The sequence below is a fragment of the Phalacrocorax aristotelis genome, chromosome Z (assembly GCF_949628215.1).
Source record: "Phalacrocorax aristotelis chromosome Z, bGulAri2.1, whole genome shotgun sequence".
Classification (NCBI taxonomy): domain Eukaryota; kingdom Metazoa; phylum Chordata; class Aves; order Suliformes; family Phalacrocoracidae; genus Phalacrocorax; species Phalacrocorax aristotelis.
The window spans coordinates 59,950,584-60,094,762 of NC_134311.1; the positions used below are offsets into that span (position 1 = coordinate 59,950,584).

The 144,179-nt window shown below is 41.1% G+C and overlaps 2 protein-coding genes across 6 annotated transcripts; one reads left to right on the plus strand and one right to left on the minus strand.

The window, feature by feature from the left end:
- The first annotated feature begins 201 nt into the window (after positions 1-201).
- DIMT1 (DIM1 rRNA methyltransferase and ribosome maturation factor) lies at positions 202-10,309 on the plus strand. 2 transcript variants are annotated; one of them, XM_075079491.1, is made up of 12 exons: positions 202-1,052; positions 1,794-1,867; positions 2,247-2,333; positions 2,719-2,780; positions 2,889-2,982; positions 3,070-3,119; positions 3,949-4,072; positions 4,184-4,276; positions 5,028-5,092; positions 5,376-5,439; positions 5,951-6,057; positions 6,811-10,309. In XM_075079491.1, exons 3-12 carry the CDS (start codon positions 2,313-2,315, stop codon positions 6,851-6,853), a joined length of 723 nt encoding a protein of 240 aa, XP_074935592.1. In that variant the 5' UTR covers positions 202-1,052; positions 1,794-1,867; positions 2,247-2,312; the 3' UTR covers positions 6,854-10,309. The 2 variants fall into 2 exon arrangements, with proteins under 2 accessions (XP_074935592.1, XP_074935593.1); XM_075079492.1 differs by lacking the exon at positions 202-1,052 and adding an exon at positions 1,213-1,550.
- KIF2A (kinesin family member 2A) lies at positions 10,266-66,208 on the minus strand. Of its 4 annotated transcripts, none has more exons than XM_075079487.1 (21): positions 65,743-66,055; positions 44,571-44,665; positions 43,180-43,299; positions 42,697-42,751; positions 40,548-40,670; positions 39,862-39,962; positions 37,241-37,336; positions 36,399-36,453; positions 33,056-33,218; positions 29,683-29,773; positions 29,469-29,532; positions 28,953-29,044; positions 28,569-28,711; positions 27,615-27,819; positions 24,017-24,127; positions 21,633-21,700; positions 19,815-19,928; positions 18,540-18,690; positions 16,810-16,911; positions 13,786-13,921; positions 10,266-12,055 (listed from the first exon to the last, which is right to left on the minus strand). In XM_075079487.1, exons 1-21 carry the CDS (start codon positions 65,804-65,806, stop codon positions 11,970-11,972), a joined length of 2,235 nt encoding a protein of 744 aa, XP_074935588.1. In that variant the 5' UTR covers positions 65,807-66,055; the 3' UTR covers positions 10,266-11,969. The 4 variants fall into 4 exon arrangements, with proteins under 4 accessions (XP_074935588.1, XP_074935589.1, XP_074935590.1 ...); XM_075079488.1 differs by having other exon boundaries at positions 40,605-40,670; positions 65,743-65,919; XM_075079489.1 differs by lacking the exon at positions 19,815-19,928 and having other exon boundaries at positions 65,743-66,208.
- Between the last annotated feature and the right edge of the window lie 77,971 nt (positions 66,209-144,179).

Sequence of the window (144,179 nt, forward strand, 5' to 3'; positions counted from 1 at the left end):
CCTGGGATTCTGTGAGTATAATTCTGAGCGCAGCGACCGGCTCGGCTCCGCGCCGCGCCGTACCGTACCGTACCGCACCACCTCGGCCGTAGCGGCAGCAGCTCGCAGGCGGGAACCGAGACCCGCCGCTGACGCTCCCGCCTCCCCGCGGCGCGCCGGCGTGACATCATTCCCTGCGACGCCCGGCCGGCTCGCCGCAGCGTAGGGGGCGGGGACTCGGGCGCCGTGGGCGAGGTGCCTGGCGTGGGGCGCTGCTGGCTTCTCCGCTGAGGGGCGTTCAGGGCCGCTCGTTCCCCGGTTGCTGCTCCCCGGGAAGCCGGTCGAGGCACCAGCGGGGCGCGGCGGTCGCGCACGGGTCTGGGCGGCCGCCGTTCCCAGTTCCGGGATGGTGGCGCTGCCAAGGGCGCTCCCCTGGCGTGCCCGCCTGGCGCCCTGCGCGTGCGTCCCGTCAGAGCTGGGCAGCGGCTCTGCCCTGGCGGGCCGGGTGTCGGGCGGCTGGAAATAACGGAGGGAGGCGCCGCAGCCCTCTGGCCGCGCTCCCCGCGGGTCGGCCTGTTCCTTCCATCCAGCAGCGCCCGCCCCGGCTGCCGGCGGCGGGGAGCGACTGCGTTCTACGGCTCCGCCTCAGGCTGCGAACGGGCGGGGCGCCCGTGTCCTTCTGCTTCACCAGCCGAAATGGCCGGGAATCACCTTTCCAATAATTTCTTCAACGCTGAAACATCAGGCTTGTAGGAGGTGGCAGGTACTGGAGCAGTGGAGATTCCTCCAGGACTGGCTAAGGAAGAAGCAGGTCTAGCTGATTATATGCAACGGCGTAACGCTGAATATTCTGACCCAGAGTAAATCCACCATAAAGGAAAAAAAAAGTTTCTTTCCTCCTTGCCCTCGCGATCTGTTCTCCCTCAGGTTTCCCCGCCTTCTGCTCCCCCACGGCTGTCTGGAACGGGTGTCTCTCCGGTTAGTTACCTCCCCACGGTATCGCCCTCACCGCGCGGCAGTAAATCCACGCCTGAGCAGCCAAGGCGGCCGACTGCCCGCTCGCCGTTCATCAGGTACCGTGCATTTAGCCGGCGGGCCCGCCGTCGGTCGCTACGACGTTAGGGACCCGCTATATTCCCACGTTTCGCTCTCTCCGCCGTAGCGTCCCTTCCCCGGGCGACCTGCAGCGCGGGCGGTCTGGCGCCACGCGCTGCCCGCGCAGGGTGACGCCGCTGCACAGCACGCCTGCCCCTCTGCGGCCGCGCGCTCCGCTCGCGCCCCTCTCCCTTCCCTAAGGAAGGTCGCGTTCTGTCCCCGAAAAACCCGGCAACCCGCGCTGCGGCCCCGGAGCCGGCGCGCAGAGCCCGCCGCCCCGCCAGGGGGCGCTTCCCCGCCGCCCCCCGCCCGTGACGCCGTGCGCGTCGGGAGTTGTAGTCCCGGGCAGCACGTGTGCGGGACGTGCGGCCGTGCTGGCCGGAGCGGAGCCGAGCCGCCCGCCGCCGCCGCCGCCATGCCGAAGGTGCGGGCGGGGAAGCGGCCGCGGCAGGAGCGCCGGGAGGGCCGCGCTAGCGGTGAGTGCGGGGCGGGCTGGGCGGCGGCGCCCCGGGGAGGGAGCCCGTGGCCGGGCCCGGGCGCTACCTGCCCTCGCTCTGGGCCTCGCTGGCGAAACGGTTCGGCGGTGGAGTGGTCTCGCCGGCGGCGCGGCGGGGAGGGCGGCGCGGTGCGGGAGCGCGGTGCGGGCCGGCGGGAGCGGGGGTGGCCGCGTTGCGGCGGGGTGCGGCTGCAGCCGGCGGTAACGACCCCCTCTGCCCCAGGCATCCTCTTCAACACCGGGGCCGGCCAGCACATCCTGAAGAACCCCCTCGTCGTCAACAGCATCATCGAGAAGGTGGGTGGCTGGGCGCGGGGAAGCCTGTCCCGATGCCCGGCCCTCCCCTGAGCCTGCCCTTGCCATGGTCGTGGAGGGACCTCCCGTCCGTGCCATGCTTCACTGCTTTGGAAGTGCCTTAGCTTACTTCCACTGCTTTGGAAGTGGCTCTTCGCTTACTTTTCTTTACTTGCCAACGATCTCTCCTAAATGAGCTTAAAGATCCGTCATGTGTTCACTGGTTCCCTCCCATCCCTTTCTAATCGATCTTCACACTCCTCTGCAACCTGATTTCTGCCCTTTACTGAGCTGCACTTACATCCTGTACCTTTCCTTCTAAAATTAAATGGTTGCTTAAAGTCTGTTCTAAGGAAATAACTGGACTGCCGTTTGTTCTCAGGCTGCCCTACGACGCACAGATGTCATTCTGGAAGTAGGCCCAGGAACCGGCAACCTGACAGTAAAGATGTTAGAGAAAGTAAAAAAAGTAAGCGTGAATTCCCTCTCCACACACACCTTCTCCAGCTCAAACCACGTTGTGACTTAGACTGTGGCAAACAGAAGGATCTTCATCTGCTTGATTCAAATAACTAGAATTACACTAGGGACGTTTTTCCTAATGTTTGCATAATTCCAGTAAGTTTTTAACCATTGATGTAAATCTTGTATGGTTTTATCAAAGTATATTGCTACTATCCATTTTTGTGGGAAGTTGCTGCATGTTTTTGGGGAGGGAGGAAGGTGCATCACTGAATGGGGAGTTTTTCAGAATTATTTAAACCTGTAGCAATAGATAGTGTTTTTTTACAATTGAAATCTTAATCCCAAAGGGAGGAGTTACATAAAGTTGCAAATATTTACTTTGTTTTCAGGTTATTGCTTGTGAAATTGACCCTAGGCTTGTTGGTGAACTTCAGAAGAGAGTCCAGGGCACGTAAGTATCAGCTGTGAAAACAGCGAGCACTGGAAGCGGTGGAGCTGATGTGGCACAGACTTTGACAACGTGCTTCTCTGAGGATAAGCCCAGTGTGTTTTCCCCCAGGTGTCTGGCGAACAAACTTGAAATCAAGGTTGGAGATATCTTGAAAACAGACTTACCGTTCTTTGATGCATGTGTGGCTAACTTGCCTTACCAGGTATGGGCTAAACAACATGACAAAACTTTTTTCTTTTTAAACAATAATTACCCAGAAGTTAACTAATGCTATTACTCTTTTCCTCAGATTTCTTCACCTTTTGTTTTCAAGTTGTTGCTTCATAGACCTTTTTTCAGGTATGTGGAGGAGCAGAGCTCTGTATTACCTGATAGAAAAAAAAGATAATTTTAAAAATAGTTCCTAAGTCAATTTTTTTAGTTCTTAAATATCAATTTGATGGATCAGAGCCGCATGACATTTTTTTCTGTAATATGAAAACTGCCAGTGCCTGGAAATCAGTTTATGTTGGTGTGTTAAGTATGAGGAGAAAATTTAGTCTTGGCATCAATGAGTGTCCAGCTGATGAAAACAGGAGTTGTGCCTCTTCACAGTAGTACTATAACCAGTTGTTATTCCAGGGATAAGTTGGGCATTGCCGCATTTCAGATGCCTTCGTGCCTTGGAAAGGAAGGGTGGAAAGGGTAGAATCGAAGCCAAGATACTTCCTTTGTCTGGTGCAAAAATATAACCGCCCAGGTACTTCGGTTCAATAGGTCAGCAGTTCCTGATTTCTCTCACTGAAGCGCTAATGTTAGTGGCATCACTGGTCAATGTTTGGAGCCATTGAGTTTGGATTTGAAGGACTGATGGCAGAATTACTCAACAGTATTTGTCACAGTTGGGCACAAATCTCTGGGACTAGCCTCTGTTTCTTTGATCCTGATCCATTTAGCAGTATAAAGAAAGAAATTCTATTGTACCTTTAAGGAGATTTAGATGGTTTCACCAAATTTTGTGGGTTTTTTTTAAACACCCTCTGAGCTAAAAAAGGCAGAATTTGTTTATGACAAACTTGTATTGCTTTTAAGTGCTGAGACAAATATTGTGTTTTCCAAGTCTGTTAGTTGGCTTTTGATATAACAGTTGATTGTGTATAATTTATTTGCTCATTTCTGTTATTCTCAGGTGTGCAATACTTATGTTTCAAAGGGAATTTGCACTTCGTTTGGTTGCAAAACCAGGAACTAAACTATACTGCAGACTCTCCATTAATACACAGTTGTTAGCTCGAGTGGACCATCTGATGAAGGTACATCATTCTGCATTAGCTAACAGTGCTGTCACAGATAGAAGAGTGTTTCTAGGAGTGTGAGGATTTATTGCCTATTCATACAGCTGCCTGGCTTCTCCTGACTAACAGGTTGGAAAGAACAACTTCAGGCCTCCTCCCAAAGTTGAATCCAGTGTTGTCAGAATAGAGCCAAAGAACCCACCACCACCTATCAACTTCCAGGTGAACGTTACGTACTCTAATAACAATGTAACATACTAGTAATAATAGTTCATCTTTCTTTTAACTTATTACTCAGTTCCCTGTGCTGTTTTCGGGACCAAGTACCAGCTCTTCATTTGCATTTACATCATTCCAAAATAGTTACTCCTCTATTGATCAGGCTTGCGTTAGTTGTTACCTGAAGGTGCCACCATCAGTGCCGGTGCAGATTTTTTTTTACGGCACTCCTGACAAGACTGACATGCCGTCTCCATGTTAGTTGGAGAGTTACGGGGGATGATGCCCCTTTCACCATGGTTTGTATCTCCCAGAGGCCCGTCTGGCTGATGACTTTGTTGGTTATGATCGAAGCAGTACCTAGGAGAAGTTTTATCTTCAGACGAGTGTGTATAATCTTAGAAGACAGATCTTACAGCGTAGTATTCTTAGAATGAACTTTTAAAACACTTTGATCTTCAAGAGTGTTTCAGCCTTGCCCAAGGTTAGCCACATTTTCTTCAAGTATCTGCTTTTTCAGTGCTTAAGACCTGGCCAGTAGTGCTTAGGCACGAAAAAGAATGATTCAAAGGTTTTTGTGGGTGAAGCGTTTCCTCCTCCATTTGTCCAAGACAGGACTGGTTTTGTGTTTTTTAGAAAGGTATTTTCCAGAAAGACTTTTGTTTTGTGGTCAGTATTGTTGTGAAATTGTCAGCAGTGCCTGTTCTTGTTTGTAGTTGTTCCTTTCTGTAAATTCTGAAATTTTTTATTTCAGGAGTGGGATGGTCTGGTAAGGATAGCCTTTGTTAGGAAAAACAAGACACTCTCTGCAGCGTTTAAGTAAGTAACTTCTATTAACGGAGATATGGGTTCCAAGGCTGAAAGTCCTTCCAGTTAACCATTTCTTTTCTGCAAATGCATAGCACAGTGTTAGATGCACTCCAGCACAGCTGGGGATGCACCATGATGGAGGGTTTATGCTGAGGCCACAGAGAAATCTTTTAGAAGAAAACTAGGCAGCTGTCTAAAAAGAACAGCTCTTTGTAGTGGTTATGGTTTTTTACAGTAAAGACGAACAACTCATTAAAGCTCAGGTACCATTCTAAACTTGTATTTCTTTCAGGTCAAGTGCTGTAGAGCAGTTGCTGGATCATAATTACCGAATTCATTGTTCCTTACATAATACAGTAAGTTCCTTTTTAATATACTGAATTATATTCCTGTGTACTGTGACCTACACACTGACTTTTGTAAGAGTCAAAAAGTAACATGGAAAAGCTTAATACGTTAAAGTTATTCCAAGCGTGTTTGAAGGAGGGCAGAGCTCACCCCTTTTCATAGAGAAAAAGCTAAAAGGGTCACTGAATTACAGTGAAAAACCTGAGAGCTATGTATGTTATTAATATATTGGCTGTGCATGTCCCAGGGACTTCTAACGATCCAGTAAGAATCTAATGACAACACTTGCTGTGTCTGCTTAGCAATACTGTTGTGGTTAATCTTTAGTGAATGAGCTGAGGCGTAAAATTCAGATACAAGGATGGAAGAATACAATAATCCATACAAGAAAAGATGCAATTGATTTCTATCACTTGAAACAAGAACTATTCTAAAAGTGGGAAAAGAACAGATTATTTAAATGAACCTTTTTCTGTGCTGTGAATAGCAAATAATTTGTGTCCTGTTTGCCATTGGCAGGAGATACCTGAAAACTTCAAAATTGCAGAGAAAATTCAGTCAGTCCTGAAAAATACGGGTTACTCTGAAAAACGAGCCCGCTCAATGGATATAGATGATTTCATTAGGTATTTTTTCTTATCTTTATACCTTCCTTTTACACTGCTTCAGGTTCTACCTGCACCTGCATACCACAGATTAGTGTTGGGTTACACTGGAATAGGACTAACTCTGTTTTCCTCTCAATGCCAGACACTCCTTGCTTCCAGTCCTGAACATGAACAAACGCCTAGACCCTGTACAGGTGTTAACTCCTGCTCACAGTATTGAGAACCAACTAAAGATCCCTATTTCTGGTGTTTGCATACCAGGCCTTTCTGTGTCTCCTCTAAAAATGGCTTGAATGATGGAGTTGGTGATTATACTTTCCCTGGGGACTTAGACCTGCCTTCTCTGTCTGTCTTGAGGATTAGGCCTTAGTGTAGAGCATAATTTGGAAATCTGAGTAGTTAACTGATATATTCTGCTCTTACTTCTGGTCAGTTAATTTAAGTGGCAACATGAGTTATTTCCTCATTTAAGATAAAAATTCCTAGCTGTTTCTTAGTGTGCCAGTTAATACAGCTGCTGCTCCTGCAAGTAACGGAGTAAACCTGGCAGGGTGCAGTGTAACTAACAGCACTGAAAATATACTTGTATCTCTAAAATGGCACATTTGTCAAAAAGTTTAAGGGTTGTAACAGTTCTTTATGGCAGTAGAAGAGAGATGGCTGCTCTCGTGCTCCTTTCCCATGTTCTTTGCCAGCCAGCGTGTCTCAGAAATGCCTTAAGCTGAAGTAAAAATTAGTAGAAATTGTAACATCAATATTTCACTCTTTCAGACTGCTGCACGGCTTCAATTCAGAAGGCATCCATTTCTCATAGACTCTGCTGGACGAATGAAAGATGTTCTGTGTTTTGTCACCAAAGTCTTACCCAAGCCAGAGTGACTGCAATGGGACAAGCTCTTCCCACAAAAGCAAGGACCATAATACAGCATATGCACTCTGGTTCTTCTGAAAGCCTTACATGCAAAACACAGACTGTAAGCAAGAAGCTGCTGCTCTGTATTTTAAAAGCAGTCAGTTCTTCCACAACTGAAGTGAGGTGCTGGACCTCCACATGCAAGTGTATTTTTAAATATACCCAATAGCATCGATTAATGTTGCCATAACTGAAATTGGTGTTCTCTGATCATGGACTTCACCTCAGTATATTCTTGAACAATATTCAACAGTACAACCCAGAAGTCTGGTCTGGGCACAAAACAAGAGTTCTAGTCATTCAATTTGTTTGGGATTTTCCTTGTTTGTTTCAAGGCATATTTAAACACTCTTGTCTTCCCTTTGTACGCTAGTGATCTGCTTCTTTTGCAGAAATCCCAGTAACTGTTTCTCAGAAACAAAAGTATTTATCTTGTGGGCTTGGTATCATTTACAGTTTACTCTTATGACTGGAGCACTGCAACGGATGGCTCTAAGCTCTTCAGAAGGGAAGGAGAGGCGGTGGGGTTAATCTGTGTGTTAGGGAGTATTTCGATCGTATAGAGTTCAATGACTGTGACGATAAGGTCAAGTGCTTATGGGTAAGGATGAGGGGGAAGGCCAACAAGGCAGACATCCTGCTGGGGGTCTGATACAGACCACCCAACCAGGATGAAGAGGTAGATGTAGCATTCTAAAAGCAGCTGACAGAAGTCTCACAATCAATAGCCTTTTTCCTCTTGGGGGACTTCAACTTCCCGGATATCTGCTGGAAATACAGCATAGCACAGAGGAAACAGTCTAGGAGGTTCCTGGAATGTGTGGAAGACACAGCTGGTGAGTGAGCCAGCCACGGGAGGTGCCTCGCTTGACCTGCTGTTCGCAGAGGACTGGTAGGAGATGTGGTGGTTGGAGGCCGTCTTGGGCATAGTAACTGTGACGTGACTGATTTCTTGATTCTTGCCAAAGTAAGAAGGGGGTCGGCAGAACCACTACCATGGACTTCCGAAGAGCACACTTTGGCCTGTTCATGACACCGGTTGGGAGAGTCCCTTAGGAGGCAGTCCTGAAGGGCGAAGGGGTCCAGGAATTCTGGGTACCTTTCAAGAAGGAACTCTTGAAGGTGCAGGAGCAGGCTGTCCCCATGTGCCATAAGACGAACCACCAGGAAGGCAACCGGCCTGGCTGAACAGAGGCTTTTGCTGGGACCAAGGGAAAAAAGGGCAGTTTACCACTTTTGGAAGAAGGGGCAGGCAACTCAAGAAGGGTACAGGGATCTTGTTTGGTCACGCAGAGAGAAAATTAGAAAGGCAAAAGCCCAGCTAGAACTCACTCTGGGTACTGTTGTGAGGGATAACAAAAAATGTTTTTGCAAATACTTTAACACAAAAAAGGAAGTCATGGTGAATCTCCATCCTCTTGGATACAGAGGGGAACAACGCCACTGAGGATGAGGAAAAGGCTGATGTACTTAATGCCTTCTTTGCCTCAGTCTTTAATAGTCAGACCAGCTATCCCCAGGGTATTCAGCCCTTGGAGCTGGAAGGCAGGGATGAGGAGCGGAATAAACCCAATAATCCAGGAGGAAGCAGTTTATGACCTGCTGTGGCACCTGGACACTCACAAGTCTGCGGGGCTGGATGGGATCCAGGAATATTGAGGGAGCTGGCGGAGCAGCTCGCCAAGCCACTCAACATTCATCAGCAATCCTGGTTAATGAAAAATGTATAGGCATGGCATTTCAGGACATGGTTGAGGATGCATGGTGGTGCTGGGTTTATGGTTGGACTTGATGATCTTGGATGTGTTTCCCAACCTTAACGAGTCTATGATTCTATGCTACGATTCCATGCAAAAACATTATTAAGATACTGGAAACTATCAGTGTCATGTCCTTTACCTGCTTTTACTGCCATCAAACCACTGCAGGAACCAGCAGAAAATTACCAAAGGGCCACTGCTTTTAGCATAAACAGGAGGGGGTTTTGTCAAGTGTAACTTCAAGCAGCTGTTTTTATAAGAAAACTACTTTGCCCTTCAAGGCAAGGAGGATCTTAAGCATAGATCAGAGCTTTCAGTGAGTCTTAGAGCAATGCATGCCTGTGACCTGACAAAGACTTACTGACGTGTGTTAACACAGTCTGGATTACGTGTATTTGTTGTTATAGGACGAGGCAGAATTTTCCCAAGGAAGTTTACATTAACTGTGCGTAGCAGCTGTGGAAAGAAAAATCCATTTTAGTCTGTCTTGTGATTCAGGACAACACTAAATAGTAACTGTAGCATCAGGAAGGGGTGAAGGCATGACTCCTACAGCAATTTTTTCATGTATTGTGGACTTCTTTCCACAAGACCACAGTAGGTGAAGAGTCAAATTAGCCAAAACTCCTCTAAGGTCTAACTTCATTTTATTCACAGCTGATGTAATTTTTCAGAAGTCATTGATTCAGAAACATGTACAGAAGTTTGCACTTGAATTTGCAGGCATTCTGGGAGATTGTCTTGGGAAGCAGAATTGCCTTTATACAGAAGGAACATGCTTGGAGATTGTGTCACGCTTCCTAAATACCTTTATTTTACACGGCAGAAATCAAGATAATCTTGTCTGAGTCCTGTTCAAGTACTTCCTGTGCATCACAGCAATGGGCTACAGGAGTTCAAGTGCCATAACCAGCTGAATCAGTTTATCTTCATACTGCTTCAGTATCTGTCTAGAGCTGACCTTCACAGCAGGCTCCATCACAAAGTCTGTCTCTCAACATGTCATTTACAAAGCTTCATAAAAAGGTGCTGCATCCTATCTGCCTCTGTCCTTCCTGTCCTCTTTGGTACCCATTGCAAACCACAGCCTGGCTGCGGCTCTAGGCTCCCATGGAGGTAGAGTACGGAAGTCACTGTTTCTCACGTGGGATGTCTCAATCGTCAGAGGCTTTTTAGAAACTAAGATTTCTCTAGAGCAGCTTTGAAGAAACCCTCCGGTATTATAGGATAACCTGTACTATCACCTGCTTCCAAAAGCTGCTGCCTTCTATTTCACTGCTTTTTCTTTTAACTGTGAAGGACGATGCTCTTAAACAAATGCTCAGAAAGATGGGTGAGGTTTCTTTTAGGACCTGCTGCAAAACTAAAGTCAGGACAGTGCTCTGGGGAACTTCTTCCTAAATGAGGAATTTGTATAGAAGAGACAGCTCCAGAAGTAAATATTCCTTCTGAAATCAGAGGCCTTTTCAAAAGGGTAACTCCAATGTGCTTACAGAGTGAAACCCTTCCCAAAGCACAACAGAAGTTTCACAGAAGTAAATTCTCATCAGTAATTCATTTAATAGCTTTATTTATTAAACACATTATGTAAAATCTACATTGTTGTTTCAGTTTTCATGTTTACACACAGGATTTTTTTTATTTTTAACCATGATGCGACAAGATCTTCCCGTAGTCTACCTTTCTATGGGAGATACAAACATTAAACACTACAAGAATCCCCAGTTTATTTAACTCTCTTTTCATTGCCTTCCCTTTGTTTCTCTTCAGGCCTGGCACAAACAAACAGGCTTGTATTCCAAAAGTCATTTTTAAACAGTTCCAAGGGAAAGTCTGCTGATGAAAACTCCTGGAAACAGGGAGAACTCCTAGAGAGGTCTACAGTTCTTTCTTTGACAAGAAGTTCTTACATGAAAGATCAATCTTTTTTGGATACTGACTTGCAAAAATAACTTGAGTGCCACCACCCAAAAAGTGCTGATACACATGGCGCCATTTGTGAGAATTCAGGTACTTCTGGGATTTCTATTAGCGCTATGTAGAGGTATTGTGCCAAAGCCTGAAACAATGCAATTTCCCCCCACTTTTCAGCTGCTGGCACTGCACAAAGGGAAAAATGGATATTAGCTACTTCTTTTTAAAGCAACAGAGCTACTCAAACTACCTGCAAACTACGGTTAATGGACATGTAAGTTTGTCATGCATCAAAAGGCAAATTTTAACAGTATGTGAAAGGCCAACATGTATGTGTTTAGCTGGATCCCCATATTTTAAACAGCTAACCATACACAGAGGCCAGATAGTACCTTTAATCTGACAGCATTACCACACCATACCACATACTGTATATCTGCATTACGCTAAGATACAACTCTCCTCAGTACTTAAACATTACCCTTTATTATACATCAACTAATTTATATTTTTTCTTTTTTTTTTCTTTTTTTTTTTTTTTAATTACAGAGGAAATGTTAGAATCATATACCCATTCTTTATGGTATTCAGATAAGTCTAGATTCCAGATTTTTTACAAGGAGGATGGAATGTCCAGCTGTTTGTTCGCTTTAACAGCTCTTGCAGTTCCTGCCCAAATGATATGGCACATTCTGTGAAATGAAAGTAGCCACCAAAAAAAAAAAAAGTCTAGAAACACACTACAAATGTACACACACTAAAAGTAATTTATATTGACAAATAAGGAATGTTGTTTCTTAAGCTGTGCTTCAGAAAGAGGACGTTTAGGGTCAAGTAGCCTTCATCAAGGCACAACGGGAAGAGGTAAGCACAGCTGTCTGTAGAAGAGAAGTTATGTACAACCACTCGTGAGGTGGGCATGCACGCAAACACAATTTAAAACTGCACAGCTGGTCTTCGTAACAAAACTGAACATAGTCAAAAGGAAATACTGCGACTTGTTAATGGCCACAGTTTTACTTCATTATCAAAAACATGGCAAATGTTTCCAAACATGAAATTCACAATTTGAATAAATGAAATATTTTAAACAAAGTGCTTCACAGATCTGAACCCTGCATGGTTGTGCTGTCTGGTCTAGAAGCATTTTGTAGACATCATAGGAGCATTTCACACAAAACTGAAAATGTCATTCAGGTGAATAAGAAACAGGACATTTCCACAGACATTTCTAATGTTTTTACACTTTCAAGTAGTTGAGTTCTTACGGCCACTGGGTTTTGTAACAAGAGTGTGCTACAGCAGTATGGGTTCGTGGATTCCTTTAGCAGCAAAGGCCCGTTTCAAAGGGCGCGGGGTCTTTTCGGGTTGATCTGTTTACTGGCCTGTTCCTCCTCTTGTAGAGCTGCCCGGAAAGATTTCACTTTATCTTTAATGAAAAAGAGAGAGTGAGTACTGATGTGCCTGGGCTCAACGCAGATCCTGAAACTAAGCCCTCAAGCTCCACATCCCAGCCCTAATGCACAGCAGAGAATGTTCCTCCACAAAACCAACTGATGCTACAAACTACAAGATAAGCTTGAATTGAGATAAGCATAAATTCAATACTCACTATGCAAGCAAGCCGCTTAGCAACTTAGTCCCTTCTTAGATGCTACCCTTGCCTCAAGGCAGGATACATTTGGTATCTGCACAACTGCATTCCTACCACGTAACCTGTTCACACTTAAATTCTGCTTCTAACTTACAGAGTATAGGGAGATACACACCACACACATCCTCTTTATTCCCAGCAGCTTCCAAACCATGCTTAGAGGTGTACAAAAATCATATTTAGTGTCCAGTTAGTCACTTTGGTATTTTCTAAAACCCAGCAGAGTACATTTTACTCCCCCTGTTCTTCTATGACTGTGAAAAGCATTTGTGATTAATTTTTGGAAGTTATTCACCCTAAACAGATAAAGGCATCATTTATCCAGAGTGACAGGAATAAAAGCTGAAATATTCCATGACCTTCATGTGCCATGGGCAGAACACAGAAGATGCTGGGAGAAAGAATTTTTGGCTTAGCAGTTCTTCCCTCCTGCAAAGCGATATATACACGAACCAGGCTGCCTCTAAACACGCAAGGATCTCTTAGGCAGCCTTTACCTCCAGTACCTTGTTTCAAAAGCAGTATCTAATTAGAAGTTTTCTAAGAACAGGGAGTCACCTAAACAGCGTTTTTTCACTGCTGGTGTCTCCACTTGTCTTCTTCTGAAGAGGAAGCCATCATCCACAAAAAGCAAAGGCATGCACCTCCAATTCTTTGCTAAAGTATACTGGTGCCAACACATGCTTACAAGGCAAGCAGGCCACATCTGATTTGCTTGATGTAGTCTTCTAACTTACTGCAGATACCCAGACTAAGTAAGAAGTATGGTTTTACCTTACAAGGAGTTTTCTAACACAGATCAAACCCCAACCCCTCCCATGAATTTTTACCAGTATAGCACGCCTGCTGTAGTCCAAATAGTTACAGAAACTAAGATGAAAAATTAATCTCTTGTGAGGTACTGAGCTGACAAGCTGATTTTAGAAGACAAGCGGGTGGGCAGTAATGATTATCTGCACTTTGTTTTTCAACAAAGAGAGGCTGACAAAATTCAGACAGACAGGCTGATGAACAAAAAAGGCAAGCTAACAACCAAGCTACTCAGAGCTTGCTGCCACTCTTAAGCACGGTCTTAAAAATGACAGCAGGCTCTCCGCTACACTACCGAATGCCACAGAGCAGGAACTGGGAGCTCCTACCAGTTTCTCCTCACTGCATTACCTTCTTTTTTTGTACACTTTGTCTGGATTTTCTTTTTCCTTCCTTTATTACTTCAGAACAAAGGAAAAGAAAAGGAAAGTTGCAGGATCAAGTTTCTACTTCCTGGAAGTAAAGCAGAGGTTTTTCCTTTAAACTAGGATGAACTGAGCACAGATGTGAACTTGTTCTTAGGCAGCAGAACAAACGTTCCTTCCACAGGAAAATGCAGGGCAGCATAAGGGGGAATAAAGATCCTAGAACATAAACAGCACGGTTTTTTTTCTCCTCTTTATTACTGCATGTCTCCATGGCATATTAAAAAAACATGCTAATAACACACACAAAAGTGATTAAAAGCAATCTACCTCTGAGTTCAGTCAGAATATCAATTTTTTGCTCTAGAATTGCTTCCAGTTGGGTAGCGTAAGAATCCACATCGTAGTCTACTTCTTCTGTCATCTCAAGAAGAGCTTTTTCATCTTCCAGCCATCTAATAGATTCCTAGATAAAAGTTAAAAAACCCGAAGTAAATACATTAGCAAAGTTTCAAGACAAAAAGCTGAAGTAGGCCTTTTCTCAAGATCACCACACTTTTATTGTCCAGTCCCTTCAGTGTAACAGATTTCAATCCTAAAATGAAACCTTATTCCTAATTCAGCAAAATTGTGTTTTCTACATTGTTTCTTTAATTCCAGTCATTATACCAGCAACAGGTAAACCCCAGCTACCCCAGTTCTCTTCAAATTCAGAACATTAGGTGGTTGTAATGCTAAGAAACTCTTGAGAACAGAACTTTCCATCACGGTTTTGTCACCTTAGGCAGCTATCAAACTTTGAAGACAGACTTTAATTTTAAGTATGGGCTGGTTGCCACTGGCTATAATCATTACTACAGTCAAGGAGCCAAGATAATTCTGTCCATAATCAAAACCAGTTTTGAGAGAAGCTGTATCAAAGAAGAGCTATTTTAATCTCACTATTGCATGAGCTATCTCTCCAAATAGGGAATAGTACAGTAAAGGCTGAGTAAAGCACCTCTTAGGCATCTTTGCACTCAGAATACTTCTAAAAAAAGAGGAAAAAAAGTCTTGCAGCAAAGAAGAATGCAACCAGGAGCTTAAAGCTCACAGAACCATACAAAGCTGTGATCAGGAGAACTGATCCCAATAGAAATGCTTTGATTTAGAAAAATAAAGCAGCTGACCGTTCTAGGTATGCTGGGCCTGAAGTACTAAAATTAAATCTTTCTCTCTGTGCTCAGTAGCCCAAGTGATACTGCAAGCATAGTCCAAACCCCATATATGTCTCTTTGGCTTTCAGGACAGATGGGGCTCACATAGGCTTCATCTCATCTAATGCAAACTGATACATCAAAGACGCAAAGGAAGACCAGCACCTCTAGAGCATGGTTCATTCCGTTGATCCATTTTAGACATTTTTGTTAGGAAAGGATGTTTTGTATCAGCAGCTTCCAGCAGAAAGCTGACAAAAGGCAACTTCTGCCTAGTACAGCTGGTAGATCTTGTATTGGTGCAACCAGCCTCCACCCATGGCATAAACAAGCCATGCTGCAAAGGGAGGGAGCTGAGGGAGCTTAGGCTCGGACACATTTCCTTCCAGTGTCTGCTGGGAGGAGCAGTAATCTCCAGCAGCAGGCCAGATGGACACACAGAGGCAGACATCTTAAACTAATGCAGCTTGTCTCTCCACAAGTCAGAAGCACTAGGACACAGCTACGGCATATGGCATATGACTTTCACACTTCTGCATGTTTTACTTCAGAGCTCATGTTTCATAATAACTAAATCTCTACATCTGTTGTAAAATGTGTTATTTAGCATCCTACTGTCTTATGAACACACATCAATGTTCCACTAAGTTAGATACCTAAATTGAGATGTGTGTATTCCCTACAGGTTTAATGCTCTGCTGTTCTCTTGCAGCTGCTGGGGCAAATGGACAGCCTGCCTGGAGACTCTAAGGTTATGAACAGAAGCAACTCACATTCCCTTCTGAAAACTAGTAACTTGTACTTATTGCTGCAATTTATTTTGTGAATGTGAAAGGCTCTGTGGCGCTGACCAGCATCATGCTGCATGGGCAGTATTACTTCCAAAGACCCTGAATAATAGCAAGTGAAAACCTTTGTGTGTCTGTTAAAAGGAAGCAAACAGGCAGTTAGAAACATATGTGTCTCTTCTGGATCTCAGTATCTCATCGGCAGATGTCACAAAAGGATGCTCAGGTGAGCTGCTTGGAGGGAGTACTGCAGTATCTTAGAGAGAGATGACCAAACAGAAATGGTGCTGATAGAGACATGACTATTAATTGCCAGCTCTGACATAGGAATATTGGCATAGATTAGACAGTGAAATTGAAAATTTCGAGACAAGTCTGAATAAGGTCCCTGCAACTACAAAAAACCCACCATCACTAATGCTAGAAAAGGACTAAAACAGAAAATATAGTGAATAGTAAAAACAGTAAAAAGTAAACAGCAACTTTTCTTACAATGAACACAGCTTATTTAGGAATGTTTGTTGAGAAGAAAAGGAAAATTTTGCTAAATTTATGGGATGATACAGAAATATGCTTCTCTTTCGTCATGGGGACAAAGGGTAGTGCCTAGGGGATCTGTCCCTATTAATTTGCTACTATGGGCTTAGCATAATAAAACAATTTAGAAATCTCTGAGAGCAGCGGAATGACCAGGTGCTATCCTACATCTTCAAGAGTATGTACTCTCAATAGGTGTCCTGGTTTTGGCTGAGATAGAATTAATTTTCTTCACAGTACCTTGTATGGTGCTGTTTTGGATTTAGGATGAGAATAATCTTGATAATGCACTGATGTCTTAGTTGTTGGTAAGTAGTGCATATACTAAATCAAAGATGTTTTGGCTCCCCATGCTCTGCCAGGTGCACAAGAAGCTGGGAGGGGACACAGCCAGGACAGCTGACCCAAACTAACCAAAGGGATATCCCACACCATATGGCATCATGCTCAGTATATAAAGCTGGGGGAAGAAGAAAGGGGGGATATTCAGAGTGATGGCCTTTGTCTTCCCGACTGACCATTAGGCATGATGGAGCCCTGCCTTCCTGGAGATGGCTGAGCATCTGCCCGCCCGTGGGAAATAGTGAAAGAATTCCTCCTTTTGCTTTGCTTCTGCATGTGGCTTTTGCCTTACTTATGAAACCGTCTTTCTCCCAGCCCACTAGTTTTCTCACTTCTACCCTTCTGATTCGCTCCACCATCCCACTGGGGATGGGGCGGGGAGTGAGGAAGTGGCTGGGTGGTGCTTAGCTGCCAGCTGGGGTTAAACCATGATATTGGGAAAAACTTAATTCCTGGATTAGGATAAAACAAAGCAGAGCTCCATCTTTTACCTGGAAGACGGCCCTGTGGTCTTCTACTACTTGCTCTTCCATTTCTACCATTTGTGACACAGCTTCATGGAAAGTAAACAACTGCGGAGAAACTTCCTCTTCCTAAAAATAATAGTTAAACTTGTTAGTCTGGAAAGAGCTGTGGCTACAGGAAATATATTGAATGTGATCCTTCTCATCACAGAATATGAAAAGAGATATGCAGAAGGCAGAACCTGTCAAAAATAGAATTTAATACTTCTAACAAGAAAATCTCCAGAAATGAGTGGAGAAGGCCACAGATTCAAAATGGTCAGAGAGTTAAATTGAATTCATATTCACTAAAAAGCTCCAGCCACTAATCCTACTGAGTATCAGGAAACAACATACTCCACATTAAAAAAACAAGTTAAAATAGTGGGAAGAGGAAGTCACAAGGGAAGAATGATTATTTCTGGTAGGTTTTAATGCCTAGAGAAAACTCTGGTTTTCTGTCAGGGCTTCTTCTTGTGCGTATCGCAATAGACAGTGATTTAAAAAAAACAAACAAAAAAGAGAACAGCAATTACATTCAATACATTTAACAAAATCAAAATTAAATTAATCCTTTGGAAAAAAAGTGGAATAAATGTACAGTGAGAAATCTAAAATGTACATAGTTATTAATAAATTAGAAGCATACATAACATAGATTTAGAAACTGGGGCCAACAGGGTTCTTTAGAAATGAAGAGTTAAAAATCAAAGGGGAGAGCGCTAGGTAGGCTTTAATTAATGTTTTAGCAAGACAGTATAGGTCTCTATCTGATGCCTTTGAAATCTTTCTTATAACGTATTGTAAAGCTTAATTTAATTCCACATGAACAATGAAAAAGTATGATATGAACGGATATCTGGCTGGAAGGACCGTCCAGTGGGAAGCTCCAGGAATCACCAGCATGTTCTTATAAAATAGAGCCCTGGAAGAAGAGCCAGTTACTAAAATGAGAAATACAGCAGACACCTTGAAGAGGTGTCTGAGAAGGCAGAGAGTCTTGCAAAAAATGTTAAGATAGTAAGGATTTTTCTTTCCAATGTTTCATCAGCATTTTCACAGAGTGTAATCCCTGTTCAAAATTTAAGGAACAGGAATTCCCCTCAGCAATGAGGGGAAAATGTGCTTTAGAAGATGGCTCTCAGCGCCCCACTCCTGCAGCCCTGGGAGACATGCTGGGAACAGGACGCGGCTCTCTCCCATAGAGTGCACTGGGGTTTCACCCCATGAAAATCAGGATGTCGGGAAAAGGAATGATGGGTAGCCAGACTTCTAAACACAGAGAAAGGCAAACTCACTTGAAATGGGTGTGGCATGCACGGAAAAGAATGCTCAAAACCACCAGAGTGTTAAATAAAACACATGAGTGTCCCAGGATACTTCTAACTGCCTAAAAACCCATGAAGCTATACTGGAAAAAATGCACACTAAAGAATGCCAAAGCTAGAGCAGATCCTGCCTAGACATTAAAAGCCCTCATCAGCAAGGAAGGTGAAGCAAAGTAAAACATCCTCCTCTCACTCTTCAAGAAATGTTTTTGGTTTGGGCTCTTTTTTTTGTATGGGAGCAAACATAATACCATAACATGAAAAGGTGAAAAGGCATGCTGTATTTACTTTATGATCTTGCTAACAGGCTATAAATACATGTTACTCTGGATTTGTTCTGCCACGGTACTTATCATCATCTCTCTCCATGTAATGCTGTAAACCACTCACGTTTTGTTCACAAAGCAGTTTGAGATCATCTCTCTGAGGAGAGCTCCCCACGCCCCACTGTGTCTCCAAGTCATCGATCTGATTGGGAGCATGGTGTATAATGGGACGGATATCTCCTGCGGCACTAGGATCAACTGTCAGCTCCTTCACCCTATGAGCAGAAGATGTTTCATTTTTAAATTAGTAACTTTCTGCACAAAAGTGTCACAACCAAAAATAAAGCTCTATGGGTTTATGTGAAATTAATTCATTTAAGAAGGATGATGATGTCAGCTTCACAAATTTGATGTACTTTCAGTGACAAAAAGATGTCAGTCCAACTCCTACAAAGCATGGACTGTTGAATTTCAACTACTTGCAGGTGGATTACAAGCCATCTTCTAGCAAAAGGCATTTTCTGATCGAAATCACGCTGCTCACTGACAGTTAAGACGGCAAAAATCTCCAAACCCTAATTCCTTACCAATGAACAGTATTTGAAAGAACAGTTCATTCAACACCCTAAACCTGACCTGACCATCTTTCTTTTTTTCTCTGCACATAATTGTGCTTTAAAGAAGTCAGTCAACCAGTACCCAGGTACCTGTTAAAAGCAAATCCACCAAGAAAATAATAATTTGCAACCAAGTATCTCAGAGAATGAATAGATCCCTTAATTAAAATACTCAAAGGTGAAAATATCTTATTAAAATGTTAGGCTCTTGCAACATGAAAACACTTTAAAAAATTGATAATGATTGTCAAACAAAAGCCCATTTAAAAGCAAGTTTATGCAAGAGACACATCAAAGTCTGAAAATATAGCATGTTTGAGAACATAAACTTCATTTTTTTTAAAGGGAAAAACATGCTCTTTCAAGTAGCAGTTTTTTACTACAGCGGAAACTGTTTTTCATTCATCTTCAGAGTGATGAAAAGGTTTAAAAATTTATACATATGGAAATTGTTTTCTTTTTTAATTAGAGACATTCCAATTACCCTAAACAGAGACTTGCCAGATTTGTTCCACTAAAAGTACAAAGGTGACATCACCATTTTCTAAAAAACATATGAAGGAAACTACCAAGCCTGGATACAGAGTGTGGATGTTTAAGGAGGGTGAACAAAATACTGGGAAGATGATTGCAGATCATGCAGAACCATCACCTGCCAAACAAAATAAAAACAAAGTATGTGCGACTCAAGGCAAGGGGACTAATGAAAGGTTGGTCTGCAAAATTACATAGCCGAAAAGAAAACTTAAAAATAAAGATTCCATGTATAGAATGAAGTAGACCTGGTGACTGAAGGAGAAAAGTCGTCATACTCATAGGAAGGAGAGAGATCAGAGCGACTGCCACTACCCTGTGAGAAGGGAATGTCCGAAGGACTAATTCCAAATTCCTTTACTCTGCAGCAGCAAAATACAGCAGCAAATTAAAAGAAAATGTTCTCATAAACACAGTTAAAATGACAACTCTTTGCTTAGCATGCTTCTTTAACAGTTCAACTACTAAATTATTTTTCTATTAAAACACAAGCGTGTCAACTTATTTAAACCTTTTCCAAACGGAGTTACAGAGCATGAACAAAAGAAGTGCTGCTAATTTGCAGCAGACTATAACAGCAGTGTTTTCAGAAAAGTCATTTCAGATTTCAGTTTGTGCAGTTAATAACATTTACTCTTCGTTCAATATTCTACTAAATGGCTCCCTTCAAGATATCAAACCATTACAGCTACAAAACTTGAAATTCTCTTCTGCCTCCCGTCTTACACTGCACGCATACTGGTGTCCAGCACCTAAAAACTGTTGGTACTATGAACAGGATATATTGCTAGAAAAAACTCAAATACTACACAAGTCACATGAAGCAATTGTACAGTGACAGGCATTTACTCCATAACAACGTGCAAACTGAACACCATGGGGAAGAAACCATCCCAGCGCAACTGTTTAGTATACTAGAAATAGGTGTTCAGTTTTGCAGTGTCTTTTTCTAGCGTCACTTCAGCAACATGAGTTCTGTAAGGGGTGAAAGATCCAACGAGCCTTGATGAATGTGCAAGGTCCTTCGTCATGTTCCTGTAAGCAGGGGACTAGAAGCCTCCTTCTCAACCGGAAGCAGATCACACAGATTGGTCCAAGACAGGCAGATATGCTACCAGCTCCCTTGATCCAATCACAGAGACATTCAGATATCAAGGGGAGTGGGAGGTAAGCCTTTCTTCCTTTGTGCCCAGTTAGCTACTGGCCAGGGTGCCCAGCCAAGCAGGAGCAGACGTCGTTCTGCTCTTTCACTGGGGCAAGCAGGCCACTAGACAGTAGCCTCTTCTGGCCAAACAAGGGTTTCTGACGGCCCATTTGCCTCCTTTGTTCTTTGCGCAAAGCATGGAGAGGAGTCTCTGGGTCACAGGTCTGACTCCAGGGACATGCAGGACCTGATCACTCCAACTCCACAGATGTTAAATGAAGAACTGCAGCAGGGGAAGGCCCCTTTCATGCTCACTGAAGAAAGAGGAACACTTTCAGAGAGCACTACAGGTCTCAGAGGTGCTGCATCAGCCTCTGCAGGTGTTACGTTCTTTACACTGATCATGAAGGCACTGCTGGATTAACTGACTCCTTACTTAGGGGTCTCAGATATTTGCCTGAAGTTGGAAAGTATAAAATCTCATAAAATTGTATGAAAGAGACTGGCAACTGTGTGCAATTCCGCCAAGGGGATGAAAAACCCTGCACAATGCAGAAAGGTATTTCAGCTAACACCCTGTGAAATCATTATGAATACCGACTACTCCTAATTCAAGACATGGTGCCTCCAGAGTAGGGGCACAACAATAGGGCCCCTCCCACATTTCCTACAATCCACATTATCCATGTCTGGATAATGGATTAAATGAAGTTGCTATTGATTCTATTGTTACGGTTGTAAACAGTGACAATTTAAATTAAATCTGAACCTGGATCAGTAATTTGGTTTTAATCTTACTAAGAAATGCAAGTATGACACAATTATTCAAGTACCTAAAATACTTCTACATCATGGCACAACAGTATTCCAGATGTCAGTGGTCAACAGCTGGTATAGCTATAAGCAATAAAATTTTCCATACCTATTTGCATATCTCAACGTATTCAGGGTGTTTTCACAGGACGCCATCCCTGGAGAAATTGTAGCGATCTGGAGAAAAGAAGCCATGTGTTAATAAATTGCTTCGTACACATGGAAGTGTAGAGGAATTCAAATTAACCTTTTTTTTTTTTAATCTCCAGTTTCATTTGAGATCTTCTACAAAAACTGTCTGCTGTGTACAGCTGTCCTTATACAATGACATTGCAAGGACACAGATGTCAGGTCACAGCTTCTATTTGATTTCTTTTTAACCATACCTGGAACAATACGAACTCACAGAAATTTAAATCAATTTCCTGCATCTCACTGTCTTGGTAACACAACATGTAAATTCAAAACTCTAACTGAAAAAATAAGGACTCCTCAAAAAGGGAAACACACAACTCAGTAGAAAGTCCAATGTATCCTGCAAACAATTACTAGATTCCTTTTTTATTTATCTTTGTAGGCTGCTCTCTATTCAAGCAAACTGTGCACCGATTTGAGAGATCTAGTTTGGCCACAGTCCAAAACTGTGCTTAATAATATTAAAGATATGCATGTGTTTAACCATTTTAGTAAGTAAAGATTTTTTCTTCTCGGTTAGAAGTTATCTGTAAATAATACTTGATAGCTAACTTATTATCAGACGTATCTGGAATCTATAAGTCTTTCCTTTTCCAGTTAAATAAAATGCCCTGATGATCTCACCTTCTTTTCAGCAGTCAGCAAAAATAATAAATATGATCAGGCAACAGTAGCATCATTATTTATCCTAGCTTCTCTTAGTAGTTCAATTTGTCCATCTGTTCTCCTTTCAGGAGAGCCATAAAGGCACTACCCAGAACAAACACCAATATGATCCTACGCACTAACACCTTTTGTGGTGGCACAGCATCAGGAGACTGAAACTGATGAAAATTAGGTAATCTCGGTCTTCTCTTTCATCCTGCTGCTGGCATTACTGTACAAAAGCACAAGTAGTCATCCTGAGAAGAACTTCTCCTACCGGGGAGAAAGGAAAAATACATGGTGGGCGGGGGATAGGTAGTCTAAAAAGCCTGCTACCATACAGACTTAAGTTTAAACCTCTAATACTGTCTTGTCATTTAAACCAGCTGGCAGGTAAACACCACACAGCCGCTCACTCACCCCCCCACTGCAGGGGGATGAGGGAGACAAGTGGAAGGGCAAAAGTAAGAAAACTCGTGGATTGGGATAAGAATGGTTTTATTATAATAATAAATAATAATAATGTATGAAGACGAGGAAGAGGGAGACGAGGAAGAGGGAGACGAGGAAGAGGGAGACGAGGAAGAGGGAGACGAGGAAGAGGGAGACGAGGAAGAGGGAGACGAGGAAGAGGGAGACGAGGAAGAGGGAGACGAGGAAGAGGGAGACGAGGAAGAGGGAGACGAGGAAGAGGGAGACGAGGAAGAGGGAGAAGGAGAAGATGAAGAGGAAGGAGAAGAATACACTAGCTAGAGATGCACAATTTAGCTTTCTGATCCTGCGTGGGATTCATGAAGTTATACGTCTCAGTGCAAAGAAAACAACCCTGTCATTGCATCACAAAACAGAAGGAGAAAAACAGATTAATACAAACTGCTATTTTACCACCATTTTCAGATTAGAACCAGACCTCACAGCTAAGGGGAAGATGAGGCTGTCCTAACACCACGGTTTTCATCTTGTGGTCTGAAGGCTTCTCTGGCCTCTAGACTAATTAATTCCAAGGAGTCTCCCAAAAGTAACCAACACAAGCCTAGCAATCGGTGTCCACTGCAGAGAGTTTGTGCTAAGGATGCACAAATAAACCAACTGGACATCAGTGCTTTTATCCCTCCTTTACACCATCTGACAGAAGAGTTCTGTTTCTCAGACTGATGCACATGCACATGTATACAATACACAACTATTCATCCCATCTATCCCAACTACTTCCCCCATCAACAGCCTAGAGCATATTCTGATACCTTTGATACCAACTTTTAAGTTTGTCTTTGTCATCTAAAGATCGCAACTCACCACTGTACTTCCCATCTACACCACTTTCTCCAAAATTCTGAGTCAACAAACAATAGCCTCATATAATTAAGACCTTATTAAAACCAAACAAACTTGTCAAACTGGAAATGTTTCTAGCTAGATGCCTAGCTAGAAAACTTGAACAAGCAATAAGAAAGGCCATTAAAAATTGAGAAGGGAGGAAGTTATCGGAAATGTCTCTGCTGAAGGTCTCACTCCACCTACAGTGTCAGTTAGCAGATAAACTTAAGTCCAATACATTGCAAGTAGCAAGTGACCAATTTTAAGCATAAAAGCCTAAATTACCAGTGTCTTTTCTCTTTATAATTTTTAGAACAGTTAACTAAATGAACTTACCATACAGGTACGGGAGTTTTCTCCTATGAATGAATCTCGTAGCACCTGAGTAAGTTTACTTGCTCTGAAGGGTGTATGAGGTTTGTTTCGGCCTAAGGCTCTAATGCACTCCTGAAAGAACACATAGGTTTATGTACTTTTCTGGACCATAGGTTGAATAAATATAACATAAACATCAAAATCAGAAAATACATGCCTTAGTTATGTTGCTGTCCCCTAAAACATCATTACAATTTATCATTAAAGATTGAATTCAAGAAGAGTTAGGCTTTTACCTCTCATTAAGTTCAGTAGAGAGGGAGGAACTTAAAAAGGGCTCAGGAGCCTAAAAACTTGCTGAATCTCATCCAAAATGTTTACAACCATTGTATCCAACAATAACAACAACAAAACAAAACAGCAAATCAGTGTTGATGATAAACATCTGGGCTAACAATTACTTCAGCTGCAAAAATCTGAATGATCTACCACTTCTGCTAGCAGAAGCGGCATGGACAAGGACATGTGTTAACTCTATCAATTAAGAGCAGTACCTTTGATTCTGGCTCTACCACTGACCTTCTTTGCAGCTGAGAAGAAAACAAACTTTCTGAAAGCTTCCACAGAACGCGAACCTAGTAAGCATAGCTCTATATTGATGTACTCAGTATTGGAGGACGCTTGAAAATGTAAGTCATTCCCTGTTTTAAAATATTCTTTGTGTGAAAAAACACGGATAAGGCCTCCTCTTTCACTTACAAGGGTATGGGGCTAAAACAATATTTGCAATTGGTTGGAGAGCTCCAGTGAGAAATACTGCACAGAGGTAAATATTACTAAATTACTACAGAAGTTACAGCAGCGACTAAGTACAACCGTGCCAACCGAGATTGCACTAACCTAAACACTTCTGCCCACTCTGAGCTCTAGCATCAGCTAATAAATTAATTCCTAAGCAAAGAGAGTTTAAATTTAAATTTCTGTGGTGGTGGTACTGTCGTCATCGTCATATTTTGATCATTAATTCCAGTTTCTGCCTTTGCCTTAAAACTTTGTGTAGAGGCATCTCTTCAGGTGCATGACTTCCTTGGTACCATTTGAACACACCTACACACAGAATTTCTTCACACAACCCTACTTTAAAAGCTATTCAAATTAGAGCTTTGCTTTTAGCAGCACCAACAGATGGAATAGCTTTTGTGTTACATGAGAGTTCTACAGCAGTTCAGCTAATCCTCCAGCTGCAGTCATATTCTTGCAGCCTTTTGGGATTCCCTAGAAACAGCTTCTTCCAAAAGCCAGGCTAGAAACTGTGGGATGATAACCCAAGAAAGGATGGCAACTGTGAAACAGCATAAAACAGAACTAAAAACAGGCTAAGAATAAAGCTACCAAGATACAGAACAGAATAAACACAAGAGCAAGCTGGCTTTGACTAAAGTGATGATTTGAAAAACTCACCAGCTGAATTTTAGAGAATGGACACAGCTCAGATAAACAGAAAGACTGAAGCTTGTTGAATGTGAATTTCATTTTCATGTAAATGCTAAAAAACACTCAATACTTGTAGGTGAGTAAGGCAGCGCAGCCCTTCAATTTTTTGCATTTGTACATTCATACTACAATTACACAAGGAGAAAAGCAAATGGGACAAGAAGAGGAAAAACAGATTTTCAACAAGTGACATAACAAACTACAAACAGTAACAAATGTCTCTGTTGAATTACTGATATGGCAACCGGTAAGTTCAATGAAGATATTTTAATTTACTATAATGATTTTTAGTTTGCTTACTCCTGAAAAATTAGAATTGGATTATCTCCTTATTAGTAAAAGGATTATAGGAGGACACTGTCAGCTTCTAAGTTAATGCAGTTTTTAACTACTTTTGCTTTTCATCACAGCTCAGAAAACCAGGTAACAAAATGACCACACTACTTCCATGGAGAGACATTACAGAAGTAACTTCCTGCACCAAAAATCAATACAGGTTAAACAGGACTGATATGCAGGTGCAAAGAACAAATCTTGGATTAGCACCAAAGACTACTCCCCAGAACATATTAGTTTGATTCAAACTTGACAATAACTTCAAGGGTCTTGAATGAAAATGGAAAAAACTGCATAATGTTTAGGGAGAGAGATGAAAAATGGAAAACTAACATATCATTGAGAAGCTTATGTCTTCCTGTACCACTGTGTAGACCTCTGCAAGACCTCCATTTATTTTTATTTCCCCTTCCTCATGTAATTTATGTATGCCACTAGTACGGCAGCAACAGAACCTTTCACCATCATTAAAAACACAAGTTGTATGAAAATGAGCAATGAGTGTTGTATGGGTACTGCACTGCAGGCACTTGTCAGTACAAAATCAACAAGTAAACTGAAAAAAACACAACCCAAAACCAAACCAGCTTTATTCAATTACACAATTACATTTGGAAACAAGTGATACCATCAAGACAATGTTGCTTGCATTATTTACTTTGATGCTAAATCAAAACAGGCCACACTGTTGGAACTGCTGCTTCTAATTTTTCAACATGCCATACAATTTTGTAATGACATCGCACATTACCATTTTGTAGTGTTTTGTGAGATCTGCTTAGAGTCAGATACAAGTCTTCTCCCTAGTTTATATGGGAATCAAAAAAGTAGGCAGAGTGATTTTGGGGTTGAGATTCTTTATGTAAAGTTGCAGTGCTGGTGCTGAGAGTAGTAAACCTAAGCAAAACTAACCAACAACAGAGCTAAGTTCTGAGACAGTCAAAACTACCGTTTCTCCAGTTGAGACACAAAAATTACTTTCCCTGTTTAGGCTAAACCTCTTTCAAGCATTAGAAAACCAATTAAAAAAGGCATATGAATATTTAAATAGCCATATTTAACTCAATATATATCATTATAGATATTATATCTATATTATTTATACTGATCAAAATAAATATTGATACGGATCATATCTATCATCAAATACTACCTCTTTCTAGTACTTCACTATTTCATCACTTGATGTGTCCTGGATTAATGTATGAACATCTGTAAAGTGACTGTATCAGACAATTTGCTATGAAGAACAGTAGTCAAAAATTGATTCCAACTTTCAAGGGTTATTTTAATCTATTTGTTAGTTCTTTCTGGATATGTTGCTGTTGTATTGCTTTAGTTAATTAATTAGCAGCAGTAAATCAATATGTCATAAAGGTAACTTTATTTTTTATTTTTAAAAAATGGAGAAATAAATGCTGAGATCAGTAAGAATATTTCCAGTTAGTATTTCAGACTTTGAGTAACAAAGTCAGTCATCTGTCCTCCCATTTTAGATACATGTCAGAGAAGTCTTCACATTCAACCACTGGGGATTTTTTGCTGAGTTGTTTGGGCTTTTCTAAACTACATGCAAGTTGATAGCACAACCTTTCTACAGTGTTTCTACTTGGCAACTACCACGTATTCCTTCAGGCATTTAAAGGGAAAATCAATACATTATTTTACCTGTTACGTCAGTAGACAATGTAGACAAGCAAAGCCTGCAAAAACATTCCTTTTAATAGTTATTGCTATCATATGTAGAAGGCTTCCCCCTGCTCAAAGGCAATGGAAACACTGTAGTTACCTTGAGTGCTAAAAGGCTCTTGTTAATTTCTGCACCTTCCAGTCGTGTCTGCCTATCTGCACTGGAAGTATCTGCTCCTCTTTCGTTGCCAGCCAAATCAATCAGAGAAAATTTACCATGCAATTTCCCTTTCCTTCTGAGAATAATTTGAAACACTGCATGGCTTCGAGATGAGTGTGCATTTGCAGATGTCTGGCCAGATGTCCTTTAAATAAAAGGAGAGAAAGGAAGGACATATCAACAGGCGCAGGACCAAACATGATAAACATACTAACCTCAGACCGTTAGTTCTTTCAGGGCAGAGTTCTGTATTTTCTAGCATGTGTTGTCAGCATGTCTGAAGTTCTTGTGGACACTAGAGACACGACCCTAATAATTGGATGTACGTAGTACAATTTTCTTTTCCCATCTCTTCAAATGGGAATAGAAGATTAGTAACGTTTTACCTCCCGCGTAAAGGCAAGGATAATTAGATCTTCAAAGATTCCATATTATCACAGAGCTTACATGTAAAATGCTGATGGTGTTTCTTATCTGATCAGGCAGCAGTCTATGCAGAAGGCTAATTTTAAAAACAATTAAACTGGATTCTTAAAAAAAAAAAATAATAAATTTACACTTAACCTCTGCCACTACAGATCAAGGCCTTTCAGAGGTAAAGAATCTGGCAGTATTCCAGATTATAAATTATGTGAATTTAAGTCAGTAAAATGGCTACATAATGCATATGCTTCACATCCTGTAGAAAAAACAGTTCTTAGTTCTCTCTAGGAGACAGAGAAACTCTAAATATCTGTCTTTAGCCAAAAAGGAGGCAGATTCCTTACTTGCAGTCAACATCATCAAAAAAACCCACTGCATATTATAAAGCCACCACTATGAAAAGACCACCAAAAAATCGTGTTCTGATTTTTTAATGTACAATGAAAAACTGGTGGAAGCTAGGGGAGATACCTGCAGCTGTTGCCTATTTCAATAAGCTTAAGAACATCTTCAACACATTTGACTTCCCGTTCCTGTAATCCCACCACCTGGACTTGCTGTTTACCATCTTCTAACACTCTTAATTTTGTCTTCCTGTTCAACAAGTCAAAAACCTTAGGGAGGGGAGGAAAACAGAACAGTTAAAGAGAAGCTTTTAAAGGCAATTTTGCTTCAAATCCTGTATCAAAATATGCAAAGCATTCCCCAGAAAACATGACTGGAAGGGAATTGAGGAGAATTATTTGAAAGAAAGCTTTCAGTACACAAAGGAAAGAAAAATTTCATGTGACAAGCTCAGAATCTTGTGCGTGAAAGAGAAACTCCTCCTTCCGCAGAGAAAGGTCAGGTACTTACCTTGCCACTGTAGATCTCAAAAAATGTTGCATATACTTGAAGTTCTAACTTCTTATAGTTTGGCTTCTTTAGCATTAAAAAGACATCTCGAGCTGTGAATACATTTCCCGAATAAAAAGAAATCTCATTATATATTTTCATTTAGTGAAGACTCATTAATGTGTAACAGTCTATTTCACAGCACCTCTCATGTTCTGCAAGTATAACATGTAGGGTCAGCCAACCAGATCTAAAACACTGCGGTTTAAACTGCCACATCACATCTGAAGATGCAGAAGACCCCCAAATTACAAACTTAATTAATTGTCCATTATATTTATTACCTTTTTTTTTTAGGTAATCTATATATACATTTACTTCACCATGTAAAGACTACACAGCTAGGACCTACTTTTGATTTTATCCTAGCTCTACTGTAATGTAAAATACATAGACCCTTATGTTTGTACGACAGGGAGTAGGAAGTTTATTGATCTCAACTCATTTGCAAAAGCAAACAGACCAACAAAGTCTCACCTGCAAGTGCATATATTCCTTTAGAACAATCTTGGTTCTTTCCTGAAAAGTCACCCCCCATAGTCTAAATTAAAAAAAAAAAAAAAGAGACAAAAAGACAAAAGAATATTGAGATCACAGAACTGTAACTTGCAAAGTTGTTACTTATTAGAATTTATCAAGTATATAATATATAAAAAGAAGTGTATTGCTGACATGTAGAAGAACTACTTACATGGGTTTTTCCACTGCCTGTTTGCCCATATGCAAAACAAGTGGCCATTCCCCTTTCAAATATGGTCTCCACTAATGGTCGAGCTGTAAACCTTAAATGCAAAAACCAACACAACTTAAGAAACTTAATTACTTTAAGATGCCACTACCACAAGAATGCTATACATTTTCAGGCCAGAAGTGACAAAGCTGCTCCTGTGCTTTGAGAGGCCAAAGGACATCTCCGTATTAGTTCCTGAACTAAACAGACTACCAGCTGTAAGGCACTACAGTATCCCAAACAATCAAATAAAAGCTATAAGGTCTCCCCCATTTATTTTACAACAATATTATACTTCTTTAAACCCTAAGGAAAAAAATTTCCTTGTTTTAATCATGCACTGCAGCACAGCTTACTACATGGAGCTTGGACTCCCTAAAGTGGACACCATTAGAAGACACAGAAATAGTACAGTGGAGCAGATAAAGAGTGAGTTTTTGCCAATACTAAAATTCTGCTAGTTTTGGTTTTGGGTCTTTTCTCCCCAAATCAGCTTCTAAGATTAAATTTAGGAAACACTGCACATCTTAACATTTTGAGAACGTACAAACACTGAGAAAAGGTTCAAGGAAGCATATACCCAAGCTCTTCAGAATGGAAAAATCGAGTCATCCCTGAAGTACTATTTGGTGTGTCAACAAATATGACCCACAATGTAATTTTCTGTTTTAGAGAACTGATTTTTACTTGAAAAACTTAAAGGTTATCACTCCTACTTCAGCTGCTTATCACCATTTTTTCATGAAAAACTCCAAAAGCAAAGGGTAATCTAATGCAAGGTTACCAATGGAGGTAAGAATCTCACTGCAAAAGTCCCTTTTTCTAAACTTTTGCCAGGTGTTTACATGTAAAGTACCTTTAAGTGACAAGAACAGGGACAACTGTTTACAGAAACACTGAGGTGTTACAGCCTTCTTTCATTCTGCTTGGGTACAAAGACAAGATTGCTTACAAAAATACTATGGGTAAGACCAAGCCTCTGATCAACCAAGGGTTATGCAAAAATTAAGTTTAACTGAATCTTGAATTTTCATCAAAAATATAACAGACAATTCCTGATCAGCCCTAATCTTTCTTTTTTGCTTCCTATAAATTTACACTTCTTTTGTCCTGAAGAGGATATTCCCATGTTTTGGTGTTTGTTCTTTTTATACATGAAAGACAAAATTTCATAAAACCTATTCATGTAAGAAGCACACTCCGTTATCTCTGTTTAATTGAGTTTGAAATTATTTTGCTGATTTGTAAAAAGGGACTTAATTATTTTAAAGTAAGGCAAAACACAAACATATCTAGACAAGCTTTTCATAAACCATTATACCACTCCAAATGGTACCATGCCAAACAGTCCAACTTCACTTTTACTAGCTTTATTTGCAATCTCGATCTTGATCTTTCAGAAATGTAAACCCTACTTCTCCTTTCAAATTCAAATGGCACACCCCTGCATTCAAACTAGTGCGTGTTTTATAACACGTGTTTTAAAACACAGTAGTGCGTTTTAAAATTATTATTTAATAATAATTTTTAAGAGTAGCACTTTTTTCTTTCAAATGAAGAACGTTTTTCAGTATAGAAATATAGTGAGTAATTTTAGCATACTGGAAAAAACTGGAGGAACTTGCCACACTATTTTTTCCCCACTGTGACCCCAAAGTTCTGGTGAGAGCAGATGATGATACCAATCTTGCTCTTATTTCTGTTCTTACAGGGGACCTAGAGGCAGGTTGCCCATCAAGTAATAATCATCATAGTGCCATATGAGAGAGAAGGAAAAAGCCTGTGCTGCTACACAGACTGGAGATTTCCTGTTTCAGTGTGAATACAACTATCTTTTAATAGCTTCCCTTATCACTACTAATATATTAGATACGTAATAAAAATTGCCCAGAGGAAACTGAATACAAAAATATAACAACATTGTATGCCAGAAACACCCCTCACATTTAGACACTGCTCACAAAGACAAATAAGAGGAAGGAGGGAGATTAAAAGAACTGATTGTTAAGCAGGAGAACTATTGCAAGAGGCATGCATCACCAGCTAGATCGCTCTCCCACAGCTCTTCAGTACTGAAGAAAGAAAGATGCTACCAGTAGACAACCATTAGAGAGAGAAATCTCCAACGGCACAGCTTTGCTCTTTAGAAGCCTTTTTTTAGTATAAATTAAGAGACTATACAGATTTTCCTTTCGCCACCCTTCTCCTCCTAATTATATCAAGCATAAGACAAAAGTTTTCATTTTCAAGGCCTCGTAATAATTCTTTTACTACGAATTTTGTCTTATCCACTGATAGGATGTTAGCATCCACCATCAATCAATGCTAACTTTCACTTCCTCGTTGTTGGATTAAAACCAAGAATTAAGATATTTCTCTGTCACTACTCCTTAAGGCTATGGGAAGCACTTTCCAAGGAGAAGGAAAATTCTCGTCATCAAATTCCTTTGTAATATCAATATTCCTTGCAAAAAGCTTCACAGGATTTAGCCTGTGTACCAAGATAATGACTTGTCATGGTGCCTAACCTTCCCCGCTACTCTATCTACTCCACTACTTGTACAAGGTAAACAGCTACTTCTAAATATGCTTTTAAATGCGCTGTGTGCATTATTCTGTGCCAGCAGGGGAAGTGAAACAGAAAAGGAGAAAATGGAGATCCAAATACCTTGGGGCTGAATGTGTGTCTTTGTTGATGTTGTTCTTTAAATCAGAAAGATTCAGCATTTTGAGCCAGATAACTTAGCTCCACGCAGGTCCGTGTTACATCAGCCAGATTGCTTCCAGAAGCCAAGCCAGCTCAGGTATCTCAGCAATATAGCAATACAACCTCTCTTGCTTTCTTTGGCCTCTTTCCCCACCCTCTCCTGATCTGCTTCCATCTGTTAAATATCTCACATTCAAACTGCAAGCTCTTTGGGGCTGGGGCTGTCCTTTTCTTCTAAGTTTCTTGAAGACCAAGGACCATAGCTCAGGTTCCTCAGGTGCTGCACACACACTAATTAATAAGACAATAACCCTGAGGCAAGTGGAAAGCTCATAAAGTTGTTCAAACATTCACTGGCTGAGCAGGCAAGTGATACATGCCTGTGCCTGGCAACCAGCAGGGCTTGGAGGAGGACCAAGAGCAGGACCGAGGTCAATGGAGGGTATTACAGGTGAAGAACTCAGGATCAAGAGGTAAAAAAAAAAGTAAACAGGCAAGAGAATGGACGTAGCAATACACATATCTGGTAACACAGAGAACAGGAGTAAAGTCCACAACCAAGGCAAGCCCATAGTATGGGAGATACATGAGAAAAAAGACTCACCAAAAAGAAGCATATACACATACCTGTAAACCATTTCATTAGGAGCCGTGTCATCAAAGGCATAATCAAAACGAAAAGTTTGGTTTTCTAGGTACCTTGTTAAATCCACCTTTTGTTTTGGTTCATGTACCATCACAACATCTTTACTAGGAATTGTTATTACATCAAGGTCTTTCATTAAAGTTTCTATAAAATAAGTGAAATATATATATATTTAACTAGCAACACATCATTATTTTTTACATTTTTTTCATTGCTTACACTCTCATAACATCTCAGATAACACAGCTCCTCCAAGTAACAAGACTGCAATGGATTTGGGCTTCTCATACCTAGACAGTCATCTGCAAAGGAAGAGATTTCAGTTTGGAAGTCTAGTCATCCCATCCTACCAATTGCTAGAAACTAAGGAGAGGTTCTACAAAGTTGATTAGAATACCTAAGATCATTCATTATAGCACTATCATTGTGGCTTGGCATACATTCTATAATAACACTTCCTGTGGATTTGAGTTCTTTTGCCTCAGGGCTTCTATGCTATTTTATAGATTACTGCCATATCCTTTGGGTTTTTATAAATAGCTTCTCTCCTGGAGAAACTGGACACTGAAGTCCTATACTGCTTGGACTGTCAAACTTAAAAACACAAAGAAATTAATATCCTTACGATAACCTGCTTAATTTTAAAATTTTGTCTATTTTTCCTCAATCCTAAACGTTATAGTCATGTGCTGACAGCTTTCAAAAATTTTGCTTTCATTCTACACAGACATTTTCATTTGTGTATCCCTCCTGGAACCTAAAGTATACATCCCTAATATTGAATTTCTCTAAAGGTAAATCCTTTCTAAAAATTACCTTGTAAGCAGAAAAAGCTGAAAATGCTAATGATCCTTCCTATCACTGGGAATGAACAAAAGCCATCTAGATGCGATTTCAATAGTCAGTTCCCAGGTTATAATTACTACACAGCACTACAATTTATTGCTAATTGTTGTATGAAATACAAGTCAGCAAAACAGAGAACCCAGCGATCCATGATATGCACAAAAATAAAGATCCTTTGTGTGCACAGTCAGGATACTAATGTGTCCTACTTGCATGTCTATGTAAAATTCCTTAAGGCGTGCAGTTCAAAAATTTGATGTGGCTTTATACAATCAGATAGAAATCTTTTCATCAGTTAACATACTGATCAAACAGTGCAATGTTTACCATTGCAAGACACTACACACCAACACAAATATGCTTTCAAGTCACTACATAATCAATTTTTCAGCTGCACTGCAATAAAATAAAATGCAATTACTCTGCAGTGATCACAGAGAAGAAATAAGGAGCAGTAGTGAAAAGAGTTACAGGAAAGTCAATTCTTTGCAGCACAAGCTTTTTAGGCTAAGCAGTCCAAACTTGGTTTTTCTTAAATGATTGCTTGGAATAAGACATTTACCTGCTCCCAGGTATTTGCTATGATGACCTGTATTCCTTGCTGATGAAAATTTGGAATAGTGTCTCTGACACACATCCTATGTTTACCAATCATAAATTTATGCAACTGAAACAAAATCTTAAAATGTCAGTCTGAACACTTAATTCCTGTAAAGTCAACCCACAGAGTGATTGGTGCTGAGAACACCCAAAGATTTTGGTGATAATTCAGTGTTGTGAGACTGAAAAAACAAACTGGTTTTATTTTTCTCTTCAGGGGGTTACACACTAGTGTCTTTCATTCTTTTATACTCTTCAGTTTTAAAACTTGGCATACAGCAGAAATACCATTTCTTATGACGTGTGTGTTTTCAGAAGGTTGTATCATGTGGGTACTAGATTATCTCTATGGTTCATTAACCTTTTTACCATAGCTTAGTCTTAAAAATGCAAAATAGCTGTAGTGTCAACCTCATTTTTACTTAGGCACCCTTCTTCCTACAAACACCTCCAAACTGCTTTTTTTAACAGCTCCAAACCACTGATACCTAACATATGCAGCTTTTACAAAATCAAATCCTACTTCTGAGTCCCAACTCACGCTCCAGGACAACTCTCTTTGATTTACTGCAATTTCACTTTGTCCACCTTCAGAGCAGGTAGAAAGTGACACTTCCCCCAAAATGTACCAGATTTTGAAGTCATATTTTATTAAAGTTAACCTCCAGTGCTGAAACAGAAATTCAACTGCTACCAGGCTTGTACGTTGAATGTCCTTATTAAACAGGTTATGCAAAACAGTTTCAATTAACCAACTGCTGACATTATGCGTTCCTTTCAGGTCAATAAAAGCAAAAAATAGAGAGCGTAAGAAAACAGTATAAGTAAAAATGAAGTAAAAAATAAAGTAGGGGAAGCAGCAACAACGTGGAGGAGAAAAATAAAACAAAACCTAACTATCTACTGGTATCAACACGTTTTCCCTCTCCCACACAACTCTCCCATTTGGCTCTGGATATGCTCCAGATAATCCTTAATGTGTAGTTCTGACAGTACAAAAATAATAAATGCATCCCATGTCGTCTCAGAGTCAGAGTGATGCTCTGTGAGTCCTTTAGCTAAACAAAATATCATAGAAAGAGAGAGGAAGAAACGCCTTTCAAAACTGAAGTCAGCTTAAGTGCCAGATTCAGACAGGCTCCAATCCAGAAGCCCATGCATTCTTAACTTCCCACTGAAAGTAAAGAACTTCATGGGAAGATTGGAATTTAGCTCAAGTTGAAAACCTGAACTTTTTTTTCTGGAATACAGACTCCAGTCTGATAAGTAGGCAGTAAGAAAAAGAGTTGTAACACTAATCATATATAAAAAAGTCACTAGGGAGTCATTCCAGTACCTAATACGTTTTTTTCAGTGGTATTTCCTATGCCCTAGGGTATCTTGGCCAGTCCTGAGCAGCAGCTCCAGGGATACAAGTCTACAGTTTCTCTGTAATCCACTAGCCCTGCGACAATGTCTCCGACACACCTGGTCACCTAACATGTCATGAGATACCAGCATTTAAGCATCTGAATTGTTTCCTCGATGCCTTGATGTCAAGACCCGTTGAAAGTGAAAACTTGTGAAAACACATGTACAAAAAATGTGTAGGAAGGTTTTCACTGGGTAGCTCTCTGCTCAGGAGATCATGTAAAAACAATTTGCAGTCTGCACCTCGGCTCCAATCCATGAAATGGTGACAGTTAAACTACTTTTCTCCTCATCTTTATCCAGGTTATGATGAGTCTATGAATTTTCTGGGTCCATCACACATGTTGTCTAGCATAACAGAGTTTCACCTTTGATCAGTATTTCTAGATCACTTTAATACAAAAAAATATTACTATCAGAAGCAGCTTTCCAGAAGAAAAAGATCAGCAAAATCTTAAATGGTCATACCTTTTTTATTGAGTGGTCGTTTTCGTACACAAACACATATCCTGTGCTCATCAATCTGCAAAGGAAACAATCTGTCAGTGAACTATACCCCAACTCCAGTTATATGCTATTTTACTTCATTTTACTTCTTGAAGTAATTAACCAACCATTTAAACAAAGAGAAATCTCCAAGACAGTGAGTCATCTGGACATGCAAAAGCCCCTTGTGCCTGCATAATAGCCAAGAACCCAAGAGGGAGAACTGCACATCATCAAAACTCCCCGCAGATAGTGATCTAATCCTGTACACTACCAGGTACATCTCAGAACGCTGCAAGCAAACCCAGCTCTAACAGGGTAGCTCTGCTATTGACAGAAACTGACACAATCTCTGATTTCCATAGAGATCTGACAAGCTCCATTATTTAAGGATTCTGCTCCTCTGACTTACCTGCAAATCAAAGGCCCTCATCACCGTCAAAGATCAAATATTAATCTTTACACTCAGTAGAGTTTTTCAGAGAAGCTTAATGGTTTTGTGTGCACATCCCCTAGCATCCCAGGAAAATTTACAATACAGAGGCTGAGTGACTACTTAGTATATATTGGCATTATTTTAGAGGCAATAGGTATTTAAGTGATGTAACATAACTAACGATAATAGAATAACCTAGGACTTTGAATAACTACTAATTTCAGTATCACCAAATTACTGAAAAACTGAATCCATCTAATAAGGAATGCTACTAGATATTAAACTACTTATTTTTCATGCTTACAGACAGACATATACATTGAAAAAATTTAAAACACATGGCAAAAATACAGAAGGTTAAAAACTTCCATGTTGCTGGGGTACTTACAGGATCTGCAGTTGTCAGTGGTCTATAATCCAAACTTCCCCTGAAATCTCTTATCATACACATAATTTCATAATTTGGGTTTGTAGCATCAACATCCTAGGGAAGTAAGCAACAGAATTTCTAATATAATTATTTTTCCTGAAACAGACTAACTGCAGTATCTTCTGATTATATTTATTTATATATCTACATTTATTTGTAAGAAAAATACACATGAACTGAACTCTTATTTTCTCTCCGGAATGCCAGAAATGTCTCAAAGGCAAGTTTAATGCCTTTTTCCACTCTGATGTAGCCAATTTACTGATCACAAAACAATGCAATTATATCCCTTCTATTTCATGTTTTTGGTCGGCATGTAATAGAAAATACTTTTTAACTGAGGACTCAGTAAGAGTCTACTCCAGAAAGAGAAATGACCACTGTCTTTGCCAGAATCTTCACACTGAGAAAGACCTCCAAACAGCAGCATACCCTCAGACAGCATATACAGTGAACACTTCTTAATCTGAGATAAGGCAGTCCAACGGACGAATGGATACCCTCCATTACACAGGTACACAACAGAGGACAGTGCGGGCACCCCAGTGGTCTACACACAAGCCTGCTGGATCTGAGTTGGTTAAAGGAAGTTAGTCCTACCACTGGCTGTGAATTAACTCCTACAGTTACTTGGATGCATTGGAAACCCTCCTAACACTCTTAGACCACCCAAAAAAGCAGAAGCAACCCCAAGGATACACAGCAGGCTAAATCCAGGCCCTAAACCTGGAGCCATCAGTACCAGAGTGAATGGACACGTGAAAAGCCATGAATGGGGCCCCTCCAAGCCTTGCTAAGTCTAAGCCTTTGGTCAGCTGAGCTGGTTCTCTGCTAAACTGCTCAAATGCCCTTCCCATAACTTCTCCCCATGACTGTCGGTTTTTACACCATTTCAGGACATGCTGCTGATGCCATGCATAGCCAGCTCTGGTGCTCAGACCTTATTAAGCTTTACATGGCTCCCCACAAATGATACAAAACTCCTTCTGGATCACAGCTGGTTGTGTAAACAGCATAGGCACTCTTAGAAAGCACTGCATTGGGGTTAACCAGCTGAAATGGAGCCAGCTCATGTCTCTGCAACTGTGACACAGCCAAACCTCACCTCAGATAAAACTGTGCCCTGGTAATCAGAAGCTGACTGGACCTTGATGTTGTTCACCCTGACTACAGTGAACTAAAAACTGCTGAGAGTAAGCCCGTACAAAATGTATTCTTGCTGAGATGTCTCCTTCTAACATTCAGAAAGGGGTATTGTTTATTACAGAAAAAGCATTTGCCTAAGATTCTTCAAACCCTGTTTAAAGGCCTTGCCCACTAGAAGACAGTGCTCAAGCTAATCGTTGCTGCACTTAACAACAGCAGAATACACAAAGCAACATGAAGCACAGATACATACAAGTCACCACAACAAACAGAGCTTCCTCATAAGGACGAAAGAAAGAAGACATGTTTTGCAGTGATGACGGTGGTGAAACACTGGCACAGGTTGCCCAGAGAGGTGGTAGATGCCCCATCCCTAGAAACATTTAAGGTCAGCCTGAACGGGGCTCTGAGCAACCTGATCTAGTCAAAGATGTCCCTGCTTATTGCAGGAGGGTTGGACTAGATGATCTTTAAAGGTCCCTTCAAACCCAAACCATTCTATGATTCAGAACTTCAAGACTCAGATGCAAAGGGAGTCTTCAGAAAAGCAGTAAGAAAATTTTAGGTGTAGTACCACATCAAAGAATTTTACTATATAAAGAAAAAAATATTTGACCCTTACACATAAAGACATAGCAATGTTTTACATTTCTGTAAAAGGATGGAAATTAGACAACATGAATTCAGCAGAGGTGATTTTAGGTCAACTTAGGAACATCATTAAACCATGAAGTAAATTGCCTGAATTATTTACATGGTGGCAGTACTTCTCATGTCAGTAGCAGATTGGTAGTATCTCTTTAGAGAGACTAATACATATGCACAGGGCTGCCAACAAGATTACGCTACTAGTTTTGCAAAGGCTTTTACACCACTGTGACAGAAAGTAATTTAATATTAAGATATTTTTCTCACAGGATTAGCAACTTCATTTCTTTCACGCAAGTCTAACTACTTGCTGCCAAACGGCTTGCATGATGCAAAGCTAACTTATAAATGCACAGACAGGTTTAAAGAAAAAAAAAAGTAAATCTCCTACAAAGCATCAAAGATCATAAAGAACAATTTGTCATAATATTGTAATATCTCCTGTAGAATAACAGCCCTATCTAAAAGCCAAACATTTGATTATTTTCAACAATTTATTTTCCCCAAGAAATAGCTATCATCAGTACTTGATGTTTAAAGAACACACAGCAAGATAAGCAATTATTTCTGTAGGAAGAAAAAGAGAGGGAAAACTGTCTAAAGTAATAGTTATGAGAGCAATGCAATCAAGCCCAAAATATTTATCAAACTTGCATACAGGATGAAAAAATTTAATTTGAAGATTATTACAGTTCATAAAAATTATTAAAGATTGAAAAAAGCACAACAACTTTGCAAACTCCTCTTGCTGACATAAGTTTTCCATCCGAGCTAAAAATACTAACCTGAGCTCTTTTTTCTCTAAGTTCCTGCTGCTGTAACCTTCTTTTTTCACGTTTCTCTTGCAATTTTTCAACCTCTTTTACGCAATTAGATTTTCTACGTGCTTAAAGACAATCAGATAATTTTAAAATATTCACAGTGTGTTTCATGGATTTAGTATTTACACTAACATTTCAATTATATTAATTTATCAATAATTAAAATGCATTTATTTGTATCAACTACCATTTCAAGCAAATCAGTACTGGTATGGAAAAATTACAGCAATTTAATTTCTAAAATTTATAAAAATAAATGAATTAGAAGAAAATCATGGGAATGGGACAATAATTACATGACAAAAAAAATAAGGACAATGACCCTCAAAAAATATTTGGACAGATACATGTGATCTCTTGGTTTGAGTTAAACGAGAGCCCGGGCAAATTAAAAAAAAAAAAAGAAAACAAAAAAAACCCACCACCACCACGCTTAAAATAAGATAAAGGAGAAACAAATTCCAAATGCTAGCACACCTGTGACAGGAGTGAACATTTGTTTAGCCACAGCTCCCTGAAAAAGCTTCTAGAGGAAGCCTACAGGCAACTGTGCATGTAGACCATTTGTCATTTATGGACAAGAACATAATCCAAGAGAATGTACATGTAACGCCCAGAACGAATGAATCCTTGATACACGGTTTACATACAAGGGGGTCCAAATTCCTTTTTTGCAGCTTGAACTGGAGATATATCTGAAACACTACCATTCTGTTGAGAAGAGGAAGACTGCTCGGGAAGCTGAGTAGGTCGCGCACGGGCAGAACCAACCACTGCAAAGGAAAAGCACAAAGCTCATCTGGACATGGAATAGTAACGTTTCTACGCTGTTCTCAAATGCTTCATTATGACAAGATAAAACAAGGTCCCTTTCCAGACACATCAATTTACTGGGGCCAGGGGGAGCCGTACACATAAAAGTCTACTAATAAAGACATTTGGTATGCAGCCCTTTTCTCCTAGTATTACACAGCAACACAACATAATTGTTAAGTACTGGTGCTGCACGAGCATATTTTTAAATACTCTACTACAGAATTAGTACAACTTATTATGTGCACCGAATTAAGCATGTACTTTGAGATATGCAGTCCTGACGCTTAAAGTGCTAAAATTTTACTAATGTTGTGATTATGCCCAAAAAAAAACCCAAGAAAAGAAGCCCTGATGTTTCATATTCTCTAGATGTTACAAAATGGTCCCACCCCACTGAGCCTGCGATCTCTGGAGGAGCAGAAGGGTACCAATGGAAGGCAGGAAAGTGCAGCTCAGCCTGTGAGTGGAAGAAACAAACCTTTTTGACACTATACTGAAAGTGATATGGATACAATCAATATGTCTAAAATTTATACATTGATTCTCTATGTGCCAAGGATGCAGTGATGTCTGTTCCCAGTGAATGCAGAAGTAGGGAGCATGCAAGCCTCTTTGGTGGAGCTGAATGTTTTAAATTGTTTTTGAAAGAGTTCCTTCAAGCATCTCTGCTTCAGCTGGCCCATTTCCTGCACACGTTCCTAACAGAGTCTGCCAGAAGATTACAAAAGTCAAAGTATCAGCTTTGATTAGCAGCCTAGAGATGACATGCCAAACGAAGGCCACCTCACTGTGCAACATGAAGACAACTATGGAAAGAGGTATCAAATGGGACAGACAAGACAAATGCCCAGATTATTCCGAATATGATAGATCTATCTTACAGCACGAACTGACTACACTAAACAAGACAGTGTGCTGAGAAAAGCTTAATTACAAGGCCAACAACCTAATACTTAGGCCGACTGTGAATAGCAAGACGCATAGGACATATTAAAATACAAGTTACAGGGTTATTCCATACCGACCAGACCATTTACTACAAACAACATGTATGGAGGTGAAGAGAGCCCATCAATAAGATGTCTCAAATGTAAACCATAGCAGTTTAAAAAAAATTATCCCCATTTCATGAGAGTTCTTATTTGTTTAACACCCCCAGAAGCAAATGGCTGAAGGGAGAAAGTGGTCCCAGTTGTCCACCACAACGAGTCTGAACACTTGCAAAGATATGCAAGCCCACTTGTTTTTCAAGTTTAAACAGATGGACTGGAATCCAGCCTGAGTTAATGACAGTAGATTAACGTTTGGAAGAAGAATCATCACCATCATCAGTACAAGTTAGTTAAGTTTAATGCAGGAGAGAAATGAAAACAATAAGCAGTAACTATTCTTTCTCATGTTAGAGATGTGTTACATCTATATTCATCTAATACATACTTTTCACCTGTCCTTTTTTGGTATTTCAGCATTTTTGTTGATTTTTCGCTATTAACTGTAGAGTGAGCAATAACCCGTAGGGCTTAATTACTCTTTGAATCACTGTTTACACACAGACCATTACAAAACTAAGCTAAAAAATTTAAAGTGTAAGAATTTTAAGTGCACTACTTAAAGTATATTGAATTTAATAATAATTGAACTCAATTAAGCTGAAGCAAGTTGAGGATGCTTTAGCTTGGAAAAGTCCACACATGATTTAGTGTAGCATAATTAATTAACTTCAAATTTTTGCACCTTCAGTTCATTCAGCTTAACTTTCCTAACACCATATTGCTTAAACTTGCATATAAATACTATTTGTACAGTATGAATTCCTAAACATACATAGGAATAATTCCAGGAAAAATGTACCATGTCTTTTACATGTCACATGCACATGTACCAAATTAGAAATGCAGAACTACTAAGGCATGTTAGATGAGCAGGAGGCTAAGATGTTCCCATATTTTTTACTTCCTTGAAATGGAAAGGGATAACACTTACCTCTATTATCTCTGGCAGGGGTGTCATTCTTAACAGCTGCCACAGTTCGTCGACTCTACAAAGAAAGAAATCTCTGTTATTCAACCACCTTATTATAGAAAACGTAAACCGCAGTCCCGCCTCTGCTTCTTTGCAGCAAATGAAAATAACATGACATCAGCAATAGAGCTGATTGCTGCCAAATCCCTCCCTGAAGAGCCTAAAGTGAAGACTGCTTGAACTGTACGTACCACTTCAAAAGAGCCTCCAAAACCTTTTCTGTATTTTCCCTTGAGATACATTCAGTTATATAAGTTTAATCCCCAGCTCCCCCTTTGCCAAACTTGTTCTCAGAAAATTTTTAGAAACCCCAATTCATCATAGCAAAAAGAAAGGAACACAGCTATCAAGTACCTCTACAGACATAAAAGTTTAAGTTAATAATTCAAGCATAACGACATATATAGGAGTTTAACATGAACATGTTGCATAGGTATTACCAACCTTCACGATTTTGTTTACTTTGGCTGATGGAGTAGGTGGTGGTGGTGTCTCCGGACTCGGTTCAATATCTTCATCAGGAGCAAGATCTGGATTAAGTGAAAATATGCTCTCCAAGTCAATCTGTGTAAAAGAATATAAAACACATTTATGAGTCTTAGAACAATATTCACCCTCTCCACTTCTCCTATTATATTTGAGAATGAACAATAAATATATTTAGTGGTTTACCCAACAATTGGTTAACTCCATAACCTGAATTACCTTATTTTATGTTCACTAAAAACAGCATAAGCTTTGGTCTTCGTATTAGTTGAAAACTCATCCTTCAGAAAAGGGAAGAACTAAAAATGACCAATAGATATTCATAACTTTGTGAAGTGATTAAATTAAAACAAAAGTACCCACTGTTACTGTGGTAATTTGATAATTACTGCGGAATACGAAAGACATTCTGTAACATAGAGAGATCTCAGTAATTTGAAATTTGCCAGACATTGCAAAAGAAAAAGATGAATTACAGCCGCCCAAAACATAAATGTACAGTTGAAACCATGTTAAATTTATCACGGTATATTTTTCTTGTAAGTGTTCCTCATTCAAAATGCCATAAAATATAAGCTGGGGAGGGGCATGACCCTAAAAATAGCTGGCTTCAGATCTATTGAAACTTGTTTTCCTAAAAGTCTTAAATAGTTCTGGCATCTATAGACTTCCGTTTCCCCTCGCTGGACCTTTCAAAGACCTCAGTACTGTATGGATTCTGTGTGTTCGGAGGGATGAGCTCAGCTGATGAGATCACCAGGAACTCTCACAATTTTTTTTCTTTTTCCTGTGTTCTCACAAAACCAGTGAAGTGTAATTATTTCTGACTAACATGATCCAAAATTTAAAGGAAGAAGAGATAGCAAAGCTTTACACAGAAAGACACCGTTTCCTAAGGAAAGCAATGTTGGAAAAATATATTGCAAAAAATAAATAAATAAGCAATCAAATTAGTAGTTCAACTCCTTAGTAATACAAACACAAAACTATTTGCAATCTAGCTCTCCCACTAGTTTCCTGTCTGAACTGCAAGTCTTTCTCCTTCTCAAAAATGTCATTCTTCTGATTGTAAAAGAAAGAAAACAAGGTCAGCCTTGGTAACATGGTTCAAAATCAAGAGATGAAAAGAACTATTTCAAATCTATGACACAGAGCTCAGGAACTCAAACGTAATACAACAGACACCAGCATTTGCCCCACAGCTCCCACGCAAAACAGTCTGTAACCAGAGAATCATCAGGTAAATTAAGGTTTATATTTCCTCTTTGTTTCCAGTGCGGGTTCCAAAGTAATATTCATGCAGACGTCACATTTTTAGAAGAAAAAAGTTCTGAAATAATTGAGTTTACCTCTTTGCCTTTAGTATCTCCATTTTCAATCCATTCAACAGTTACGCTTTCATTATCTTCATTTAGGGATGTTACCATAGCTTGGTGAATTCGGCCTAGAAAGCAAACACATATGATCATTTACTAACTGGCGGAAAAATCTTCCAGAAGTTATTTTCATCCCTGCACTGTGACATGGAGTGAGAGGCAGGAAGAAAAGGGTTAAAAAAAACAAGGTGATAAATAGAAGATGATTCCTGACCACATACTGTGAAGTGGCTCAGACCTGATTCATCAGCTGAGGCTCTAATGAGACAGTCAGCTTGCAAGCGAAAAACTTAATGAACAGAAAACTGAGTGGTAAATAAACAAAACACGATGTGAAAACCACACCTCTTAGACTCTCTTTTCTGAGAGAAGAAAACTCCAATAAAACAGAGTCTCTCACAGGTAGTAAAGTCTCCTGAGGTGTGCTCCACAAAGGCTTGTTTGTCCCGCTTCTAGGCTGATACAACATTACATGTTCCAACACATGAGTGAAGCCCCCTGAAATTGTATTCTGATGTCCATTTCTTATGGGCATCCAATCAGTTGGTAATTCAACTAAAATTAAATTGCCTGCAACAATAATACAAATCATAATTTTAAAAACAACTGCTAACACAGACTGCTAAGCTGGAGTTAAGATGCCATTGCTTTGACTTCTCCAGTGAAAAGACCCAAAGCCAGCAGGCCCCCAAAAAGTACAATAAAACCAATAAACTTTCAGTAGGAATAAAGATATTTCGTCTTAAATACGTAGCATACTGCAATTTTTTAATGTCCTATTTTCTACGTGTTAGCAAGGAGCAATTGGAAGAACAGAGCCATGCACTGACAAAAAAGGATCAAGACCCAGGTGTCACATTGATTTCACATCTGTGCTTCGCCCTAGGAGTACAAAGAGTTGGGATTTCTAAAGAACATGTGTCCAGTGTGACTACTCGTCTAACACCCCCTTTTAATGAGCCATAGCACGAACAAGCAAACCCTGAATTCACCCACCCAGAGCTACTCCCCAGGTGACCAAGAGCCATGTGCAGCTCCCAAAGTATGAGTGACTGTCCTGGAGCAGCTGCAGCATATGTTGCTGCTGCCGGGCACGTGCTCAGTGGCGAAACACAGTGCAGTCCTTATACATCTGCTCTGGTCTGGGTCTCCTCCACCTTCCACCTTGTCTTCTCCTCTCCTAAAGCTCCCAACCCCCAAATCTACTCCAGTTCTCTCCTCTGCTGATTGTTTCAAACTTCTATTTTAGCCATTTCAGTCATAATTTGACCTTTTTCCAAAGTTAATGTTTTTATGCTTCTTAGGGCCTGCTGAGGGACAGAAAGGAAGAAAAACCTTGACTGATATTCTAAATTATCTCACCTAGCAGCGCAAGCAACAAACATATACTGTTAATATTTCTTTTATTGCAAAGGCTGCCTAAACATCCACACCTACTTAAAATTAAGCAAGAAGAGAGGCTATAGGGAAGCATCATGGAAGGTACAGCAAATCTATGCACTGTAGTGTAATGCGCAGAGAAAAAGACTAACTGAAACTCAAGCAAAGCATAGCGCTCAGGGGACCTGCACAGACCTGAGACCCCTGGGCAGCACTGCTTTCACACCTGTGGTGTTCACATTGCCAGCAACATACATTCACACGCACTTACAAACTCCATGCTTGTGCTTACCCAAAGCATAAAGGAGGTCAAGCAGGCTTTTAATTTGGGGGGGGGGGGGGGGGGGGGGGGGAAGCCTCCCCCTTTGCTTCACTTGGTTCCTTTCCTCTAGCATTCACTAGTTTTTACTTCCCTGGCCTGTGTTTTTTCTGAACAAAAACTTCCATTTGTGCTTCCTGAGCACTATTCTCCCAGGCACCCCAGCTGCATGCTCTGCAGGGACAGTCTGGCCTACATCCTCCACTGAGGCACTGCCAGGAGATGTGCGGACAGGGACCACTACCGTGCCCTCCCCTCTGTGCACAGGCACTCCTCCATTTCCCCTCACGCAAAGGACATCCCTGAAAGTATTTAAAAGACATGTAGACTTGGCACGTCAAGGCATGGTTTAGGAGACACGGTATTGTTGGGTTAATGGTTGGACTTGATGATCCTAGAGGTCTTTTCCAACCTTTATGATTCTATGATTCTATGACACTGTGCAGGCATGCATCCAAAGTTCACAGATATTGCTGATAGTCCACGAATAAATGAGAGGGAAAAAAACCCAACACATAGACATGCCACTGAACTATGTAAAATATTTAGTTTCAAAAACAAACAGCACATTTAATGTCCCTCATACAGCAAACAGGACCCTACCCAAGTTCTGCTGGTGGTTGGGCTGAAGGAGACTCAACGAGCACGACATTCTAGCACCTTATTTCCTTGGATGAGCATTTTTGTACAAGTGTTTTATATGCAAGGCCCTCAATACACCTCTCCATTAGTTTTTCTGCATTTAATATCCACCAGGGACTTCATTATGTGCAATAACACCCTGTTGCAGAACTGTTTCAATTAGCTACCTGGGCCATCAGCAAAGTAGCAACAGAAGCCACTGTCTTCCTGTAGCAAAGCCACTCAGGCCACTTCTACAACGAGCATGCTGGGATGCAAGGACATAAAAACTGTGGGAACTGGAAGACTCCTCAAGCTTACATTGGTATAATCTTCTGCTACTGTTCTAAGGCTGCCAATCCAGAATCAAGAGAAAAAATGATGTATGAAAAATGTAAGCTTAGCAAAACATACTCTATACAATATTGTAATAATTTTTAGTATGTTACTAGATTTTAAAAATTTTGCAGAAAAAGCACTATTCACTGCTGAAACCTGTGACAAAGTATTAGTCATATAACCATCATATGTCCTCTTACCTGCTCCTGTGTTCTATTACTTTTGACAGAGAACGAATAAAAATTAAAAGAAAGATTTAATCTTTGCCTTAACAAGTGAAAGGAGATCAAAGCAGCTTGATGAATGAATAGAAAATACTGAACACTCTCACAAATACAGTAAGCCAGCATACCATACAAAAGAATCACAATAAATCTTCCATCTCTGTGCCAGACTTCAGCCATTCCCTGGCCAAGAAAGTCAGGACTGCATGAAAAAAACCCCACTAGCAGAAGTAAAAGTTATACCCATCTTCCAAATATTCTCAGCTTAAATAGAAAATGCATACTATAAATTGGCAATATACCCATACAATTTGTTCCTAAAAATTCTTTGTGTTACTAAGAGTTTACATGTTACTGAACTGCCAGAAAGCACATTTACATCTTTACAAATGCCTCTTGCTCTCCGCAAACAGTATTCCATTATATTTTTCTAGTACACAGCTGAATACAGCAGCTGTGAAATTCAGGAATGCCAGCAACCAATTAGGCTGGCATAAACCTCGTCTAGCATATAAAGCAAGACCAAGCGCAAATGCTAAAGCATGAGAGCCAAATCAATCTGCAGAATGGTTGAAGGTAACATCCCAGATTTCTTGTGCATTTTCTAGAGTTGGTATCAAAATCTGAAATGTAAACATGCCCATGTAAACATGAACATGCATTATGACAAACTGAAAAGGGAACAAGTGATTCAAGATCACCTTCATACAGACCCAAAAACTAAAGAGGAAAGCAGAGCCATAGTGCTGATATACCAACTCTTCACTCGGCCTTTCTTTAATTTCTAGTGCCTCTCCTCACATGATTAGAATTCACATCACAGGCAAAACTTTTCCTGGGAAGTTGTTCCATTGCTACAGGGCTCAAAACTAATGGAGAAGTTATCTGAAAAAGCTATTATTTGTATAAATATGTTCTGTCATACAGCATGTGGTATCTGGCTTATCTCCTACTTACCAGAGCATGAGGAAACTATTGCTGCAAATACAGCAGTTAGACAACATGAAAGTATGTCAAGCCAATACTTTACAATTACCTTAAACACACCGTACAATATTCTCACCCTAATCAATACAAGCAAAGAACATCAGCTCTCCATTCCCTCTCTTCCTAGTCATCTGATGAACATTTAACAACAGAAGAAAACAAGCATAAACAGCTGCAGAAATATCAGATAAACCCTCTTTATTGTAAGAGTCCATAGGGCAGCTATTGGTGCAGAAAAATGTTTAGGAAGCAGCAGCAAAAGCAAATAACCAGGGCTAAATCAACCATTTTAACTAACCCTCAATGTAGGTAGCAGTGTCAACTGATTGCCAATACCAGGCTGTACTTAGATCCCTACCTCTAAACAAACTGAACATTTTCTACCTGCACAACTTCTCCAAACCACCACAATTTTGAAGCAGTGATCAATGACAATATTAAAACCATGGCCTTTTCATCTTCCCAATACTTTTCAGAAACATGAGTTATCAGTGTTAAATATGGGTTGGTGTTCTCTAAATTACAGTCTGGGCTAAAGCACTGGCTGACATGTGACTCAAACCTCTTCGCACTCTCCAAGTGACTCCAGAAATAAGGCTGGAAAAAGACCAGAGTCTTCACCACCCTTCCACATAACTGAAGTGCACCCACCCCAAAAGACACTGTACTCCCACTTCTCATGCAAATGTTTTGTGAAGTCTTAGAAATATCTGAGCCGTAATCGTTAAAAATTTACACACCAGGCTATGGAGAAGAAAGGTTTATCATTTCCATTAGGACACTCTCATTCCTCCCCAAAAAACAGTAGCCTTGTCAGCTCAAACCCAGGCAATTGTTTTTAGCAGGACCAGGCTACAGCAATGTTAATGGACCTAACATTCAGTAAAGCAAACTCACAGCTTATGTTACATCCTCTGAACTTGTCACTTCTTTAGGAGCACAAATGTGTTACATTGGCTCAGGCAGAGGCCTGTCAGCTGAGCACTTAGCTTTTCTAAGTGCATCAGCAGTAGATGTTTCATAGATGAATGCAAAAATATACTACAACTTAACATCTGCTACAAAGCCTTGCTGAGGATGACCACTGCAACAGAAGCTACCTATCCCTTAAAGGATTTTAACAGGCATTTGTGAAATAGCTGTTATTTTCCTAGTCACATTCATCAGGGACTAATCCGAATGCTATCTTAGCTTGAGACACCTGGACACGATCAATCTTCACCCTCTGCCACATCATACTGAATTAAAATTGCAAGTAGTACTCTTTTCATCACTCTCTTTAAAAAATAATACAATCCCCAAGTTAGATATAAAAAAAAAAATCACATTTAGGAGAAACATGTGGCTGCAAATCCAGAAGCAGGATTTACCAGAATTACTGTGGTCCAGGAAATTGTCTCCTTTGCTAAAGGCTCCAGTTCTGGTGGAAGGGCTTTCCTGCTCTCACAGTGCTTAGGAAGGTGAAAAATAATCCTCTACTCATTGAACAATGCCTATACCAAACTTCAAGTCAAAAATGCCAAGAAAAAGAGAATTCCAGGCTTGGTGTCTCCAGTAATGTCAACTGTGGCAATGTTCCTATTCAGGCGATCAGTGCTTGTCATGGTCCTCCCTGAGCTACGCAGACAGTCCTGCTGCTAATCCCCCACAGAAAAACCAGCACTTACTAGCGACAGATGTTTCATTCTCCACAGGACTAAACATGTTTGATTTAATTTTGTTTCAAAGGTTCATTTAGCCACAAACAAGCAGCCTTTTATTTTCTTTATATTTACCACAGTTACGCTTTAGTTTTGTTTTACTTAATCATATAGATTTATTTTGGGTTTGCCAGCCTTCCTTATTGTCTTGTCTGTTACCTTAGTTATAGTGTTATCACACTGTCAAATGGGTCACTAAACCTAAACAGTACCTGGTATATTTCTAACGCATGTTCTTAAATATTAAAAAACCCATATAATTTTAAAGAAAGATATATTTTAATATTCATTTTTGTGAATTATCCCTAGCCAACAATTCATTTTGTTTTATTTTCTAAATTATCACAGCAATACCCAAGTCCTTCAAATGACAAGCATGTTACAACCACTTTTTACGATCTCTGTAAACCTCTACAACCTAACAGACAGGATTTTGTAAATAGAAACTAACATTACCGAATCAAGTTTCCCAGATCTGCAGGTGTATTTCAGCTTTGAATTAAAATCCAACTTAATCTACTCTTGCTCCCATCTAGAAGGCTACCAAACTTAGAAAAATTCCCATCTAAGATATAGATCTAATTTTTGTGCAAAAACCAATCAAACATAGTGCTTTAGAAAAACAAAGTTCACAGATATTACTGACAGTCCACTAATGAGGAGGGGGGAAAAAACCAACACATAGACATGCTACTGAACTGCGTATAATATTTAGCTTCAAAAACAAACAGCACATTTAATGTCCCTCAAATAGCAAACAGGATATAAATGACTTTTTGGTGGTTCCCCTTGCGTTCAACACCAACAAACCCCTCCAGCCCGAACAACTAAATTATAATTTGCAGTGCTCAGTGTAGCTGAACTTGTTAGCTGTCCACACTGATGCATCTTCTCTAAAGCAATCATCTGGAGCTGCATCCCAGCACTGCTGTCACAGTTTCTGCTTCTCTAATAATCGTCAAATCTCCAATCTTTTCACATTGTGATGCATTGGGTTTTTCTGCTGACCTTTCATTTTGCAAGCTGATCTCTAAAATCTCCCTTTACATTCAAAACAAGTTTCCTGTGGTTTCCCCAGTTAGAGGAACACTTTGGTTTTTTACTTCCCTTCAAGGTAGGTACAGTTTCTTTTGGGGGTGGGGAGCTAATACCCTCTTTAAGTGCATTTCAAAGGGTATTATTTCACATTGCGGAGCTCCTCCTAAAACATATTCCCTTTACTTGCTTTCAGATGCTTCAACTGCTAGTGAAATCAATGGCAGTCACCCCACTGGCTTCACAAAAGGTTGTCAACAGTATCTCACCACTGTAGCGTTCAGAGGCTACAGCTACTTATTCCTCTGTGGGTGTCAGTGTCAGAGCGAGAGAGGATACTTGCTTCTAAAGCAGCTCAATTCATAAAGAAGTATCACATCACAGTGGCCAACAGATGCACTGATATTTAGATATTTATCAGCAATATATCTCAGCTGTACCGTGCCAGTTATCCTATCATTTCTAAAAGTGGGTAAGTTCTCCATATATAGCTTGGCCACAGAAAAAGCTATCTGGAAGGAACCACCTGTCCAATCATATCTAATACATACCACCACAAATTCCCTAGAAACTCTTCAATACATTGAACAGATTTCACCTTTAGGTTATCAAGTGGTCTGCCTCTGCTCTTCGCCCCAGAAAGCAGCACTTCTACCTCACTGTCAACATATACAAACTTTTTTTACAGATTGCATGTGTTCACAGTCATTTAGTACTCTGTGCTTTCTTTTATAGCTTGTACAAAAACACTGTACCCGAACAATGAGCCTACCTCTACCTGTCTCAGTCTTTTAGAAGTATCTCCAATACTGTCAACCAGGATGAGGTGCAGTATTCCACAGGAGCTACAGACTGTTTTCCACAGAAGCACTCACTGCCAAATAACAGTAATTCTGAAATTGCACTCACTTTTCTCTTTGTCACTTCACCCTGGTAGTCCATACTTATTTTGTGATTAACTAGAATATCAAGGTTTTCTCCTGTCATTTACAGTTTATGACCTCCCTATCTGTAGCAAAAGCACATTTACTTTGTGTCACATTTCATCCAAGTTGTTTCATTCCATACTTCCTAATCTTCCTGCATGACATACATCTCCACAGAGATGATACTCCCACTCTAGCATAGTAATGAAGTCTCCCAACAATGTTACTTTCTGTGTTACGACCAGGAATTAATAACTGTAATGGATGGGAAAAAACAGCCAGCCAGCCCCAAAACTGATCGCAGAAGGCACACTATTAGGTAGAAATTATTAGGTACACTATCATCACCTGTCTTAAACACATTACTGTTCTCATATTAAACTTCACCTCAAGCATTTTGCAGACTCTATGAAACATTTTACTGAAATTCAGAGAAATTTACAACTGACCTTCCTAATGGGTCAATACTAGTAATGCTGCACAAAGCCTCTCCCACACTGACACACACGCTCATGTCAGGACACCTCACACTCAGCTCCAGCTTTCAGCACCGTGTTTACTTGCTCTACCTCTAGGACACTAGTTTGGGATACAGAGACTAGAAGCTCTTCAGCACCTGTTCTCCACTGTTTGCTACTACTTTTAGTTGAGGCACTGTATGTTCCTAAAATGCTTTGATTAGATTTGTAATTTTTTCCCTTGTTGATGAGCTGTAATCACTTCTGAAATTGATGTTAATGTGATGGCCAATTGCTCTATGACCTAAAATCCTTTCATTCGGTTATGCTGTTTTTGTCACTGGGATACCGCAATGGTCTTTCTTTTTCTGGATGGGGAGGAGAGGCAGCTCCTACAAGGCTCTACCACTTGCTGTCAAGTGCTCTTACTGAAACATGGCATAACGCATGGCCAACCTTTTCGTTTTCAAGCAGCAGGCAACACTAGGTTGTAACAGAAGAACCTCAACTCCTAGAGATCACCTCTGTGCTTTTTTTTTTCCAGTCAATGCCATGGACAGGAACCTTAAGACAACTGGTACAGGTTGACTCATGTCCACAGCAGCCCTGGAACAGCACTTTTCGTGGCACATTGCTCACAGCTGACGCACATAGTGCTCAACCCAGGTCCCTCAGCTCTGCCTATGGTAGCAAGTACTGTACTGCGACAGAGGCAGATCTGCAGAGCAAAGCAGGTGTTGCTGGGGATCAGATATTCATACCACATGTTTTGGAGGTGCCCGGGGGAGTGTCTGGTGCCGCAGACTGAACACCCGTTGTTGGAGTGCATCCTGTAAATATTTGAAGTGTAACCTCCAGCTAAATTTCATCCAAAAGGAATTTAATATGCTCCAAGGCCACTTTCAAAGTGGACTAAAGCATAGCACAAAGCCATAAAGGATGATCAGAAGATACATGTCCAAAGTCCATTCGTGATCTGAATAGAAATGCTTGTACAGGTCCATCCCTGTGGTCCCAAGTGGCATACCTAGAGCCCTAAGACCTCTTAACTTTTTATGGCTATTCACCTTGACCTACACAGAAATAAGAAAACCGCATCGCAGCCTCCCACTGTGATGCTTTTAGAGCATAACCAGAAGCATGTGCTGCAAGCCTAGGGACGTGCATGAGAATATGGAAGTGTGAAGCTTACTAAAACACAGAAGGACTGTGTGAGCAGTGATAGCCAAAATGATGCAGTTCAGGTCTCTTCTTAAGAACCAGTCAAGGAAGTTTAGGTTTTCTGTAGGGGGCAGGTCATCTGGTTCACTCCAGGTGGAAGCCTGGAAGTAAACTAGCACACACGCAATGAGAATGATCATGGTACCAGGACACTAGACTAAAATGAGGTGAAAGATAAATTCACAATCAGAACAGTCCAAACCATGAAATGCTTTAATCCTCTGTACAAGAAGATTACATGCAAGCAAGTGCTAATGAAGGAAGAAACTGGGAAGGTGAAGCACTGTTTTCTTTTATGTTATAAGGCCTTTCCAAATATCAGCTAGAAACTTACACATCATTTTCCAGGCTCGTGTTCAGTTACACTCTGAATGACAATAAATTTGGGGTCCAATCCTTTGGCAAGACAGCTTTTTGGGTAGTTAGATGCCATGACTTCAAAAGGGCTGCTCAAAAATAAGGGAGTACACAAAAAGGTGGCAGATGAACTTCAACATAGACAAAAAAGAGATAATGCACCCAGAGAAAAATAATTTATGGGTATACAATGCTGAAACTGTAACTAGAAGTTACAACTCAAGTAACAGATCCTTCAGTTAACACAGTTCTCTAAAAACATCAGCTCAACATCCAGCTGCAACAACAACAAAAAAAAGCCAGTAAAACACTGGCCATCATCAGGAACCCAGAGAATAAATGCAAGTGTCATTTTCAAACTATAAACAAAACTTTGGTACACACGCATCTCAAGTACTATGGTAATAGCCTTCACATCTCAAAAAAGATGTAGCAGAATTAGAGGAGGTAAAGAGGAGGACAACTAAGAAAAAAAGGGAATTAAGATATTAAGGTGGGTGAGATTGCTCACTTTTGAGGGAAAGACTGCGGGTAGATTTGGTTGTGCTCTACAGCCGTGAAGGACAAAATGAGTGGAAACTGTTATTCACCAAATCCTGCGACACTGAGGTTGGGAGCAGACTCTTAAGGCACCTTGGTTTCAGGCAGATAGAAGTAGTAATGTACTTTTCTATGCAACAAGCAGGGAACTTCCCAATCTTGCTTCAAGAGGTTGTGGAGGCAGACAGCTCAAGTTGGGTCAGAAAGGTATTCAATAAATTCACAGACAATAGGTCTATAAATTGATATTTAATAGGACTAGGCAGAGTTGTACTTCTAATATCCCAGGTATAATTCTAGATATTGGGGGAAGATAAAGACTGCAGACAGTGACAAGGCTGACCTGCTTTCCCTACATAGCCTCTCCTACTGCTGTTGGCCTAGATGAACCATAGGTTAGATCCACTGTGGTACTTCTTAACAGTAGCGGTGAGCATACTGTAAGGAGACGGAGGAATGTCCAAAAGGGCAGAAACACTTCTTAAGCATTTTTTAAAAATTCACGTTCTTCAATTTCATTATATGTCTTATAAAGAGAGAGGGGAAAAAGAAGTTTTCATTCACTTTTCGTAAAGTAATCTTCATTTTGTCATATACTCACACAGCAATCTACTTCCGAAGTACAAAAAAAGCCCAAACCAAAACAGCAATAATTGACCCATTTTCAACATTCCTGCGAGGTTTTCCAGTGCCTGCTGGTTCCTTTCATGGCCATATGAACGCCCTCCAGTTCTCAGACTTAAGGAAAATTAAGCAATGAGAGCTGCAAACTTCATTCAAACAGGAACAAAACGTTAATGTATGCCATGATAGTATTTTCTGTCCTCTGCCACATTTTTCTTTTGCTGCCACTGCATAAGTGAAGGTTTTCATTCAATTCCTGGTAATGACATTCACATACTTCCTATGAGTTGACAATGTGTAAACAAGTTGCAGGAATAGTTCAATGTCTTCTTAAATATATTTTTTTTAATTTTGTAAAACTGAACATGACATCTTTTTGCACGTTTAGTCAGCAGTTCCTTGGAGTCCTTTAGAACAATCTTGCAGGCAGCTTCTTTACAATCTTTCAGAACCGCTTGTGAAAGTTCCTCTCCAGAATACTTTGCTATATACTTTAACAGATCAAAGTCCGGTGTGTTCAGTATAAATTTCAATATAGTTATGGTATGTAGGAGCAAAAGTAGATTCAGTCAAGTATCTCTTTCAAACAACATTGGGGTTTAGTGGTTGTTGAAATTTTTTTAACAACAGGATTTAAGATTGTGGTGGATTCAAATTGTGTGGTGAATACCCTCTGCAAAAAGATTGAGATGACGCGGCCAGTCTCCTCTCTCCCTTCCCCCTTCTCATTTTGTTTGTTGCTTGAATAAATGGCAGAGACCTCCTTTTCATTATTTTTCTCTACTTTGCCTGAAGCTGACAGTAGCTGCCTAGAAACAATAGCCTGTTGATTCACAGAGAAAATTTCTACCAGCACCTCCTATAGATGTTTTCAAATGGTATCATTTGCCTTTCATGACCCACCTCGTCAAATAACATTTTGTCTTTTTATTTTTTTCTTCCCATTTCCCTTACTTTACAATATTACATTTAGTAAGAATATTTACCATTACTTAATTTATTACAGACCTGTCAACTGTTGCTCCTGGTTAAAAGTCAGAAGCCTTTATTCTCATCCACATTTAAAGCCTGTACTTTTTCCTTAGTAAGGTTCTAAAAGTTCAAACCAACAAGATAACTTTAAGTAATATTTTAATTCTTCTTTGTGTTTGAGGAAGGCTTATTGTAACTTAAAAAACATCAGGCTGTGATTTATAGTCACCTCATTCATCACCGCCTAAATTCCTATCCTATTAAAATGTCAAAATGAACTGGGAAGTTGAATTAATAAAAGTGTAGAAGAGTATGCAAACATAGCCCAAAACTGAATTAGAAACTTGGAATATTCCAAAATCTAAGTGTGCACGTGCTTTTCAAACTGAATTCATTTCCACTGCCCTCTTCCTAGAGCCAGAGATCCTCATCACCACATCATTATGCATGCCTGCATCTCTAGCCTACACTTTTACAGATCGTTCAGAAATACACCTCAAACTCCATATGTAGCTCAGCCACAAGGGGAAAGTAACACATCTGAGTGATTACAAAATGTGCAGCACTGTGCAACAAAAATTCTAGAGCCAAACTCTGCAAGGGCACAAGTATGCTACGTACATTGCTTCTAAAGAGAAGGATTTAAATAAAGCCCACGCTCCACCTCCCTCCACTCACACATTCAGTGTGTTCATCCTTTGAAGGTAATCCTTAACATACTATTCTGTAAGTAGAGACTGAAAATACTCACACTTCTGATACCTGGGATCACACAGAGCTGCCAGTGCCTGATGGAAACCATGAAAAACTCAAACCTGCACTTGACAAAGCTTCAATAGGATTAATGATAAGTCACTTTTTCACTGTTTGGGATTGGACAATTAGTCTTACAGTGTTGGTGTTGCAGAAGGGGCAAGGAACACAGCAGCCTCTTACCTTCACAAGCCTGGGAAACTTAGAAGCAGTTTATGCCTGATGAAACCAGACTCCCAGTAGGTAAAACCAGTAAGCTATATTCAAAGCATATTATTTTAATAAAGCAAAATAAAACCCACTACTACCACATTCAAGCCTTTAAGCAGCAAAATCACTCATTTTTCTTTCTCAAGAGTCAAATATAAGATCAGACTCAGTGTTGCTAAACTAGGCCCCATTCACAAACAAACAAAAAAAAACAACAAAAAATTAAAAAACCCAAACCCAAACCAAACAAACAAACAAAAAAAAACACCAAACTAATCAAGGGGCTTAATTACTAAATCTAACTGATAATTCAAATCCTTTAAAATGTCATGAAAGTTTTGGTTAGACATACAGTTTTAGAGAGTTATCTTTAAGAACCTCTACTTACTCCTTTTAACTAAGCAATTCTAAAATTAACTTGGACTCCTAGCAGTGTAAAACAACTGAATTTAGACTGTAATAGCAGAGTCATCAAAAGTCTTCTGGGCTCTACTACCTGTGGTTTCTCTGTTTCCCAGGAGCAACAACTAGGCATGGAGAAGAGTAGCACAAGAGAAGAGTATCTAGGCCCTGTTCTGCCTCCAACAGTAGCTCCATAGCTCCACATTAGAAAAACAATTAATGTGGCAGGTGTACTTCACCAACTTCTAGCACATCAATGGTTTATGGATGTTCTAAGCCACAACTGACCTGTTTAGCATGATACCTTCTGGGGTCATGAACAAAACGCATTTCCAGGGTATCAGACACTGTCAGTACCGTTTCATAGCTAAACACTTCCTACAGAAAACAAAGCGTCCCTTTACAGAGGTCAAAAGTGTAGGAAAATCAGGTCAATCACCTATCTTAGTATTAGGAACACTATAGCACACTATAGGCATCTTACTTCTTCAAGTGAAAATAAAAAACCAGTACTCAAACAATATAAAACTGTGAACATTTTAAGGAAAGGAATGAGGACAGAAAAAGAAGAAACAGCATACGTGCCTGTACGTTCATACAATATGAACAGATTTTAAGATACAGGTAACAGCAGTTTAAAACAATCTACATCTGGATTACCACAGTTTTAATTCCCTGCCTTTAGTCCCTCACTTCCCTAAAACACATCTAACTAAAAGCTAATGCTGATGCGGTGGACAGACAAAAGCATCCCAGAGTTAAACATCTTAGCTGTGGAATCACACCAACGGCCAAAATTAACTGTAGCTAACTTAATTATGATGAGTGTCTAACAGTCTTACATAAGTATAAAAATCTCTACCAAAACCCAGGAAAAATCTATCCAAACAATATAGCTAGGAACATTGGTTTAGTGTCTATGTTCAGTTCAGTATTGGGAACAATTAAAATAAAACCTCAAATACCAAGTCACAATAAAACCCAGAGGTTCGGAATATACAACTGCAAGCAAATTTTAAAAAATTATATTAGTGTGAAATGTAACTTCTTCCTCAAAAAAAAAAACCAACAAACCCCAAACCAAGAAAGACTTCTGAAAATACATAAGTTGTAAAACTGGAAAACACAGATAAGCTTTCAAGCAAGCAAAAAGAACTGCTCGTATACCTGAAAGCTTGTTCATGTTTTTGAAACAGATGAACAGATATAACAAAAAATGTATTGCAGTTGTATAAAAAAACCTTTTACCCTACATCTGGAAATACACACTGAAAGAATTTATGCTTCTAAATAATTTAACTGTGCTACGAAGGCATAATGAGAAATCGACTATTAAAAGCCAATGCCTTCTTAAAAATTCTTCTGTTTTAAATTACAAAACCGTCATGCCTGCCTATATATTTTGTTTACTACAAATTCTCACTGCTGGACAAATTCAAGACTGCTTGGTAGTCCTTACTGTGGACTTCTGTATCTTATTTTTTGCATCGTATTAGATATTTAACTTAACTCTGAAAAGTTAACATAAACCTTTAATTTACCAAAAGTCATTGAATTCTTTTCTTCTATGGGCTAAACATGCTGTGAACTATTATAGTGAACACCACATTTCAGTGTTCACCTTGGTCTGACCACAGCGTTGTCTTCCTGATCCCAAGCAGTCATACAGTACAGTGAGGAAGACAAGATAACCCAACAAACAATAAGACAGAAAAAAGTCAAACAATAAATAAATAAATAAATAAAAACATCACACTTTATGATATAAGCAGTAAATGTTTACAAAGGAAGTACTTAAACAAGAACAAAGCAATCAAGCAAATTTATTCCATTGTGTTACTTACTCCTCAGGCACCAAAAATCACCATGGTACATTCCACAGGTCAAGCCAACAAATATCCTACAGATTTTGTGCTCCAGGAAAGGAGCTCTCCCAGTAAATACTTCATACTCATTTCTCTATGTTGTCCTACGGTAAGTGGATGCATTAAAAGAAGTCAAAAGGCTGATTTATCTTCTAGAGCAAAGAGATACTTTTGCAATGACATTACTCTTCAGTCAGACATGACCTCTTCGCAACGATTTATCGTCTCTTCCCACCTCAACCAAGTGGGAAGCCATGCTTGGTGCCATAGCAACACAGCAAAGTCTTCAGTTCATAAAGCTGTAAGAAGAAAAGGCAAGTAAAACTGGGCCCAGGTAACAGGCCATCATAAAGAGTGGGTGGAAAGAGCAATAACTTTACCTACCAAACAGAAACAAAGAATAGATTCCCCCACAACATGATCAGAGGGGAGAAAACATGCAATACAAGCTGTGCAATCCCAGTGGCCACATGCAGCTCTAAAGACATTACTGCCAGTATGTACTGCTGTATGGGACAAAGGTAAGAAGGTAAGAAGATTCTCCCAAGATTAGGACTCAACGCTTGTCATTCAAAAGTTATTTATACAAAATACAGAAGGCTTACACAAACATCTGAGCATCTGCGAGTTACAGTTAGAATCGACTTCCTGCATAACAAAGCTGAACACTTAGTGATTTCAAAAAGCACACAGAAAATTTAACACATCCTCCTGGTCAACACTTGTGATGGAACAAACCCCAGAAACTCTAGATGTCCCAATATGAGAACTTACACCAGATAGGTAAACCTAAATGTTGGACCCATTAGCTCAACCAGCAACGGCAGACTTGAAACCCTGCCGCTATGGAAGGACAAAGACACATCGTGTCTGTAAGGCTTACGCAGGGATTAGGTAATTGAGTCAGATGGTAACAAGAAGGTCTTAAACACAGGGAACCAATAGATGTATGTCACCAAAGGAAAGAGTAAAAGCACATTACCATTTAAATCTATCCTCAAGAGCTTGTAAAACAGGGTGACTACCTAAACCTGAACAGGATTTTTACAGCATCTTTATGCCTTCTGCCCTGCTATAAAATCATTATTGCTATTGGGAGTTGTACATAAAGATCAAGATCATCATACAAGATTACACAGAAGACATAGGATGCCACAGACCTCTCGATTCTGAGAAACATCAATTTCACAGAAGTTGGGTTTTAAAGAAAAAAATTACAGTGCTCATCATTACAAAAATCAGTCTCGATTGTGTTTGAAGGCAAAACAGTGACCATGATGTTTTGGCAAGCCTAAAGAGAGAGGAGCTGCCAGCAGGGTTTTGGACTAGGTGGATTATCTTCGACTGTGACCGGTTCCAGCTGCTTCAGAGACAAGTGAAGAAAATTCTTAAGCAGGCAATTACAAAATAACACAGCCACAGGCAAGATTTCTTCCTACCTCTGTCAGTTAGAGGTTATTTAAACTACAGGCTCAGGAAGAACTGAAACTACCTTTTACAGTTGCCAGTGTACTTTTTAAATCCTTAGTGTAAAACTGGATATTCCTACCATCCTCCTTAAAATTCTGCTATGCTTCTAGCCTCCACCTCCTCTGGTGATAACTGTACCTAGTCTATTCTTCTTTATCAGTTTTAAGTTTTCTCTTTCAAACACTGTGCCTGTTCTTGTATTGTGGGCACAAACTCATGATCTTTCTTTTTTGCACCATTTGACAGTTAATCCCTAGAAATTCAGGATTTTTCCTTTCCTGAAAGTTCAGTGAAATTTTCAGTCACTCTTCCAATTACAAGAATGTTCCTTCTCCTCATGCCTGTTACATTATTTCTGACACAGTGAGATCAGAATTTCTTCCACACACACACACCCACGCACACACCCCCAACCCCGCTTTCAAAATGAGCAAATAGATAATTAATTTCTCTGTCCTTCTAGGTAGTAGTTCAGATCTGCAAAGACAGAAGGAATAGGAACAGCCTGAGGAGGAAATGGGCAGAACACAATTGGACTGAAAAAGTGAAAGAAAAACACCAATCAGCCTACTAAGGGGCTGCAGGGCATAAGAGATTTATCCTATTTCAGCAAAAGACTGAATTTATGGAAGAAAAAATTAAAAAGTGAGAGATTCTTTCTCCAAGTCATTATATAGGTCTTTGTCATCGTTAATGGGATAATGCACAAAAATCACAGAATCACAGAATCATTAAGATTGGAAAAGACCTCTAACATCACCAAGTCCAACCACCAACCCAACATGCCCCCTAAACCATGCCCCAAGTGCCACATCTACACATTTTTTTAACACCTCCAGAGACGGTGACTCCACCACCTCTCTGGGCAGCCTGTTCCAATGCCTGACCACTCTTTCAGTAAAGAAATTTTTCCTAACGTCCAAACTAAACCTCCCCTGGCACAACTTGAGGTAATTTCCTCTCATCCTGTCACTGGTGACTTGGGAGAAGAGACCCAACCCCCACCTCACTACAACCTCCTTTCAGGTAGTTGTAGAGAGCGATAAGGTCTCCCCTCAGTCTCCTCTTTTCCAGACTAAACAACCCCAGTTCCCTCAGAAGCTCCTCATAAGACTTTTCTTCAGACCCTTCATGAGCTTCGTTGCCCTTCTCTGGACACGCGCCAGCACCTCAATGTCCTTCCTGTACTGAAGGGCCCAAAACTGAACACAGTATTCAAGGTGTCGCCTCACCACTGCTGAGAACAGGGGAAGAAGTGGAGAAGATGAAGTGGAGATACAGGTGTAAGTCCACGGACAAAGCATCAGGCTATTATTATCTGAGTAAAGGGAATTCTCAACAAATGCCCATATTTAGACCTCAACAACAAGCATCTTCTGGACAGGAGCAACACAGCAGGTCTTGCGGGCACCTTCTGGACCCACCTCTACTTCCCTAAGCTTCTGTGTGATAAGGCACACTTTTCACTACTGGAACTGCATCCCATTCTTAGCAACTTGCAACCTAAAACAAATTCTTTCCTGTTCCCAAGACAGATTACCAAGGCATTATTTCAAGCAACATACATCAATTACACTGAAATAAGTAGTAAATTTCAGTATCAGAAATTACTCTAAAAAGCCAAACTAGCTGATCACTTAATATGCTCTTACACGGCATGAGCATAAGTAGCTATTCCAATTATAACTGGAAATATTATCTGGAACTCTAGACAACATTTATACCAATGTTTACCCACTGAGAAAAAACAGATACACAGCAAGCAGCTCTCCAGCGTCAGTCCTCGAAAATGTTGGGTTTTATCCAAACACTGGTTTTCATGTGTTTTTGGCCATGAGTTCCAACAATGCCTTTACATTTGTACATGATCTATTTTCCATTCAGTCCTATAAGAACTCTCTCCTGAAACACTTAAGGCTAATTAGAACTTGTGAAAATAACAGAATATGCAACTTTCATTTCCAGAATGTTCTAGTCTCATTCTCCCATTTATTGTGTTTTGCCTATCTTTGAAATTGCGTTGTAGTGAACAAGAATTACTTTTAACAGTGATGTTTCACAAAAAAAAAAAAAAAAGCTGTTCCATTTTTCTTTTCATTTAAAGAAAAATAGAGTTATCTGGAATTAATAAAGCTCTGTATTCAGAGAAGTGTTTAACATACCTCACGGACAGATGGGAAGAAAACCACATACTTTTTCAAATTACCCCATTAACAAAGTAAAACTTTATTCTTCTCTGGATTCAGCAAATAAACAGGTAAAAAATGAAATTTTAAAGAAAGACTGTACCTACCTCTCAAAATAATATTTAGTTTTAAAAAAGGACTCCCTACAGACAAGACAACATGTGAAAAAGCACCCAGTCCAACACACCACTTTCTGCAGAAGTTTCTTGAATGGTTTTAGTCGTGCTTTCAGCCAAGGGTAGCTGGTATGACACACAGCCCTGATCCTACCTAGGATAAGTTCTGGGCAGAGCAGATCCAGGTAGCTCCCTGTTACTGAACCAGTAGATTATAATGTGAAGACGTCCACTTTACCCTGGCCATGCATTTCCTACCCACTGATACTGTTGGGGTCACAGATCCCTCTGTAATATACTGGAGCTCACTAATCCTCCAAAAAACTAGCACATCTAGTTTTCTACTGTGTTTAGTGAATCAAACAATCAATTAATGTATTAAATCATCAGGAAAAAGAAATTCATTGGCCACACTGGATGGGAGAGAGAGTCTGCGGGAAGAACACATTGGAGAGAGACACCGGCAGCAAGACCCTCCCCTTGTCAGAAGCAGCTAGATTAATTTTGATTGCCTGCACAACCACAGCTCAGGTTGGAAACCTACCTTCTGAAAGGCAATGCAATCTAGTGCTGGCTGTGTTTCAATATCTTTCTCAAAATGCTCCCTTCCACATAGGTTGGACAGTTTATCCTACAGTTTAATGGGGAGAGAACGACAGAAGGCTGCAGTAGCCTGAGCCAGAACAGGGCATCACCTCCCCCAGTCCCAACGAAAAACAAGCAAACCTCACAGTAACAAGGACCCACTAACACTGGTATGACACTGCAGTCTGGTTGTTCACACAAGGACCAAGTTAACACAAATGCTCAATACCCTACAGTTTGAGCAACTAGTACGAAGGCAACTCCCTAGTATGTTACGGATGTGTAATATATTTAATGTGCTGCACTGCATGTGTAAGAGATACAGCAAAATACGTAAATTGTTAACAGTAATGAAAATAAGTATTGTTATGTTCACGAGTTACTGTCCTCGCTTATGACATTAGAAGTGAGCAGAACCCTGCAGAAGGTGAGGAGGGGGGCAGGGGAAGCAGCAAAGCATTCTCATGCCTTATTTTCCAAAGGTGTACAAAGCAAACAGAAACATCTATTAGAAGTTTGCACAGCCCTCGGAAAAAGAGCTTTATGAGTTGCTACGGTGAGGTTTTCTGAAATCCTGGGCATAGATCTGCAAGAGTTATGCAAATAACTGCCCGACCTATCAGATTCTTCATGTGACACATAAGCCATTAAGCACAAATTGAAGGGTTAGATTTAGTATAGTGTCCAGCCAACACCGACCATTATTTTATTGTAGGGTTAAGCTGCAGTACGGGACACAAGAAAGACAGGCTGCATAAAGCTTGTCAGCTGCATGTTTCCTGCCTCATGACAAAACCACACTAACTTCAGTGCCTTTGACACCCAGATCTTTCTTCCCTTATAAACATCTGTTTATTCTTTACCAAGCTTCTCAATCCTGGAGGAAATGGGAAAAAAAAAAAAAAAAAAAAAAAGAGAGACCTTCCAGAAAATCCCAGCAGAACCCCACCCTGGTTTAGTAGGCTTCACAGATCTCACAAAGACTGAGAACAGATGACATATTCCCACTCAAATTAAAATTGAAAAGCTGAAGTCACAAGTGACCTGCCATTGATTCAGTCAGTGAACTTCCCATTTCAATCCTCTCCTACCAGACAAATATGAAGGGTTAGCACCCTAAACCTGTCACACATGACTCCTTTATTCACGTGTATTTCTAGACGGCACCATACATCCTCCTGCCAGGAAATGCTGCGCAAGCTGAGAAACACTGGATCCACCACAGAGAAATAACAACTCAGGGGCATAAATAGCAAGCACTCTTATATTGTAATCATAAAGATCATCTGAAATACTAACATCAAGCTTTTTGGCAAGCGATGGAAGCGTCCAACGGCATTTCTGCCAGGGCATATTTTTGTGCCATTTTTCAGAGCACGGCTGGTACGCCGGAGCGAACAAGAGGCCTCTCCTCTCTCCATCGCCTCATCCCCTCCCCTAAGGCCCTCCCACCTCCCCGCCGAAGACTCCCCGGGGCCCCCCTCCCGCCGAGTCGGCCCACCGCCCCTACCCGCAGCCCCCCTCACACCGCTCCTTCCCCCCCGCCCCCCCCGCCCCTCCCCGCCCTGCCGCAGCCTCCCCGTCCCCGGCGGCCGCCGCCGCCGCGCGCGCCCCGCGCAACCGCCCTGCGCCGCCAAGCGCCAGCGCTCCCCTGACAACCGCAGCGCGCGCCAGGCCCGGCCACTCCCAGGCCCCGCGCACACAATGGGCCCCGCGCGGAGCCCTCCCCCCGCCCCCACCCACCCCACCCCGCGCCGAGCCGCGCACCGGCGCGGCGGCACCGGCTGCGGCTGCCGGCGGGGGTCTGCGGCCGCTCCGCCGGGCAGATCCCTGCCGCCGCCCCTGCCCCACTGACCATCGCTGCGCTTGATCTCCACGTAGATCCCGATCTGGATCTTGCCGAAGTTGGCCGCCGCCATCGCCTCATGGAGCGGCCGGGCAGATCGGAGGCGCTGCCGGCCGGGCGCACGGGGGGCGGGAGGGCGCGCACAGCAGCGGCGGTGGCGGCGGCACCGACCGCGGCGGCTCTGGGAGGGCGGGAGGGAGGGGAGGGAGGAAGGAGGGAGGGAGGAAGGGAGGGAGGGACGGGCGGAGGGGGAGAGGGAGGCGGAGGAGGGGGAAGAGAGAAAAGGCACCGGCCGGATACAACAGGCGCCGGGTGCTGCTGCGCCTGCGCGCCTCGCCGCGGCGTCACGGTAGGACCGGCTCACGGTGGGGCGGGGGCTGAGGCCTTCGTGAGGCGCCCGCGGTCCCCTCCTTGTCCACCTCCTCCACCACCTCTATCCTCACACACACACACGCACCCGCCTCGGCGGAAGGGGGCGTTCGGGCCCCTAGGCCCGCCCCAGGCCCGGGCGGGTCCCCAGCCGCGCCCACTCTCCCGACGGCCCCCGGTGTCCCCCGCCACGGCCTTTGGGAGGCCCCCCTTCGACGTCGCCGTGGCGGCACAGCTGTTCGTTCACGGCTGCCCTTCGCGGCGCTGCGGCCGGGCTGGCACAGGGTGGGCGACCCCGCTGCCCTGGGGCCGGCGCCTCGTGGGAAGGGCCGGCTCTTGGCCGCCCTGCCGCCTCCTCGCTCGCCCGGGAACGGGAGGGGCTCGTCCCAGTTGCTGGCCGCCTGTGCGTCCTGGACCTGTCCCCGACTTAGAAAGGCACACACGAGCCTGTTTGGCACCAGATGGTGACTGAGCTGCTCTGAAGTTTTAACGTAGTAGCTTTATCTACCTCCTGTCTGCTCACACGGCTCCCGTGTGCCAACTAGAGCACCTTGGAAGCATCCGCCGTGCTCCTCAACCTGCCAGCTGCTCTTGGGTCTGAGGGAAGCCACACTCCTGACAGCATCCATCCATCTTTGCCTCATGACTGCCCCGTGCCTTTATTGAGCTTCAATAAATACCAAAATACACTTAATGTTTCTAATTTCCCTATAAAGATTCCTGTACCTCAGGCAAGCCGCTTTCTTATTGTCCCTTTGTTTTTACTCCCAGGGCAGCTCCTGATGTGATGAAGCCAGCACTAGTTTAAAATTTCTTCTGCACAGCTTCCAGGTCACCTTGAGCAGTATCACAACAAAAACCCCTAAACACACAGCCTCTTCTTGCCCAGCAAAGCCAGTCTGTTAAAAATAATCCCCCAATCCCCACATCAACAGGTAATAGGTAATGACAGCTGACACCACACCACCCCCTGAGAGCTACAGCCTCGCACCCAGCCTGTCACCCTCCTTGCCTCGTGTCTTCTCCCTGCCTCCACTGTTGGTTTCACACTGAAATCGGTATGATACCTGGCAAGTCAGAGTCAAGAAATTATGGCTCCCAATTCCTGCAGTCTTGATATATATATGTGCATATAGAAAGAGCAGCCCTGTGGAGAAGGACTTGAAGGTACTGGTGGATGAAAAGCTGGACATGAGCTGGCAATGTGTGCTCCCAGCCCAGAAAGACAACTTAATCCTGGGCTGCATCAAAAGCAGTGCGGCCAGCAAGTCAAGGGATGTGATTCTGCCCCTCTACTCCACTCTGCTGAGACCCCACCTGCATGGTTGCGTCCAGCTCTGGAGCCCTCAGCACAGAAGGACATGGACCTGTTGGAATGGGTCCAGAGGAGGGTCACAGAAATGATCCAAGGGCTGGAGCACCTCTGCTATGAGGACAGGCTGAGAGCTGGGGTTGTTCAGCCTGGAGAAGAGAAGGGCCTGGGGAGACCTTATTGTGGCCTTTCAATACTTAAAGGCGGCTTACAAGAAAGATGGGGACAGACTTTTTAGCAGGGCCTGTAGCAACAGGGCAAGGGGTAATGGTTTTGAACTGAAAAGGGGTAGGTTTAGATTGGATGTAAGGAAGAAATATTTAGCAATGAGGGTGGTGCAACACTGGAACAGGTTACTCAGAGAAGTTGTGGATGTCCCATCCCTGGAAGCATTCAAGGCCATGTTGGATGGGGCTTTGAGCAACTGGTCTAGTGAACGAAGATCAGGTTGGAACTAGATGATCTTTGAAAGTCCCTTCCAACCCCAACCATTCTGTGATTCTCTATGCACACACAAGATAGCTAGAAAAGGAACTGACAGAAAGTTATAACAAACAGCAACAAGCACCTTGCACAACTTGGTTGCTACTTGTATTGGCTCTAACTGTTATAAACCACCCTTTTGATGGAGTGTTAAGGAAAAAATAAAAGAGTGAAAGTTTAACACTTTTAAAAACCAGGACATGTAAAAATAAAAGCATTCAGATTCTGAGATTAGATGCAGAGTAATTGAAAAGCATCTCATTTGAAATAGTTAAATAAGAAATTATAATTTTCTTTTTTCATACTCTGCTCTGTCTATTCCCTAAAAGTTAAACTGAAAAATTTGAGAGGTACATTATATATAATTTTCTGGAAAATTATTTGAGTCCTGTCTCACTGCAGAGATAGATTGTTACTTTTACACAATAATCATCCCACTGTGGTAAAGACGGTGTATCTTAGAAACATATATACAGTAATAAGTATTTACAAAATTAGGTGCTACTCTAAAATAAAATAGAACTTAAATACTTACCAGTCTGGAGTTAAATGTGAAATTTTTGAAATACTGTGGCTTTTGTACAGCAACTCATTTAAGAATGTTCTAAACTTTAAACACACATTTGAAGCTGGGTCCTGAAAATAAGACCCAAAATTAGTATGCTCTGTAAGAACTGAAATTTTTGTTATTGTCATAAAGCACAAGTGGAGGCTTTCACAGAGCAAGTCAGCAATAGCCAGAAAATTGCTTATGTGTGCCTAGGAAATGAACAGCAGTCATAGTAAATAAATTAAAATATTTTTAAAATATGGCAAGGCATTATAGTAAGTTTTCATGTACAAATAAAGATCTCTAATAGTTGGGGTTTTTTTAAGCAAGTGCTCCTTTTTTTTGAAGAAAAAGCATCCAAAACTGTACCGAGTACCGGGTCTGTCTTACTTGTTACTCTAAATATGTGTCTTTTCACAGTTTCGGTTAACAATGCATATTTAGTCCAGCATTAAATAGAACAAAAGCTTTGAGGTCCAAAATTTAGTTATGCATTTTTAATGGAGATACAGGAAAATTTTATTATATAGAATATTCCATTTTATTGGCCCACTAACACAGACTTTCTCTGACCACTTTTTAGAAAGTATATTGGTGGTTTCTAAAATAATGTTTGCAAAATTCACAGAGCAGAATGTGTCTACTTTTTACGTGTCTGTACCTGGTACTCTTGACAATACAGAAAAGAATGCAATTACTGGCATTCAGTTCAAAACTTCAGCTGCTTTTGGATTAATAAGATATCAAAAGTAGTGGAAAATGATCATGCACCAGTTATGTTTCGACTGCTAGCAGGAATTCTTCAGTTTTCAACGAAGGCCAGCATCTGCTTGCATTCCATGCAAACACAATCATATTAATTAAAATTGTTAATTCACAGTATTTTGGTACCAAAACCAACTTATGAATATTGTTCTACCTCCTTGGTAACTTACAGATCATTGATTATTAAATATTTGAACTATTTCACAATACTAGTGAACAGATATGATTAATCACAATAATAGTACACGTGTGTAAGCATACTGGTATGAAATGTTTTCTTTTTCAAGCTCAGCTAGGAAAATATTTTTCTAGTTGTATGAATGCATTGTAAATGCAGGGCAGTCAACAGTCAGGTTAAAGGAACCTGTGGTTGTAAGATTAAACATACTTATTATACAGAAACAATTTTAAAAAGGAGCCACCATAATGCTGTAGCTCCTCATGTCATCATGAGGACCTGTTGCATGGTTCTCAAATACAAAAACATTGCAAAATGAATAATAGATTATTTCTTCCACTTAAGAATCACTAAATATGCAAGAGGTGCCTGAAGTAGTTTGAGATCCCAGTTGCCCGCTTAGACTGATAGGCTCTTCTTGTCCCATTCAGTACCCTTGTGAAAAGAGTAACAGCTGAACAGTCTCACAGATCCATTCCTGCTCTTTTTTCCTTTTAAGCATCTCTTCATCTGTATTGTATCACTGTTTAAAACTACCCCCTGCTGGACACAACACTTCATGAGTAATAGCACTATACAGTAGTATCATAAAGTGATAAAAATAGGAGAACTGCCTTACTTATAGAGAGAAAATATTTAAATATATTTCCTGCTGCTTTATTAGACATAGAAATCTGATTTTCATGTAACTACCTCTGAATAATAAATTATTGTGATACTCATAACTTTGTGTAGCTGCCTTATCTGATAGTCAAAATGTTTTAAACCAGACACTCAAAGCTTCACAACTCTCCTGTCTTGCACATATGCATTCTGGATTCCGTAGCATTAAATGTCTGCAAATTCTGCTGGTTATCTGCAACAAGTGAACTGATGAGTTATTTGAGGAACAATGCTTTTGGAAATATATTTAACTAATTATTTATTAGAAACAACATAGATGGTTAGGTTTTCTGATTTAAACAAATCTGTCTAAGCATAATAGGTTTCTCTGTATTAGAGAATGCAGGTGCTGGAACTGTTGCTGTAAAACTCAAACACACTTGTCATGTCCGCCGTAACAGAGCTGTCAGTGAGCTACCGATATTCATGCCATCATGAGAACTGGAAGTGTTGTTTTTCAGTAGTGTTTTGCTAACAAAGCAAATTTAAGCAGAAGTTTACAATTGCTCTGCTGGTTACCAGTGTCACCCCACAGCACTCTGATAACTCCTAACATGGCTTTTCAAGTCACTTGTGTGTATGCTCCCTAAGAAGGTCAGGTTTTCCAAAAGCCTTATATCTGCATGAACAGGGCTAAAGAGATCTATTTGTATGTTTTTGCAATTCTAGCTACTTTTCTTTTATTACTTTATTTCCATGTGGCTTCTCAAGGCAATTCTAATCCTTGTTGTATAAGAACCCTTCTAGCAGCATGCATAGGGCTGGCATAAGGGTGCATGATCAGGCCAAAGACAGTAAGAAAATGTGAGGCTCACTAACCTCTGTGGTTGTGAAGAACGTCACGCCACGTGTAGCAGTTTTGCTACACTTCTACTGGTTTGGGTTGTTAGTTAGCCAAAAATGTGGAGAACAGTAATTATTGAGCAAATTTGCCCCTAAAGCAAATGCAAGTATACAAACAAAATCGTTATTTCACTTATTGCTGTATTATTCCAGAATGAGCTGCGCTCCTAAAGAACATTTGCATGCAGTGGGGCATTGCTAGATACTAGTTAAACAATCAAAAAGTGAAGAAGAGTGTGAATGTATTCCGATCTCTTCAAAGCAAAAGATGTGAGAGAAACAACGTATGTTAGGAAAAAGCACACCTCCCTCCCTTACCATGCTTTTCACTCCAGCTCTATATTTGTGGCCACGTTTGCTCTTCCCTGTATTCATAGCTACCTGTGCACTTTGGCTGGATTATTCATAACATGTAGCTAAGGTTAAAATGACAGTCCAGAAAAACTGCACTAGTTCAAAAGTCACAAAATGATAGAAGCCCTGAAGAATAACAAAGCTGGATGTGCTTGTTGCAGTAGCCAGCAGTGTGGTCATTATGGGTCTGGCACATACATTACCGGTTCTCTTATGCATTCCATATGCTGCTGCTGAGTGTCTGGCCCAAGGCAGCTATGTATCTGGGGTCACATTTCATTATGCTTTCCTATTGATTGTATGAAACACAGGCAGAATTCCTGCTAGATGGCAAACTGCTTCAGAAAAAAACATGAGCAAAAGCAAATGAACCTTTTTGCTGTCTACAGGTAAGCCCAGAACAACTGCACTGCAGATCTTTATATTTAGTCTTCATCTTCCTCTTCCTTCTTTCTTTTCTGCCTTCTGTCTCCTCTCCAGATCGTCAAGGAAATACTCATAGGGTTTGTGGTAAAACAGTGTTCTGTTCAGTGTGGGCTATTCCGCTGAGTGATAAATACGTATTTCCTACGTCCTTCTGCTATCCAATGTAACTTTTTCTGTCAGAAGGAAATATCCTGTATCATATTACCTGTGAAAATAACTTTGGCATGAATGCATCTGCCTGATAGCTTAATCTAGCAATTACATCCTGTCTGTGCCCCACCAGTAAGGCTTCTGCAGCAAGTCATGTGGACCTAATCTGCCTCATAAAAAATGAATCGTTTCTTTACCTGTTCTTAGAAGTTATCCTGTACCTTTCTATGTATTTCTGTGTCATTAGCACACAGTAGCAGCTAAACCAGATCATCATACCTGAGATATTTTTGTCTTAATACACAATGTTTTAGCACACTTTTTTGTTGAAATTTGAATTAATACAGATTGTCAATGTGCTTGTTGATGTTTTTACTCCTTTTTAATGCCCTTTCGTAAATCCAGTGTAACCTCTGTGTAATTAGTTAGAACTACATTGCATAATCCTGTGGCAACACCCAAACAGGCACTGGCTTGGTGTGCACCCAGAGGACATGGAACTCAGGCTTCAACATAGAACAGAGAGAGGTGAAAAAATACAAAAAGAGCTACTTGCAGTTTCTCAGCCATGAGGCAGCCAGGACCTAAATTCAAGCTACAAGGGTATTCTAAAAGAAGACAGTGGATTTGACTCCACATATCCCGGAAGATAGAAAACATTTGAAATAACTAAGATGATACAGCAGTCCAAAGCTTCCTTCTAAGCACTAGCACAGTAGCCATCCTTCTCTTAGTACCCTGACTGTGCAACTGAGGCATATTTCTAACTATAATGATGCATAGTTTTATGAAGTAAAAATAGCGAGGCAAGACTTTTTTAATCAATGTAATTAAAACTGTACATCCCTACCCTCCTACAAGAGAGGATTTGGTGCAATCAGGTGCATTTTTGTTCCCTGTGTCTTTCCATATAAAAGACTTGCATCAAATCTTCTAAAACAAAAAGAGATGGTAAAAGATGTTTTATAAAAGAAATCACTACTAAATAGAATTATTTTCTTGAAATGCAATTGTTGTCTAGTAATTTGATTAAAATAAATGTTTACTCTTGTTAACAGGTTCCTTGGAAAAATTAAGAAATTTGCTTGCAAATGGATTAATCCATTATTTTATCTTCATTATTGTCAGAGAATAAAAAAAAAGGTGAAAAGATTTATCAGTTTTTATACCCTTGCAAATCCAACTGCAATTCCTATCCACTGGAAACTTGGAAACCTTGGAAACTAGACAGAAATTATTTATGCAGACTATTCTGATCAGTTATGATTTTGACAAATTAAGTTGCTTGCATTTATCATAATAAAGATTTTTTAAAGTATCATAACAAAGACTGTTAATGTTTAGGGAGCTCTTACAAGTTATGAGCACAGCAAACATAATGCTTTGTCCTTAAAGTAAAAAAAAATCCAATTACTTATTGTAATAACCAGAAAAGCTAAAAGTTATTAATACCCTGTCTTCTGTTGTAAGCCAGTCCATACATTATTTTTCTATATAATAAATAAGGGGCTATAGTCAAGCTGTGTTCCTTTTTGCTGGATTTCAGAAATGGTGAAGCTTATAAAATGGAATAACCCCACTGTCTTCCAGTCCCTAGGCAAGTGTCTTACCGCTTCTTCTGTTGCCAAAATGCTAAGAAAGAAGTATTATGATTGGAAGAAATTACTGCAGTAACTTCCCCGTTTAAGTGGATGTTAACCTCAATACAGTTACAGCTGGAATGCTCTTCAAGTTTATTTGAAATCAAGGATTCCTTTACATTCGATGAGTAGGAAGGCAACCCACTGAAAGAACGAGGGCTCTTTGTGGCGGGTGACATGGATAAACACTGAAATCCCACCTATTTCTAAGAAATAAGTGGTGTTGGAATGGATTCTGTGGCACAGACATCCGTCAGGGCAAAATACAAATGGGGTGCGATTGCACTTGGTGTGGAAGGACTCTGGCAGGCATCGGTGCCTGGGCAAGCCTTTTTCTGCTCAGAGGAGGCGGCAGGAGCTGTGGGTCTCTCTGAAGCAGGAGGCACAAAAGCTGTCCTATTGAGTTGTGGACAGAAGCACCTTCAAAGAAGACATGGTGCCTGGCTGAAAGGCATGGCATGCCTATCGTCAGAGACAGCTGCTGGTGTCAAGTGAGAGGAATTATTTGGAAATACCGGTATGCCCTGATACGATGTGTGTCTAGTGTACAGTTCTTTCACCAGAATGTTCATAACTGAATTCAAATGTTTCCAAGCTTCCTGGATCAAGTGCGTGAAGGTAGAAATAAGACTAGAATATTTTGGATCCAACTACTGGAATATATTTAAATATATTTAAAATTTTTACACTTGTACTAAGTAGTACACACATAGTGAAAGTACACTGGGGAGAAAACTGCTTTTTATGTTGAGCTCTGAAAGCATATAGGCAATGCTTTGAGGCTGCAATCTCCTTTCAGTGTAAAGAAATGTTTTCATACTAATTTACGTTTACTAAGCTTCTGGATCTGTACTTACGGAGTGCCATAGAGTGTCATCTGAGTCCCAGAGCCTTCCCTAAGGAAGATAATATCTTACTTTACTTATTTCCTCTTGTAAAGGTATAACTAAATTTCTCTGTTTTAGTGCAGCATTAATGAAAATTCAGGCAAATGGTAGAAAGGCTTATGAAGGATAAGAAAGTTTCATTTTATTCCCTTTGGACTTGCTCATAATAATATTCTGTAGAGTGCCTTGAAGAGCCCATCCACAAGACTTTTTTTTTTCCCAGGTTTTGTTTTAAAAGTTACATTCTTTCTTCCATCTTAACATGTTGTAGGAAAAGAGGGAGCGGTTCAAGGAGACACAAGTGTGGATAGTATTGTGATTAACTCAAAAATGTAAACTTGAAGAGCAGCTTTGACCAAACTTAAGGAACTTACAGGATCTAAATACTTGGATGGTGTCAGCTGGCCTGGCAGGCCAGCTGGTCTAGCATAAGCAGCCTGTTGATATACTGGGCATGTGGAAGTTACAATTCCCAAAAACTAATACATCAACAAGGTTAAATACAATAATGACAATGTTAGACTCACCAATTATAAGTCAGATTTTCAAATGTACTACTCTAGGATGCAATATTAGTGTTTTGAAAATTGCCCTGCTTTATATGTTAACCACCCTGAATACAACCCAACATCATGCTCGTACAGAAGCAGCAGCCGGTGCAGGCTGGATGTGTTCATGAAGAGTACTGTGGGGTACATTATAAGAAAAAACCTTTCTGTTTAAGCACAGTCTAAGCATAGTTAAGCACTGGATCAGATTATACAAGGCGTTTGTCATAAGCCTCCGGTGAAGGTGATTCAAGAAGAGATTAAGTATCTCTTAGAGAAGGTATATACACTATCCCTGAGCAGGTGGGTGGGCTAGATGACCTCTTTCAGGTCCTCATGGCCTTATATTTCTATTGCATTTATGACAAATCCTTTTCCTCCTGCCTAAACCATCTCCCACACCTGGATTAACAAATTTCATTTGAACTTCATGGCTGTTCTAATTTTAGTGATGGGTTTAATACTGTGTGTTCAACCACCACCCATATGATTTACCTGATAACTTGGGCGTGCCTGTACTAAAGCATTTGAAGAAAGAATCCCTGCCTTTCAATATGTTGGCAGAAGATGTGGAGGCTTTTTTTCTTAATAATTACATACAAAGCCACTGAAGTGCCCTTCAGGGGCATTGAAATGAAGTTACTTAGGAATTACTGAGGTTGTTACAGTTACTATCATTTTTCACCTCTAATTCTGAGGTCATAACCTCAACTAAGGAAACGAGGAAACAGGAGACAAAACCAGGCAAACCCAGGCTATTCCAGGATAAGCAGTACATGTACGCCTATCAGAAACTTTCCTGACAAGTTGTTTTCTGTTGCTCACAGGACAACAGCCATTGACACAAAGCAAATAGGGAAACAACAGGACCCAGTTATGACAAGAATAAAATCCATATCCTGTAACTTTCCTCCCTTAATAACTTAAAAATTATTTATATTAACTTCCTTCTAAAAGAGGTTTACCCAAAGTGATAAAGCTTTTTGCAAATTTTTCATCCTCAGAGAAGAAAGAATTAGTGAAGAAACCCAACATACTGAGAAACAATTAAATGGGAGACATATGGGCTTCCACTGCACAGGTTACAACCCACGAAGTTGCCACACATTTTAAAGAATGATGTTTCATTTCCAGGTGTTAGTTTACAGGAACTGTAACTTTTTGTTTTCAGCTTGATTACTTATTTTAAAAATCCCGCATAAAAATTTTTTTGGAAGTATTTAATTCTTATAGGTGTAATGAAGGCAACCGTGGGCACTAAACACTCTAAGAATGACAGGTTGTAGTTAGATATTTAACTTTCTGTGCCCCAGAGTTAAAAATATCTCATAACTTCATTGTGTTACTATCTTACAGCTTGTCCCATATTTATTAAGCCATCTTTCCACAATGTCCCAGTGTTCAGGAAGCAAGAGGCAAGCAGAATGACTCAGATGATGATGACAGCTAGCAGACCCATGGTCAACAACATACTGCTTTTTTCCATGAAGTTTCTGTGTGTTCACACAAATATATTTTACCTGTAATAATCCTTTAGAATGACCTGTCACTGCAAACACAAGCATAAAACACTGCAAAGAAAACTTGGGTCAATGCAAAGTAGCTGCCACACTGGAGGACTGTGATAACAGTGCAGGACTATGGGAAAAGCTTATTTCAAATAAATGAGAAAATGGCAGCTTGAAGTAACTTGTACCAAGGAGATGGCTCAGCATCACTAGATCCAGGAAGCTGCCTGGTAGATAAGCCTAGTTAAATACTTTTGCTGTGTGGAAAGAGAGTGCTAACTAGGCCTGGATAAAATACAAAATTAAGACATCATCTACAAGTATTTTTTTACTTAGACCAGTGACATTTAGACTAGTGATCCTAACTGGTGTTAGGACATCAGGACTGTGCAGAGATATGTCCTGCAACTACAACATCAGCATTCAGCAAGACCTCCACGGAGCTAGACAACAGAAGACCATTAACGCTAGTGTTGTCTCTACTGTCCTATTTCTGCTAGAAGAAACTTGTCTTTCTAATCTCAACTGGTTTTTGGAAAAATGAAGCTAATTATTTAATCTGTTCCTGTGGTCCAAATTTGTTTCTTGTACCCAGGAAACCTGAGGCATGGGGAGTCCTCCAATCTAAATACACCAAGTAAGAAAAAAATATGAGTACATGCAGAAGGCCAGCATTTCACACGCTCCTTATGCTGCGTGGGTTCATCCTGGGGTTTGAGTAACCATAAAATTTCATCTATGAGTTGATAAGTCCTTTGCTGTGGAATTGTTGTTACATGTAAATTTGTATGTTAAAGACTCTGGTTGTCCTAGTGACGATATAACCTACTGTTGTTGCACGGTCAGAAATAGTACAGTGCAGTACTGTTTGCTGAGATGAATACTCACATATCGTAGTCTTGTGTTTTACTAAGGAGTCTCACCAGTACCAGTTGATAAATGTAGTAACTGTGTTGGCTCAAGGGTATGATTTATTACCTGAGAGCTTTTTCACATTTTCTCTCTCTTCCTTATCAAAAGCTGCTACTTCCAAAGCTCAGCAATTTGTACTGAGCATTGTCATATTATATCATTTGGGTAAGATAGGGTACCTCCTTCTAATTGAAATTCTGTCAACATTTCAAAGATCTCTCTGAAAATTTTATTTCTGTCAGACAACATGCTTTTTCTGACATTCTTTCTTAGCCTCTTTGTGGATATAAACTTTCAGCTTGGTCCTCATTTGAACTTTTCTTTGTGGCTTTCATTTCTCTTACTCCTATTAAAGTATGTCAGCAAGAATGCATTTCAAATGTTGGCACTTCCCTGTAGAAAATGTAGATTTCAACTAGATAGAAAAAAATGTGACTCCTCCCTTGAAAGAAGCTCTCTAGTCTTGCTCTGCAAGCCTCTCCTTTACCCCATAGCTCAGTTACCAACACAACAGGAGGCACGAAGAGGATAGGAACTTACCTGCACAACTGCCTGAGGAACAGATTTGTAAAAATCACTGAGGAAATTGCACAGAAGTACATAACAGTACAGCAGGGAAGATAATAGAAGGAGCTATTGTCATCCAAAGAATAAAGAATCACAAATTTGATTTTTTTTTCCCCAAGGGAAAAGAAGGCACTTATTAGAATGATATTATCTTTGCCACTACTCCATCTTTATACATAGCTGGTTTACTCTTAAAATGGACTGTATCCTTTCCTAGGAAATGTTTTAAAACAGTCTTTAAGAAAGTCTATCTTCTCACATCTTTCTCCATGTTTTCCGTTGAAGCAGTCTCAAAATAAATTAATTACTTCAGGGCTGTCAATTTTTTTATTTTCTTTTAATTGTGACTGCTATCATATATAGGATTTTCCTTATAAACTCATTTCCTGGACTTATATATTTAAAGGAAAATAATTTTAAAATAACACATGTTGCTCCCATGCTTTTATATTTGTGCTACTAAGTATTTTTATAGGATCATAAGTATCCAAAGTACAATACAAACAATTATCAACCCTTACAAATCCACTGGTATTGGACAGGAGAACAAATGATCTATGGAAGACCAGTAATAAAACTGGAAAATATAGAGATTAATTATATGCTCCTAACAGATGAAAGTAAATAATCAGAGATTCAGTATATATGACTTCTTGGCTCTTAGCTCTGCTTCTTTTAGCTTACAAGCCCCTCTTCAGTGTGAAGTGTGGCAGGCTCACCCTTGTCCTGAAGTGTTCTGAAGTGCCCTGTCAAGAAGTCATCCCAATCCTTTTCTGTGACACCCACCAGAAGCAACTCTTTGCGTATTCATTTTACCTCCTTATAGTCTGTCATTATTTCACATACATTTTGAGCCTTCTACCTCCCTAAAAAAGTGTGACTGAGATCCAGCAACCTGTACTTTCAATAACATACCGTATCACCTTATTACTGTCCTCTCCAGGCAAATTGACATTAATTAAGGACACACAGTGATTTGCTAAATCCTCAAACATGCTTCTTCCAAGAATCCCGCTGGGCTGACTGGTGTGCATACTATGAATACTGGTTGTAGGCCAGTTCAGATGTTTCCACCACAGCAGCTGAGCTCCCCTTTCCAGCACTTATCAGACTGGTGGCTTTGGATCCCCATTTGCTAGACCTGCACACAACAAAGCTTGCTCTGGGGAGGGTGTAGCACTGTCTGTTCCCCTATCTTCATAGAATCATAGAACCATAGATGGTTTGGGTTGGAATGGACCTTTAAACATCATCTAGTCCAACCCCACTGCTCATTGCAATGAACAGGCACATCTTCAACTAGATCAGGTTGCTCAGAGCTCTGTCCAGCCTGACCGTGGACATTTCCAGGGATGGGGCATCTACTGCCTATCTGGGCAACCTATGCCAATGTCTGACCACCCTCACTGTAAAAAATGTCTTCTTTATATCTTGCCTGAATCTATCCTCTTCCAGTTTAAAACCATTACCCCTTGCCCTATTGCTACAGGCCCTCCTGAAAAGTCTATCACCATCTTCCTTGTAACCCCCTTTTAAGTACTGAAAGTTCGCAATAAGGTCTCCTCACAGCCTTCTCTTCTCCAGGCTGAACAACCCCAACTCTCTCAGCCTGTCCTCATAGGAGAGGTGTTCCACCCCTTGGATCATTTTTGTGGCTCTTCTCTAGATGCCCTCCAACAGGTCCATGTCCTTCTGTGCTGAGGGCTCCAGAGCTGGATACAGCACTGCAGGTGGGGTCTTACCAGAGTGGAGTAGCGGGGCAGAATCACCTCCCTCAACCTGCTGGCCACGCTGCTTTTGATGCAGCCCAGGATTAAGTTGCCTTTCTGGGCTGGGAGCACACATTGACAGCTCATGTCCAGCTTTTCATCTACCAGTACCTTCAAGTCCTTCTCCACAGGGCCGCTCTCAATCCCATCATAGAATCATAGAATCATAGAATCATTAAGGTTGGAAAAGACCCTGAAGATCATCGAGTCCAACCGCTAACCTATCACTGCCAGTCCACCACTAAACCATATCCTCAAGTGCCACATCTACGCTTCTTTTAAATAATTCCAGGGATAGAGACTCCACCACCTCCCTGGGCAGCCTGTTCCAATGCCTGACAACCCTTTCGGTGAAGAAGTTTTTCCTAATATCCAGACTAAACTTCCCCTGGCGCAGCTTGAGGCCATTTCCTCTCATCCTATCGCTTGTTACTAGGGAGAAGATTCCAACCTCCACCTTGCTACACCCTCCTTTCAGGTACTTTTAGAGAGCAATAAGGTCTCCCCTCAGCCTCCTCTTCTCCAGACTAAACAACCCCAGCTCCCTCAGCTGTTCCTCATAAGACTTGTTCTCCAGACCTTCACCAACTTTGTTGCCCTTCTCTGGACACACTCCAGCAACACAATGTCCTTCTTGTAGTGAGGGGCCCAAAACTGAACACAGTACTGGAGGTGCGGCCTCACCAGTGCCAAGTACAGGGGCACGATCACCTCCCTGCTCCTGCTGGCCACACTAGTCCTGACACAAGCCAGGATGCCGTTGGCCGCCTTGGCCACCTGAGCACACTGCTGGCTCATGTTCAGGCAGCTGTCAACCAACACCCCCAGGTCCTTTTCCTCCAGGCAGCTCTCCAGCCACTCCTCCCCAAGCCTGTAGCATTGCATGGGGTTGTTGTGACCCAAGTGCAGGACCTGGCACTTAGCCTTGTTGAATTTCAGACCATTGGCTCCGGCCTGTCCAGGTCCCTCTATAGGGCCTTCCTGCCCTCCAGCAGATCGACACTTCCACCCAGCTTGGTGTCATCTGCAAACTTACTGCGGGTGCACTCGATCCCCTCATCCAGATCATCAGTGAAGATATTGAACAGGACTGGCTCCCATCCTGTCTTGATACCAGGGGTTGCCTGAGCCCAGGTCCCTCTGGATGGCAGTTTCAGCCATGGCCCAGACAAGCCCCTTTGAAGACCCTGGCAGTAGCACTTATCAAAATCCATTTTAAATATAATACATACTTTACTAAAACTCCAGTTTTGTAATGTTCTTCAGTACCTTCATTCTTAAAGGCCAGAGCAATTATTTCTATTTCCTGTCTTTTGAGAATTTTCAATGTGAAACCAAACTACTGAAAGTGAAAATATCTTTTTTAGCTTCAGTCTGGCCATCATCAAAATACCTTTTTGGAATGGGAGTTTTCGTGGTTAACCGCTAACCAGGTTAGTGACGCATGGTGATGACAGTGATATATCAGCCATGTATTACTGTCATCTGAAATTTAAGTCCTTGAAGGGATCACAAACCACATTCAAAATGGAGTTTACAGTCAGACAGAGATGTCTAGTCCCCAGGATCAATCAGAATTCATAAGCTTTTTAAAGACAGGTTTCCTGTATGATTACAGATTTCTGAAATTCCCTAAATTGGTTCTTATAAGCTGTGTGTGGAGAAGCATGTTTCTAGATTTTCTCATGGATTATATCTAATTAGATCTGAAAATGCTCATAATCATGCATAGAAAGTGATTGCAGCTTTGTGGCCATATGTGGAATTTTACTGATAATATTATGGAAACTGGGTCACTTTTATGACAAGTGCAAAATATTTAAATTCAAAGTTAATCCTTGAAGTGTGCTAATTCTGTCTTTCAAAGAATTTGATAGTACTTGCAAGGCAAAGTATAAGCACTATTAAAGCAAAAAACTATCTGAATTAAAAAAGTAAACATAACCCTTAATATAGAAGTAACAGGAATTTTGACAAGATGAATAGCATATTTTTATTCCAATATAAACTCAAACCATACTAATAGTTTCATATTTAAAATGAACAGTGATTTCTATGCATAAAGAGTCATGAAGGATATATTGGTGCGGTTCTCCACACGCCCAATTTAAAACAGTAGCATATTTATAATCGGCATTCCTTAAGCATAATTATTTTTACACTGAAAAGAACTGTTTAGATTTGACTTCTGAATAATATAAAATCTGTAATTACAGTCACTGAAGACAATTTATTTCTGTGTTACATAAGAGTTTCTTGTCACTAACAGGCAAGGATCATGAAAGGAAGATGGCAGCGGCTGGAAGAGGAAGAAAAATTGTTCGTAGGAAGTACAGCAGAATTAGGGTCCTTTTTATACAATCTATGGCAGATAATTTTGTTTAGTAAAGAGTAATATAGTGGTGGCCTTTGTATAAGAGGCATAAATAGGTGAGAGATATAGAAGAAAAGATTATAGAATGTATTTCTGAGTAGTTTAAGGAAATAAAAATTCAACATCTTCAGAAATCGTCTATTTTTAAGATTTTAAAAGTTTAAAATGTTTAAATTGCAATATACTGGCTTGACCAAAGTGATAAAATTTATTGCTGCTATGATAAATTTTGATGAAAAGCCACTAGTGAGTGTGGGTGCCAGTTCCCCTCTCACTTGGTAAATATATTTGAAAGCAGCGTGGTTTAGAAAGACATGGCATCTTGCAAGAGGTGATTCAGACGACCTTAAGACAGTCCACTTACTAGTTAATATTTTAGGGAAGGATTTGAGGTTTTATTCTTTTTTGAGAAGAAAAAGCTGTTGAATTTTAAAGCTGAACAGTATGGTATCATCTTAGATACATGAAAAGAAAACATCTTTCACAGATGAAGAAGAAACTGTCATTGCCTCGCAGCTTAAACTTATTCTGAATATTCTTGTGCCCTAGATTTTTCCTCAACACTCAGTACATGTTTTGAGATTAAAGTTGTTCTTTTTGATAATCAGAAATAATGAATGTAACTGCAGTAGCTTCATACAGTATAATTGTACTAGTTTCAGCAGTACTTTGGAATTCTGAACACCAAAAACTATTAAAAAATATAGGAAAAAGTACCATGAAGAGTACAGAAGAAGATTCCTTTCTTCCCTTTGTGTTTTGCCTTATTATTTTGCCTGATGATGGGCTGCACAGGCTTTGTTTTCTTTACTTCATTACAAGCATTGTATGTGTATACAAGGCATAATTATTGGTGCCTGGAAATTAGTCTTTGCCATCTCAGTCTTTGAGGAACTTGGCCCAATAATGACACCTAGAATCCTGTGCTAGCCACCCATTTTTCCTGCCTACCTCAGAAAGTCACCACAAGGTTTCCAGATCAGGACAACATGCTGAGTAGGGTGCCTCCTGGGCTCGGTGGTTACACCAGCGGTGTTTCTGGCAGGCATGCCGGAGAGCACCCCTTTACTCTGGGGTTTAACAGTGAGCCCAGCTCACAGCCATCCTCTCTTGGACAGAGGGACTATGTTTAAACTGCTCCCTCACTGCAGTGCAAGACAGATCTTAATGCAAGCTTTTTAATGGGGATGCTTATTCATAAGGTCCCTTGGAACATTTATATTTTTGGGATATGTGAATCATGTTTTCTAAAGTGAACACTGTACCAAAAAGGTGTATTGACTTTTAATCCACCAAAAGTAGCACTGACTAGTCTGCCCACTTTATGTGTGAATTTCTATTTTAAAGATCTTTACGCTACTAGTACCTAAAAACTGTCAGTTATTTATCATCTTAATTTTAAAGTGTTTTATAAGTATATAGATGACCTTGGCAAACTCACTGTGTGTGTAAACTACTCTCATATTTGGATGTCATTGTCACAACTCACCAAATACCAGCCAAGTGCAAGTCACTACTTTTTCAACAAATTAACACAAAAATATATCTTTCATTTGTTTAACACAGAATGTCATTCTTTAATCCAAGTGACTATTATATCAAAATAATAAATTAATTACACATAAGTGCACATTAAAAAAAAAGATAATCCCTTCTTAAATGATTTTTCACTGGCCCCTAACGTGTTTGGACCATGTCTTTGGAGTACACATACCATTAATATTTTTAAAAAGCTTTTGATGTTCTGTGGTGCTGACAGCTTTCCTATTACTTTGAGAACAACCTAATAATATTTAGTTATGTATTGTTCTAAACATTCTGCACATAGGTAATGGGCCTTGATGTCTTCAGGGTGCCTGGAGAGCTGGCAAGAGACATCCTAGACAATCGTTTGCAGATAGACCTTTCAACAGAGATACAATTAGCTGTAGCTGAAGTAGGTTTCTAATTGACCTTTCTGAGGGCTGAATTGAATGTTGTCAGTAGAGACTGGGACTATTGCCTAAATCAAGCATAGGAGTAAAATTATTCTTTGCTAAAGAAACACTCAAGGAAGCTGTGAGGCTTTCAGAAATTCTAAAAATCATGTTGTGTTCTGGAAAGTACTCTGTTCTTACCAGCACAAATCCTACTCTGTAATGTTGATGGATTAACATTATGAACACTACCAGTGTAACTGAGTACAGAATTTGACACAAAATCCATAGAGCCACTGCATTGTTGGGGTCTGTTGAAGAACAGGTTTAAAGTATTTAAAAACAAAGGTGAACTGATGCTGACACATCTGATGTTAAACTTTTCAAGTTTGATGCTCAAGCCACTCTACAGATTTTGAGATAAATTTGCCTGTGTAAAAGACTAAATGGTACAACTTTGGTGAGAGAAGCAGGAGGAGCAAAGAAGAGTTATTGGAACAGGGTGAACAGAAACTGCAGAAACTGTTTGGATCTCTTCTAGCACTTCCGCAGACAGCATTTCTTCAGTTTGTTGTCCCCAGAAGACAACAACCAAAAAGAGCCCATGCTGGAGTCTGACGCTTATTTTTATGGTAAACCACAAAAAGCATCTTTGATGTTTACAGTGGGAAGCAAGATCAGAGTTGATCAGACAGCTGCTGACAAGCTTCCCTGAAAGCACAGCACAATGAGGTTGCTATAGTCAAAAGCCTATTTCTGTTTCTTTTAGAATGAAGCTCATTTGTTTGTACAATACTAGGAGAAAAATCTTCAAAGTGAAGCCTGGAAAGTTCCATTTCCTGCTTTCTGTCCTTGGTTAGCCGTCTCATAATAATTAATAAAACTTGTGGTTAAATAACTAGCTCCTCAATATATCATGAATTTACATTCCAGAAATTATGTTTTGTTTATGTATAACAAAGAATTTTTTTGAGAAGCTTGTTTTTATTACTGTCTTTGCTTAGAGTAAATGAGGAAGAATGAACAAGGAGCTTATAAAACAGAGGAAGAAGAACACTTTGAAAGTTTCCCCATCCCTTCTTTTCTAAAGCTCTGCAGATAACAACTCAGTGGGCACAGCCATTTCATATCAAGTGAAAAAAATACCCAAACCCAATATCAGTCTAATAAAAACATCACTGTGGTTGAGCTGGTTTTCCTATGTTACAACAGGTCTAATTTAGTCAAAACCAATCTTTTTGTAGGATATAAAAAAATTCTGAACAGTTACTCTTGTCAGAGCTAATTAGGAATTACACAATGTCAGTCCAAAGGTTTTGAAGTATCCAGGGATGAGTGTCTGGAGAAAGAGAGACTCTTGTGGATGTACTGCCATTATTCTGGGGCTTTTTAGAGTGAGAGTGTTCTCTTTAGACCATGGCAGGGATTAATGCTGTAAATGGTAGAGGTAGAGGCCAGAGTTATTCCAATGCACTTCAATGCAAGTAGGTGCTTAGTGAAAGGAATTACAGTGACAGATTAGTGTCAATAATGCAGAACTTTTGATAATTAATTCATTTTTTGAAAAATGCTGCATCACTTTCAACTTCCAAAATGCTATTTTATTATTTAAAAATATCAAATATAAAACCTTCAAGCCTTATGCACAAAGGAATAGGTCCTTTCTGTAGCTGTGGAAATACTGTTGAGATAAGAAGAACTTGGAATTCACTTTCATTGTTCTTGATACATGTGATTTCTGAATCACCTGATATGTAGCAAGAAAAAGAATACTGAAAGAAACCACAGATGTTAGAATTCTACAGAACAAGAGGGCTCTATATTCTACATACAGATTGGCATGCATGCTTTGCTGTTAAGCTCCTGCCTGAAGAGGTGATTTGACCTCTGGGGAGAGGAGAGGGGAGGAGAGGAGAGGAGAGGAGAGGAGAGGAGAGGAGGGGAGGGGAGGGGAGGGGAGGGGAGGGGAGGGGAGAAGAGAAGAGAAGAGAAGAGAAGAGAAGAGAAGAGAAGAGAAGAGAAGAGAAGAGAAGAGAAGAGAAGAGAAGAGAAGAGAAGAGAAGAGAAGAGAAGAGAAGAGAAGAGAAGAGGAGAGGAGAGGAGTTGGAAGGAACCTACAATGATCATCTAGTCCAAGTGCCTGACCAATTCAGGGCTGACCAAAAGCTAAAGCATGTTATTAAGTGCATTGTCCAAATGCCTCTTAAGCACTGACAAGCTTGGGCCATCAACCACCTGTCTAGAAATCCTGTTCCAGTGCTTGTAAAGAAATGCTTCCAAATGTCCAGTCTAAACCTGCTGTGAAGCAGTTTGAACCATTCCCACACATCCTGTCACTGGGTAGCAAGGAGAAGAGACCAGCACTTCCCTCTCCACTTCCCCTCCTCAGGAAGCCCTAGAGAGCAATGAGGTCGCCCCTCAGCCTCCTTCTCCCCAAACTAGACAAGCCCGGAGTCCTCAGCCGCTCCCCACAGGACAGGCCTCCAGCCCTTTCACCAGCTTTGTTGCCTCCCCTGGACACATTTGAGTACCTTAACACCCTTCTGAACTTGTGGGGCCCAGAACTGCACTCAGTGCTCAAGGTGAGGCCGCACCAACACTGAACAGAGCGGGATAATCACCTCTTTTGCCCGCCTGGCTAGGCTGTGTTTGATGCACCCCAGGATGCGGTTTGGCCTCTTGGCTGCCAGGGCACGCTGCTGGCTCCTATTGAGCCTGCTGTCGACCAGCACCCCCAGCTCCCTTTCTGCAGGGCTGCTCTCCAGCCACTCCTCGCCCAGTTCATACTTGTGCCCGCTGTTACTTCACCCAGAATCTGACATTTTGACTTGTTCAATGTCATCCCATTAATCATAGCCCAATGTTCCAATCTATCTAGGTCCCTCTGCAAGGCCTCTTGTCCCCTGAGAGAGTTAAACAGCACCTCCCAGTTTGGTATCTTCAGCAAACTTACTAATGGTGCATTGAACTCCTGCATCCAGATCACTGATAAATATATTGAACAGAACTGGCTGTAGAATTGAACCTGAGGAACACTGCTGGTGATCATCTGCCAGTCAGATGTAGGCCCCTTCACTACAGCCCTTTCAGCCATGCCATCCAGCTGGTTCTTCACCCAGTGCACTGTGAACCTGCTCATCCCACAGCTGGAATTGCCCCCAGTTGCCCAGATGGATTTTTGCAATGACCTTTCTGTTTCATATGCATTCAGGTAGAATATTCTATCCTGGTAGATATGCTTTAGGCCAAGAATTAGAAAAATATGGCTATGTGCTTGTATCTCAGTGAGTTTTTGTTGACCAAGTGTCTTTTAGTAAAAAGGTCTCTATTTTCTACCATGATTATGATTTTTATTGTGCATTCCATTTTTTCATTCAGAAGTCTGTAGTGTTTTTGACTTCCTATAGGAATGAAGCTTAACAAAATCTGTTTAAATATAGCCACATAAACACTGAAGTCAGCCTGTTGAAATGATGCTATTCATTTGAAATACTTGATAAAAATGTCACAGAATAGAGCTATAGAAGGTGTTTAGGCAGCTGCAGCAGTCTTATTCGAAACATCTTTGTAATTAGTGTTATCTAAAGCTTATTTATGATTCAGATTCACTGAGATTTACTGCCAAATTAACAGTTTTTGCTCTCTTAGGACTTTTTAAATAATATGGTCCAGCACAGTTTTATTTTCAGCTTGCCTCAGGTTTTTTTTTTATTTTTTAATGAAGCTGATTATTTGCTTATGTCTTTTATTCTCTTTTTCTACTGTGCTGTCTTTTTTTTTCTGCCAGAGTTCAAAGTAAAACTTGTACAGATTTGGAATTAATATGGAAAACTCCACAATCATGAATAGGTGCAAGGGAATGAAGAAGAAATCTATTATGCTTAATCTATACGAGTATTACTGTTTGTTGCTTCTGCAGGCCTGAGCTGTTATCTGGTAGTTGAGGCAATCTGTTAGAAGGAGACATTAATGATGCAGAAAGCCCCATTTATTACCACAGACAGAGTCAGAGTCTCTTTTTGCTGTAAATGAAGACTTAATTTCTGAAGAGGGGATAGAGGGTAGCAACACCTTTTTGGCAAATGCCGAAAAACCAGATGCTGTTTTATTACAAATGTAAAAGGACTCCAAAACTGTGGCTGACAGACTGGTTTTGTGGTAGGGAAAGGATTAAGCTAAGAGTTTACCACTTTGCTTTTTAGTCCTATGTGGATTTAACTCATTCCTTCCCCGTTCTTTGCTGTATTCCCTCTGTTGGCAGTAACTGTGTAAGGCTGTCATTCTGTGACATGTCATGCTGTGAGGTCATTCTGTATGTCAGCTGGGAGAGAACCAGTAGTTAAGAACAGCTGAAGTCCAGCTTACCTTTCCCAGATTCAGGCCTAGACAGAAGGGGTGAAGTCCTAGTGCCTGAACACACCTGCCTGTGATTCAGCACTCACTGTAGTCAGTTGAAGTCTTCTCCCTAACTGACTTGGTCTTTGGGTCAGGAGGCCTGGGGAGGAAAACTGCCTTTTGGGTGTCCTCGTTTCGGCTGGGATAATTTTCTTCCTAATAGCTGGTATAGTGCTGTGTTCTGGATTTAGTATGGAATAATGTATGGAAACACACTGCTGTTTTAGTAGTTGCTAGCTAATGCTTATACTAAATCAAAGACTTTTCAGCTCCCCATGCTCTGCCAGGTGCACAAGAAGCTGGGAGGGGACACAGCCAGGACAGCTGACCCAAATTGGCCAAAGGGATATTCCACACTATATGACGCCATGCTCAGCATATAAAGCTGGGAGAAAAGGAGGGAATGGGGGATGTTTGGAGTGATGGCATTTGTCTTCCCAAGCAACCATTACATGTGATGGAACCCTGCTTTCCTGGAGGTGGCTGATCCTGCAATGGAAAGTAGTGAAGGAATTCCTTTTTTTGCTTTGCTTATGCACGTGGTTTTTGCCTTACTTGTGAAACTTCTTTCTCCCAGCCCATGAGTTTTCTCACTTCTACCCTTCCGATTCTCTCTGCCATCCCATTGGGGCCCAGAGGGGAATGAGTGAGTGGCTGTGTGGGGTTCAATTGCTAGCTGGGGTTAACCCATGACATGAGTTATGCCTTCTTGCAAGTGTCCAAAACAGCTACATGAAACAGCAGGACAGCATTGTCTATTAGCAATTATGTTTACTTCCTGATGAAGAAAGATGCAAGAGCAGGGCCATACTTTATCACTTCTGGTCACCACCAGAGTTCAGCACCTGTAAGAGGGATTGCATGTGCTTTCCTTGAACTGGCATCAGTGGCTGAACAAGAAGGCAAGGCTATTCTGCCAACATCAATCCCCAGTGCTGACTCCATGTGAAAAGCCATAATGAGGTCCTGTGTTGTTTTGAGAGTGGTAAATTGTCATACTGTAAGATGTAAGTCTTGAGGAGCCAGCAACTGGAATCACTCTCCTTTTGCTCCTCGGTACTGATATCAGACCCTAGCCTTTTTGGTGTGCTGTGTAACTCTCCTTCAGAGATTGTCCGTGCCTTTGAGAAGGGTCTACTCCCTTGATAGAAACTTAAACAATAGGTATTCTTCAGAAGCATAAAACCAAAATGAGCGCTGCAACTCCTGGTAGGTTATCAGTTTTAATGCCCCACATGGAATCTTTTTGAAGTTTCCTGAGATTTTCTCATGAAGGTTTATTTTTGTCTGAGTTTTGAGGACATAGTGCTTGCTTTTTCATTCTTACAGTGATTTGTTAGCAAAGAGAAAGGAATGCTAAATATTTTATTTCCCTGTCTAACAAATTCATATTTTATAGCATTCACAGAAGCTTTGCCAGGGTGCTACTACCATTTGAAACAAGGTTGAAAACCTGTGAAGCTAAATTGGACAATAATGCTTGATAGTCCTACATCTGAGAGATGTGTGGATGTCCTTCTGAATCCTTTGCAAAAGGCTCTGCTCAAGATAAGCGATAATAAAGGACCAAGACTAATTCTTTTCTGTTTGCTTGTTATCTAAGTTATGGAAGGAGAAAGAGAAGAGATGAGTAAGGTAGTTTAATTAACCCGTAATTTTCTTGATTAATCTGTAAATACCACCTGGCACTAAATAACTCATTGCAGATCATCAGTCATGGCAGTGAAACACTGACATGGTCTATCTGGGTGCTGTGAAATCTTCTCTGAAAAGTGGCTGAACAAGCACATGTGAAGGACAATGAGACTCCTGTCCAGTTCAGGGCTGGGATCAAAGTGCTTTCCTCCCTTTCTACAGCTCTGTGGCACTTCTCTGGACAGCTCTGTTGATTTGGGAGGGCTGCCCTTAGCCATCCCTCTTTAAGCATGACACTGGCCTGTGGCTAGGATCCTGCTGTTGTCCCTGGGACAGGTAATGAGGTAGGCATGCATGGCTGGGTTTGGACACCACCGATAGAAGAGCATATGCCACCTCCTGCTTCAGATGGGAGGTGCCTCCAACCCTTTTTGCTGTTTACTGAGCAGCATTTTCCTCATGCCTGTTTCCTGCTTTGATCTACTGAGGATGTAGTCGCCCTTCAGGAATGAGCCACAGTGCTGGGAATGTAATGTTTTGTATAGTACATTGGCCATTCTGGAGTAGCGTGGCCTCCTCTCCTTTCAATGTGCTTTGCTTGGCCTCACTGAGCTTCATGTGGGCCTTGTCATACCTCAGCTGCTAGAAAGCTGGTGTGGAGATGCTGGGCATGGGTCAGTGATAGCCAGATGGTTATCGGGAGGGTTTTTCTTCTTGTGGTGTGCCTGTGGCAGGGCACTGCAGGGTCCAGCAGCTCCCTGTGGGCTGGGGCTTCGGGGACTTCCCAGGGCAGCAGCAGGACCTCACAGCCAGGGCTGTCCCACCCCCCAGCCGAGGAGCTGGGCAGGATGAGTGGGCAGCCAGGCAGCCCTATCCCCAAGCACTGGACATCTCTCTGGGGATGGGCATGGGCCAATATCTGAAGCAGGAAGCTAAAACTTTATATATATAAAGCATGTGCTTGATCTGAAAGTCACAAGACTCAGCTTTAATATGGGCATATAATCATTTGTTAGAAAAAGACCCAAAATTTCCCTTAAGTGCTCTACTTGCCCACTTCTATTGGACAGTAACACTACAGTCACTGCAAAAGAGGGACCCAGAGGCCCTACAACAACTCTTTCTAGCTTTACTGAAAATAAATGGTGCCTTTTTAAAATATAACTTACTCCAGGGACTGTCTGTGACTCCAGGGGCTCTGTTAAAGGCCACTGGGCAGTGGACAAAACATATTACTGATTAATAAATCAGGTATGTTCCTGTTTCTTCTGGATGTGTTTCCCCTCCCAAGACCCTCAGGTGCTCTGCTGCTGGTAAAAATCCATTCCTGTTCTCTCAAATGCTCTACATTTTGGTGACCAACCTGCAGGTCTCTGAAATGAGAAATGCTTAAGGTGATAATTACAGTTACACAAATACAAAGACTGATACTTCCAGAAACTGACAGTTGACAAACAGCAACATTTAAAAATGTACTGTTGTCCAATAGGGAACAACCATCTAGCAGTGCACAAGCACCTGATCCCATTGAAAGTGGTAACAAAACTCCCATTGACTTGTAAGGAACTGGGATTTCAGCACTCATCTTTAGCAATTCAGCTTCGGAGTATGTGGCAAAAAGCAAGGTATTTGTATGCAACACTGACCACCCAAGAGATGGGACAACAGCCCTGGCAGTGAGCATAGAACAAAGGAGTGTTGAGCAGGATCCACATGCGCCGCACAATACACTGGCTGCGTTTGCACAATTAGGCCATCATGATGTGAGTCATGGATAATAAAGAACTGTCTGTAATCCCATGTAGCAGCAGCAGCAGGGCATGAAGGGCTGCGGCTGTGGCTCTGCAGGCAGGATTCCTTAAAGAAGCACTGTCAAGTTGCTTGACATATGTTAGGCATCGCATGGCCAAGAAAAAACTCAGCCAAACACCTGGAAACATCATGGGATTGGCAAAAACAGATGTGTGACTAAAAGGAAAATCCTGTAAGCCCAGTTTCCTCTTCATTGCTTTTAAAAGTGCCCATCATTTCCTCGTGCATTCACTGGGGCCAATGTAGACCCATATCAATTTTTTTTTGTAATTAAACTGATTTTTTTACATAACTGAAATGCTCTGCTGCTCTTGCTGAGACAAACCCCAGATGTGTGTGAATTAATGAGAGCAAGTTTTTCAGAAAATACTACCTCAGTTTATCGGGACTTCAATCTCAGCCAGCATACATTATCCTCTCATACATCTGTGAGAATTCCTTTTTTTTATTTAGCTTCATGCTTTGTTCATTTGTGACCCTTTACAGAGACAGATGTCTTCTTGGCTAGCTTGTCAGAAAGCCAATGGTTCTTTCCTCTCTGCCACTTTTATGCGTATATGAAGAGCCCAGAGTGGTAGCTACAGGGTCACAGGGAGAAAGCCACAGAAAATGGTTTACAGCTGAAGTTCCGTTTTCAAGTTTAGCAGACTCCTTTAAGTATCTTGAAGTTCCCTGAGTAATGTTGAGTGTTGGCATTGCTCTGTAGCTTGAGAGAGATTGGAAATCGCTGATCACTGATCTGGAGGACTTAAAACCAGCAAAATCAAGAACCTAAGACTTGCTGCTCTTCTTGGGTCCAGGTATATGTAGCTCAGTTAGTTCAAACTGCTAGTCACTTCTGTAAAATTAGCTTGTGAAGGTGACCACCGCTCCTGCAGCAGTTTCTGTTTTCAGTGATACATTCAAGATAATGGTTTATGGGCGATCCTGCTTCCAAGAAATAACTGACTCTATTACTAGGTTTGTATTCCTTCTCAAAAGGAAACATTCATAATTAGATGGAGCTGTTAATGCATCTATCATCCCTGTTGTTGTGCTCTGTTGCTTTTTAAGGTGTTTTGATGGGACCTGCAGTGGTGTCTGCTGCTGACTAAAAATCCTGGATTAATTTGTCTTTTGATTTAAGAAGATATTTTCAAATAAACAAGGAAACATCTTTCCAGCAGAAAAACACTGACAGCATATTAATTCAAAAGAGCTGGTGATTACAACAAAATTATTTTATTTGAGTGTCACAATGTTAGACTTATCACTCTGCACTTGTCAAATGAACTGGTTTAATAGGAAATTGCTTAAATAAAATACATAAGAGCAGGCTCATTCCTAGGGCATGTTCTTTGCTCAGCATGAAGAAAAAGTCTGTAAGTCTGGATAGGCTGAGCTAGAATTTTTATTGCTCATATTAATCACAGAGAGATTAGAAAGGGATTTAGAAAGAGTGTTGTTTGCATTTAAGCATTCAGTACGTAAGCCTCCCAGGCTGATGCTGGGTCAAGGACTCTCTACTCCCATCTCATGGTGAGCAGAGACCACAGCAGCTCTGGGATGTCTGTATATTGTGGGAACTGAAGACATTTCCAAAATATATTTATTTCTCTATGGGACAAGAAGTCAGATAAAATCACCTACTAGAATTAGATTTCTCCAAGTCATACACTTCAGAACAAAATTTACTGTTCTGATTTAAACTTTTTAATAACATATATCACATCTGAATGTATTCCTTTGCTTTGAAGAGAGGCCCTAGTGCTTTAAATCCACTCTCTAAAAAAATAATCTGGAAATTATAGTGAATAGTACAATTGAGTGAGAAAGAAGGTAGATCACTGATGAATACTTAAAAGCTACGCCACTGCTTTTTTAATTACTCCCTCTTGGAGAACCCATCCTTCCTACAGTGACATATCTCTTCTGAGAATGACCAAGAAGGTCACTCCTTGGTGAGACAACTGACGCCCTCAGTGAGGACACCTGGGTGTACCAGGGGGCTGGCTTTCTAACCTCCTCCTGCCCTCCCATATACCCCTGTACTGACCACCCTTCAGGGCTCAAAACCTTACTGTTGTGCAGAACAAACTTCTCATAAGAGGGAAACTCTGTCTCCCTGCCTGGTGTATGGAGAGCTCCATCAATTATCGGAGACTGGCATGTCTGTTTGCCTCTTCAGGGGTTTTGTCCAGAAGCACGCTTGGGGGTCAGCTGCTTGATCAGGTGCCGTGGTATAGAAACATAGGGGTTGTGGCTAGCAGCAATGGCTGACCAGGGCAAGAAGACACTAAAAAAGCATGAGGATATTCACTTTAAGATGAGGAACTGAATCCACCATCCATGCCCACAGGCCTTTTTCTGGTGGGGTGTGGGCATCTCTGACATCCAGGGCAGAGGGAACTGGCTGACAGCACACCACCAAGGAAGATGAACCCTGCCCAACACCACGTCAGCCCACTAAGCCTTGCGCGAGCCCTGCCTAGGACCCTGGAAAGGTAAATTTTGTGCCAGCTACATCTGTTAGAAAAAACTGGAGGAGAATCCAGGTCTAGAGACTCCTCTGATTTCTCTGGACTTGAACAGGGGTAAGACCTGTCAATGATGAGGGTCTACGGTCCCTGGGTAACTTCTGTTTGTCTTAAATAGGTGTCTAAGAGAAGTAGTGCTATTGCCAGGCATCTTTCATTGGTATACAGAACCTTGGGAAACTTGTAGAGGGATCTGCAAGTTGAAAAAGGCTAGAAACCTGTTCTGTTTGTTTTCTTTGGATTAAAACTAGGGCTAAGAGCCCTCTATTTGATTTGTTTGGTCTCAGGTACAGGTGAGGATCCTCTGTTTGTTTTTATCTGTCCTATTAAAGGCAAATTGATACTACTCATGTAAGTTCATCTTATTGACTTATTGACAACAGAGAGTCTCTGTTGGTGCGATATTGGCGCCAGTGCACTGTTGTGGTGGCGATTGGCACCTGTTGTTCTTTGACCTTCAGCAACCCCACCACAGAAGGGTCCTTTGAGAGACCGGGCAAGGTAGACAGCTGTTCAGTTTCCTCCGTCTCCAAGGCAGCTACAGCAAAAGCCCACTTGTAACCTTTTGGGTCCTTGAAATACCCTCTCCTGAGGCAGTCTATGCCAAGGATGCACGGAGCCTCTGGGCCAGTCACAATGGGGTGCTTCTGCCACTCATTCCCAGTTAGGCTCACTTCGGCCTCCAATACAGTTAGCTCTTGGGATCCCCCTGTCACTCCAGCAATGCTGATGGGTTCTGCCCCTATATAGTTTGATGGCATTAAGGTGCACTGTGCACCGGTGTCCACTAAAGCTTTATACTCCTGTGGGTCGGACATGCCAGGCCATCGGATCCACACAGTCCAGTAAGCCTGGTTATCCCTTTCCTCCACCCGGCTGGAGGCAGGGCCCCTCTAGTCCTGATCATGGCAGTCACAACTCACTTCCTGTAAATGTGAATCAGGAGCCCCTCTATTACACTTAGAAATAAAATCTGCGCTTCTACTCCTCTGTCAGGGGACCTGCTCACTGGAAACTGGAGCAGCAGCTTTCCTGGAAGAACCTCCCTCAGTGACTGTTCTTCCTTGCAGTTCATGTACTCGTGCCTGTAGGGTCGAGGTAGGCTTGCCATCCCACCTCCTCATGTCCTCTCCGTGGTCACGCAGGTAGAACCATAGGGTGGCCCGTGGTGTGTATCCCCTTCTTTGAGCCAAAGGACGCTTATTCCTAACAGCTGAGACATTGCTCTGTCGAGGTGGGGAGTAGGACAGATCTTCTTTGAGTTGCTGGACCTCTTGGGATAGTTTCTCCACAGCAGAGACAAGCGAGGAAGAGATATTTGTGTCGTAATCCCGGAGTCTATCTATCACCTCTGCCACCGTTGGTGTCTCGTCATCTTTCCAGGACATCACTGCCAATGAGTTTGCATGCAAAGATGGTGCGCTCCGTACAAACTTCCGCCACATGGGTCGTGTGCACTCGGCTTCATCTGGATCTCTGGATGACCGTTGATCATCTAGGTTACCATAAAATCACCTCAAACACAGCTAATTCCCTGAGATACTGGATGCCTTTCTCCATAGTTGTCCATTTTCCTGGGCAATATGTAACATCTTCTTTAAAGGGATACCTTTCCTTCACTCCAGACAGGAGTCACCTCCAGAGGCTGAGGGCTTGTGGTTTTTTCCCAATTGCTTTGTCAGCGCCCCCTTCCCCAGAAAGGGGTCCCAATTGTTTGGCTTCTTTTCCCTCTAGTTCCAGGCTACTGGCCCCATTATCCCAGCATCGGAGCAGCCAGGTGACAATGTGCTCACCTGAACGACGGCTATAATCTTTTCGCATATCTCGCAACTCACTTAAGGACAGGGATCGGGTGGTCTCTATTTATTACTTCTCCCTCCTCTCCCCGCGATGGCCCTGGTTCTTCATCATCCCGTTCTAAACGAGTTGATGTCCGCTTCCAATATTTCGTCTTACGTATGGGGGCAACTGATACTGGTACGGGTTTATTTTCTGAGCCAGCTCCGGTACTTGTTGTGGGGGTTTGAGTGGCTGCAGTGCCTGTTGTCAGGGCTGGATTGTCTACAGTGCCAGTCACTTTGCATTTCAATCCAGAGACATTCTCTTCCCCTTGGGGGCACTGAATACTGTTGAGCAGGGCTCGGTATGCATGGGCCAGACCCCAGCACATTGCAGTTATCTGTGTCTCTCTGGAGTTCCCAGCGTAACAACATACTTTCTCCAAATATTCTACTAGTTTTTTAGGATTCTGCACTTGTTCGGGGGTGAAACTCCAAAACACTGGGGGTGCCCGCTGCCCTAGGTATTTGCCCATGCTATCCCACATGCCCTGCCACTCGTAACTATCAAGCCTCGGGGCAGATTTCTGGGTGATATTCTTAAGTTGCTTAGTTAAAACCAAAACAACGTGCCCAAAAACTAACAATAAGTGCACCTTAACCACCCAAGGATGTTCAAGATACAAAAAGGTTGTTGTAATAGAGGCACAGACATCATAGAACAAAGTTGCAAAGGTATTATTCTGTATTTCCTCCATATAAAATCTCTCAGAGGAGGAGGTATAATTGCTAATTGCCTCAACAAGGTGGTATCCGAAGTACAGTAACGGTTTCAGCAAAAACCCCAAATACCAGATAAAGCCGAAAACGAGTGTTTGTATAACAAATCTTGTAGGCAAAACATTACTAATCACAGCAGAACACAGCAGACTCAAACAACCAACACCGATTTTTAACACCAACTGCAAAAAGGACAACATGGTGCTGTGACCAGCAGCTGTTGTTATCTCAAACCCTTGAGCCCCACGTTGGGCGCCAAAAAGACTGTTGTGGTTTAGCGGCAGCTCAGCCCCACACAGCCGCTCGCTCACTCCCCCACCGGCAGATGGGGGAGAGAATCAGAAGGGTAACGCTCGTGGGTTGGGATAAGAACAGTTTAATAATGAAAATTAAAAACAACAGTCGAAATGCAACGTAAAGGAGAACAACGAGAGGCGCAAAGCCCCGGGGGAGGGGGAAGGGAGGGGAGAGGGGGAACGAACCGCCGAAACAAACCGCACGCGCCGCAGCCGCTCGCAGCCCGCCGACCCGACACCGCCTCCGCGCTGCCACTGCCCCCCCCCCCCCCCCCGCCCAATGTACTGGTCATGGTGTCAGATGGTAGGGAATGAACCTGCCATTGGCCAGTCGGGGTCAGCCGCCCCCACCATGGCCCTGCCCCTCCCAGCCCCCCCACCCCGCCACGCGGCAGAGCGCGGGAAGCTGGAAAGGTAGCCGACCCCCACGGTGAAGAGAATTAACCCCTTCTCAGCCAAAACCAGCACTTTCTGCTGTAGTAGACAATATGCAGCCTCTCCTAGCCCTGAAAACATTTTGTTTCATAGCTTTGACTCCTCAGGGAAAGGTGGTGGGGTTTCTTGACCTAGAAAATATTTATTTCCTAGATTTCTAAGGCGATGACGTTGGCTGCTTCTGGCCTTATCTTGTTGATGTTACTTTGCAATGATGGTTTGTAAAGTGTATGTTGCCTTAAGGTTGCTTTATTGCTTGTCTCTTGGAATAGGCCAAAAATGGACAGTTTTGTAATGTTCCTGAAGGATTTAATAAATTTGTCCTGTCAGAACTGTCTGTGACCTCTTGCACTCTAGACCTTACTGGCGCCTTAGCATTACTGTTTCCCTCACCATCAGTCTTGCCATCCTACAGAAGAAGGACTGTAGAGGCAGGCCATACAGTAGGAAAGCACATAAGTGGCATGAGGTACGGGGAAGCAGAGAAACTGCCTGTGGATTTGTGAGATTGCACTTTTGAAGGTAGTCTAGGGAAAAGGATGGGCTGTGGGAGAGGGAATCACGTGGGAGCTTGAGAAACCCATCCAGAGGAATGATGCTTGTGCCATATAGGTTCAGAAATCGTGCACTTTGCCACTGGGCAGTGGAATTACAGCTAGTCCCAACAATGTTCTTCCCTCACAGAAGCCCTGACATCGGTAGTGATGGTTTCAAGATGGATTCATCATGTCCTGAGAGTTCTGTCCTGGTGACAGGATTTCTCATCAGCATCAGTGTGGTGGGTACAGTGCTGGGGATGCTGGCAGGCAGGCAGCGTGTAGCTCTGTGTATGTGTGTGAACGCCTGGAGGCACACTCTACATCCACCCTGCAGGTGGGTACCAAATGAGGTGAACAGGAGCATGGGACCAAACTGGTACTAGGTTTGTAGTATTACCCACTGTGTAGGCTCCTCTTCATGAGAAGGAAGGTGGCATTATCTGATCCAGGCTAAAAATAGTCTGTGTGCCAGAATTCACCTGTATGTCTTGTTTTCAACTCTATTAATAATATTTTCTTCCGAAAATTACTAATCTTCATTAGTGTAACCACTATTTATGGTTGAAAAGACAAAATACTAAGATAAACATTTTTGATTTCTGTAATCCTGTGTAACTTTCTGATTCAAACCAATCCTGCAAGTCCAATCTTGGTAAGTTAAGCAGTTTTTCTCTTGTGTTTCTTTAATTAAGTTTTCTAGGAACTACTTGTATAAGTCATTTTGGTAATTTTTTTTCCCCAGTTAATATATTCTAAGCCAATAAGTTATAGGGGCATAGAGAGATTGAATGATACCAATTAAACTCAATATCTGACAATCTTTTTAGAAGTAGAGAAAAAGATTTGGTTCAAAAGGCACTTCAAGTTGTTTCCTCTTAAAGGATGGTGCCTGCAATCAAAGTAGAATTTAGGGAGCTAAGGTCTATTTTTGGTTATGCCAGTGCACAGCCATGGTGAACCAGTAAAAACTCCCATGAGTGGAAACAGGCGTATTTCAGAGACATTTCAGTCACCTTGTACAGACCCTGTGTCACAGCATGTGTCAGACCTGTCTTGCTTTGGCTTTATATTTGAAACAAGATGGCTGTCATTTAGCACTCAAGCAAACATACTTGGAGCTGAGAGAGGTATTCCCTTCAACTTTCAGAAACTCTTCTATATTCCTTTTAGGAAAAGCTGTTTTCCACAGCTAAATTCAACATTTGAAAGGCTAGATTTAAAGACAGTTGAAAGCATTTCTTTAGCTGTATCCCATAAAAGCAACTCAGTAGGAACTTAATTATTTCAGGATCATACTTACAATTTTTTTAGTTTTAGAGGCCAATTAAGTAATTCAGCTTTCTTTTCCCAATATATGACCTAATTGTACATGTCCTTATTAAACTAATTTTGTTAAAGCCAAAGATATTTTTTACGTGAGCATTCATGCAAAATTAATTTCATTTTCAGAGGTTCATTTCTCAAATTCAGAATTATTTTTCCTGAGATAAATTTAGAAATATTTTAAAACGTCAATATCTAAACACTCATGAGGAGTGCTGTAATAAACCAGCAATTTTACATGCTGTAGATGTTTACTTTAGAGAAGGGATTGATTTAAGCTTTGGGTCTCCAACAGGTCATATTTAAAAAATAATGGGTCAAATTCAGTGCTAATTTGGGGATTTTTTCATGGCATTAGTCCACGCAGTATCTAAGCACTGATTTATACCATCTGGGACTTCACAAGAAAAATTTTTGTGGGACAAACCAAAGCCGTACCACCAGCAGAACCTAATACCACAGGACAACTATAGACTTCCCTGGGGAGGGCAAGGCAGTACAGGAAGAGTGTTGCATGCATGTAAAGCCAAATGGTGACTTAAACAGAGGCAGGCAAGCAGCCCTGCCTGCACCTGGTCAGGAACCTGTCTGCCTGGCATTTGCTGTGCCCAGGTAAATCTGTGCCTGGCAGTGCAAAGGGCAGTCAGTTCAAATTAAGCAATGATTAGGCACAGGTGAAAGTCTAATTGCATGGGTGGCTCAGAGTGAGTAAGAGCAGACAAGGGCAGGGAGGAGAGTGTGAGGAGGTCCAGGCAGACTCAGCAACGTGTGGGTGCCATCATGGGGAGAGGGATTTGACCAGTCCAACTTGGCATACTCGGGTTGGGGGATACTGAATGTTTCATCCATGTGCTGAGCTCTAAGCCAAGGGGGATGTTTTGGGGCGGAGGAAACAACATGGCAGATGTTGCTGTGTTAGGAAAGGAAATATCTTTTCAAAGCAGTCAGGGTAGAAAACAAGGGGGAAAAATGCTGAAAAGTTACAATGCCATTTCGAATTATATTTCATATATATACTCTTTGAGGTAAAAGTCTCTGCTTCCCTCTATCCAGCTTAAAAGTCCCTAGTTTAACACAGACATCCACTGCAGCAAAGACAGTAATATGATAATTAAGAAGTATTCAGTATTTTCTTAGATGGGAGCATCTATTGCTGCATTAGAGGGGTTTCAAAATTGGATGAGATACAAATACTTCTTCTCCAAACCATATGTCAGCTGCTGAGTGCCAAAGTGTGAAGAAAGGTCTATAAAAAGTGACTCCCTAACCAGCCAGTGCAGATTTTGTGATAGTCTAGCTGCCTGGTCTGGCCATGGGTGGGGTTATGTCTGTCATGTTGCTCCTCTTTCTCAGTCGCAAGAGTGCTGCCATCAATGCTGCTGCTCCGTGGCATGGCTCATTCCACCAGTCTGTGCAAATTGGCCATTAATTAGATTCAGGAGTTTAAAAGCTTAAAAATGAATAATACCAGTTACAAAGAAAACCCACTGAACACCAGGTGAAAGATAAGCATAATTTTAAATGTGAAAAATTAATCTTGCATAATACTTAATAGCATCCGCTTGATTCCGAAGAAATATATTTCACTGCTCCTAATAAAAATATTCATAATTCTTTTCTTCTTTCCCTCAAAGTGAAAAGGCCAAGACTAGCTCTTCCTCTGTGTCCTTTCTGAGGAGCATTATCTTATCATACTTGTTTATTACAACACAAAAACTAAAGGTATATTGGCCACAGCACCTGCAACAATAGTTTTTGCCTTGAACACTTTTATAACTCCTTCTATTGCTTTTTTATTCCTCATTCTATATTGTAACTTAAGTAATTATAAATATGTATTAGCAATAGCCCTAAGAGCATCCAAGAATACTTTATATACTGCCCATTTATTAAATTAATTATGAATAGTTTATTTTGGTATATCTTTCCTCTGTCTAGCTCTGTTGTTATTATATTTCGCAATTTGAACAATTGTTTTCACAAACACTGTGAGCTTGTACATGTGACCTAGTGAGAAGTCTATTAGCTTGCATACAGCCCTGTAGAAAAATAGGCAGGATTGGCTGTTACAAACTCCACCACAGACCCAAGAATGAGATTCATTCACATTAGTATGGTAGACATATCCTAAACAAGCAGGTTTCTTCTGCTGAGAAAGCAGTGTAACCCTTACTGGTGATTTTCATTCCTACCCTTTGCAAACGGCTATTTTCCATCACAGTTAAATCGCCACATTCAGTGACATCCTTAGGAATTTGGAGTGACAGTGACATCATTAGACCTATTATATACATGTATAATACATACATAATACATACATATTATATATTAAAGGCGAACAGGAGATTTTGAACCTTCCTGCTACAGATTAGTATTCCCGGCAACTATTGCCGAACTGCTGAAAGACAAAAAGAGGAAAATGTTCCACTTAATAACTAGTTCCCTACCCCGGAATTCAGATTCATCATTTTCATACCATAACTTTACAAATGTCCACTATTTAATCATCTTGGCTCTCCACACAAGCTAGGTAAGTATGAGATGCTGTAATCCTCGTTTAACAGCTAAAGAAAATGCTATCAAATTATTTAATTACTCATCTGATGAAGTTGGGTAATGAAAAGAATCGCTGTTAAGAACCTCTCATTCTGCACTGTCTGTTTTGCAGTGGACTACCCCATTTTGGCTGTTGTCTTGTAATCTGCCTATGGTGGCAGGTTGGCTTGGCTGGTCCTGAGGGGTGCAAAGAGGTGTGGAGCAGCAATGCCCCAAGCCAGGGCTGGCTCCCTGGGTTCACTCAGGTGCAGGTGGGCAGGAGCCATCAAGGGGCTTAATGGAGCGGCTGCAGGGACTCCCAAACCTGCCCAGGAGCCCTTTAGGAGGGTACTGGCTGGTCTAGGTCAGAAGCACACCAGGAGTTCTTGTAACAGTTCATCACAGCAGATGACCATGTTCCACTTTTGGGGGGTGTTTTGTGGTACTTCTGAATTCAGGTGTAACCATGTAACTCACCTCTCAAAACCATCTCTTGGACATGATAATGGCTTACAATATGGTGACTGATAACATCAAGATTATCTAAACAATTAAAAACATAGAAAATTATTTTCTAGCTAGAGAAAGGCTAAAAAAGCCCCGGCAAAATGACCCTTGACAATTTTGGCTTTTGGAAGACAGAAAGCTCATGTGTATTTGTGGCACAGTCTCCCAAAGGCAGACTTGGGATGCTGCATTGGTAGCTGCATTGCTGTCTGTCTCCCTGTGCATATGCAACTGCTGAATGCAGTTGCATTTAGTTGTAATAGATAAGAGCACAAACTAAGAACATTTAGGGCTTAAGGAGACTCAGCTTAAAATTTTCTTAACAGATTGAAGACTTGGTATAATTATCCAATAAATGAAAGAAAGTTTATAGTGGTCTTCTATCATATACAAAAGCAATAGGTTTCCATCAGTGGATTTGTAAGAGCAATTAACCTTGTACGGCATTGATGTGCTAGGCCTGAAATGTTTGTAAACTAGGAAACGGTACAGTTTAAATGTCAAGTGTCCTTACAAGACACTAATGAAGTTAAGTTATGCTTTAAGCTAATCAGTGCTGTCAGATATTCATTCCCCCAGTATCTGGTAATCTGGTGATAAACAGGAGGATTAGCTGTAGGAAGTGCAGAGTCGTAGTGACTAATACATATGTATGTAAATGCCACTGCTGGGTATAAAGGCAACATGTTTACAGGTTTGGTTGGAGAACTGTTTTCCTCCAAATATAAATCTGATAGCTCTCATTCTTTTAATTTCTGTTAAACAACATAAAAGCCAGACATTGATTCCACTAGGCTTTTTTGAGTCCTTTTATGATGTTAGAATCAGGGTGAGGTAAAACTCCCAGGCATTTGGCCACCTACAAGTTGAGGTGTCTGCTGTGAGCTGGACATCCAGGCAGAATCTAGGGTTGGTGGGGACAGATGGCTTTTCCAGAAGGTAGTTTATTGCATCGGGTTTAGGAAAGTGTTGCAGGAGGAAGGAACTCAGCAGTATCTCTCTGCCCACAGCAGTCGTGGAAGGGTCTTACCTGACTAGCTTAGACTAAATGCCTCCCTTCCAGATGGACTAAGTTAGATAGGAGAATATTAAACTTTGATCTTGCTGTGCTTATTGCACAAGGAAACACTGTTTCCTGTAATAACTTCAATGACTTATGTATGACAGTTTAGGAGGAGGAAGCTAATTAAGAGATATTTAACTGTCCTATTTTATCTCTAGCTAACAGTGTACTGTACTTTATATTCAACTTTAGTAAGAACAGCAATTATAAATAATAATAAAATGCTGGAGAGAAGCCAATCCTACATGTACAATGTGGTTCTAGCTGGCATTTATTTAGCCTCCTAAACACATACAGTAACTTCTAGCTGGGTTTTCCTTTAGATTAAGAAAAACAAATAAAAAACACAAATAATCTCAAATAGGTTCTGTAAAATCTGGCAGAATGTGTGAAAGAATGTGGTTGAGAACTTAGGTTGTATTGAGTACTTTCTCATTTCAGTACAGGTTATCACTGTCATGTGTCTCAGAGTGTGGATTGCAGCAACAGGCCGGTGCTCATTTTAAGGTCATCTCAGTGATGTGAGAGAGGAGAGCAAGCAAATACATTTACCTGATATGCATAAAGCTACTAGAGAGTGTCCAGAGGAGGGCCACAAAGTTGGTGAAGGGTTTAGAAGAGAAACTATATGAGGAGCAGCTAAAGTCTCTTGGTTTGTTCAGCCCGGAGAAGAGGAAGCTGAGGGGAGACCTCATTGCGGTCTACAGCTTCCTCACAAGGGGAGGAGGAGGGGCAGGTGCTGATCTCTTCTCTGGTGACCGATGACAGGACCCAAGGGAATGGCAGGAAAATGTGCCAGGGGAGGTTTAGGTTGAATATTAGGCAAGGGTTCTTCACCCAGAGGGTGGTGGAGCACTGGAACAGGCTCCCCAGGGAGGCAGTCATGGCACCAAGCCCGGCGATATTCAAGAAACTCTTGGACAGTGCCCTCAGAGACATGGTGTGAATTTGGGGTTGTCCTGTGCAGGGACAGGAGTTGGATGTGATGATCCCTTTGGGTCCCTTCCAGCTCAGGACAGTCTATGATGTCAGTCAGGAGTTTTGGGGGTGAATGAAACAATACAAGTGATCCATTTTCAAAATGTGGCTTCCCACCTGTGGAGTTTCTCAAACATAATTTGAATTGATTTTCCACCCTTTTAACTGGAGTTTTGCCCAAGACTCAGCTGTAAATCTGTGGTGTCCCAGCAACTCTCAGAAACTTGAAATCTGTGAAAAATTTTCCTGCAGCTCTCCAGGTGGTGGCACCCCAGACCTGTTTTTCACTAAGGCAAAAAAAGTTCCTTGAGAAGTCTAGGGGAAGCAAATATTTTGTTTCATATAATTTGTTCCATTTGTAAATAAGTGTTTAAACTTCAGTTGAAGAGTCACAGTTGAAAGGAATCATTAGTAAAACAAAACAAGGACTTCTTACTATCGTTACCTATGATACCTCATTTCTTTTCTTCAAGCTTTTTCAAATACTCTGTCATTCTATGCATATAGACTGTTTATTATTTCATGCACTATTTACTCATGTTAAAAAATGAACTGACAAAAAATAGAGGCAAAGGTCTCCTGCTTGCAAGGAACAGTGGATAAATATATTTGTTTGTACTACGGGATTGCAGTTCCACTAAAAGGAACACTTGACATTTTGATGAATGTCTCCAGGGAAAAAAGGTACTAACTTCAGAACTTAGTTTTAATTATACTAAGGAGATGATATTATTCAAAAGCATCCTACTGGTAAGGTGTAGCATTTCCTGAAACAGTTAGTGGAAAATGCCACATTAATCAGTTGAATATTTCACACAAATGGCTTAATGATGGGAATAAGTTGAAAGCACTGTAGTATAAAAAAAAAAAAAAAAAGAGACAGATTGTTTATTTAAGGGAGTAAGATCACATTTAAATGACCTCTTTCAAGACTAAGTTTTAAAGAGCGGAATGACAGTGGGGAGGAGGCAATGCTGTTTTATCCTTGTTAGTGTGCTCTGGTGCTGTGCTCAGTTGAAAAAGACACAAGGCATGCCTGAGAAGCTCACAACCCTGCAAGTTATGCCCATGGCCTTTCACTGACTAGCTGCAGTGTAAATATAATCTGCCATTGAGATTTATGCTGTTGGAATCAGAACTCTATTTAGTAAAGAAGGCAGATCAAGCACCTCCAGACCCACTTTGGTTTGTCTGCTCTTACAGTTAAAACACAAGACCACAAGGGTTCAGATGGAGTTGTTTCTCTTCCCTTCAGAAAGATAAAAGCCAGACATTTGGGTCCAAGTCTTTTTGAATAGGCAAAGAAATTAACATGAGGTATATGAGTGTGAGTTATGGCTGTGTGCTGTCACTGTATTTCTACATTTCACATACAGATCTGGCCATTTTTGTCTTCTCACATGCCCTCCATAGCCATTTGTGATATCTCTGTTAATGATGCACATTACCCATATGTTTTGCTGTCACATTCATGTGCCTAAACATTTTATTATCCTGTCCTTTCTCCTCATGTTCCCTCATTCTGTACCACCAGGCCATCAGAAAAAAGTTTACACAGCTGGTTGAATCCCAACCTACACAAAGTCACATAAAGTTGTCAGTCAAACTATTAATGTTGTAAAGGATCAGAGTGTGGGCTGCAATTTTTCTGAAGCAGTGACACACAGAGGTCTTTCCTCATAGAATAGCAATGCCCTTAGTGGTACAAGGGCCCCTTGCATGGGTGAGCACTTTCAGCTAAAAGAAGCAAAGAGTCACACTACAATTTTCAGCAACACCACTTTTTCTGGTCCTCTTCAGAGAAGAGGGATGCAGTAAAGGGCCCTTCTGAGTGATGATATTGATAGAGAAGATAAATGCAGGAAAACAGAAGGATGCTGGAAATCCTCCCTTGACTCACTACCACTGAGAGACAGCCAAATTGCACTATGTGCATTTTGCTAATGTACACACTCTAGGAAGGCACCTGGAAGTTCACAAAGTGGTAAGTAACTGCCAATGTGGATTTGTCAAGAACAGATCATGTCAAAGCAGTCTAATTTCCTTCAATAAAAGTATAAGTGGCTTTGTGGTAAAGAAAGAAACTGGAGATATCTCTTAACTTTAGTGTGTCTTTTTGCAGTCTCCCATGGCTTGCTCATAGGCAGACTGGTGCAACATTTTCCAGGGGAAACATCTGAAAGCCAGGACACAGGTCTTGAGAAAGCCATCCTTAGGCAACAGCTTGGGCACACATATCAAATGGGGTTGTATGAGCGTCAGTCATGTGTTGGCTACTATTAAATAAAGACTTGGTTGGCAAATAAGAGAGGATGCCTGCTGTATTTTCATGTAAGTCTAAGCTGGGAAGGACTGCAAATATTTTAGATAGCAGGGCTCAAAAAGATCTCAGTGAATAGAGATAAATTGACTGAAATAAATAGGCTGCTATTCAATGAGGATAAATGGAAGTCTCTACCCCTTGACTGAAAAAATGAACTGCATTGCTATGGGGGGGAGGGGGGGAGACAATGAGATAGGCAGCAGTAATACAGATTTTCGCAGCTTTTAGCAGGTCACAAACCAAACATAAATTAACATCATCACGATGCTGTAAAAATGCAAACCTCATGGGGGCCTCCCTTCTTGCAAGGCCTCAGCTGTACCATAGGCTCCACTTTTGCATGGCACACATAAAGAAATATATTGAAAGAAATATCCCTTAGTTTGCTGAAACGAATGTAAAAACAGGCCAGTAGAGAAATTTTATATTACTACGACTCCCACAGTCAGAAATGTGTTGAAGAATATTATTGCATGCTTTCAAATAGTTGAAATCATTAGGGCTAACCTGAGAAGCAAAGAAATTAAGACAAAGGTGGTGGAGATTCTCAGACAAGATTAGTAGAGCTAAACGTGTATGGTTTGCTTAGGCAATCATTACAAACAAAAACGTGTGAATAGTGAGAATGGTGAGAATAATTTGGCATGTTACACACATGTAAATAGGGAGTGATGGTGGCAATCAGAACTAGAAGTTGGGCTAATATTAGAAAGACCCCTGCCCTTGTGAACATGCAGTATTATTAAGTAGTCTCCATCAGGATGTACTGGAAGTCCAGCATAAACCAGTCTGTGACTGTTATCCTTCAGTCCCTCAGTAAGGAACAATACCATCTCCACTGTTAGTGAGAAAGACTACTGCACACAAGTATTACCTTTATTTAAATTTTAAGATTCTATGAAAAAAACCTCCAAACCTGTTTGTTTCTTTTGCTGTCATGTTATTTAGAAATTCTGTAATTCCCAGTAGGTTTTTTACTCATTAGTCCACATTAATATACATATCCTTAAATAGGACAGCTTAAAACCAAGATCGTCATGTTTGATGTTCACTAAGCACACAAGAGAAAAAATGCTACATTGAGAGATTCAAAAAGGACTCCTATTTGCTTTGTCTTACCACTTGGGTGACTACCTGAATTCCTCCAGTTTGGTGCCTCCTGGTCCTCCCTCCTTTCTCATAATTTCTGGGATTTCTAGTTCATCATTGCTGAATAAGAGTCCAGGGGTCCTTTTTGAAGGGAGGAGAACTGCAGCTGACTGTCAAGCCAGGCACACAAACATCATCAGTCAGAAGTTGAATTGTGTCTATAGGGTGTATAAGCTGATGGAACATGTTATTGTTATAGTTATCGGTGTTAGACAATTCCTCTTGTACACCAGAGTTAGTGCCATGCTCGATGACTTGTCAGTATGTCATCCTGAACATCATACCAGCCATGTCTTTGGAGGTGAAGAGACTATCACCTATATCAAAACCAGCATAGTCTCTTGGTGTCTCTGGACACTAGCAAATATTGAGTCAAATAACTAAGATGGGCCAGCAGGGTCTTGCAGTGCATGCTCAGAGGTACATGGCAGCTGGTGCCTTTCTCCTCTTCCTAATTTTGCTCTTGATTTCTGCAACTGTGAGGGTTGGGAATCCTTCCTTCCCTTGCCACGTGCTAATCCCATATGCACACAGCATGTTTGGTAGTGACTTGCTGTGGAGATTTAGACATTTTCTACCTGCAGGATGTCTGATTTTCTAGGGTTTAACACTTTTGGGATAATACATAATTTGGTCGGATTTGTGCTCTTCTTACCACTCCCATTACCTTTTGTATTAGTGCTGTAGCTACTTCTCCATTGGTAGAGAAATTTAAGAAAGATGCCATGAAAGGGCATTCCAGAATGGGAGAAGCCAACATTTTGCTTTCTGCTTCCTCCTTTCCTTTTTTAACACCGCTGTGCAAAACCTTTTGGTCAAACATCCTCCTGGTGGCTAGAAGATAATATAAAGATATAAAAAGTATAAAAAATCACTTTCCCACCAGCCATGAGCTGTTGTGGGTGCCTCTGGTGCAGAGCGTTGCATGGTGTGAGCCGTGCTGCCTGGTGCTCGCTGTTCCCAGGACAGCTCTTTTGTGGGGCCACAACTCCAACCCCAAGCAGTGTTGCTACTTCTTAATGCAGCTTTTCAGCCTGGAGACTCAGTGCATCTCAGGGATTATATATCTTATCCTTCACGTTATTTTCTATGCTTTAAAGCATAAGCTTTTATTTCTTTTGTATTTCAACCACTTCAAATGGGCATTGTGGTTACGAAGCCTTTAGGGCATTAAAAATCTATTTCATGGTAACAAGCAATTTTTATTTTTCTTAGGATTTCCAACTGAAATTCTGTACATCTCTCCCCACTCTTGTTGTTTACCATTCCAGCTTATTCTAGTTATTCCTGTGGGTACAAATAGGCAGGTACATAGTTGCCACCAATGGATGCTTGGCTGTCACTGCTTTTCCTTGATTATAAAATTGAAAAACTCACATGGGAAAAAGTAGTCATACTTTCTTTACAAACTATACACAGTGTGAGGTTTAGCCACTACAGCTACTTTGTAATATCTAAGTCTACCTTCTGTCATTTCAAATAATGATCAAAACTCTGCTGTTGGTTATCTTTGGAAAACTCCCCAGATTTTACCAGGCTTACATCGCTTTAGGAGTGAGCAGGCTTTCCCTCATGTTCTCTTGCATGACTCCCGGTGGATAAAATCTGTAAAGATACCAAAAACAGAATATAGATGGAACTGATGGGAAATGGAAGCAGGGTAAAATCCAGCAGAGGATGCTTGACACAGATCAGTCTCTCACTTTACTACCATTTTATAACACAACACCATAAATTCACTGGTGTTGATTGAGCTACTCCAGGGTCACACCATGAAACCTGGGCATATCATCTGGGCTCTCAAGAAGAGGTCACCAGAACAGGAGAGAAATAGGAAGATAGTTTTTTTTTGTGCTGGATCTGAGTTAGTGTTACAGCTTTTCTTGATTTAGCTGCCTTTAAGGACTGCAGGAAAGACAACAGATAAGTGATAGAAAGAAGGAGAGGAAACCTAATTTAGAACCAAAGGAGTCACAAGAAGATTTAGCTGAGCAATGCCTGGTGTTTTCACTGTGATGATTCAGAGGGCAGGACCTCCAGGAGTGATTACAGGTAATGATTTTATATAGACGTGGAGATAATGTCCTTATCAATATGTGGGAGAAGCAAGACTGCTTGAAATGAAAATATTTTATTTGTGGAAGCCATGCAAGCAAGTAGAAAATATAAAGTGAGGAAAAATGAGAAATCAGAGAAGTAGTTCATCTGAAAAGAAATCCCTGGGGTTACACAAGGAGACAAATGCTCTGGATATCTGAGGACCCTCCTAGAATTTCTGAAGCCAGGTGAGCTGTACATCAGGTCACTTTGGCCATGGGACATCAAGTCTCACAGGCCCCTTAGCCTGAGTTCACCAGTGAACTGGGTAAAATACAAAACCACACAAAGGCCTGTGAAAAAATCATCCCAGCACCCTCCCCTGCCAATAATGTGTGTCTTCTGTGTTGCTACAGGATAGACTCTATGGTCTTCAGGGCAGAAACTTCCCTGTGGTTTGTTCATTGTGCAGTTACTGAGAGCTGGAGGCGATATTGCAAGGTAAGTAGTAATAAAAACCTCCCTCATATCAAAGAGAAAACCTTCAAGGGCAAGGGTGTCTGGAAGGAAGTGCCACTGAAGAGAATATCAAGCTTCATAAGCAGCTACTGCAGATGAGCTTTTAATTAAAAAAAAAAAAGAATAAACAGCAGAAGAAAGCTAATCAAATTATAAAGAAAAAGCAGAGAGGCCTGCTTGATATTTCTTTCTTTCTTTTTTTTTTTTTAATGCTGCTTTTTATTGTTTATGAAACAAATGCTTAAACAAGCACTACTGGTGTTGTCAGTAATACTGTAACATTTGCCTTCAGTCCCTTTGTTGCTCAGGGAACATGTCAGATTTTCAGCACATTTAGCCTTGCTATTTACTTCACAAATCACAGCTGTACAACCAAGCCAATTTTTCTAGAAATGAAATGCTGAGGAAATTAAATTTCTCTAGTGTTGTTTCCAGGTATTCTGAATTTGGCATAATCTTTTCATTAATTTGGTTTGGGAAAGAGATAAGCTGTAAAAACATGGTATTCCTGTAGGATTAAATAATAAAGATCACTGGTGACAGTTAAAGAATACAACATTTGTACCTTCGTGGGTCCTAGAACAAGTTTGTATTAACAGAATCTTTTTCAGAATATAAGCACCCAATATTAAAAAGGTAGAAAACAGGAGAAGGATGTAAAAGACAAAAAAAATCTGAAGCCCTCAATGTAAATTCACAGGCTGGTGATTGAACTAAAATTAAATGCTCTGTTGTAAATGAAATGCCTTTAGTCAAGGTATTTCTTGGTATAAATATTTTACCTTGATAAGCAACGTCAAGCTTTACTTTTAAGGCATTTGCAGTGACCTTCAGGGCAGACAGTGGAAAGAAGCTGATTGCACTGAATGAAATTTTGTTGCTGACTTCCAGATGCAGGACACAGGCAGGTCAGGTAGCTGACTTTAGCTAATCCAGCACCTAGAAAACAATGCTATGGGAATGCCCAATTTTTACTGAATAAGAATCTAATTCCATATGTTTCCTTTGCACAGGTTAAAGAGCTCAAGGAATAAGAAAATGAGAAAGGAAGTTTATATGCTTCTTCATGTGTGAGAACTGCAAGTAAGACTAACCAACTTAGCAGGGTCAAGTACGCACTGTCTCACAACAGAGTAACAGCCATGGACAAAAATATTCCTAAACCACAGTGGTACTGTAGTAAGATTGAGATATTCAGAAACAGACACTTGACTTAACTCTTTTTTTACTGAAGCTAAGGTTTCCAAAGTCCCCTTTAGGAATCCACTGTTGTTTAAAATTTGGTTTGGAAAGCACTGGGAGACAAAGGTTGTGGGTGACAATGTAAAGCCTCCAGGCAGCTGTGATTACATGCACACCAAGGAAAAGAGTGGAGTGAAGGTCCAGTGCTTTTGCAAATCCACTTGGATACTTCCAGTGCCTTCTACAGAATAAGGATATTTCCCTCCCTCACAGTATGACGTAATAACTTGGTAGCAGAAAAATCAATGTTTGTTTGCAAGCATAGTGTGATTTCGATGTTGCATGAAAGCTTGCACAATGTTAGGCACTTTCTTTATTTTAAAATACTCATGTTTTGAAACTAGGTCAGTTTCCTATGTAAAAGAATCACAGTAAAAACTTGTCATAGTCTTCCAGTCTGTAAAAAACAAAGCTTGAGTTCAGATAAATATTCGCAATGAAAGTTTGGTCAAACATAAATGCAACTAATTAAGCCAGTTAGAGATTTGCTCACTGATCACTATTCTAATAACTGGCATATAGTAATGGCTTTAATGTAATAGAGGAGGTAATTTTGCAATTTGTTTTCCAGTAGAAAATCTGCCGTAAGTCATCTGAATACTCGGGTGTAGGCTCAATCCACATCTCATATATTCTTTCTTATTGTGGATCCTGTGTTTCCACAGAAGCATTATAAATATTAAAAAATAAATTTTGAAACTACGTATTAGTAAATTACTTTATTTCTTACAAATTATTTATGTGATAATATTTCTTATTATAGAGAACAATAATATCTCTTGGCAAAATTCACGTTTCAAAATACTTGGTTTTTCTGACTTTTTCCCTGTTTCTCCAATCTTATTCCACTGTGAGGCACATTTGCATTGATACTATCCCATAATTCCTTCTTCAGCATAATTTTTAGCTGAAATACACTACTATTGTTTTGCACCTTATTTGTTGAGTGAACAGAAGGAGAAATTGCAGGAAGGAAGGGATGAAGAGTAAAGAAAACTCTGCTATTTCCTACTTTTTCCTGCTAATTACTGTCTAGGTCTTTTCATATAAAGATACACAAGTGCTCCCACCCACAGAATAGCAAATTAGTGGAAAGCAGTTTCCGAGAGATATTAATTTTCTCCCTTATGCCACTGCTGACATCAGCAATAATTTTGTCTGGAAATGCCGCTTCTCTTCTCTGTAATTGAACAGGCATTTTGCTACCAATTTCAACAAGATCCATTGTTTAGCTTTGCATTTTCTGTGTCTTGTATTCCAAATTATTCCTCTGAACAGAGGACTACTCAGAAAGCAGAGCCATGTCTACATAACTGAGGAATCTTCCACTTCAATAAAGTATTTTCTGGAGTGTTGAAATTTAAGCCTCACAGTTTCAGGAGTTTCTGAGCATTTCAGAAGCCCTTCTTGGTGTGTTTAGTCTTTGTTCCTTTCGTGGCATGGCTGGATCTCTTCAGCACCAGCTTTAGCTGTTCACTCACCGATTCTGTAGCCACGGACAAATGTGTCATCTTGCGTGTTTGATGTCCTGTGCTTCGCATCAGTAATCTGTTCACAGAGTTCTTCAATGTGGAGGTGACACTTCTGACTTGCTTGCCATTCCCTTTTGCAGCAGGGGAAAACTGGGGGAACGTGAGGCAGAGTACTAGCCGATGACAGAGGCAGTAAGGAAAAGAAGGGTAATGTTAGACAACACAGAGAGTTTAAAAACAAATTAACCCTGTTTGCAATTAACAGATCATGAGAAAACCTGTGGAGCAAAGCCTTCCAAATGGACAATGTGGTGACACCTTCATAGGCTGAATATCTTCTGTAGAAACACCCCTTAGTATATAAATGTAATACCCAAAATTATTTCATACCATTGAAAACATACTACAGAAGTTAAAAGAATAAGGACACTTCCCACCAAACAGTAAATTCAAATTATGTAGGCTACTATATTATTCAAGTTGTCAGATTGTATACAGTTAATTAAATGATCTGACTGAGTGAGTGTCCCAGCATGTTTCAAAATATGATCAAGAAGCCAGCAAAACACAACATTGGTCTTCGAGTGACTTTTCGGGTAAATCAGTGGCAAAAATGGTAGACACTGCTACACGACTGTGTTGAGCAATAGAGGACTGGCCTAACGTCTCTGGACCAGGTGGGTCCAGTCCACAGGTCTGCCAGCAGGAACAAGAACGTGGAGAGTACAGGTAGCAGATACATCTGGAAGTATGTTTGAAATTATGGGTATGGCACCTGTGTGCAGTACTTTGTGGTTAAAAATGGGGAAGCATAAAGCGCAGCACGTCAGCAGAGGACTAGCTGTAGAAACTGCTCATTTAGTGCTTTGCAGTCTTCCTGCCACTGGCTGCCACCTTGTTGAATAAGTTCTCCCTGCCTAGGTTTGTGGAGTGTTCTCTTCCATATGCCCTAGATTCAACTTGAGCCCTCATTCTGCCCTTTCTGCCTCTGGTGAAGGTCTGTAACAACCACCGTGCAGAGATAAACACTTTGTCCCCTACTTGTCTCTCTGTTCCCTCTGACATTGCTGAACATGCTCCACATCTGAAGCTCTTGCTGACCCTCATTTCTGTGGTGCTGTCTTATCTTGTGTCTATTACTCCTCCCTAGCACCACTTTAAGATTTCTTTTAGGTATCCCCCTTTTTCCCCTCTGGGGAATGGTCCTTGACCTCTGACTACTCTCACTCTATGACCTTTCTTTGGATGATATCATCTGCCTAATATGCTTCAAGTACTATATTTAACTTTAAACAAACCCACAATTCTTTTAAACTATGCTGTTACCCATGAGTAGTCTCCTTTGATCAAATACAGTATTTCTTTCTTCTTTACTTTGGATATCTGATCACCAGCTTAACATTTACTTGGCAAAACCTGAGGTTCTTTCAATCCCCCACTAACTCCCTTGCTTTTCTCAATCACCGATCACAGCAGCCCTTTATTTTCTGTCACTTATTTGCAGTCTGACTGAAAGTTTTAACACTTCTTTCTCCCTTGCTCTGTATATCTACCTTTTGCCATGTTTATCTTCCCAGTACTTTCTAGACTGTAGTCCTTCCTGCCTGCTCTTCTTATTTAACAATTCCAGCCAGATCATTACCTGCATGCATCTTGGATACATTACCCTTCTCCTGGCCTTTCCCAAACTTATGGCATCTTTCAGCATTCAGAGAAGAGGTGAACTAATTTTCCTCACCTGTCATGTATCTTTTCCTTACCCTACTATTCACCATCACATGAAAGTTCAAGTTTTGCATGTCCCTTATATTTGTTGTGTCACTGATGTTTGCTTTGAAAGTCCAATTTCCCACTAATTCACAAGCACCTTTACTTTCTTCCTCCTACTGCTTCTTGCACTCAAACTGCTGCCTTAGATTCAAGTAGAAAGCCTAGCAGATATATAGATCAAGATCTAGTTCAGTCACCTAACACAACAAAAACCCCAACAAAACAACAAAGTCATCTCCAATGGCTGTGTAGGAAGAATTGGGAGTGGGACATAAGGTTTATTTGCTTTAGAGTTTTCAAATTATTCAGAATGATGATGTTGCAGCCCAGGTTTTGTTACTGTCCTTTTAACTGCTGTGCCTTCTCCCAGTGTCTGATGTGCTGTGACTTGTCTAACTTCCAAACATTCTGCAACACCCAGCTGTGTGACCATCTATTGATGAAGTTAATATTCTTGAAAGTTAAGGGGTTTTAAGTTAAAATTAAACAGGGTGGCACTATTTGTGGCTAACTTTTGAAACTGTGAAAATAATCAAGTGGTGAGGGCTGACAATAAAGTGTTACTGCTTTAGTTAACTTCTATTTTGTATCCCTCCTGTCCATGTACAGTTGAAAGTATGTCAAGGACATTACAGCTCAATGATGAGTATTTTCTGAATAAATGTGTTCAAATAAATAAGCATTCTCATTTGCATTAACACAGTCTGTTCAAATTTCTAGTAGACTGAGGCAACATGCAGACACAAAAGGAAAGATAACCCCTTCTCCAAAGGGTTTATAACATTAACATAAGGCAAGATGCGTAGTTGAAACAAACAAAACGAGGCTTGGGAGGTAATGGGTATCCAGAGGTCTCCATTAGTCACACAGCCAGTTTTTGGGAAAGTAGGTGATGTACGCCAGACAAAGGGCTTGTATGATGTTGTTGGCAGAGACAAAGGAACATGTTAAACACAGGTATTTTAGTTTGTCATTGCTCAACTCAGAATAAGCAAGCAGTGTTTAAAGGTCATCATGCTATATGAATCATAGAGAAAGATTTGAAGGAAGAACACCATGGATTTGGGTAAAACACTGCACTTTTTACTGTTACTTCAGTCCCTTTCTCCTCTCTTGCTTTTTATCACCCTCACTTACATATCCTCCTTCCTCTGGAATTGTCATATTTAACAGTTCCTCATAAAGAGAGGCTGTATCCATCTTTGTGGCTGTACAGTCCTTAATACAAGGGAGCCCTAAGCAAGGTACAGCCTGTGGTTACTAGGAAAACTATCATCACAGTTATTCTGCACTTCTGTGCCCTTTGCTTTGCTTGCAAAGTTAAATGAGAAATAGAAACATCAACATTCAGAGCACCAGATCTTTAAACCCCTGCCTGTGTATTCCTCCTGTACACTGAATGGGGCATAAACTGACCAAAAGGTTATATCTGGGAGTAAAATTTAAACTGATGATGAAAATGGTCAACAGGACCTAGGTTCTTAAATTGCTTCATAGATTTAACTCCCAAATCTTAATTCTACAGGTCATGCATCAAAATCTTCATATGGAACCATTGTAACTGTAACATAGCCCCCAAGGGAGGGGGACAAATTCTCCTACCCCACACTGCAGGGCAGGAGAGAGTAAAGACAGATGAAGAGTGCCCCACAAGCCCCACCTGCACCCTGAGACTTACCTCCGCAGCCAGGAATGCACACTGCGTACAGCACGCCACACGCCATGCACCATGCACCACACACCAGGCACTGCGCACTGCACATCATGTGCTACAGTGCCTCATGCTGCTTACGGTACACCAGCACTGCACACACCACCTGCTCTGGAGTCATGCACTGACCATCTCCCCTCTCCGTAAGACATATCTCAAAAGATACAACTGCATGACTACCTTAAGTCAGATGTTTCACAACATTCAACCACTTGACTTCACAAACCTAAAACATATTCACTTTGTTTGTAATTTTGTTTTTATTTAAAAGGCTGAAAACAAATTCTGTGAGGTACACCAGGACCACTTCCACTTTTCCTCAGCGTGGCTTGAGCCACAGGCTTTCAGCAAAATGCTCCTGGCATGCTATAAAAATGAAAAAGCTTTTAATGAGCTCTTGAACTCTATAAAAACAACCAGATTTGCTGTTCCCAGATGACAGCTGTTACCTTGAGGGGGTGGCCAGCTGCTGGGAACATGTGCTTTGACCAAGAGGTGGTCATGGTAGCATGGTCTCATTTCCCTCTGTTATGCCTTTTTACTGTGTTTCTATTTCATATCATCTCAGCAGGCTGTAAAAATTTCCCTGAACCAAATGAGCTAGAAAAGGGACATAGCAACTTCTGGCAGTGTGTATTTTAGCAAAATCTAAACAGATTTCCTGAGGTGAAGTAGATAGCCTTTGTAACCTGAGAGCTTTCTCCCCACTCAATGATGCAATGCCTACAATGATGTTAGTGGATCAGAATGAATGAATGAATAGATTATAGGCAGGGAGCCTGGACAGAGGAGTTAACATACACAATCACAATAATATATCAAACAAGTAATGGTTTGGCTAACTAATAAGTTCCCAGTAAAGAATGGAAAAAGGACCCTCAGCCTGGATGGTCGCATCCAGAGGGTAGTGGTCAACGGCTCAATGTCAAGATGGAAATAAGTGACGAGTGATGTCCCTCAGGGCTGGTACTGTTGACTATCTTCATCAATGGCATAGACAGTGGGATCGAGTGCACCCTTAGCAAGTTTTCAGACAACACCAAGCAGAATGGTGTGGTTGACATGCCTGGGGGACAGGATGCCAACCAGAGGGACCTGAACAAGCTCAAGAAGTGGGCCCATGTGATCCTCAGGAGGTTCAACCAGGACAAGTGCAAGGTCCTGCACCTGGGTCCAGGCAACCCCTGGTATCAATACAGGCTGGGGGATGAAGGGATTGAGAGAGGCCCTGTGGAGAAGGACGTGGGGGTACTGGTAGATGAAAAGCTGGACATGAGTCAACAACGTGCACTCCCAGCCCAGAAGTCCCAACCGTATCCTAGGCTGCATCAAAAGCAGCGTGGCCAGCAGGTTCGAGGGAGGTGATTCTGCCCCTCTGCTGCACTCTGGTGAGATCCCACCTGCAGTGCTGTGTCCAGCTCTGGAGTCACAGTATAGGAAAGACATGGACCTGTTGGAGGGGGTCCAGAGGAGGGTGACAAAAATGATCCGAGGGCTGGAGCACCTCTCCTATGAGGACAGTCTGAGAGAGCTGGGGTTGTTCAGCGTGCAGAAGAGAAGGGCTGTGAGGAGACCTTATTGCAGCCTTTCAGTACTTAAAAAGGGGTTACAGGAAAGGTGGGGACAGACTTTTTAGTAGGGTCTGTAGTGATACAAGGGGTAATGGTTTTAAACTAAAGGAGGATAGATTCAGGCGAGATTTAAGGAAGAAATTTTTTACAGTGAGGGTGGTCAGACACTGGCATAGGTTGCCCAGATAGGCAGTAGATGCCCCATCCCTGGAAGTGTTCAAGGTCAGGTTGGATGGGGCTCTGAGCAACCTGACCCTGTTGAAGATGTCTCTGCTCATTGCAGGAGGGGTTGGACTAGTTGACATTTAAAGGTCCCGTCCAACCCAATCTATTCTATGATTCTATGATTCTACATTGACCAGTTAGTTCCATTCCTTTATCAGTTCCTAGATGGTCTGTTGGCACTGTATTGAGGATGAAAATCTGAACAGAGCAGAATCCTTCACTAGCTATTTGCAAGCTGTTTAAAGGGAAGCAACGGATATATCTTTCCCAATACTTAACATATAGTACTTCACCAAGTCAATATATTGCAGGGGAATACAGCTACATACCTCAGTAAATGTTTTTTTTAAGACAGAAAATGTAATAGGATTTTAAATAATAAGAAAATAATATTGTGGCTGGAAGTTACTATTAAACAACTATTACATCAGTACGAGTTTGTAGTTTTCATTTTATATTAGTAATCTGGAGGAAAGAACATGTAGTCTGCAGAGAGGGAGCAGAGAGTCTGTATTTCAGAGGATAATTTATTCTGAGTGATTTGGAGGGAACAATCCAAATACAGACCCGCATTCTGTAAATTAGTGCTGTCATTCAGTAAAGGGGAAAACTTACAGGTAACTATACTCACAGTGAAAGCATGCAATAAACACTGGGATGTAGATAACTGTCTAGCACTTACCAGACAAACTGAGTTGCTAACTGAAAGGGTTCTTTCTTTTCTCCTTCAACTGCCCAACTGTTTTTTGAAATTTCTTTTATGTGTTGTGCTGCTTTTGTGTTTATAGAAATGTATACTTCCTTATAGCTTGCCCTTATCTAACCAGCTTTCTTACAGAAGTCTGTTTAATGGCAGGCAGACATAATTTCAATTCTTTAAGGTCATGCTGCTCTTGTCAAGGTTTAGGACACATGCTAGAGTTACGCTGGCTTTTTGAGGTAGCTACATCATGGCTTTAAAGAAAGACTTGTAATGGGCAACACGTTCCTATGGAAATACCGTATATTATTTAAAAATTATAGTCCTCAAGGAATATACTCCCATAGATATTTAATGAAGCATAATCTATTCCTATTTCAGATAGTTTAGAAAAGAGGTGTTCTTTCTCACATTTATAACAGCTGGAACATAGTAAACTATGTTAATACTAACCAGCCAGCAATTAACAGATTCACAGAATAAACCTGGCTTTCCTGAAAGTTGCAAAAATATAAACTAGTGGGCAACCTGAGAGTAAAGCCCTCAGCAAGAACAAAAACAAGCCCAGTGATCTCTGAAGCAAAAATTTAAGTGACTGGAGACGGCTGCCCCAGAGCAAGAAGCACTGGCACTTATCTCATCCTCAGGGAAGTGGCTTCCTGAGTCATGGTCTTTGCCAAGAATAAGAAGTCTTAACAGCATTTCCTGCGTCGTCATTGTTGCTGTTGTTTTGAATTATAACTCCTTCCCATTCTGGCTTATTCCTCTCCATATAATTTCTCACACCTGGACCCAGGGCCCAAGCAGGGAATAGAAATTCCAGGTCAAATATTAAGGGATTTAAGTAATTTATAGTATTTCATAATGACTTATGAAGCCGTCTATATCCCACACTTGAGAAAGACCTAATGCAATAATTTCTAGAGTCTTTTGTAAGGTATAACAATCTGCTGTGCTAAGTTGTGGTTAGAAAAGTGATCTTCCAGGATTTCAAATTTTAATTGGTCTGGAAGACTTGATGTAATCCCTATTAGCAGAATTACATGTTTGAAGCCATATTCTGACGCATTGTTGTGCACTGGGAGGTCTTTACTCTCAGAGAGTAAATACACAGTTCCAGTAAACGAATAAGCTAAAATGTATTGATAGAGAAGGAAAGTTATTTATTTGGATTTAAACTCCAGATCAGGCCAAAGGGGATTTCTCCATTTTTTCTTAGTTTATACTTCTAAGCAATGGTCCCTTGAAGACGAAAGATGAGTACGTTACATTCAACCAGACTGGAGGTCTCAAATTTATGAATCTTTTCTGAGATCTTTATCAGAAAAAAGATCTATTAGTTTAAGACCAGCTTTGAAAAACAGCATTTCTTCTCTTAAGGACATGTCTATTGCAGAAGGAAGATCTCTACAAGTTTCTGGATCTTCTCTTCATGGAAGTTTCTAGGGTAATTGTGCAGGAATCAGGATTATACCTGAGGTACTGAATGTTTTCCTCAGTGAACTGAAGATAAGTATAGCATTACAATGATCTAAAAATTGTGGAAGGCAAAATAATTAGAGCGCTAAACAAAACTGTGGCCAGAGTCACAGAGAGAGCTCTCCTACCCTGTAATATTCCTAATATACAAGTGTAGGAATATGTGATAGGAGCAAAAGGATAAACCTAACTGGGAGTGTGGCATTGCTGGGGCTGCGCGTAGGTCTGGTTGCATCCATCTGAGAAAAGTATTGGCGAACTGGATACAAATATGGGTCTGGAAAATGCTTAGAGAAAGTGTCATATAGCAAGAAACTTCAAGAGCTTAAGCTATTTATCTTACCATAATCAACAGTGAAAATTACTTGTTTTTAATGTATAGATGCCTACAGGGGAGAAAATCTAGAATATTATAGGTCCCTTACGTTTCCCAGAGAAAGACCTAATAAAAAGATATGGTAATGCTGAAACCAGTCAAATTCAGATTACTCTCTGATTTTAATAGTGAGGATGGTTAACAACAGAGGTGGACGCCTCCAAATTCTTGATTCTTAATTTTTTAGAGGAGGGATTTGACCCAGGCCTGTCCACATGCCTCTGGAGTTTGGGCAAAGCTGATTCAGAGCCCCAGGAGTGGGTGAATGGACCAGGTTTAGGTGCTGAGGTGCTGTGCATCTGGTGAATCTGAGCTGACTCCCTCTAGCTCTGAAAAAAAGCCATTTTTATCTATGAATTACAACTTGAGAGCTGCATGAAGGATAAAAATGTTTCTTATTAAAACAATTTTGTGCAAAATTATTTCATAATTGGCAAAATAATTCAATATTCCAGGAAGAATTTTCTCAAACTCAGCTCAACTTGCTGCATCATAGTTCACGAATCTTAGTTTACTCCAATCCAAGCTCGTGGGGTTTTTTTCTTGAAGAAAATTGAGACTGGATGCTGTAGACAGCATTATAATCTATTCTTTTTTCATCATCATTATTATGGCAGTTATTATTATTATTATTATTATGATATCAGATTTCTTTTATTATCCTTTGTTAAATGCTAACAATCTGCTTGCTATTGTAGAAAATGCAGTAGGCAACACCTGCCCCCAAGTGCATATAATTTCAGCTGCTGATCTGGCAATTTAAAATGCATGGCTGGAATCCACATTAAAGTTAATGGTGCTCTGCTTGAGCACAGCAGTCTGCCTGAGCATTATGAATTGCAGAATCGGGGCCATAAGTATTTGCATGTGGATCTAAGATTCCCCTTAGCCTCTTAAAGTCAAAGCTTAAGGCTAGAGCAGAGAGTGTGATTTCTGTACCTTGGAAGGATACAAGAACTGCTCTGAAACCAGGTACACAGCTTTACGGATTTGTGGTTCTTTTCCTTACTTTGGGTGGAACCCTTTCTCTGACCCAAATTTCACAGGAATCAGAGGCTACTTCAACCCAGAAGCCTGCCAATGAAATGACTATTGGTGTTGTCTTTGCTATGGGCTCTGTAAATCACCCATAGCTCTGGGGAGGAGCCGGGAGGTGCTGCTGAGAGGAAGCTGGCACCTCTGGCATGCCAGCAGCACTGGACCAGCCAGCAGCACTTGCTGCAGGGCTGGGAACTTGGCTCCTGGACCAGACTTGCACCTCATGGGGACACCTGCACTGCTCCAGGTCTCCTGACAAGAGCTGCTAGGAACACCGAATCCAGATCTGGGATCACCAAAAGGGCTAACTCAAGACATTTGGAAGAAAGCTATTTAGGTTCATCTAGCTGGTGTTTCTGGAGGAAATTTTGTTCATCAGAAAAAAATTCTCCTTGGATCTTCAGTCACTTTAATTACTCAAGTCTGTCTGAGTCCTATTTACTTGTGTGCTTAAAATTGAAGAATGCATGAATAAAAAAGAAGAACATAGACAGTGGAAAGTAATTCCCTGTTGCACTTTTGTTTCACTAATTAAATAAGAAGAAACTGATGCAGCTGGGGATGAGGAAGGCTGTGAAAATTATTTGTACGCCAGGTGTTTGAGAAGGGCACCGTTCCTGCGCAGTACTCTGAATCTCAACAGAGTGCGCAGCAACCACCACCAAGCACATGTTTCTATATTTAGAGGATCCTAGCAAAATCTACTGAGTATAGGATGTTGAATAGAAACAGCAGTTTTCGTCAGTGTATTATCTTCCCCCTCTTTACACTGATTTTTCAGGAGAAAACAGCCAGCTAAACTCTAGCTGCTATTAGCAAAAATAGCAGCAACTCAACTGGAACGAATTTCACTGTTGACTGCATTGCAGTGTATACAACTGATTTCATTCCAGATTCAGAGATAAGCGAAAGTGTCTTGGCTGTGTTGTCCTTGACCTCTGCCAGGTACAGGTAGTCTCCTGGCCCAGTCAGTGTGATGCAGGAATAATATTTCTCCCTCTGAAATGGCAAGTGTTAGTTTCTTTTTTTTTTTTTTGCCCCCTTTTCTCCTTTCAGGTTACCTGTGAATTTTCAAGCCAGCTCCAGAAGCTTAGTGGAACTGAGCTGCCTCTCATTAACTGGGGTGCCAATGGCCCTGTCTCCTCTTATCTCCAACATGAGCCTTCCTCCCTCCTCTATGTCCCCTAACTGGATTTCAATTTCCAGTTTGCTTTTCTTGCATGCTGCCCTCTTGGACTGGGAAATATCCTCCAAAGTCATTGGGCCACTTCTGTTAGAATATAAGATCACAAAAGTTACAGCTGGAGAAGAACATGCTGCCCTCTTAAATTTAAGAAGGTGAGTATAGCACAGGGTCAGGTGCTGCCCTCAATTATACCAGTACAGATCTGGAGGAATTTTGTTTTCTTCAATGACATTAATCCTGTTAACTGAAAGTCAAGACCACGCATTTCCCTTTATACCCCTTCTCCTTCTCCAGTTTATAAATGATTCCTATCATGAAGGATTTAGGGATATTCTGTACAGCAGAAGGTTTATAAATATTAATGGTATCATACCTTGCATGTGAGGCACAGGACAGGTAGTCTGTTTAGAAAGAGCTCATTTATCCTCTGTGGGCACTGCAAGCATGGCCAGTCCAAGACAGCTTGAATTTATGAGGTGCAGAGATTTCAGGGGAAGGGAACACTAGGTATTCACTTCCTCCTGCAAATCTAAGACTCTCCTGCTGCAACACAGGGTTTGATCTCCTAGGTTAAGCTCACACTCTCTTCATGGATATATCTTCTCCAGAACTTTTAAAGATGGAGGAAGACATGCCTTACCTCTCACTTCTCCTCCTCACAGTCGCTCTTTGGGTCCTTCTTGCTCTTCTGCATTTTGCCTTTCTGGTCTCTGTTTCTCCTCCCTCTATCACTCATCTCCCTGTTCTCCTAATTTATCCAGCAGCTTTCTTCACTTCACCTTCTTTCATTTCTCTGCACACTGGAGAAGGACCATATCCTGTAGGTTGTGAAGAGGAGAAATTTAGCTTAGATGCTTGTATAATTACTTCACCTTTTTAGGAAGCACAGCTTGGAAAATAATTTGTGTAATTTTACTGGAATCATGCTAACCAAAATTTAAGCAATTGGAATATGCATTTAAACTAAAAAGCTACCACACTAGATGCTTCTTTAAGAATTTCTGTTTGTAGTTGAATAATTACCATTATCATTATACTCTCCTCAATTCTGCCATAGAGCATTTTTTGAGTAAAATTTCTGTGAAAACTTTCAATGTCAAAGTAACTGAAGAGCTCTGTCTGGATGCTCTATGCCTGCACGGGACCACCAGCAGGATTCTCATAAGGCAAATTGCTTCCCTATGAGAGCTGCCTCCAGTGCAGTCATGACCTGCGACAAAAACTCAGCTCTGTGTCACTGCCATAAAGAACACTGAATGTGTACCTATAATTAATGCCTGTAGTCTTCAGCAGAGCTTGTCCTGAGTGGTAAGAGTGGGAAGTTATCACCTCAAACACAATGATGCTGGAACTTCGTCCCATGGCTTCGGCAATGGTCTGTGGGTTTGTGCCTCATGAATGCACAACAATAAAGATAATTTTTTATAAGGCTTTGGGTTTTTTTTCCTCAAAAGGAAAGCTCTGCCCTTAATCTATACTTAATATTTTTCATATTTTGTCTTTTCCTGCAGAAACAATTTCTACTTGGATAAATACCAAAACTCAGAGCATTGATGCAGCAGGCAAGGCTCAGCATTCCTCAGGGGGCTGGGGTCTCCTCCACCCCAGCTCAATACGTGTAACCACACTGTACACACTAAAGCATCCAGATATAGAGCAGAACTTCTCTCTCTCTAGATTTCACTGTGGTTCAGCTGTGCTTTCCCTGAAGTTAATGCTGACATGCTTTAATACCCCTATTTATCTTCAGTTTTACAGATCTAAACCAGGGGAACCTTAAGCATTCAATTTTGTGTTAAAACTTCTGAAACCATCTTAAACCTCGCTTTCACTTCTTGACCTTTTGCTCGGTCATGGTGACACAGAAGGGAAGTGTGGGTCTCTGTGCGGGAGGGTCCCCCTGGAGGAGGAACAGGACATTACTTTGTTCCTCTGGCCTTTCTGAAATGGCTGAAGAAGACCAATGTTGGCATTACTGATGGTTATAACCAGATGGACACTCGTCTGCCAGGAGCCCCATTTTACAGCCACCAAATGACAGTGATTGCTGGAAGGAGCTCTGTTGTCTTTTGCAGTAAACAAGCACAGCCATATGCACATTCACTGACAATTTACTTGTGCACCAGGAGCGGCAGCAATCACAGAATCGCAGAATGGCAGGGGTTGGAAGGGACCTCTGGAGATCATCTTGTCCAACCCCCCTGCTTGAGCACGGACACCTAGAGCAGGGGGCACAGGACCGTGTCCAGACAGATTTTAAATGTTTCCAGGGAAGGAGACTCCACAGCCTCCCTGGGCAGCCTGTGCCCCTGCTCTGTCACCCTCACAGGAAAGAAGTTTCTTCTCATGTTTAGGTGGAACTGCCTGTGTTCCAACTTGTGCCCATTGCCCCTTGTCCTGTCATTGGGCACTATTGAAAAGAGCCTAGTCCCATCATCCTGACATCCACCCTTTAGATATTTATAGGTATTTATGAAATCCCCCCTCAGTCTTCTCTTCTCCAGGCTAAACAAACCCAAGTCTCTCAGACTTTCCTCATATGGGAGATGATCCAGTCCCCTTATCATATTTGTAGCTCTCTGCTGGACTTGCTTAAGCAGTTCCACATAGTTAAACTGAGGGCTCCAAAACTGGACACAGCACTTCAAATGTGGTCTCACTAGGGCAGAGTAGAGGGGCAGGATAACCTCCCTCGACCTGCTGGCCACAATCCTTTTAATGCAGCCCAGGAGACCATCGGCCTTCTTGGCCACAAGGGCACACTGCTGGCTCATGGTCATCTTGATGTCCACCAGTGCTCCCAGGTCCTTCTCAAAAGAGCTGCTTTCCAGTAGGTCAGCCCCAAACCTGTACTGGTGCATGGGGTTGTTCCTCCCCAGGTGCAGGACCTTGCACTTGCAATCCCAGTGTAAAAGCTCTAGAATTACAGTCGGAAGAATGACCTGCCCAAGAACTTAGGGAGCGCTATAGTGTATTTTACTTCAAATAATTAGATTTGTATTCAGGCAAGGACTTTGCAGAAACAAATACAACTGCCAGTTGTGCAGCATTTTCATTATACATCAGGATTCCAGGCACAGCCATGAGACTGACAGGGCTCTTTGCAGTGGCCAGGCAGCAGACACAGCAAAAATTTGCATAACATGTCAGGAGAGAAAATAAAATTGATTTAAAGATTGTGTTTTTTTAAAAAGCAAAGATATTCTGGAAGTATTTTAAATCTAGTATCTTAAATTCATCTGAGTTCCCGTTAAACTCAGTAAGAGAATTCATGAAAATGATGGGCACTAAATCAATTTGTACAGTATTTTAGTAATTAAAGAAAATATCTCTATCCATTTGAAAAGTACCCTGAAGATACTGAGAAATTCAGTACATCAGAACAACAGTTATCTAATAACTTCATTTCTCTTACATAAAATGCAGCTACTTTTTTGGTTCTGTACACATTTATGTATAACATGTTGCATTTAAATATAAACTGATGTGATAGGGATTTTTTTTCTCCTTGTTTGCTTTGACCTAATGAACATATGCTAGCTTGTTATTAGAAATCAGAGGGTCTTTCAATGAAAATTGTTCTGTGAATAAGCAAATGACTTTGAAATAAGTGAGGGACAAAGCCATCTACAACTTTGGTCTCATTCCCACCATAGATTAACTGTTCAATAATTCTGTCATCACGGAACCCATATGTGCATCAGTTTATTTTCCAGTTTATTTACCTAAAAGATAGGTATCAAAAGAATTATTTACCAAACAGGTACTTTTTACTTCCCCATAAGCTAAAGAATCATTTACATTGTCATCCCTGGACAATTTAAAAAAAAAGAAGTGTATTTTCATGCTTGGGCAATTACTACAGCTATGCTCGAAGCAACTCAGGTAGAATATTTTAGACTTATGAGCCTTGGGAGAATTGTGAAGATAGCATTTAAGTAATGTCAATTTACTGCAATTCCCAACTGTTTTACATAAAAGAACAGAATGTTTTAAAATAAACATTGTAAAATAGTTCCACTGATCTGCTTCTGCTTAGAAACTAGTCAAGACCCAACAAACCACCAGAAGAAAATCACTGCAAAATGGTGGCACAGTTTTCCTCTGTACACATCCAGAAAGGGGTGGTCTGGACAACAACACAATGTAAAAGAGTAAACAAACAAAGTGCATTCCAATTTAAAACTCAGTAGTCTGGAGATTTACCAGATGGGTTATGCCTTAATATTTCTTAAAGGCTTTTGAATCCGTTCTCACATATTTTTACTCCCATCATCTGAACTTCCTCACTGCTCCTTTACAAAAGCCATGGGATATATGACTGCTGCCTCTGCAAGCTCCTTGGAAGTATTTGGGAGAGCGTACGCAACATTCAGCTCTCCAAGACTGTGGTTAAATCCCAGGGTTGCTTGTCAGGTCAAGAACTGTAACTGATGAAACTTCAAGGGCTCAGCATCTTTGGACTGATTGTCTGTAGCAGGGCTAAAACCCCAAGCAAAATTTCAGATTTCTGTGGGCAGCTGATATAGGTTAGTCGTTGTAACAGTGATCAACACTGGCAGGGGTCCGCTTTAGGGAAGCCAGTGGTGATGTTGTTTTTCATCACTACCAGCAGGCATATCACTCTTCATACTTGCTCAGGAGAGCTAAAAAGAAGAGAAAACACGGTTGCAGGAAGAAAGTCTGAGAGAGTAAGCAAACGAGATATAATTCTCTGCAGATGCTGGGAAGGAAGTGACACCTCAGTATCACTTGCATGGGAAAATTTGACAAAGGGAACCTCCAATTTTCTTCTCACTTCTTCCTAGGGCTTTAGAGGAACTTCTTTTTAGCAAAGGGAGTTGCCATGTCCTCACCTCCTGCTGCAGAGCAGGAGGTCAGCAGGAGTAACGAAGCTGTAGTGACGCAGAGACACCAGCAGGAACATTCAGAGGGGACCCAACCTGAGCAGCAGGGTCAAGACCCTCCACAGTGCTTTGTAATGGGCTGTCATAGCACTAGACTTGTCTCGACTCTCCATCTGCTACTTGAAACAAAGGCTCTGTACCTATTTCCATACTATATAAATATGCAGAAACTGTAGGTTTGAATGGATTTATTCCTCACCTACTCTGCTCCCATAGAAAAAAGACTTTGACCCAGATAAACTGGTGAAAAAGCCACAGTCTTGGTGATTGTAAAATTCCATCATTCCACATGGGATGTGACCTTCTTATTAATTACAAAATGCTCTGGCTGATTAACTCTAATTTGATTCCATAGCTGAAATATCTTCTGTGTGAAACAGAATTTGTGTGGGAAAAAATGAAGGTAAAGAAGGAATTTTGTTCTGTGCAGCAGTCCCATCTGTTCTGGATGTTCTGTTCTTTATTTCTAATTGCATAAGGACAAGCCCACCTGGGAAGAGATATTTGTAGAGTTAGCCCACCCCAGGATGCAAAATTTTTTAAAATGCAGCGTAAAAAATATAAAACATTAACAAGGAAGATGTAATGGCCCCCAAAGAGATTTTTCTATTTTAGTCTATGTGAAATAGTTCATCTTTTCCCTAGACGATCTACATTTTTTACCATGCTTAGACAAGCAAGGAATCATATCTGTAGTTTTGCCATCTTATCATCATCAGGCTGAAACAATCCGCACAATCCTCAACAATATGCTAGGGAAAAGATATTATTTTCCCTTGCATCACACTGGTTTAATGCCAGGTTAACTGCTGGTGTCAAAATTGAGACACATTGCCATATGACAGACATAACTCAGACTTTGTACATTTATTACAAAAACAGCTTAATAAGTACCATATGGTCTAGGGTGTGGGAGTGAACATTTCAAGAGACTGTGAAAAAATACATCTGAACACTGGTTCCTGGCTAGGAAGCAAATACTGGGGAAAAGATGAAGTGGCCCCACCTGGAACTGGATGTGAAGAAGCCCATAGCTAGCCAGGCCCTTCCTATGCCCTCAGGCCTCATCCTCCCTTCCCAGGGTCTGGTCAAAGTCACCTGAATGCTTCAGGATAAGGGAGAGCATCCTAAGCCATGCATCCTAAGCCATTCAAATCATGGAAAACCCCTCCTGAATTTTCTCAGGCATCCCGTTGTGCAGATGCAGGTCCTTTTATTGGTATCTTCCAGGCTATGGGTAGGAGGAATTAGAAACAAAGCCAAGCCTGCTTGCTTGTATAGAACCTCACACAAGCATTCTTTCATCCGTATGCATGTGGGTAGCCACAATGGCATAAATGCAATGATTCACGTAAGGCCTGAGAGGTATATGTGTGTATAGGACTGCAGAAGAGAGGAGTTTTTTCAGCCAAGAATCTTCCAAAGTTAAAAAAACCCCAACCCTCAGCTCAATTCATTGGGATCTGTCTGTACCTATATATATACGCAGACAGCTCATGTAGTTACATTAATTATGTTACAGCCCTAAAAACTTGGTGCTAGCTGTGTTGTTCTATGTCATTAATTGCTAACTTCCTAACAGGCTGCTTCTTTCCACGCAAATTTTGAACTTCATATCTACATTGCCCACTAAGACAAGGTGTATTGGAAAATTAATGAAAAACTGACAGTCATATTGTTAACTCAGCAGCATTAGCTCTTCTGGATAAAGGCTGGTGCAGCATAACTCTACATCTCATCTTAGAAATGCCAGGACAAGCTACAAAATCTGGCATTTGATATAAAAATGTGTCCCTCACTTGATGGCACACAGACTTGCAACTATGGAAACTATTTGGGCCTAACATTGTCATGGGATTGTACTTGTATGTAGTGGGAGATGGAGGGAGAAGGTCTCATGTAATTTTAAACTTTACCTTAGCCTGAACTTTTGTAGGGTCTTCCTAACATCTTCAAGGAGAGTGCAACTCTCTTTTCAGCACATAAATTTGCATTTTTGACATCTGTCATCCTCTGTATAAAAATATACATTATATCAAAGGCCAAGCTCTATTCTCATGTAGGAACATCAATCCGGAATAACTCATCAGAGTGATGTAATTAAACGTTGAAGGCTGGATTAACTGGGATTATTGCAGCTTGATAGTGGTAACAGAGAACAGAATTTGGCCTGAGAGATATGTGTTATGGATGTGCCTGTGTGTCTGTATGTCTTGTTCCTAAGAGAAAGAGATACCTGGGATAACCTAACTAGGCTAGTTATCCCACTGTCTTTCCCACGGTGTGACTGGGTTCTCACTGAGACCCCATTACACTGGGATGCATGTCCATCACCATAAGTTCAGGAGACCTTTTTGCTTCAGGCTGAGTAGTGAGCAGAAGGGAGGGTGGCAGAAGACACTTTGGATGCATTCCTTTGGACAACAGAACATGTTGAGATACATAACTGCATCTGCACATGTAACCCCAGAATTATTCTGCAGACAAAGGATGAATTATTTTCAGGCAATTTCTCCTCAGCTTAAGTAGTCAAAAAGGAAGAATTGCTGATTTGTCTGCTTAAGGCTTCTTTGGTAGCTAGGAAACAATTGCTGTCTTATCTATATCATGTTATGTTATTCCTAGGAGAGGTTGCTTACTACTTGATGAATTGTTTAGTAAAAACCTCTAGTCAAAGGTGCTTGATCTGTGGAAAGAGCAACTGTTTGCACATAACAACACTGAAGTGGCAATGAGCTCTGTGTGTCAGAGGTGAAAATAGTGACCCATCCCAGGGCATGGAAGGCTTGCACCGCTGAATGCAGATGGAGAATGTATATGAAAACATGTTAAATGAAGCACCAGCCTGTTTCCTTTCTATTAAGGGGGTAGTAAGTCTAAGCAACCACTGGCATACTGGTTTTCCTCTTCACAGCCCCGCAGGAAAAGCCTCTTTGGAGTATAGCCCGGAGAGAAGCATGTTGGCTGTTCAGCTGCTTGACCCTCTGCATGTTAAGGAAGATCTACTTCATAGTTTCCCTTCTTTGGCCTCCAGTGTTGCTCTTTAGCCAAGGGCAACCTTCTCAGCCAGGGCATTGTTATGGGAGCAGAGGGCTCCCCACTGACATGTGCTGTGCTCCACACCGGCGTGTTGCACATCCTCCCCCGCTGTCTGCAGAGACAGCAGCTCTGTGCTAATTAAAGATCTGTGCCAATTAGCTGCATCTAGTCTGTGAGTCAGAGTAGCAGACTATAGAGTCTGTTTTGGAGTCTAGCTCCAGTGTGGATCATTTACTGTCAGAAGAAGCTTTCTTTTTGGTTCCTTCTATTTTGCCTTGACTTGCCTCAGATGCACAAGTCTTTCCAAGGAATGCACAGTGAAGCAACTCCTTTCTCCATTGCTACTGATTTACACCTGGCTTCTTCAAGACACTTGTGCTCCCTCCTCCCTCAGGTAAGCCCTGAGCTCTCCAAGGCACACAATGTCAGAGGAGAGCAGACTACATTTGTTTATACCACTCCCACAACAAAGTGAAACAACTTGCTTCTCATTTAAATTGTGCAGAAGTCTGAGCTATAAGCTGCACGAGTGGCAGAAGAACATGGCCTGTAGCATCTGTGAAAAGAAATTGGATTAAGATTGTTTTATCTCTTGCAGGTGTTCAGCAATATTTTTGTTAGGTAGTGGCTAAACTGAAAAGAAATATCTTTTGGGGAGTGGAAAATGAAATACTAGTGTTGGCTAGTGTCATCTCATCAGGTTAAGTCACTAGACAGATGATATGCTGGCATGAAATGATGTTAATGATACTGAAACTGCGTGCAATGGTGGATAAAGGGCATTCATATCTTTGTCTCTGTGGAGGGAGAGAATGGACATAGACAGTAAAAAGGATGTAAATGCACACACTGATGACATTTTCAACTGATATGTTACCTACTTCCAAATGTTTCAGACAAAGAAAATTGCTAAAAATTCCTGGTGTGTGGTATGAAAATAATTTAGCCAAACCCGTAGGCATTCAGGCTTTTAAAGTCTGGAAGTATGGAAGTGATGTAAGGACTGGGAGTTGCAGGGACCTCACTTCAGTAAGGATGTGTCTAGGCTTTCCTAGAAAACCTAGCAGAGCTCCTTTTGTCAGAGCCAGTGGGGCAGTCTTGGAAGTCAGAGTTTAGAAACGTATGTAGAGGCTGCAGTTGATACCTTGGTCAAACACTCTTTACCCACCATTATAAACAGTTTCCCTCCCAGAAAACTTGATATCCTCATGAGCTTATTTTCTGGCTGGGGTTAGACCAAGCATCTGAGACCACAGCTGCCTTTCTCACTCTCCCTGTAACGTAGTCAGCCAGTTTGCACTGAGCCTGGCTTCCACAAGGACATTTGTTCCCAGTCGGAGAGGATTGCAGAAGGCTTCTGGTGAGAAAGCCCTTTCAGGCAGTGCTGAGGCATTGGCAGCTGATGGTTCTGCTGTGGCCTGCGGGGGCTAAACCACAGACAAGGTGACTGGGCACTGTCTTTTCAGCAGCACCAAAGGGATGTGGGCAGCTGAGTGAGATGCAGCTGGCTTAGCATCAATGTTGGGAGGATGTACGCTGATGGGGTGATAGAGAGGTTAGAAGGGGAAACTGTTTGGGAAACTGTCAGGGTCCCAACTTTAGCACGGGTGAAAAGCAACAGACTGCTGACTGTAAGGTACAGCAGTCCTCCTCAGGTGTAACCATTCCTGAATATATAATTTGCTATAACTGCAGCAAATTCATTCCTCTGTTGCCACTCAGTAGGGTAAGTGTGACCTTTTCTTTAAAATAAGGACCTATGATCATCCTCAAGGTGGTTGCAGTTCACTGCAGGTAGCATATATTTTAATAACTGTAGAGGAGGGGCAGCAGGTATGGGTCACACTGGGCTACATCTGAAGACGGAGGACATCTCATGGACTGACAGGCCCTTCAGAATTATTTAAGAAGGTATGTGAATAGTTACCTAGATTTAATTTGCACTGCTACATCTTGCACTCAGTATTTATCTGACAGATTAGCAGGGCATGGTCTAAATGGGAAAATCTCTTTCTAGCCTTCGGATGGCTTCTGTAAGCTAAAGTGCAGCAAGGTTACTGCTGCTGTAGCTGTCACTGCTTCTTTCTGGGACAGGAGAGTCCCACCTCCAGTGCTGTCAGTCAGGAGCCTTTATAAAGTGGTTTTGAAAAAAAATATTAAGAAAATATAATCCCTCCCAAAACCAATTTCCCTGCTGTGAATTGAATAATTCCTTTTTATTATACAAAGCCATCAAAAAACTAAGCTTCTTTCTTTAATATCAGAGTAAGGCAACTGCACTTTATTTGGAGAATGTGAGAATGTGAATGCCTTGAGCTGCAGTTTCTCTTTCACCAGCTCTCAGCAAGTGGCTGTTTAGTCTTAATTGCTCCTCACAGTGTAGTCCAATTAAGAATGACATTAGCAGGGCAAGAACTATTTGTTAATCTGTAAAAGGTATGAGAGACAGTTCCTGTTTAGCCTGAGGTTTTGATTCACATGTTTGGGTGAAAATCTAACCAGCTGGAATGCTCTTCAAGCAATACATGAGTGTTAGCAATCTATCCGTTATAAGCAAGATAAATGTACATATGTAATCGAGTAGAGCAAAACTTTACAAAACATTTATTTATATTTGGAAAGACACATGTTGCTGAACTGACAGAGCCAAACTACAAGTAACAGTATTGATACTTGACTTGAGAGATGTTTCTGAGCTCACTTGGGCTGGAGGTGACTAGGAGAAAGAAAACAGTTTATGGTCTGGCCACCTCAAGGTGCTTGTGCAGACAAAATGGAAAATACCCTGCTGCTGGAAGAACATTTGCCCAAGGCAGGAATATGAGGTATGTTGTGGGTTCCCTGTGATCCTTCTATACTTGGAATGAATGGTTCAGAAGTCACACCTATCAATCTGGATATTTCCCATCATTACTGACAATTGCAGTGCAGCTCCATTAAAGTATGTTCATGTAGTATTTTTTTCTAAAAACCCTCTTACAATCTGCATGGCTGTTTTGTGCTCAAAATTTATTGTTTCAAATTAATAAATACATCAATTGTGCCCATTTACACAAGTTGAATACTTTGAGGGTTTTTATTGTGTAAGAGATTTTAAGGTCCTATATGCCATCTGGTCTAAGGTCACCATATTTTTAATAGCATAAAAACGGGACAAGAAAATGGGCAGGTAGAAAAGAGCAAGGAGCTGGATGCAGTCTATTACAGGGTGTGGAGGAATGTATGTGTGCCATGGAAGCCTGCAATGGGATAACTTTGATGGGGCTGGACAAGAGTTAACCGTGCCCTTTACCACAGCAAACTCAACCCACGGTCCCTTGACTGGGGACAAATGGTACACGCACCAGGGCTGAGCAAGAAGAGGTTCTGCCTGTAAAGCAGAAATCTTTATAAAGTGAACAAATTTAGGAAAATCTACCTGAACAGAATCAATGCATAAGTGTCTCCAAACGCCTGGCTGCAAGGCAGCCTTACCCACTGAATTTTATGAAACATGCCAGATCGCAGTCAGAGGCTCAGACAAGTCATGTCTTCTTGTATCTGGCTAATGAAGACAGATCCTTTATTCCTACAAGAAAAGTGTTTCATTACATCCACTCATTATTCTTAAGAAATGAGAAAGGATTGTGTTTTTTATCAGCAGTGTATATGCTCCTAACCAAGAGTTTTCCTTATGTTCCTTATGTGCGCCCTTGTTTTTTCACCCTGTTTTCTGATAGCTTCATTTGTAGAGGACATGTGGGTATCGACAGGGTAAGCTGCAGATGCTTGTGGGAGAACTGGTCTGATGGTTGGACTTCTCTCATGCCTTTCACTGGATGAAGCATTCAGAGAAGCTTATTTTTCAAAAAGCTTTTGTTTACTGTCTAACACTTAGATCTGAAAGTCAGTGTTACAGAAGAAAATACACTGTATTCTTGTTCTGCACAGTTTATATGTCACTAATGGACCTGCTTCTTTTAGGAAGGTCATTAAATGGCAAATCACTTTCAGACAGGCTCTCAGTAGAGAGCTTCACTCCTGTTAATCTAAGGTGATACACTGTGGGTCTTTCCTACATCTGGAGTTAAATTTCTTACCTTTCTGCTCTCTTCAGTGAAAGAGTTCTTTGCAATGGTGCTCTGGCCCAGGGTGCTGCATTGTCACCAACAGCTGTTCAAGGGCCTTTCCACCCTTGGAGACAGACTTCTGGTATGGCTGCTGGTGTTCCCCTTGGCAGAGGGCTGATGCAAAGCTCTTTATTTTCTTTCCTTCTCTTTTCCCGTTTTTTGTTTTCCAGGGTATTTCCGACATATTGATGTGGAGTTCTGTAAAAAGTGAATAGGTATAGTATTAGTTGACATCTTCATGAATTGTGATTACTAGGAGCTTTCCAAAGCTGAAGTTAATGCAATATTCACATGATAGTCAACAATAAGTTTGAAATTGTGAAATAGGTATGAAATAATCCCCACACAATGCACACTGCAGTCCCTTTGAGCAGCCTCTCTTTGGAATCTCCCTTGTAAGATTAAAAAACATATCAGTCTGGAACCCTATTCTGGAGTGGTGTAAATCACTGGAAGCAGCAGGAGAAATAATGACACATGTTTTGACCATGGTGAGAACTTTATGCCTGCTCATAGGAGGAACCGTTTGCCAATTTACCTGAGGTGAGAAACTGGTGCTGAGCCGAGTATGGGATCCCCACGGCCTGGTCTGCCTGCAGGTTTCCTCATCCTGGCTAGGGAAAACTGCTGTGCTACTGCCTGTTTCCAAACTCAAACGGCAGCTTGTTGCTACATTGCTTAGTCTACTTCTGGCCCTTTGCTTGTTACTGATGCTGCTGCAAGCATGCCAAAGTGTGGGCATAGGGCTACCTGCTCACCAATAAAGTGACTGACTGGTTGGTACAGCATCTTTTTTATGACTTTTATAATTGAAAATTTTATTGTACTGCTTATAAAAATTAATGCATAACAATTTTCAAGTGGAACATTTTTCAGTCAAAATGCCTGCAACGTGATGGCATTGGTTTTCTCCTGAGTTATGATCTCACTGTGTGTTTACTTGGCTAAGTAACATCTTCCCATGTCCAGAGGCATTTTCATCCAGAGGCTTTTTCCTTTGTGTAATTTCCACTTGAAAGTCCCCTTGCATTTTATTGCAAAGGCCCCAGAAGAACATACCATTCACCCCTCAATTCAAAGGACACCAGATAAATCAGCCACCTGATTCATAGTATAGGGCTGCCATGCAGAAAACAGAATTTCTCTTATTACACTGTTGGCTTCCCTGTTCCAGCTGAAAAACATAGTTGTACCTTCTCCCATATTTTCATACTATTGCATCTGAGCTGCTGAGCATCCAGAACTGTGCCTCTGGTGAGTCACAGGTGTGCAGTGGCATTGACCTTGAAGACACTGGGCCTGTTGTACCTGCCTTATTGCGTTACCTTGTGTGTGTGTGTCCCTGTCTGTGCAACACATGCTGTCTAAATTGCTTCCCCACTGTAAGATCCTTTGGTCAGCATTATATAGAGTCTCCAGAACTACTAAAATATTTTTGGAAACTCTTCTCAACTTGAGTGCAGGTTTTAGGCATGCAACTTGAAACAGGATAATGGATTCAAACACAAAGTCCAGAGAAATCCCAAATATTTGGGCGCCTGGTTAACAGGATCTTCTTTCCAGAATGTGCATATTATTTCCATCAGAAATAACATATGGAAATCCCAGCCCCTTGCCACTAGGTGGTACCCACATAAAACATTGTTTTTCTCTCTTAATTGTATATGCTTTTGTTTGCAGATGAGATCTGGTCTGAATGCACTCATGACAGTTTATGTGAATGCTGAATCTTGAAGTTTTCCCTGGTAAAGGATCTTATTATGTTTTGGTTACTTAGTTATCAGGCAATCACTCCCATAGTTTAACAAGCTAGTCTTACCTTGATATAACTGCTATGGTAAAATGGTCCTTTCAATTTGGCCCAAGTCTGTGCTGCTGCCAGAAGAGGTGGTACCTCCTACCACATCTATCTCCACCCCTTGTGGCTTCTTTCTGTCTGCTGCCTACCTTGTGCTGTGCAGGGAAGTGGTCCAAACTAACAATGATGGACAGGCACACTGCACAGCCATGTAATTGCTAGTCCCAGCACCGGGACACGGTGAGGCCCAGCTTCTGGGAAAGGGGAGGGTGACTTCTGATAGCAACAAGGACTTCTGCTGAATTCAAGTGACTGTGCAATGAAGTGTGAGATTTGAAGATGTCCCAAATCTCAGAGGATCACACGTTCATTAACAGTGTTCATTAAGGCCTCAATTCATCAAGGTACTTAAGAACATAACTCATTTAAAATATCTGAACTGTACCATTGACTTCGATCAAGCTACTAATGTGCTTAAAATGACGTGAGTACTAAAGTGATTGATGATTGATGGATGAAACCATACCGCCCGTTGCAAGTACCCCAGAAATCAATTGCAAAATGTTCATTGATTTAACCAGGCAGTGCCATGCTGTCAGGCTGCACAGAAACCACGGTGCCTTGAAACATTTCTCAGGCCATAGCCCCCTGGTCATGAGTGCATGTCGGGATTGGACTGAGACCATGCACTCCTCTCCCTCTTCTGCACCCCATCTCAACCAGGCATTCAGGCAGTGATGCTGCCATGCGGTGTCCTGGGGGGATTCTCCCAGCCACTGTCAGGATCGGAGGCAGAGCACACTGGCCTTGAACTTAGGAGGCAGCTTCTGTGTCTGGCCCCAAATCCTTCATACCAGCAAAAGTCTCTTTGAATCATCATAAGGTTTTGGCTGTGTAAAACCTTTAGGGTCCAGCCCTGAGCAGTGCTCAGGTTTTAGAGTTTTTCACTCCCCAGAAGTATTTCTAGTGGAGAGTAAGCATGAAAGTAACATGTCAGAAATAATTGTTAAAACAAAACAGATTTGGGTACGTCCCAGCAGAATACATACAGCTATTGAAAGCTGTAATAGTACTGAATTTCTAGCAGGAGAGCTGTTTAGTGTGTTGCTTCATTAGAAGTTGTACTATGATATTAAATAATGCACCTGCATCAGCAACGGTAGTCACTCCTTGAGTGGGAAGAGTTGCTGCAAAATATATTTTATGCTGTAGTGCTGCAGGATTTAGGTTTTGATGATATCCCCGCCATTGGCTTAAATTTATTTGATATAGAGCAAAACTCAGGGTGTGGTTAAGGGATGGCAGAATTTGGGCCAATATTAAATATTAGAGATTATCCTATTCACGTATCTTTTCAGGGAGCAAAAATGTTTGTATCCTGGAGTACAGAAGTTAGCCAGGTATTCTCCTGACATGCTTGCTACCTGGTATGTACAAAACTCCTTTCTCCCTGGGCCTCTCCGGGTACATGGGAAAGGACCTCAAGGCAGCTAGAGTCTTCACTCCTTCAGAAAATGATGGTTAAAAATGGATGTGGCAGAGATTCAAGGTCATTGATCATATGCTCCAAGTTTGGGTTAATATTTTTTCGCCTGATGGCCAAATATAACTGGTACCTTAGATTTTTTTTAAGTCTTTGTTGCTATTCTGCTCCTGCAGAAGATTATTGCCCTTGATTTAACTTTATCCACAAAGGCAATGTGCAAATGTTTGTGTTCACTCGTGAGGCTACATACATGGATCTAGGAAGCTGTGCTTACCTTCAAGAGGACACTGTGACTAAAATACTATGATTCTTCATTACACCTAAGTGGTAAGTGACCTTTATTCTGTTCTTTTCTCAGTGACCTCTGTGATCTGGCCTTTCTTCTGTTCCCGAAAAAGATAAGTGACCAGCACACTGGGGAGGAGTCTGGAGCAAAGGAAATGTTTTTCTCTTCACATCTCCTGCTGTGGCTGCTACAGTTGCATGTTGTAAGTAAATACTCAGTAGGAAAGGGAGAGATGACTCTAAAATGTAGGGTTTAGCCCATGCACCTGTGAGAAAGTCAGGAGACCAAATGTACCACTGGGTGGATGTAGGATCTTCAGTTCTCTGCATTGTGGAGCATCCAGAGAGGAACTGGAAGACAGGTTTTGGGCCTCCAGTCCTTCTCTTCTGGCTTTCTGATATATCAAACGATTCTCAGTTCCTTGGACTTCAGAAGAAAGAGTTAAGGTACTTAAATCCCAGGGCAGGTTTGGGGTTGCAAATCCTGAATGGGAAGAATCACTCCATGCAGGCAGAGAACAAGACAGTCCTAGAGAGGTGCAGGGTACAACACCCATCTCTATTTCCAGCATTTCCTTCTGGCTATCTACATTGGGGTTTGAGCTACAGGAATGTGGTAATTTTATCCTTTTTCTGAAGCAAGAGCCCATGCACCCCACCTGGGTTTATGAGCACTGCAAAGCAAAAGAGCACCAAAGAGTGCAATAGTGGAGTTTCTGGTCCACATACACCTTGTTGTGAGTTGTCTTGCACTATTCGGGGAAGCCTAGCAAGAAGCTGAACTTGGACTTCCAAATTCTTCAGATGATATGTTGAATCCTTTCCTGCTGTGGCGGTAAAGATGATGTTGGGAGGAAGACTGCATTCTTACCTCTCACTCATCTGGATTTGTTACTACCTGTTTTGAGCCAAAGGGGATGATTTAGAGAGCCATGTTATTTATAAATCTTCCATCCTTGCTGATGTAAAATGGGATGCTAATGAAATACAAAAGTGTGCTATATGTGAGTGTAACATTAGAGCTATCCATAATACATTTTCAAAATTCATAGGTATTATATAATGCAATGTTCTCTATGATCCCCTCCATTGCTAGCAGTTTCTTAAGTACTGTAGTTAGAAGTTGTCAGATGTGTGCTAAAGGATGATTTATATATGGAAATACAATAGGATGTTGCTTAATTCAATGCCATTCAATAATATATTTCACACCAAAGCATCACAATCTATTAAGCCAAAGACATTTACTGGGAATTGACTTCAATCTTTAGGAGGTTGAAAGTAGCTTCAGTGGGATTAATGGCTTAAAGATAATTGTTTTTGCTAATGTTTTATTTGAAATATCCTGCTCAACAAAAGTAACGTGACATTTTGCTCACTATGGATGTTGAGCCAAATTCACTGCTGACATAGGCAGGTGTAACCCCATTGACTTAATTAGAGCTGCACCTACTTACATCAGCAGTGAATTTGGTATCTTGCCCTTTTGAAGAAAAGGGAAAAATGTAAAGGTTGGCACTTAGAAACCTGGAGGTGAAGCACAGAGGACAAAATAAAGAGGAACTACCAGTACCTGAAATTAGTTGGCCAGAGTTTCTCTAGAGAAGTAGCTAGTAAAAGCAGCCAAAGCTGACTTTACCCTCTCCAGAAAGGGCTGTGTGCTAAACCTGGCTAAATAAATGGTGTGAAAATAATCTGAGGTTTTAATAACCACTTGAAAGAAACAAACATATAATCGTTTCTGGAAAAAAGAGCAATAATTGCCTTTTTGTGAGGCAAAAACATGCTCTTTAGAAAGAGAATAGAGATAGTGCAGAGATACCGATGACCTGGAGCAGGAGGGGGGCTGTTAGTCCTGAAAGGATGGAAGAGATAATGGGGAAGTGGAAGACAAATAAGGAGGCAGCTGGCCACTTGTCTTCTCCACGACAAAGATGGTAACCCCAGGAGGTGCCAGATGATGTGCATAGTCTACGTCTATGTGGCTTCTTGCTCCCAACCCAGCTCCTGATCCAGGGATGGGCTGGCAAAGCTGGTCTTGTGAGTAGTGTCAGTGATAGCAGTGATGTCAACCAGTCTGAAGTTTATCACTTGTCATGGGATGTCTGAAATGTTCCTAAAACTCTGCCTCTTAAAAGCAGGTGAAAAGCTCAGTATTCATTTAAAAAATCTTTAAGAAAGAAGCAAATTTGATACTTACCCTTCAACACTTGACACAGAGATGTAAGTGACCCTAAAAACACAGAAACTGAAATGAGCCCCATGGAGTTTGTTGTTTTTGGTTTTGTTTCTTTTTAAAGGCTTGTGGATATTTTTGAGGGGTTAGTTGAAGGGTTAGTGCCCCCACCCCTGATCCTTGAAAGAACATTCACAAGTTTGTGAAAATACGTGTGTCCTCATCCTCAGGACACCCTCCACCCCCTCCCCATGATCTCCTCCCTGGCCTTGTGGGAAGAAAAGCAGAGGGAGGAGAGGTACGATGTCACAGAAGAGAGGCTCGCCCTGCCATTTGCAGAATGTGCTCCTGGATAATACAATATCCCAAGCTTTTTATTCCATGTTTGACTTCCTGCTACATGTGGCACTGCACATAGTTGAGGAACTAGATATTGACTTCAGTTCAGGAATGCTAATGCCAACGATATTGGCTCTGAATATAATTTCGACACTCACTAACTGGCTTTGTTTTCAGTCCACAAGCATTCCTACTGTTAATTAAGGGGCTGTGCTCAAAAGTTATATATAAAAACATATTTTATTGAAGAGATTAGACAATTCATTAAGATAAAATCCATGTACGGAGAGAATCCTCTTCCAGTATTTGGTATAGCCTGGAGGAAGGGCATATTATAAAAAACAATTAGATTTTGAAGCATTTTCTGAGTGGGAGGTAATTTTTTTTTTTTTTAATGCAGTCAGAAACAACCCTAATGGAATATCTTGCACTTTAGTCTTGGCCGTGCTGCTGTTCATATATCATCATGATAACCCTTTTAAATGCCTTACTGCATAACATGCAACCAAGAGCTATATATTAACTTAGAATGCACATATAATTTTTATGGAGTTATCCCTGTGTTTACATTTTCTAAATGCTCTGAGCTTTGCTCCAACACAAATGCCCTTAAATCAAGCAGGAAACATGATACAATGGTCTGATACAGCTGTTTTCTTCAGTCAGGAATGCCATTTCCTGGTTTATGTAAAACATAGAGATTTTATAGATTCACAGAGTATTGAAACTTTTATGAACTGAGGAAATCTGCAAATTAATTATTCTTCTGAACTGTCCAGGGAGCATATACTACTGGTCAGATTCTGACCTGAGATATGGTGCACAGGAACAACTGAGTTTAGGTTTTAACTTCGTAAGTCCACTAATATACTCAAAGGAAGCTCAATTTGAGCATGAAAACAGCAAGTTACTTTAACTGAATAATAATGTTTGACCACTGGGTTTGAATTCTAGTGAACTGCAGGTATAGGGTGCAGGTGAAGTGGTGAAAATGCTACACACTGGTTTGTAATATGTGTCAATGTATTATATGATTATGTTTATGTTCCAGGAAGAGACTACAGGAATTACCAGAACAGAAGAAAAGGATGTTACAATAATGTAACATTTCACTGGTATAAAGCTGCACAAGCTTCTTACAGCTGTGCAAGAGATTGAGTGATGTTCTTGTATCAACTTGCCTAAGACCCCTGTGTAAAGGCTTTGTTCTTTGCTCAAGCAGTAGGGGCTTTCCTTTGTTTGTAATTTATCAGGGTTTTGTCAACAGTTCCAGATGTATTTTGGTGAAAGTCAAGGTACAATCAGCCATCCAAAGGGCCAGTTTATAAACTACACTGAGAGACATGTAGGACTGACGATCAGAGATGCAGGAGGAAATGGCAAGAGGGAAAGAGGTTATTTCTTGTGCAGCAGAAAATTCCTGTTGATTATCTTACAGCTACAACAAATGTGTGGGTTTTTTTAGTAACTAACTTTATGATTTTAAAGGCAGGTGTAAGTATCTTATGCTTCAAGGAAGTCTCCAAAAAGGGTTTTAGCATCTCCTGTACCACCTCTCGCCATTGTAAGTCTTGGCAAGGGAAAGAGGAAAGAGAAGAAAAATTACGGATTATATATCAGCCCAGACTAGTAATTTATGTTCTTTCTATCCCTTTTATCCTCAACTATTGCCCATTTTAATTCTTCTTAACGCATTCCAGCTTCTCTGTGGAGTAAGTAGATACAACTGGATCTTTCACTGTCTGCACAGAGTGCCTCTGGTATTTCTGACACTGTCTGCAATTTGCCAAGAACCCTGATGTCCCATCAGGTCAGAGCTGCAGCTGTCCCCCTCAGCTGCAGGACATGCGTCAGTCAACCGCTCCCCATCGGCAGCCATTGACAAGGATCAGAGCCTCTGGGAGCCTGTCCTTGGTGGAACAGCACTGCAAATGGTACATCACTGTTTGGTCCTTCTGAATATGGCCTAAATACCTGTAAAATTGGTGTTTTCTAAGAGGTTCCTTTGGGATTGCTGACTAAATGGAAGGTCCAGTAACCTCATCCATTGTGGTGTGAGAGACCGCTACAGCGATACTTATCTGTTAGCTGTCATTTAAGAAGTTAGAAGCACTATCTTGCAAGATGGGACTTGCAGAACTGCATTATTAATTAATTTATTTGTGATATGTTATTTATTGGAATTTGGTTCTGTCCCACTTTGCTCAAAATCTTTAATTTAGACTATGGCTCTTGGTTTGGTTATTTCACAGCATCAGCAAAGTTCTGAGTTTTTAAATTTGGAAATTAATGTGTTAGAAATTGTGACCGCTGTGCAGAACAGAAAGCTGGGGTGCACAACCACACTGCAACAGAGCCCGACGCTGGAACACGCAGCCGTGCCACCTCTGATCAGAGAGAACAGAAACCCGTAGTATCCCGTACTAAGTAACAGAGGACAGGACCATGATCAGTGAAGATAATAGATCAGATCTTAGAAGCAGTACAGAGGCATCAATATGCTAATTTACTAATCAGTTCTGCCCTGCCATAATGATGGTTTTATGTTGCTTCTGGAGGTAGCTCAGACTTTGCTGTCTTAAGGCTTTCACCTGCGTCACCTGTGCAGGGCAGGCCCTTGTCATTTTTTTCCCTAGACAAGGGAAAAAATACCTGAGGGCCTGGATTGATTGTGAAAATGTTCTTTACACAATAATCAGACTT

What these genes read in the sequence shown, in the direction of transcription:
- DIMT1 (XM_075079492.1), top strand. Translation starts at nt 1,490, where the DNA reads ATGCCGAAGGTGCGGGCGGGGAAGCGGCCGCGGCAGGAGCGCCGGGAG. An exon ending in CCGGGAGGGCCGCGCTAGCG is followed by an intron (nt 1,551 to 1,793) that starts GTGAGTGCGGGG and finishes CCTCTGCCCCAG; the next exon opens with GCATCCTCTTCAACACCGGG. An exon ending in ACACTCTCTGCAGCGTTTAA is followed by an intron (nt 5,093 to 5,375) that starts GTAAGTAACTTC and finishes TATTTCTTTCAG; the next exon opens with GTCAAGTGCTGTAGAGCAGT.
- KIF2A (XM_075079487.1), bottom strand. Translation starts at nt 65,806, where the DNA reads ATGGCGGCGGCCAACTTCGGCAAGATCCAGATCGGGATCTACGTGGAG. An exon ending in CCTAATGAAATGGTTTACAG is followed by an intron (nt 29,774 to 33,055) that starts GTATGTGTATAT and finishes TTTGCATTTAAG; the next exon opens with GTTTACAGCTCGACCATTAG. An exon ending in AGAGCCTTTTAGCACTCAAG is followed by an intron (nt 24,128 to 27,614) that starts GTAACTACAGTG and finishes GTGTTCTTTCAG; the next exon opens with GAGTGCATTAGAGCCTTAGG.